Source organism: Oncorhynchus gorbuscha, linkage group LG18 (genome assembly GCF_021184085.1).
Source record: "Oncorhynchus gorbuscha isolate QuinsamMale2020 ecotype Even-year linkage group LG18, OgorEven_v1.0, whole genome shotgun sequence".
Lineage (NCBI taxonomy): Eukaryota > Metazoa > Chordata > Actinopteri > Salmoniformes > Salmonidae > Oncorhynchus > Oncorhynchus gorbuscha.
This window is the reverse complement of record NC_060190.1, coordinates 6,535,570-6,661,214: the sequence shown is the minus strand read 5'-3', so window position 1 is coordinate 6,661,214 and position 125,645 is coordinate 6,535,570. Positions and strand designations below refer to the sequence as shown.

Here is a 125,645-nt window from a genome sequence, read left to right as displayed (position 1 = left end):
TCTTTACATAGTTGAATGTGCTGACAACAAAATCACACAAAAATGATCAATGGAAATCAAATTTATCAACCCATGGAGGTCTGGATTTGGAGTGACACTCAAAATTAAAGTGGAAAACCACACTACAGGCTGATCCAACTTTGATGTAATGTCCTTAAAACAAGTCAAAATGAGGCTCAGTAGTGTGTGTGGCCTCCACGTTCCTGTATGACCACCCTACAACGCCTGGGCATGCTCCTGATGAGGTGGCGGATGGTCTCCTGAGGGATCTCCTCCCAGACCTGGACTAAAGCATCCGCCAACTCCTGGACAGTCTGTGGTGCAACGTGGCGTTGGTGGATGGAGCGAGACATGATGTCCCAGATGTGCTCAATTGGATTCAGGTCTGGGGAACGGGCGGGCCAGTCCATAGCATCAATGTCTTCCTCTTGCAGGAACTGCTGACACACTCCAGCCACATGAGGTCTAGCATTGTCTTGCCTTAGGAGGAACCCAGGGCCAACTGCACCAGCATATGGTCTCACAAGGGGTCTGAGGATCTCATCTCGGTACCTAATGGCAGTCAGGCTACCTCTGGCAAGCACATGGAGGGCTGTGCGGCCCCCCAAAGAAATGCCACCCCACACCATGACTGACCCACCGCCAAACCGGTCATGCTGGAGGATGTTGCAGGCAGCAGAATGTTCTCCACGGCGTCTCCAGACTGTCACGTCTGTCACGTGCTCAGTGTGAACCTGCTTTCAACTGTGAAGAGCACAGGGCGCCAGTGGCAAATTTGCCAATCTTGGTGTTCTCTGGCAAATGCCAAACGTCCTGCACGATGGTAGGCTGTAAGCACAACCCCCACCTGTGGACGTCGGGCCCTCATACTACCCTCATGGAGTCTGTTTCTGACCATTTGAGCAGACACATGCACATTTGTGGCCTGCTGGAGGTCATTTTGCAGGACTCTGGCAGTGCTCCTCCTGCTCCTCCTTGCACAAAGGCGGAGGTAGCGGTCCTGCTGCTGGGTTGTTGCCCTCCTACGGCCTTCTCCACGTCTCCTGATGTACTGGCCTGTCTCCTGGTAGCGCCTCCATGCTCTGGACACTACGCTGACAGACACAGCAAACCTTCTTGCCACAGCTCGCGTTGATGTGTCATCCTGGATGAGCTGCACTACCTGAGCCACTTGTGTGGGTTGTAGACTCCGTCTCATGCTACCACTAGAGTGAAAGCACCGCCAGCATTCAAAAGTGACCAAAACATCAGCCAGGAAGCATAGGAACTGAGAAGTGGTCTGTGGTTACCACCTGCAGAACCACTCCTTTATTGGGGGTGTCTTGCTAATTGCCTATAATTTCCACCTGTTGTCTATTCCAGTTGTACAACAGCATGTGACATTTATTGTCAATCAGTGTTGCTTCCTAAGTGGACAGTTTGATTTCACAGAAGTGTCATTGACTTGTTACATTGAGTTACATTGTGTTGTTTAAGTGTTCCCTTTATGGTGGTAATTCTTTTTTAAAGAAACTAAATATGCTTTTCTGCATCTCTGATAAAATCTTATTCAGTACATTTAGTAATTGCTTGCTTTTCTAAAGTCCACCAAACTTGCCAGCAGGCTTGCCAGCTAAGATAGTTAGACAAGCTAGTTACTCTAACTCTATTGATAGCCTGTAATGGCTTTTTGGTATCTGGTTATGAGGTTGAGAGATTTTGGACTTATCTAGCCCAGATAAAGCCATCTTCATAAAATTGCTAGGTGGCTGGCAGTATTACAGAGAAACAACAACAACAAAATAAACAAAAACATATTTGTATAAATGTTTTTATTGAAATGTTTTAAAACAGGACAAATCTGAGGGGGCACGTGCCTCTGTGCCCTCTATGGGCATGACGCCCCTGTTTCAATAAATAAATAAACATTTGATGAACAACATTGACGATCTGGAGTGAGATAAGTGGACATGGCAAAGTAGCCTATGGGCCTAAATGGTGAGGACTGTCTCTCTTGGAAATAAAAGTCAAACCACAAAGTAAAAACAACAATAGGCTAGTGTTTTGCTGTACTCATGGACTGTATTATAAAAAATATTTTGGAAATATGGAAGATATGCTAGCAAGTTCAAAAGGAGAAATAGGCTAAATACTGCTGAAAACGTGTGCTCTACACATGCAGTAAACTTGAGGTAAACTCACCAGTATCATGGAAATACTAACTTACCTAGCTATATTTACTGAAGATGTTGACGAAGGGAAATGAAAACAATGTCATTATTAGGTTTTCTGAATCAATTTACTACAACATCCGTAAGCTCCCAGGCACAATTTTGCAGCAGAAACGTCTGTGCGATCAATCTAAAAGTGCTTTGTGCTTTTGCTGTTTGACTTAGTAGGCTCATCATGGCAGGACTTCTGACAGTTTAGCTTAGAAGAAGTTGATGAGAAGATTTCAGTCAAAATGTAGTTCAAGATTTTCCTATGTTATTGACTCATTTTTCCTCTGGGCAATTTAAGATGGATCTCCATCTATGGCTGCCTTTACACAGGCAGCCCAATTCTGATCTTTTGACACTAATTGGTCTTTTGACCAATCAGATCACATATTTTGCCAGTAATTGGGCAAAATATCAGAATTGGGCTTCCTGTGTAAATATAGCCTTTGCTACCGTTATTTGCCATATTATCCCAGCTGAGCTTAGTCATATGCTATGGACTGTGATTGTGTAGGCTAACTAACCTATGGTTGGACTCCAGACATGAAAGCTGTGACAAGGGGGTAAATGCCCATAGAGAAAGATAGAGGTCTCTAGTGGCCAAAAGGCCATTTCAGCATGGGCACCGCCATTGAGGGCTTCCACCATCTTAAAGTAGTCAAAGTAGTCAACTGGGTGGGGATTCCTATGGGTTGTAGTCTCAATGGCTCTGCCCATGCTGTCACAGATGCTATAATGGCACAGATATAAAGACGAGTCCTCTATCTATCTCTATGTTAAATACCTACTAAAGACAGCTAGGCTTACAAATATAAAACCTAATTAACACCTTATTCCTGACCTCTCTACTTCACAGCTTGTCTGAGAATTCTTTGAGCACTCCAAAGCACCAGCTGTGGAATCTTATCATGCTTCTGGAATAGAACATCCTCATGTTGTGCAGTGCTTTATTCATAGCACATGTTCATATACAGGACAATAGGGGGGAAACACACAAGTGTCAGTCAGCCTTTCATACCTTAAGTGCCACTCTTGTAGATCATGTGAGGAGAGGGATGGTCATGGAAGCTGGTGTCAGTGTTGGATAATGACAGCTTTATTGGTGCGTTTCTGAATGGCTGCCACCCTCCGGATCTCTTCAGCTGCTGACAGGAAACTTCTATAAAAGTGCCTCCAGGTGCCATAAGAAAGCCTAATGTCAGATTGTTGGCTGGAGAGAAAAAAACATGAATATTGGTCTGCAATGTAAGTAATTCCTTGCAACATTGACTAATACTGAATTAATTTACTGCATAACGGTATGTAATAAAAGCAATCAATGACAACTTCAATACACTACATAAAGCTATGACACGAACGCTGTGTTTTAACAGCCACTCTAAAAACCCAAATCTGACTTTCCTTCTACATCCAATCGTTTTTATTTTTGTTTACTCAGTTTTACGTGACCCACATCCGATTTGCACGTTCAAACTGATGTAGCCTCTGAAGTAGTCCCAAGGATCCCGGATAGCACACAGATGCAATGCTCATTTCCTGTCACTGTTCCTTTACATCTTTGGGGTGGTTGTCATGATAATGGCAGGTCATGTGCAAAAAAATAACACTTCAGATCAAAAGAATCTGAGCCTCCAGACAGAGGTTGCATATGGAGGATATGGTTTGTATCAGGATTGAGATGCACATATAGAGGTGGTATAAATTGGAAGTCAAAAGATCAGATTCCATGGCTGCGTTTACACAGGCAGACCAATTCTGATATTTTTTCCACTAATTGTTTTTTTTTTTAAACAGCTTTTTTGACCAGATCAGCTTTTTTTGCAAATAATTGACACAATTGGGCTGCCTGTGTAAACACATGCATGAAATCTGCCTTGTTTACACAGCACAACAAATTCTTATGTATGGGCATATCCAATTCATATCTGACCTTTTCCCAATTGTATAAACATCAGCAAAAACATGGAAGCTGTTCAGATTCTTACCACATTCGAATGTGATTCTCAATTCATATACAATTTCTATGGTGACAAGACAATCACCCAAAAATGTAAAGGAACCGTGGCAGTAAATGAGCATTGCGTCTGCAGGCTATTTCATTTATTTTAATTTCATTTAAGTCATTTAGCAGACGCTCTTATCCAGAGCGACTTACAAATTGGTGCATTCACCTTATGACATCCATTGGAACAGTCACTTTACAATAGTGCATCTAAATCTTAAAAGGGGGGGGGTGAGAGGGATTACTTATCCTATCCTAGGTATTCCTTAAAGAGGTGGGGTTTCAGGTGTCTCCGGAAGGTGGTGATTGACTCCGCTGTCCTGGCGTCGTGAGGGAGTTTGTTCCACCATTGGGGGGCCAGCGCAGCGAACAGTTTTGACTGGGCTGAGCGGGAGCTGTACTTCTTCAGTGGTAGGGAGGCGAGCAGGCCAGAGGTTCAGAGGCTATTTCAGAGGCTACATCAGTGAAAACGAGCAAGTATGATATGGGTCACATGTAAAACAGACAACAAGATTGGCTATGGGGACAGCTGTGTAAACTCAGGCTAACAAAATGAATCTCAACACTTGTAAACTTTCCAATAAAACGTTTTATTGAATTTGTCATTCCTATTAAGTCTGGGTACCAGACAATACATACAAAATTACTATCATCGTTCTAACATCATTTAAGTTCTAACACCGATTTTGCATTCCTGTGCAATTTCTGTGAACGTTAAAATGTATTTTCTTTCACTTATTTTTTAGAAAGCCAAAAAAAAAAAAAATGATAATAAAAACATCTGGACAAGGGTAACAGAAGTCAACATATAAATATCTGACCTGCCATGGGGAACAATTCACTTATGTACAATAGCTTAACTCACAAAGAATATACAACGATAGGCACAACGATAACCGTTGCCATATCCTTTCTCCAATCAGAGTAGTCTGGAGTCCAACAGTGTACATTTAGATGTTTTCTCATGGTGTGTGTTTGTGTACGTTCACAAGTGTTAACACTAAAGCAATCTCAGTCAGGGTCCTCCAGATCACCTTAAAAAAGAAGCTGTTACATGAAATGCCTTTTCCATTCCTGGTTGGCTCAGCTAGGAGTCGTCGCGCTGATGACGTCAGTGCACTGCGGCTCACAGAAAGTCCCGAAGCGCCCGTACACATCCCGGGCCCGGACAGCAAAGTAATACGTAGATCCAGAGACAAATTGGGTGAGAGTACAGGCCATGGGCAGTGGCAGTGCCTTCACCTCCCCAATCTTCTTCCAGTGCTGCCCCGCTACAGGGCCATTCCCGGCCGACCCAGCGTTGTCCTGGTGGTACGCGTACAGGTGGTAGCTTTCCACCCCTGCACAGGTCAGGTCAGTCTCTGCCACGCACCAGGACAGGACGATGCCATTCTGGTTTTGCACCCTGGCCAACTTCAGCTGGGGCTGCTGTGGAGGTGTGGTCTGGTTGGCCTCCATGGGTAGCCGGCCAGGAGGCAAGGGAGCCAAGGGTAACGGGGGCAGGGTGACAGGGGGGGGCTTGGTTGGAGTGGTATTGTTTCCCATGCGTGTTTTGGATGGGGAGTCCTGGGAGGGAAATGAGAGATGGAAATTAATTACGGCAAGAAATATGTAGAAAAACATATCACAAATGTATAGCTTTCAAAAAATAAAAATATATAGGTCATAAACTTAAGGTTTTCAAAGTAGGAAAAAAATCAAACAGCAATTACAATTCCCTATCCCTATTCCCTTATATTAGTTATATTCAAGGATAAAGTCAATAATGCATTTTTATTGTGATTCATATGAATGTACCCTAATAAAATGTAATTCAGTACAGCACTGTTTTTTTCCTCTTCATAAGTCACAAGGTTATATATCCATGCTTAGACTGGCAGAAATATAACTACCCAGAAAAAATGACATTCTTTAATTTTGAATACCACATATTTAATATGTCACAGGTACTCAACTCAAAAGGTTTTTCTACAAAACTTCCTGCCTTACACTGAAAAAAATGCTAAAATCTATGAAAATATTTTTCGCTTCATCCTTTGAGATTTGTTTTTGTCTGTCTGAGTCAACCAAAGCAAGTTATTGTATTTTAATAAAAACTGGTGTTATACTGTATGACAATATTTTGTTACCCTGAATGACATCACTACGGCTCACAAATATTGATTAAATGTGATACTTAAGCAACAACAATAATGATCCTATGAACTATTATTAGTAGCAGAAATAGTATTTTTCTTTTAGCTATTTTTTGTTGTTATAAAACTGTAAAAAAAACTGGATAAGATGTTTAAAATGTGCAGGCTAACTGAACATAAAATCTCTTCCATACTAGAGAGAGAGACAGAGAGAGAGAAATTACCCATACGCCACACACACAAAGACCATGGGTTTAACTACACAACATAGTTTAACTGACACGAGGTACAATTTAATTCACATAGGATTAAATCAGCATTGAACATTTCAAACAAAGCATTAATTAAAAAAACATTCCATAAACATTGGGCAAAAAACTGTAGTTTTGCTTAAAATCATCACGAAACAGTGGATATCTTTCTCAAAGTAATGTCATGACATTAAATCATGCATTTGAAAAAAAATGCATAAACAATTATTCCACCAACATCAAAACAAAACATTTCTGTATTCTGAACATCAGAATATTAACCAAATCCATTGTTTGAACATCAAATGGAACTCATATCAACGTTCTCAAACTGAACCCATAATTCAATAACATCTTTCAAACATGGATTTATTTTTAGATTGCTTGTGTATGTCGTTTTCTTGTGTAGGCCTAAGTAGTATTCTGTAGCCTAACTGGTGTGTAACTTGGAATTAGGACTAATAAAGCTCTGTAAACTTTTCCCAGTCAGAGTTGCAGAGTTTTGAATTCCTTCGTTTTGTAGTACACGGCTCTGGTTGGGAGACCACTGCTTGGACATCCGACTTGAAGTAATATGTGATGTCCTGAACTTGGGGCCACGCAAATTAATTATTTCTTTCAGCTGCTTGTTGCATGCAACTGATTTCCATCTACTCTCCTACAACCGTCAAAACTTGGCCAACAAATAGCTGGTAATCGTAATGGACTATTATGAACTTTCCTTTTAAGCCCTCTGGTGGTTTCACCATTGCAGGACACCTCCCGATGGTGGATCTTTCCAGGTTCCTTTGCAATGATCTGGTGGATTTTTAAGGTTTATTTGACAGCTGGCAACTCATTTGGAACTGCTTCATCAAAATCGTTTAATCTCATCCTCAGCAATCCAGAAGTACTTTACGCTTGACTGCATTTACTCCAGCATGGTGTAGAGCTCCTTTGGGCTCTGGAGGTCACCGCCCTTTTTGACAAACTCATCTGCACAACGTTTAACCGAACCACCAACCATACAATGATAACACTTTATAAAAGTTAAAAAGTTAAATCAACTCCCTCTCCCAAACATGTTTTGTTACCATTTCACTGCTAATGTTATTAATAATCACTTTACTATCATTTGAGCCTGCGGCAAACACTTTACATTGCATTAAGTTGCATTATTACATGATAGTTAAGTATTATGCATTGTTACACTGTAACTGGTAAATTTATATTCAATGCAGGTACACAAATGCAATTTAAAGATACCTACACAAAATAGATAGATAAAATGCCCATCAAACTACTTCAATTCAAACTTGTACAGCCTCAATTTTTCATAAAGTCCCCCGAATGTTAAGCAGCATTTAACTAATATAATTAATTATCCATATGTGTGTGTGTGTAATATTATATTAACTAATATAATTCATCAGTTATACCTTAACTGCAGTGCAATGAGACATTAACTATAGTGTAATAATGCAACTTAATGTTAAGTGTTACCCACCCAGCTTTATATCCTATTATATCCTATTCTGTTGCTGACAGTAGCATGAAGCCATGAAAACAATACCTTGCTTTTCTTCTGGCTAGTCTGTCCTCCCTAACAACTGGATCTGCGTTAATCTTTTGTCTGTGCCGTGCAGCCCTCTCCTTATTAGATAATGGCATCTACAGTATAAAGATAATGTTCCTTGAAATACCTTAAAATGCCATAAAATAGTTTACAATTATAATATTCAGTATTCATACAACAAGTAAATATGAATTGCATGATTACATTTTGTAAACTAGTGAAAACATGGGATAACAAAACTACTGTCATTCAGCCTAACAGGTGACATTGTGGTATAACATGAAACTTGTGTTGTGCCAAAGGACAAAAAAAGCGTGATACTGAAGGACGGATTTCATACATAAACCTATATGGGTCAAAGACGAGACGTGTAAATTTGGTGTCTGAAGGCCATTCATTAGATAAATATGTATAAATAAATATGTATAAATATAATATTAAAATCACTCAACTCTTACCCTTCTTTTGACCCAGAAATATTTGTGTTGCAATCTATTAAATTACGGGAGTTATTGAGCTCTAAAGTGTCAAAATGTCCTTCAGTGTAACTGTCCGAGTTAAAATTCTAATGACAAAAGTGATTTTAAAATGTAGAAATTAATCGTAAAAATATAAATGAACACCCATAGCATAATTCAAATCAAATCAGGTCACATACACATGGTTAGCAGATGTTAATGCGAGTGTAACAAAATGCTTGTGCTTCTAGTTCCATCAGTGCAGTAATATCTAACAAGTAATATAACAAATTCACAACAACTACCTTATACACACAAATGTAAAGGGATGGAATATGAATCTGGGCCAGCAGCCTTGCGAGGGTTAACACATTTAAATGTCTTACGTCGGCCATGGAGAAGGAGAGGGGGGCCCGCAGTCCTTGGTAGCAGGCTGAGTTGGTGGCACTGTATTATCCTCAAAGCAGGCAAAGGTGTTTAGCTTGTTTGGAAGCAAGACATTGGCGTCCGTGACGTGGCTGGTTTTCTTTTTGTAGTCTAATTGCCTGTAGACCCTGCTACATACGTCTAGTGTCTGGGACGTTGAACTGCGACTCCATTTTGTCCCTATACCGACATTTCGCTTGTTTAATTGCCTTGTGGAGGGAAAAAATAGACTGTTTATATTCGGCCATATTCCCGACCTCTTTCCATGGTTGAATGCGGTGGTTCGTGCTTTAAGTTTTGCCCGATTGCTGCCATCTATCCACGGTTTCTGGTTGGGGTAGGTTTTAATAGTCACAGTGCGTACAACATCTCCAATGCACTTCCTAATAAATTTGCTCACCGAGTCGGCGTATAAATCTGTTATTGTCTGAGGCTTCCCGGAACATTTTTTGTGTGGATTCCGATTGGTCAGACCAGCGTTGAATGGTTCTCGTCGCCCTATTTGAGATTATGCCTATTGGACGGTACGAGCAAGATGGAGTTATAGTTGGATTTGCCGAAGGGAGGACGGGGGAGGGCCTTGTATTCATCATGGTAGTTAGAGTAGTAGTGGTCCAGTGTTTTGCTCGAGCGGATACTACAGTCAATGTGCTGGTAGAATTTAGATAGCCTTGTTCTCAAATTAGCTTTGTTAAAATCCCCAGCTATATGGTTTCCAGTTTACATAGAGTCCAGTGAAGTTCTTTCAGGGCCTTCAGGGTATCTGCTTGGGAGGGGGATATACACGGCTGTGACTATAATCGAAGAGAATTCTCTTGGGAGAAAATGCAGTCGGCATTTGATTGTTGTTGTTCAGGTGAACAAAAGGACTTGAGTTACTGTATGTTGTTATTGTTACACCATGATTTGTTAATCATGAGGCATACATCCCCCGCCCTTCTTCTTACAAGAGAGATGTTTGTTTCTGTCGGCGTGATGCATGAAGAAACCTGGTGGCTGTATCGACTCTGACAACATATCCCGAGAGAGCCATGTTTCCGTGAAACAGAGAATGTTAAAATCTCCACATTGTTGTCTAGAGACTGGACATTGGCGACTAATATGCTCGGAAGTGGTGGGTGGTGTGCTCGCCTTCTAAGTCTAACCAGGAGGCCGCTCCGTCTACCTCTCCTGTAGTGACGATGTTGTTTTGAGTTGGCCTATGGGATTATATCCAATGGGTGGAGGTCCGAACAAAGGTTTTGCTTCGGGAAAGGCGTATTGCTGGTCGTCATGTTGGTAAATTGACGTCACTCTTATATCCAAGAGTTCGTCCCGGCTGTATGTAATAACACTTGAGATTTTTGAGCTAACAATGTAAGAAATAATACATAAAAAACAAAATTACTGCAGAGTAAATCTCTCTGAAATATTTGATGATTTCACCTATCACCCTCTAGTAACCTTTGTAACAAAAACACATGTCCTTCAGTACAACAGAAAATATACTTTTGTTCTTTTACAAACTCTATATTAAATATGAAACGTAAGGATAATGTTTAAAGGTCAAGGTCATTACTTTATATAGGTGGCCAAGGAGCTGCTTATTTGTATTTCATTGTGTTGTGTTTGTTTCATATTCATTAAAATGTTGAGAAATTAACACATTAAAATAATCTTATAGAAACTCAAATTAATCAAATAAAAATATGAACATGTGAAATATATATATATATATATATATATAAAAATATATGCCATTTAGCAGACGCTTTTATCCAAAGCGACTTACAGTCATGTGTGCATACATAGAAATAGATTCAGGGGTAACAAACTCACCAGAGGGGGGCGGTAGTGAACTGTCAGATGAGGACCACCAACTGACTGTTGAGGAGACGCTCTTGATGTTGTGCCTGTAAAGAGAGGACAATATGTCAAATTAGATAACATAATAAGCATCCCCTCCTCAAATCTGCGTTGATCACAAGATTCTTTGAGTAAAAAAACTATATGAAAACTTTTAATCAGAACCACTTTTACAGAGCAAATAGACAGAGCTGACTTGTAACACATTGAATAACAGGCATGGCTAGGCTAATAGATATCCTTGGAATTCTATTAAATTGTGTCAACTGACTGACCACAATCATAAAACATCCAGCAATTAAGATTAGAATCTAATGAGTGTTATAGTAATATCAGGGTGATATGGGGTCCATATATGAACATTAGAAAATGTTTAAACGTAAACATTTTGTCCAACTACGCATCTGCAATTTAAAATGGTCTACGTACATGCACGTGATAGAACGCTACATGTAGCTATTCCAATTAGATATCCTGGCACACTTAGCCATATGCTAACAAGACCAGCTGGCGTTTATTATTTACGGTCACAAATTCTGCCTCAGCCAATCAAAGATCTTAAACTTTACATGCCTTCAGAAAGTATGACCCCTTGACTTTTTCCACATTTTGCTGTATTACAAAAAATATATGAAAAATAAAACATTTCTTGATTAGAGTATTCAACCCCCTGAGTCAATACATGTTTACATTTTGTATTAATTTGTAAACGTACCAAAAAATTACACTGACATTATGGGGTCTTGTGTGTAGGCCAGTGAAGAAACATCTCAATTTAATACATTTTAAATTACGGCTGAAACACAACAATATGTGGAAAAAGTCAAGGAGTCTAACTAAACACTTTCTGAAGGCAACCGATGAGATTTCATAAAATAACTTTGCCAATAGAGAGATATTTTAAACCTCCAAATTCAAGGTTTACATTTGTTCGGCTTGGTCTGTAACAAGCATATCGTCAATGTAGGATGAAATCATCGTATCAACAAAAAAAATCAGATAGTGAAGAGAAAAAAAAAATCTATGTCAGTAAACAATTTCTATTTTACACAAAAAAAAAACTTTATAATGGAGTTACAAGTTTTGCAAACATTATATGTGGAGATAAGTGGTTCTTATCATTGAATAATTCAATACATGAGTATATATTTTTAAACCTGCATATTTGGTTAATTTTGCCTGCTAACATTAATTTCTTTTAACTATGGAAATTGTGTCACTTCTCTTGCGTTCTGTGCAAGCAGAGTCAGGGTATATGCAGCAGTTTGGGCCGCCTGGCTCGTTGCGAACTGTGTGAAGACCATATCTTCCTAACAAAGACCATAACTAATTTGCCAGAATGTTACATAATTATGACATAACATTGAAGGTTGTGCAATGTAACAGCAATATTTAGTCTAATGGATGCCACTCATTAGATAATATATGGAACAGTTCCGTATTTCACTGAGAGAATAAACATTTTGTTTTCGAAATTATAGTTTCCGGATTTGACCATAGTATTGACCTAAGGCTCGTATTTCTGTGTGTTATTATATCATAATTAAGTCTATGATTTGATAGGGCAGTCTGACTGAGCGGTGGAAGGCAGCAGCAGGCTCGTAAGCATTCATTCAAACAGCACTTTCTTGCATTTGCCAGCAGACTTCAAGTCTATCAACTCCCAAGATTAGGCTGGAAATAAAGTACCTATTAGAACATCCAATAGTCAAGGGTATATGAAATACAAATGGTATAGAGAGAAATAGTCCTATAATAACTACAACCTAAAACTTCTTACCTGGGAATATTGAAGACTCATGTTAAAAGGAACCACCAGCTTTCATATGTGCTCATGTTCTGAGCAAGGAACTTAAACATGAGCTTTTTTACATGGCACATATTTCACTTTTACTTTCTTCTCCAACACTTTGTTTTTGTATTATTTAAACCAAAATAAACATGTTTCATTATTTATTTGAGACTAAATCTATTTTATTGATGTATTATATTAAGTTAAAATAAGTGTTCATTCAGTATTGTTGTAATTGTCATCATTACAAATATATATATAAAAATCGTCCGATTAATCGTTATAGGCGTTTTTTTGTCCTCCAATAAATCAGTATTGGTATTGAAAAATCATAATCGGTAGACCTACAGTCTCCAGCTTCAGTGATTTTTGCGGTTAGTTCCGGTCATTGGCAGCAAAGAACTGGAAGTAAAGACAGCCAAAGGAGGAATTGGCTTTGGGGGTGACCAGTGAGATATACCTGCTGGGGCGCGTGCTACGGGTGGGTGCTGCTATGGTGACCAGTGAGCTGAGATAAGGCAGGGCTTTACCTAGCAGAGACTTGTAGGTGACCTGGAGCCAGTGAGTTTGGCATCGAGTATGAAGCCAGGGCCAGCCAATGAGAGCGTACAGGTCGCAATGGTGGGTGGTGTATGGGGCTTTGGTGACAAAACGGATGGCACTGTGATAGACTGCATACAATTTGTTGAACGTGTTGGAGGCTATTTTGTAAATGACATCGCCGAAGTCGAGGATCGGTAGGATGGTCAGTTTTACGAGGGTATGTTAGGCAGCATAAGTGAAGGATGCTTTGTTGCGAAATAGGAAGCCGATTCTAGATTTATTTTTGGATTGAAGATGCTTGATGTGAGTCTGGAAGGAGAGTTTATAGTCTAACCAGACACCTATGTATTTTGTAGTTGTCCATATATTCTAAGTCAGAACCGTCCAGAGTAGTGATGCTGGACGGGCGGGCAGCGATCGGTTGAAGAGTATGCATTTAGTTTTACTTGCATTTAAGAGCAGTTTGAGGCAACGGAAGGAGAGTTGTATGGCATCAAAGCTCGTCTGGAGGTTAGTTAACAGTGTCCAAAGAAGGGCCAGAAGATACATAATTGTATCGTCTGCGTAGAAGTGGATCAGAGAATCACAAGCAGCAAGAGCGACATCATTGATGTATACAAAGAAGAGTGTCGGCCCGAGAATTGAGCCCTGTGGCACCCCTATAGACTGCCAGAGGTCCGGATAACAGGACCTCCGATTTGACACACTGCACAGAGACGTAGTTGGTAAACAAGGCGAGGCAGTAATTTGAGAAACCAAGGCTGTTTAGTCTGACAATAAGAATGTGGTGACGGCAGCGAGCTGACAAGGTACAAATCTGTCGTTCTGCCCCTGAACAGGCAGTTAACCCACTGTTCCCAGGCCGTTATTGAAAATAAGAATATGTTCTTAACTGACTTGCCTGGTTAAATAAAGGTAAAATTTAAAAAAATTAATTGACAGAGTTGAAAGCCTTGGCCAGGTCGATGAATATGGCTGCACAGTAATGTCTCTTATCGATGGCGGTTATGATATTGTTTAGGACCTTGAGCATGGCTGAGGTGCACCCATGACCAGCTCTGAAACCAGATTGCATAGCGGAGAAGGTACGGTGGGATTTGATATGGTCGATAATCTGTTTGTTAACTTAGCTTTCGAAGACATTAGAAAGGCAGGGTATGATAGATATAGGTCTGTAGCAGTTTGGGTCTAGAGTGTCTCCGCCTTTGAAGAGGGGGATGATTGCGGCAGCTTTCCAATCTTTGGGAATCTCAGACGATACGAAAGAGAGGTTGAAAAGGCTAGTAATAGGGGTTGCAACAATTTCGGCAGATCATTTTAGAAAGAGAGGGTCCAGATTGTCTAGCCCGGCTGATTTGTAGGGGTCCAAAATTGTGTAGCTCTTTCAGAACATCAGCTATCTGGATTTGAGTGAAGGAGGAATCGGGGAGGTTTGGGCGGGCAGTTGACCGGGGTAGGTGGAAAGCATGGCCAGCCGTAGAAAAATACTTATTGAAATGCTCAATTATAGTGGATTTATCAGTGGTGACAATGTTTCCTAGCCTCAGTGCAGTGGTCAATTGGGAGGAGGTGCTCTTATTCTCCATGGACTTTAGTGTCCCAGAACTTTTTTGAGTTTGTGCTACAGGATGCAAATTTCTGCTAGACTTAGCTTTCCTAACTGCCTGTGTATATTGTCAATATCAATGATTATGTAACGTGCAGGCCTCACCACTAGGAGTGCTGATCAGCGGAGGAGGTCCAGTAGATCGCTGGGTAACTGAAGAGGACGATACCGCAGTCGTAATGGCCTTTCTCACACCAGTCACTGCAGAATTAAAGAGAAGGATTAAAGAATAGAGGACAGAAGAGGGAATTCAATAAATATTTATTTATCCAGAATCGTTCACATCATTAGCAACAATAGTCACTATTTTAGAGGACATAAATCAATCATTTAGTGGACCTCTCTGGAGTTGAGAGGGAGGAATTTGGAGATGTTTTGGGATTCATTCTCACCTAGCACATCATCATCCTCCTCCTCCTCAGTGAGGTCTATGAAGGAGCCTTTGGTTCGAGCCCCCGTTTTGGTTGGAGTAGAGCTTGTTGCTTGGTTATCTGAAAGGGATGTAACAGACATAGGAAAGAAAACAGTTAGATAATATTCTGTTTTACAACAGGTTTTTGGATTTTGCTGCAACACATCGTGAGTGGATGTGCTTTGAGCACTTTGAAAGTCGGAAGTTTACATACACTTAGGTTGGAGTCATTAAACCTAGTTTTTCAACAACTCCACAAATTTAGTTTTTTTGTCAAATCAGTTAGGACATCTATTTTGTGAATGACAAGTCATTTTTCAAACGATTGTTTACAGACAGATTATTTCACATATAATTCACACCTCCAGTGGGTCAGAAGTGTGCATACAGTAACTTGACTGTGCCTTTAAACAGCTTGGAAAATTCCAGAAAATAATGTCATGACTTTAGAAGTTTCTGATAAGCTAATTGACATCAATTGAGTCAATTGGAGGTGTACCTGTGGATGTATTTGAAGGACTACCTTCAAACTCAGTGCCTCTTTGCTTGACATCATGGGAAAATCAAAAGAAATCAGAAAAGAAATGTAGACCTCCACAAGTCTGGTTCATCCTTGGGAGCAATTTCCAAATGCCTGAAGGTACCATGTTCATCTGTACAAACAATAGTACGCAAGTATAAACACCATGGGACCACGCAGCCATCATACCGCTCAGGAAGGAGACGCGTTCTGTCTCCTAGAGATGAACGTACTTAGGTGCGAAAAGTGCAAATCAATCCCAGAACAACAGCAAAGAACCCTGTGAAGATGCTGGAGGAAACAGATACAAAAGTATCTATAACCACAGTAAAACGAGTCCTATATCGACATAACCTGAAAGGCCGCTCAGCAAGAAAGAAGCCACTGCTCCAAAACCACTATAAAAAGCCAGATAACGGTTTGCAACTGCACATGGGGACAAATATTGTACTTTTTGGAGAAATGTCCTCTGGTCTGATAAAACAAAAATAGAACTGTTTGGCCATAATGACCACCGTTATGTTTGGAGGAAAAGGGGGAGGCTTGCAAGTTGAAGAACACCGTCCAAACCGTGAAACACGGGAGTAGCAGCATCCTGTTGCGGGGGTGCTTTGCTGCAGGAGGGACTGGTGTACTTCACAAAATAAATAGGCATAATGAGGAAGGAAAACAATGTGGATATATTGAAGCAACATCTCAAGACATCAGCCAGGAAGTTAAAGCTTGGTCGCAAATGGGTCTTCCAAATGGCTTAAATGACCCCAAGCAAACTTCCAAAGGTGTGGCAAAATGGCTTAAGGACAACAAAGTCAAACTATTGGGGTGGCCATCAAAAAGCCCTGACCTCAATCCTATAGAAAATTTGTGGGCAGAACTGAAAAAGTGTGTGCGAGCAAGGAGGCCTACAAACCTGACTCAGTTACACCAGTTCTATCAGGAGGAATGGGCCAAAATTCCCCCAATTTATTGTCGGAAGCTTGTGAAAGGCTACCCGAAACGGTTGACCCAAGTAAAACAATTTAAAAGCAATGCTACCAAATACTTTTTGACCCACTGGGAATGTGATGAAATAAATAAATGCTGAAATAAATCATTATCTCTACTATTATTCTGACATTGCACATTCATAAAATAAAGTGGTGATCCCAACTGACCTAAGACAGGGAATTTTTACTAGGATTAAATGTCAGAAATTGTGAAAAACTGAGTTTAAATGTATTTGGCTAAAGTGTATGTAAACTTCCGACTATATATATATAAATGCAATTATTATTCTTGTCCACATACAGTAGAAAACCCACCTGTCTTTGACGTCATAGCTGTCCCCGAAGGAGGTCCTGGAGCTGCCGAGCCCGTAGCAGCTGGACCAGAGGACGCCTGAACAGGCACCCTGGCTGTGGTCACTGACATCCCAGCACTGGGCGTACTGATCCCCCCAGTGCCCCCCTGGTACACAGCCCGAGCCAGGGTCATCTGAGCTGGGGACATGGCTGGGGAGAGCTGGGTGGTGGAGGAGATGGGCTGCAAGGCCATGGTGGAGGTGGTGGGGCCGGCCACGGTGGAGGTGGTGGGGCCGGCCTTGAGGATATAGGTAGTGGTGGGAGTAGTGGTCTTGGCTTTGTTGAGCGAGTTGGCTGCGGCGAAGGAGGACACAGGAATGTTGACCAGGGTTCCTGCCCCGCCGTTGGCCATGGCAGAGAGAGGAAGCTGGATGAGGAGCGGCTGGCCATTCTGGCCCATCACGTTGGAGCCCGAGGTGGTCTTGAGGAGCAGGGTGCCGGTGGGGCCGCTCTGGGAGGTGACGGTGCACAGGGAGGCAGAGCTAGAGGAGGTGGGGATCAGCTGCAGAATGGAGCCCTGTGTTACCATGGCAGTGGCCGTAGTGGTAGTGGGGACAGGTTTGGCCTGCTTCACCGGAGAAACTGGAAAGACAACAGGAGAGAGGAAAGGAATGGTGAGTTTATTCGTGAATGGCCAGAACACACCATCAGTTGGTGTTGTTCTTTAACTTGATCTCAGGGTCGTTCAATCCCCATGATAAGTGAAACATCCTATTGACAGGTAAGGGAGAAGGTGAAGAAGAAGGGAGAACTTACCTGTATGGTTGGTAGAGACTGGGCTGGTCATGGGCTGCTTTACGACAGCTGCTACTGGCCTGTTGGAAAAGACGTGTGTTTGCATTGAGTTTAATATATATTTTTAAAGGTAATTGAAAGAGATGTGATTTGCATTCAGTTGGCTTGTTTAAATATAGGTCAGAGATCATATTGAGACAGACCAGAGAAAAAGTCTTCCTGTAATTTGGCGACCTCTTTGCCACACTTTACTTTGTTTACTATTATTCTGTCTTCTGGCTCGGTCTTCTTACGTTTCCCCCCTGTGTTTTTAACATTGACTTAACTGATTTCTTTTCATTTAAATTGAGTGTTTGTTATGTGTATTCTGTTGTTTCTTCTTCTTTGCATTGAATTTGATGAATTCAACCCCCCCAAAATCTACACATATAACAAAAAAGGGGGTAAAAAGTGTTGATTCCTTTAGCACTTGTTTAGTGTATAGGTATCATTCTTGAGTTGTTTGTGGTATTCTGTCATGAAAATCATGAAGTGTTTGCAGGTCGTTTAACATTTTTGGTACTGTACATTAAATAAAACATTTTGGTATACATTTGTGTTGTAATGATATATAACATGTTTTTTAAAATATTGTAATCCAGACCTTTATTTAGTTCAGTACATTAGGAACTGGGAATATCATGAACAAATAAAATGTTTCATGGGGGCTAGAATGAAATTATATTACTGTTAATGTTGGTAAAATAAAAATAAAAGTGACGATTGCAACTATCACAAAACTATGTCGTTTCCATAATTCCATACAAAACATAAAAGTGCAACACGACTACTGTGGAAAATGGCACCTTCCCAATAGAACATGTTAAGTCAAATTATAGTCTGATTCAAAGAAGAACTGTAGTCTCTTCACTCTCAGGATCTCATTGATTGAGTCCCTGATCTTTTTCCAGTCTCTGGCATACAGTTTGTTGAACCTTTGTTCCAAATATTTCTTCATGGTTTCGCGCAGGTTAACAGGCAGCGCGTCTTTGCCCAACGTTCCGACGTAGTTCACCTTGGTGACCCACTTCACATAGTTCTCGTACGAGACCAGGTTCCGGAACAGGAATACTGCGTAACGATCGGATCTGGCCTTCCTTGCAGCATTCTTAGAACGCAGGTAAAGCTGTCTCTCCTTGTCCGTGGAGATGGGACGCAGCATTATGTCTGAACGAACCCTAGTTCCTCCACTCGGTTGCTGTGGTGACTGCTGCTGTGACCCATCTCTTCTAGCAGGCTGGTGTCTTAGGTTGAATGAAGGATTCTCAAATTCCTCTTCCTCAGATATCTCTTCATACTCTTCTTCGGATTCTTCATCCTCCGTCACTTCCTTCTTAATCCAACCAATAGAGGTCGCCAGGTCCCCTCTCTGCCATGCCCCCTCTTCAGACTGCAGCTCCAGCTTTGGATGCATTCGGAGCACGCTGTTGAGAGGAGAGGTGCAGTTGGATCGGGTGCTGTGAACACTGTCTGCACAGGTTTTAAAAGCTTGTTTTCTTAAGCTTTGGCGCATTGTATAACGTCACAAGACTCAGGACCTGGAACCATGGTGGTGTGCAAAAGAAAAAAGACGCAAAAACCCGAACCGCTGTTTGTTTGTTTAATCCAAAAAAAAATGATGATTGATTTCATGTGGGGATTTTGGTTTGAAAATGCCTGACGGGTAGGCACTAAGCGATCAAAAGAGAAGTCAGTCTTGTACATCAGAGAATACCCTCGAAAGGTATCATCTTTGTTTCCCGTTATTATGGTTTTTAGCGGATGTTGTTGCTTTTTAATCCAATCTCCCCGAGAATTTAATCCAGCCTCAGTATTATTGACAACGATCCTGTGCAGAGTCACCACACATTCAATCACACGTTGTGATTGACTCCACGTGTGGCATTCATTGGCTTCAGGCCGGTATTGTCACGTTGATACAAAGGCACAATGATAGCTAGTATAGCCCCATGCAATGACTAACACACAGCTTTCCTTCTGCATGATTTGAATTACAAATACAGAAAATACATTTTTATGCTGGAAAATACAAGCAATGGGAATGTGCTGTCACAAGAGATGGAAAAAAAGGAAACTATGGAATATGTGAAAGCTTTGGAATTGTCATCCATGATTGCCAATGGTGATTAACACAAGACTGCAAACAAACGAAAATAATGATTGAATCCAACATCTTCATAAGACTAGAGGCAATGCAATCCCCTGTTTACTGTTCACCTGTGATTCACAGGAGGAAATACATACAGATGACTAAAAGCTTTTCTAAATGAGGAAGTAGTACATTGGCAGTAGGACCGAACTCTTACCGTTGTGTCGGAATGGTGTTTGTAGCAGGTGCAGTCTTGGCAACAGGGGACGTTAGCGCCTGCGAACACACGCCATGGTGACACCTTTAGCTAACACCCTCAGCAATTTTTATTTAATTGTCTATTTGATGTTAAATGTGCAATATGCAGAATTCGTTCAGCCATTTCCTGGTTGCTAAAATTCTAATTGTTCACCTAATTTTAGTGTATGTGACAAAACAAGCAAGTATAGTGTAGAGAATCATTGTACCAATTAAACCACTGTGAAAAATATTTTCCATAACCAAAAATATAGTATTTTCAGCTGTTTGAAGCTGGTGTATAAAACCGAAAGCAAAAGCCGAAAGCAAAAGACGCTAAACAAATATTTAGAACGGGAAGCATAGAAAAACAGAACTACCGCTTCTTAGACTTGTTTTCAATGAGAATGACAGATCTCTATAACTCACAATTCTATGTGAATTTGGTCGGGTCACACAAAAAGTTACATATTGCAGCTCTAACTAATATCGATGTCTAGTAGATGAATTACAAAAATATATTTGAGACACCGGGGTCCCATAAATTAACAACATTTCTTACCTCCTGTTTTCTTTTGTTCTCCGAGGCCTGGTTGGCTTCTCCGAATTTCTTCGTTAATCTGGCAATCTTGGCCTGAAAAAGGGTAAGAAACAGTGAGAACCTGTGAGACTTTCCATTTGTAAGGATTTTAATTAGCATTGCTGAATTTTGTGACTATTGAAAACTATGACTATTGCTGACTACAACCATTGGCGACTATTTCTGACTGTTGTGACTATTGTCAAATAGACTTGTAACATACCCGTTACTAGTAGTTTAACAAGTAGCTAGCTTACCTGTAGTGTGTTAAGGGTGCTCTGGTGTTTTGTGGCACAATCAATCTTTTCTACCCGGTCTTTTAGCTCCTGTAAACCTTGGTCGAAGACAGTGAGCTGCAGCGCCCTCAACCGCTCCTCAACCATTTTCTGCAGAACCTGAGAAGAAGAGAAACGTAGGATGAGTTCAAGATGCAATTTAGGGCTAGATAGTGTGGGGCAATATTGTTTGAGAGTTACTTTATACCTGACTGGGAGTAAAGTCTTAAAACTGTGGGTAAAATGCTAATACGTGAGAACAGGTATCATCAATTCATGCCAGACCAACCTTTTCAAGTTTTAGGCGACTGCCACCTTTCGCAGTGATTTTCAACTCGAGCTGAGCTTCCAACTCCACGCCCTGCACCTTCTGCCTCTTCCCGTCTCTTTCAACCTTCCCTCCATCTTTCTCGTCACCTTCCAACAGGGGACGCTTCTGTCCAGAAGCGGAGCTCTTTTCCTCCTTCACCTTCAACCCTGTTGAGACAAAGTGTTCTGGTTTAGTTTAATCAGATTATTTTGGTTAATGGTCATGTGATAATTTCCTGTGCAGTATGCTTGTGTGTATGTTATTTATTTTAGATTTTTTTCCTGTGTTGTTTTATTTGGAAAATACAAGTATTCCCAGATTATATATTTTGTTAAAATCCCAAAAAGGTTGAAAATGAAACATAGCTGGCATAGTAGTGCCTACTACTATCAGTCAACTCACGATGATTTTTCAGATCTTGCAGATTCTATCATTTCATACCTTTGTCACTTGTGGATGTAGAGGTGGAGGAGGCAAGAGATGAGGTAGAACACCCGGCAACATTCTGTTTCTCCTTTTTCACCTCCTTTTTCACAGAAACTACCTCCATCTTTTCCTCCTTCATTACTCCTTCCTTCTCTTTCTGACTATCGTCTTTCTTCTTCTCTCCCTTCTTTACCACCTCTTCTTTGATGTCCTGATCCGGCTCAGGGGCAGCAGAGGGGGAGGGGGTGGGGACAGGGGAGGCCATGGTAGCGGCCTTGGGGGAGGAAGGTCTCTCTTCCGTGGAAGTGGAGGTCTCAGAGGCCTTGGTCTCTGCGTGGACCTTGTCCGTATCCGTTTCCGTTTCCGTTTCCATGGCCACGGTGTCTTCTTTCTGCTCTGTCCTCTTTTCCTTCCCAGACTCTTTGTCAGACGTGGCGAGCGAGACGGGAGAGAACGGAGAGTGCAGAGGATACTGATCCATAGGGGCTTGGTCCTCATGGCTCTTTCCAGTTGTAGTGCAGGCCTCCTGGAGAAGAGAACATCCAGGTAAGTTTGTATTTTAGCCGCCAAACTCAACAAACACATGGAGAAAAAAAAGAAATCCTACTCGCGGTGCTTGGACCCCTAACAAAGCCAACTTCAACACTTTCCAACTATAACCCCCATTTTCCTTAACTTCCAATGTTTCCCATTTATCCATATTTCAGCTCCTCTCACTCGTTCTCATACAAACCTCTTTCTCCATCTCAGGTGATTTCTCTTCTTTCTCGTCCGTCTTTGCCACCTCCATCTCTGTATCCTTTCCTTCCTTGTCCTTATTGGAAGGGGACGTGGAACACTCCTTTTTCTTTTCCTCTTCCTCCATCTTTTTCAGCACGTCGTTAAGGTTGTGGAATGGCGATGAGGGGGAGGGAGTGGCATCTTCCTTGGCTTTGGGGCTTTGGGAGGTTGGTGGGGAGGGAGACAACGATAGGGACAGAGCAAGGGGAGGGGATGGAGAGGTCAGGGAGGTAGGGGGGACTGGGGTTGTGGAACGAGACGTCACCGCAACGTCGTTTTGCTCTCCGTCTGCCCCCCTCTGTGCATCCTCTGTGTGCGTACCGTTCGTCAGTGGGCTACGGGGAGGGGGAGAGCTGGAATTGGAATTGGACAGGGGCGGGACGGGGGACGACAATGTGCTGTGGAGAGACTCCAGTTGCTGGCGGTCGCTTATCTTCATGGTTTTCCTGGCTCGGAATATCTTCTTCTTCTCTTCTGCCACAGCAACTTCCATTTTAACCTGAGGAGTGACAAGGAGGGATGGGGATGTTAGTTGGAACGGGTCACGAAAGAATCCTCCTCGGGAATGTTAACAGCACCTGCGCCACCCACCTAGCTTCTACCCACTACAATGGGTACAGGTGAGCTATCTTTAAGGCCAAACCGATGCAGTGTTCTGGGACACCACTAGGGGTCACTGTAGAACCCTGTTGGTATGTTTTTCCCCCTCTTTGTTCTATTCTAGAAGGTTCTTTTTCCCTGTGAGCTCAGCATACAGAACCATTCTATACAAGAGTCAATTTCAGCAGAAAGAGTGACTCAGCAGAAGTCTATCAAAATGGTCTGAAGTCCAGCTTCCTCTCCACTGAAGTTTAGTCCCGCATGTTCGCTCACAACTTTTTATCCTCAGGATTGCAAACTTGAGATGCCATGTGGTCCAGGGGTGATGAACACACTAACATGACAGAAGACTATACTTTTCACTGTAAGAACACTCTCCCTCTCTTCAATTGGCTGACAAGCTTTTGCGTTGTCAATTCCAACACAGCCGGTCCAGTCTGCATGGATATGACATTATCCCAGAGGATGGCAGCAACATTACTTGCTTTTGTCCCTCCCCTTCGCTCTTATTGGTCCTTTTCCTCAGCCAATCAGGGCCCCTAGATACAGGCTCCGTTGGCAACAGGGAGGAAGGGTTATGCAAGGACTGCATGATTTACCTTATACAGTTCCAATTGTCGAACGCATTCCAGCGTCGGCGCTAGGTTCCAATTTGTGCTTATGGAGTTTATATTTCGCTGACAGTCATTTTCTCATAGTTACAGTGACATTGACACAATCTTTAAGAACAATAGGCCAATATACAAAATATGACATTCATATGGATTTTTGTATTTAGTCAAATGTGACCTAGGGGTGTCAGTGGTCCTATATTATATTAGATTTAAAATAATATCTCACCTGGAGGTTTCCAATCATGAATTTGACACCAAAAGGATCCAATAACCTAGAGGGGGAGGGGGAAAATGTATTTATTATTAATTCAATGTAACGACTTAAAGCACATTTCAGCAACATATAGAGCCTTTCATTAATAAGTACATCATAAAAAAAAAAAGTTGCAGACATGTTTTACTAGTCAAGAGATGGTGGCCGTAATAATTAATAATACAACAGGCTGCAGGTGTTGCAAAGCTCCTGACAGTTTGACGTTTTACAAGTAGGATATTTCACAATGGCCAAAAACCAGCCAAAAAAGGGTAGGCTAGTCTTCACGAATGAGATTTACTATCATTACTTAGGCTTCTGTGCTTCAAGATACATCTTGAAATGTCCAGATCATTTTTTTCACAATTTTCTAGAACAACCACCAAAACACACAGACAAACTTGCACAACAGGCTTCACACAGAGGATGACGACAAAATGAAACATTGAAAGTACATTTTCGGCACAGAACTGATCAGTTTGTGCAGAAGGCTCCATAGGATCAATACAGAGATAAAACATAAAAATAATGAATTCCAAGCTAAAGGCACAGACAAACTAGTGTGAATAATGGAAGATGTTTAGCCATCTGCCTCGTCTGAACACTCCAAATATGAGCAGAAACAGACAGCAGTCAGAGAAACTGTAAAATATTATAAAAACGATGTAAAAAATATAAAAACTGACTAATACTATACAAAAATATTCAAACTATTTGGTCATAGTAATCTAGACATAGAGCAATAGGCCTTTAGCCTAGTTACGATACACCATTCTAGTTGACGTAGTGAAACCGTTACCTAGCATTGCTGTCTAATCCCTAGAGACATTTTACTTTCCATAGGGACAGGTTACGCACGTCACTGAATGACATTACCACTCATCAAAATGCAGTGGTTTCCAAATAACAAACATCTGCGAAACAACAAAATAACCATGATATTGTTGAGGTGAGGAGTAGGTTATTTTTTCTAAATGTTTCTCAGAAATTGGCAGATACTGCTATCCGAACCAATTGATTTTCACCCAGCATATTAAATTGAGCTAGGTCATCAGGTGCTTTAGTTTGGCCCTGTAAACTCAATAAATTCCAGGCCCAAGAAACTGCATTATTGTATCAGTTCCAGGTACAACAGTCTACTGCATTGTTGCTGCATTGCTGCCTAGATAGACTGCAGTAGACTGCTTACAGCTATATAAATAGGCCACGTTGCTGGTGGCCCCACCCCATGTGCCTTTGACTTCAATGTGTAGCCTGGTATCACATGACAAACAGTCACAGAAATTTTACAACTTCCGTTAAGCAACCTACACACAGAGAGCACGTCCTTTACACAGACTGTGCAAACTAAGTTACAGCTCTAGGCAGACAGAGCTGCAGGCTACGCTAGCCTACATACCAATGACACTCTGTTACAACTAAGCGCACAGCTACCCCTCATATAGATAAGGGGGGTTTTCGAGTTCTATTTTGAGTTTGATCATTTATCAAACATTTTTATTATGTCCTTCGGCTTAAAAAATGGCCTTTCGAATGGATGATGAAAAATAATACGTTCCATAACATTTTGCCTCATTCATTTACTATATCAACTATTATCATATGATTTTCTCACCCCTGATATGAGCTTCCTTGATATAAAACTAATAAGGTGAAATCACATTCTATTATGTTACAACAACTCACATTCCAATGTTATTGCACACTGCGCAGTCTTCCCCTCCCCCACTCTTTCATTACCCGCGTTCTGGATTCACAGCAGAAAAAACAAAATGGCCACCAGCTCTGATGTGTGCGCAGCCAGCCAAGCTGAGTCCTCACACGCTGCTACCTGAACACGCATCCAATCCACAGTAGTACAATAGTGTATCAAGTCACATCCATGTTAATAATAAGGTTTCGTAAATTATTTGTATAAAGGGTTAGTTTAAGTTTGGAAAAAATAATAATTTAGTAAAAAACTGTAGTTATGATGTACTTCCTCATCAATCCCACATCATTTTGTGTTAATTTATGCTGATCAATTAGGTTAAAATGTATATCGTTTGGATATATTTTCTCCTGAAGCTCCTGTACTATATACTGCAGCAATTACTGATTGATGTGGGCCATAGATGATTGGTTTCTGGTCTGCAATAGGTGTAAACTATCCACTGTATACCTCCAAACTGGAAGGGAAAAAAGACTCATCACCATCTTGTCCTTGCTTCTATTCCTTTGGTAATGTTTGTCTCCTCTGGCCAACATTAGTGATTTACTAGGCTAGTAGTACTTGACTAGTACTCTGTTCTGTTCATAGCTCACAACAATTCCAGATGTAGAATTGTATGTGGACACCTGCTTGTCAAACATCTCATTCCAAAATGGTCCCCCCTTTGCTGCTAAATCAGGCTACACTCTTCTGGGAAGGCTTTCCACTAGATGCTGGAACATTGCTGCGGGAACTTGCTTTCATTCAGCCACAAGCCACAAGAGCATTAGTGAGGTCAGGCACTGATGTTGGGCGATTAGGCCTGGCTCGCAGTTGGCGTTCCAATTCACTCCAAAGGTGTTTTATGGGGTTGAGGTTAGGGCTCTGTGCAGGCCAATCAAGTTCTTCCACACCAATCTCTACAAACCATTTCTGTATGAACCTTGCTTTGTACACAGGGGCATTGCCATGCTGAAACAGGAAAGGGCCTTCCCCAAACTGTTGCCACAAAGTTGGAAGCACAGAATCGTCTGGAATGTAATTGTATGCTGGAGCATTAAGATTTCCTTTCACTGGAACTAAGGGGCCAAGCCCAAACCATGAACAGCCCCAGAACATTATTTCTCCACCAAACTTCAGTTGAAACTATGCATTCAGGCAGGTAGCGTTCTCCTGGCATCCACCAAGCCCAGATTCATCCGTCAGACTGCCAGATGGTGATTTGTCACTCCAGAGAATGCGTTTTCACTGCTCCAGAGTCCAATGGTGGCGAGCTTTACACCACTGCAGCCGATGCTTGGCATTGTTTATGGTGATCTTATGCTTGTGTGCGGATGCTCGGCCATGGAAACCCATTTCATGCCGCTCCCAACAAACAGTTCTTGTGCTGAAGTTGCTTCCATAGCTTCCAAGTTGCTTCCATAAGCAGTTTGAAACTCGGAAGTGAGTTTTGCAACGGAGGACAGACAATTTTTACATGCTACGTGCTTCAGCACTCAGCGGTCACGTTCTGTGAGCTTGTGTGGCCTATCACTTCGTGGCTGGGGCCATTGTTGCTCCTAGACATTTCCACTTCACAATAACAGCACTTACAGTTGACTGGGGCAGCTCTAGCAGGGCAGACATTTTACCAACATTTTACCAACTGATTTGTTAGAAAGGTGGCATCCTATGACCGTGCCAAGATGAAAGTCACTGAGAGCTTCAGTAAGGCCCTTCTACTGCCCATGTTTGTCTATGGAGATTGCATGGCTGCGTTTAAAAAGTATGCAGGTATACAGGTAGCCAATTCCTATAATTTGTCAATGTAAGTCCTTGTAAAATACTGCTGATCTTACAACCATAAGCATAGGGCAATACGAACACAAACTAAATAAACTCTTGCCTGCCTTGCTACACATCAGTGAGAGGATATGGTCAAACCAAAAAGTTAGCAGAGATGGGCTGGGCTTCAAGCCTAGTTCAAGATACAGTTTTATTTAGTGAATGTTTTCTCCTGTTAATCAGAGCTTTTTAACACAGAGCCTTTTAACCCAAGTGCAGAGTGCTCTAATGTTCTGTTGATATGCCTATGAGAGCTGCATCCTCAGGCTACCAGCATTCAGGAACTCCATTCAGATGACTATTTCAGTGTAAATTCCCTTCAATTCCAGATCTCTCAAGACACAGGGAAATGGAGGCTATCGCTCGCAGCAATGTTGAGTAAACATTTTAAGTTGAATTTTACATTCATGACTGATTTAGCTGACCTAGGTGGTCTGCAGAAATCTTCAAGAATCTTCAAGAACTTACTTTTCACTGCCTCAACAAAGACTAATGACAGCCTCAGAATAATGAGACGCTTGTTAACTGGACTCGATCCAAGATGATCTGTACCTTTCATACCTCATGTGTGTTTTCAATCAGTAGCAAGGCGGGAGGAGTCATGCAACATGAGTTTTGATTAGCGTTGATCAGACCTAGTTCGGATATTTGTCACATTTACAGTTTTATTTTCTAAGATCCCAATAGAACTCCATTTGCCAGGAAACCAATAGGAGAACATTTTGGTGGATATGAAGATATCACCTTCCTGTTTAAGCTTATGTTCTTGTTTCGGTGCCAATGGTTATTCAATACAGTTTTCACTTGTCAGACAAAAGTTTTTTACATATTCGGACTGATTGCAAAGCATTGCTGCTAACATAATGCTCAAGGCTTCCAGCATTCTCTCCAAACTGTTCTGACCCTTTCACTTCCTCTCACAAATAGCAGGGCATGAAAATCTAAATGCCAAAAATGCTACTTTACAAATACAGAAAATATATACAAATATTCATCCTAATACAAAACAAAACAGCCCCATTGCACAAAATAGTATTTAAAAATAACACAAAAAAAAACATATATTATCTACGTTTCGGAATAGTGGTTACTGTAGCACTCTTTAGCAAAAAAAAAAAACAGTAGCCAAGTTAAATTCTGAAATGTAGTCCAAGATACTAGTCAGAATAGAGCAACATGGGTATAGGTGTACAAGATTCTTTCAAATCAAAAATTCAAGTAAACCTTGAACAGGAGTAGTCTGGAGAAGTAGGGCTTCCGTTGGACAGAAGTCTTAAGCGCTATTTTTTTGGCTGTGTTGATTGAGGGAACTAGCAAGAGCAGAGGGAGGAAGAAAAGAAGCATGAGGGTGAGGGAGGCTAAGGTTGGACTGTTCCATCTGTTTCAGCATAGAGTGTTCTTGTGCAAGGTTGTGCCCACAGTGAAACCGGCATAGTCTCAGCCTCATGGCTCAAACCAGGAAAAACTGACGAGCACAGGCTGACAAACTACACAATGTAACACCTTCAGAACAAAAGGATGGAAACAAAATGATTCTCCCCTTTAGGATTTACATCAGAGTGGCCATACTAACACCTAGTAAAACAAATGCAAAATATACATTTTTGGTAACTTTGGCTGAAGCATGCAGCACAGAGACTGCTTTTTGCCCGCAAAAAAACTCTAGAATCGCAGTCAGTACTAGAGTGCACAAGCCTGACACACTTAGTACCACCCCTCCCCCACACTAGCACAGTTTAACGCTGCATGGAAAATTACAGCCTAGCTAGGACTAAACCATTCTGAAAGAAGTAGGGGGGAAATATATGTTTCTAACTAGAGAGGGTGGTAGAGAGATAGAACTGTTGAATTAACCATCAGAAATCTAGACTACTTCTGTTCTCAAATAAGAATGCAAATGAAAATAAGGACCTTTCCCTGTAATGATTTAAAAAATCCTGAGAGAATACATAACCTTAGACACCATAATCAAATGTATCAATGTTTACGAGTTGTACAATTTGACAAATATCAATCGATCAGGGATCAGTCATGTTCCTTGTACCTGAACACCAGTATGGAATATTAGGGCAGCTGAGCACACTATACACTACCTTCGGAAAGTATTCAGACCCCTTGACTTGTTCCACATTACAGCCTTATTCTAAAATGGATTATATAACAAATCCTCAGCAATCTACAAACAATACCCCATAATGACAAAGCGAAAACAGGTTTAGATTTTTTGCGTACAGAAATACCTTAGTTACATAAGTATTCAGAGCATTTGCTATGAGACTCAACATTTAACTCTGGTGCATCCTGTTTCAGTGATCATCCTTGAGATGTTTCTACAACTTGATTGGAGTACACCTGTGGTAAATTCAATTGATTGGACATGATTTGGAAAGGCACATACTATATAAGGTCCCACAGTTGGCAGCGCATGTAACAGGATTGTGTCGAGGCACAGATCTGGTGAAGGGAACCAAAACATTTCTGCAGCACTGAAGGTCCTCAAGAACAAAGTGGCCTCCATCATTCTTAAATGGAAGAAGTTGGAACCACCAAGACTCTTCCAAGAGCTGAACGCCCAGGCAAACTGAGCAATCGGGGGAGAAAGGTTTTGGTCAGGGAGGTGACCAAGAACCCGATGGTGATTCTGACAGAGCTCCAGATTCCTCTGTGGAGATGGGAGAACCTTCCAGAAGGACAACCATCTCTGCAGCACTCCACCAATCAGGACTTTATGGTAGAGTGGCCAGACCGAAGCCACTCCACAGTAAAAGACACATGGAGAGCCCACTTGGAGTTTGCCAAAAGGCACCTAAAGGACTCAGACCATGAAAAACAAGATTCCCTGGTAGGATGAAACCAAGAATGAATTATTCGGCCTAAATGCCACCGTCACATCTGAAGGAAACCTTGCACCATTTCTACGGTGAAGCATGGTGGTAGCAGCATCATGCTGTGGGGATGTTTTTCCAGCAGCAGGGACTGGGAGAGTAGTCAGGATCAAGGGAAATATGAATGAAGCAAATTAAAGAGAGATCCTTGATGAAAACATGCTCCAGAGTGCTCAGGACCTCAGAGTGGGGGCGAAGGTTCACCTTCCAACAGGACAACAACCCTAAGCACAGAGCGCAGGAGTGGCTTCGGGGACAAGTCTCTGAATGTCCTTGAGTGGCCCAGCCAGAGCCCGGAACTGAACCCGATCAAACATCTCTGGAGAGAACTGAAAATAGCTGTGCAGCGACGCTCCCCATCCAACCTGACAGAGCTTGAGAGGTTCTGCAGAGAAGAACGGGAGAAATTCCCCAAATACAGGTGTGTCAAGCTCATAGCGTCATACCCAATAAGACTCGAGGATGTAATTGCTACCAAAGGTGCTTCAACAAAGCACTGAGTAGAGGCTCGGAATGCTTATGTACATGTGGGGGGAAAAAAATGGAATAACCTGTTTTTGCTTTGTCATTACGGGGTATTGTGTGTAGATTCATGAAGAGAAAAAAAACTATTTAATCCATTTTAGAATAAGGCTGTAACCTAAATACTTTCCGAAGGCACCGTAGATAGAACAGATACAAAGATAACACAGGTGAAAACATACCATTTCTGAGAAGAAAGTGTGACAACATTGTTTAGAAATAAGGATTTTACTTAACAGACCTATAATCACTAATGGCAATAGCAATACAATGATAAAGTGAACATGTACAGAAAAAGATGGTTGTTGATTGTTTTTTACTCATTGTTGAGAGTCAGGACTAAACTGTTTTATGTGCTTGGATGACATGATGTGCTTGGATTAGATGTTCTTGGATTACATGATGAAACCAAAAATAGATCATTTAAAAATGCTGCTGATATTACAGTTATTCAGTAGAACACTAGCCAGCTAATAGCTCACTGCGTAGTATGCCCATCCCCCACTCCCTTCTTTCAGACTGCGTGAGGAAGTGCCAGCAGAAACTCAAAATGTCCACCAGTTCTGCTGCTGTGCGCAGCCAGGTTTAGCACTTGGCAGCTGTTGGCTGAAACATTCACTTGTGCAGGAGGACGAGAGTTTAAACTCCTCCTACTTTTAGGTATAATTTTACTCTAAACATAATTATACACTTAACAAAAACAAGCAAAAAATGTCAAAGATTTTACTGAGTTACAGTTCATATAAGGGAATGAGTCAATTGAAATAAATTAATTGGGCCCTAATCTATGGATTTCACATGACAGGGATATGCATCTGAAACCTTACAAAAAAGAGGCAGGGGCATAGATCAGAAAACCAGTCAGTATCTGGTGTGACCACCATTTGCCTCATGCAGCGCAACATCTCCTTCGCATAAAGGTTATCAAGCTGTTGATTGTGACCTGTGGGATCTGGATCACGCGGTCGTACACGTCGATCCAGAGCATCCCAAACATGTGGGTGACCTGTCTGGTGAGTATACAGGCCATGGAAGAACTGGGGCTGTGCATTATCATGCTGAAACAAGACGTGATGCCGGCAGATATTCGTGCATTCAAATCGCAAACGATAAAATGCAATTGTGTTCATAGCTTATGCCCTCTCATAACATAACCCCAACGCCACCATGGGGTACTCTGTTCATAACGTTGACATCAGCAAACCACTCGCCCACACATACACGCTACACCGCCTGCCATCTGTCCGGTACAGTTGAAATCGGGATTCATCCGTGAAGAGCACACTTCTGCAGCGTGCCAGTGGCCATCGGAGGCTTTTCCCACTGAAATCCGTTATGACGCAAAACTGCAGTCAGGTCAAGACCCTGGTAAGGACAACGAGCATGCAGATGAGCTTCCCGAGACTGTTTCTGACAGTATGTGCAGAAATTCTTTGGTTGTGTAAACCCACAGTTTCACCAGCTGTCCGGGTGGCTGGTCTCAATGAGGATCCCACAGGTGAAGAAGCCGGATGTGGAGGTCCTAGGCTGGCGTGGTTACACGTGGACTGCGGATGTGATGCCGGTTGGACGTACTACAATCTAAAACAACGTTGGAAACGGCTTATGGTTAAAAAAAAAGGTATATTAAATTCTCTGGCAACAGCTCTGGTGGACATTCTAGCAGTCAGCATGCCAATTGCACACTCCCTCAAATCTTGAGACACATGACATTGGTGTTGTGTGACAAAATTGCACATTTTAGAGTGGCCTGTTAATGATCATGCTGTTTAATCAGCTTCTTGATATGCCACACCTGTCAGGTGGATGGATTATCTTGGCAAAAGAGAAATGCTCACTAACAGGTATGTAAACACATTTGTGCACAAAATTTGAGAAATAAGCTTTTTGTGCATATAGAAAATGTCTGGGATCTATTATTTCAGCTCAGGAAACATGTGACCAACACCTTACATGTTGTGTTCATATTTTTCTTCAGTATACATACAATGGGGATTGTACCAAAATATCGCAATTTGTAACATTATGTGTCTCATGTATTGAATCCTATTAGTAACAAAGAAACCAAAAGATAACTGAATCTGATGGAAATACTGATTTGACCAAAATGTCCTCCGAATGGATGATGAAAAACAATATGTTCAGTAACATTTTTTCTCATAACTTTACAATACAAATTATTAACATATTATTTTCTAATTTTAGTTTCCTTTTTAAAAAAACTAAAAAAGGTGAAATCACATCCTGTTATGTTACACCAGCGCTGTTCACATTCCAATGTTATTGCACAGTGCTCGTAGTCCCCCCCTCCCCCACTCTTTCATTACCAGTGTTCTGGATTCACTGCAGAAAAAAACAAAATGGCCACCAGCTCTGCTGTGTGCACAGCCATTCAGGCTGAGCCCTCACAGGCTACTAACTGAACACATATTCAATCCACTGTATCAAGTTACATCACCTCCATGTTAATAAAGTATTTTCTCTGTATGCCAATTTTGCATAGTCGTTTTCATTTGTTATGTATTTGTATAAAAAGTAGGTTAAGTTTACTTTGTACAAAAAAAATTAAATTGTAAGTAGTTATTATGTACTTCCTCCTCCATTCCACACCATTTTCTGTTTGGTTATGCTGATCAATTAGGTTAAATGTACACTGCTCAAAAAAATAAAGGGAACACTTAAACAACACAATGTAACTCCAAGTCAATCACACTTCTGTGAAATCAAACTGTCCACTTAGGAAGCAACACTGATTGACAATACATTTCACATGCTGTTGTGCAAATGGAATAGACAACAGGTGGAAATTATAGGCAATTAGCCAGACACTCCCAATAAAGGAGTGGTTCTGCGGGTGGTGACCACAGACCACTTCTCAGTTCCTATGCTTCCTGGCTGATGTTTTGGTCACTTTTGAATGCTGGCAGTGCTTTAACTCTAGTGGTAGCATGAGACGGAGTCTACAACCCACACAAGTGGCTCAGGTAGTGCAGCTCATCCAGGATGGCACATCAATGCGAGCTGTGGCAAGAAGGTTTGCTGTGTCTGTCAGCGTAGTGTCCAGAGCATGGAGGCGCTACCAGGAGACAGGCCAGTACATCAGGAGACGTGTAGGAGGGCAACAACCCAGCAGCAGGACCGCAACCTCTGCAGTTGTGCAAGGAGGAGCACTGCCAGAGCCCTGCAAAATGACCTCCAGCAGGCCACAAATGTGCATGTGTCTGCTCAAACGGTCAGAAACAGACTCCATGAGGGTGGTATGAGGGCCCGACTCCCACAGGTGGGGGTTGTGCTTACAGCCCAACACCGTGCAGGATGTTTGGCATTTGCCAGAGAACACCAAGATTGGCAAATTTGCCACTGGCGCCCTGTGCTCTTTACAGATGAAAGCAGGTTCACACTCAGCACATGTGACAGACGTGACAGAGTCTGGAGACGCCATGAAGAATGCTCTGCTGCCTGCAGCATCCGCCAGCATGACCGGTTTGGCGGTGGATCAGTCATGGTGTGGGGTGGCATTTCTTTGGGGGGCCGCACAGCCCTCCATGTGCTCGCCAGAGGTAGCCTGACTGCCATTAGGTACCGAGATGAGATCCTCAGACCCCTTGTGAGACCATATGCTGGTGTGGTTGGCCCTGGGTTCCTCCTAATGCAAGACCTCATGTGGCTAGAGTGTGTCAGCGGTTCCTGCAAGAGGAAGGCATTGATGCTATGGACTGGCCCGCCCATTCCCCAGACCTGAATCCAATTGAGCACATCTGGGACATCATGTCTCGCTCCATCCACCAACGCCACGTTGCACCACAGACTGTCCAGGAGTTGGCGGATGCTTTCGTCCAGGTCTGGAAGGAGATCCTTCAGGAGACGATCCGCCACCTCATCAGGAGCATGCCCAGGCATTGTAGGGAGGTCATACAGGCACGTGGAGGCCACACACACTACTGAGCCTCATTTTGACTTCTTTTAAAGACATTACATCAAAGTTGGATCAGCCTGTAGTGTGGTATTCCACTTTAATTTTGAGTGTGACTCCAAATCCAGACATCCATGGATTGATACATTTGATTTCCATTGATAATTTTTGTGTGATTTTGTTGTCAGCACATTCAACTTTGTAAAGAAAAAAAGTATTTACTAAGAATATTTCATTCATTCAGATCTAGGATGTGTTATTTTAGTGTTCCTGTTTGGGTATATTTTCTCCTGAAACTCCAGGATGGGATTCAAGCTAGTCCTCCGCTGTACTATATACTGCAGCAATTACTGATTGATGTGGGCCATAGATGATTGGTTTCTGGTCTGCAATAGGTGTAAACTATCCACTGTATACCTCCAAACTGGAGAGAAAAAAAACACTCCTCATCACCACCATCTTGTCCTTGCTTCTATTCCTTTGGTAATGTTTGTCTCCTCTGACCAACACTAGTGATTTACTAGGCTAGTAGTACTTGACTAGTACTCTGTGTTCTGTTCATAGCTCTCAACAATTCCAGAGGGATGTGGCCAAACAGCAGCAAAACAATTCAGATGTGTAAAATCAAGGAAAGACCTGACAATTTATCGGCATATCTCTGATTGAAGCGCATTATAAATATCTTTCCAGTAATCTGCCCATTCCTGAATTCATCCGTATGACACAGGCACCTTAAAATTACTTTTAAAAACATTTTGGTTATTCAGGAAGGCAATTCTTCTCATTTGTCATAAAACACTGCCGATCTTTAAAATCATTAGCATCGGGCAATACGAAGAAAAAAACCTGCCTTGCAGGTTTGGTTAAACCAAAAAGTGAGCAGAGTTGGGATGGGCTCCAAGCCGTAGTCCATGCTACATTTTATTTAGTGAATGTTTTTTCCTGTTAAATGAGTGCCCTCATATTCTGTTGCTAGGCCTATGTGAGCTGCATCCTCAGGCTGATGGCATATATTTCAGGAACTCCTTCCAGATGATAATTTCTGTGAAAATTCCCTCCGCTTTCAGATCTCTCCCAAGACACAGGCAAAGGTAGGCGATCAGTCTCATCAATGTTGATGAAACATTGTATGTTGAATTTCACAACTGATTTGGCTGACGTAGGTGGTCTACAGAAATCTTCAATAATTCCTGCTCTTACTTTTTACTGCCTCGACAAGAACAAATTACTGTTGACAGCTCTGAATAATGGAGCATTTGTTAATTGGACTTGATGCAAGCTCATTTCTACCTTTCAAACCTCAGGTGTGTTTTTCAATTAGTGGCAAGGCGGGAGGAACCACGCAACACAAGCTTTGATCAGTGTTCATATCCCAGTGTTGATCAGAGACAGTTTGTGGTTTTGTAGCGTTAATTATTTTTTTCTAACATCCCCATAGAACTCCATTAGCCAGGAAACCAGTATGAGAAAATATTGGTAGATATAGAGATATCACCTTCCTGTTAAAGCTCCTGTTCTTGTTCCGGTGCCAATGATGATTCAAGACATTTTTCAATTGTCAGACAAAGATTTTTACACATTCAGACTTGCTGAAAAGCATTGCTGCTAACACAATACTTCAGACTTCCAGCATTCCCCCCCAACTGTTCTGACCCTCTCACTTCCTTGTACACAAATAGCAGGGCATGGACAATCTAAATGTCAAAGCTACTACTCTTTTACTACAGAAAATAAATAAAAATACTTTTTCCTAATACAAACATAAATACAGCGCTATTGTAAAAAATATTATTTAAAAAAGAACACTACGTTTCGGACTTGGGGTTAGCACAGCACTCCTTCACGGAACAAAAAAATAGAACAATATCCAAGTTCAATACTAAAATGTCGCCCAAGATACAGAATAGAGCAACACCATTATAGGTGTACAACATTCTTCAAAAAAATCAAGAAATTCAAGGAAACCTTGAACCGGAGAAGTCTGGAGAAGGCCTTCCGTTGGACAGAAATCGTACACGTGATTCATTTGGCTGTGTTCATTGAGGGAACTAGCAACAGCAGAGGGAGGAAGAAACAAAGCAGGAGGGTGAGGGGGGCTAGGGTTGGACTGTTCCATCAGCCTAGAGTGTCATTTACATTTACATTTAAGTCATTTAGCAGACGCTCTTATCCAGAGCGACTTACAAATTGGTGCATTCACCTTATGACATCCAGTGGAACAGTCACTTTACAATAGTGCATCTAAATCTTAAAGGGGGGGGGGGGTGAGAGGGATTACTTATCCTATCCTAGGTATTCCTTAAAGAGGTGGGGTTTCAGGTGTCTCCGGAAGGTGGTGATTGACTCCGCTGTCCTGGCGTCGTGAGGGAGTTTGTTCCACCATTGGGGGGCCAGAACAGCGAACAGTTTTGACTGGGCTGAGCGGGAGCTGTACTTCCTCAGTGGTAGGGAGGCAAGCAGGCCAAACCAGTCAATGCTTTTGTTGGGTTTCTGTTGTGACATGTAGGTAGATGTAGAGACTCGTTAAAAAGTGGTTGCCTTGTGCAAAGTTGTGCGCACTGTGAAACCGCCGTAGTCTCAGCCTCATGGCTCAACACAGGCAACACTGACCCAGCACAGGCCGACAAACTGCACAATGTAACACCCTCAGAACAAAACATAGAGAAACAAAAGGATTTTCTCCCTTTGGGATTTACCTCAGGGTAGCCATATTAAAAGCCACAACAATAAATGTAAATATTTTTTGTAAATTTAGCAAAAGCATGCAGCACTGACATATTTTTGCCTGAAAAAAAAACAAGGTTAGCAACACAGTCAGTACTAAAGTGCACAGCCTGACACACTTAGTACTACCCCTCCCCCAACCTAGCAGTCTGCAGCTGCATGGAAAACTACAGCCTAGCTAGGACTAAACCATTCAGGTAGAAGTAGGGGGAGGATATTTTTTATAACTGGAGAGGGAGGTAGAGAGAGAACCGTTTGTTTAATTAACCACCAGAAATCTAAACTACTTCTGTCCTAAAATAAGGATGCTAATGAATATAAGATCCTTTGGTGTAATGTAAAAAATAAAAATGTAAACACCTGAGAGAGTACATCATCTTAGACACCATAGTTAACTGTATTAATGTTTACGAGTTGTAAAACTTGACAAATATCAATCAATACAGGGATCAATCATGTTCCTTGTACCTGAACACCATTATGGAATATAGATAGAAAAGGTACACAAGTAACACAGGTGGAACACAATTTCTGAGAAGTGTGATAATTGTTTAGAAATAAGTATTTGTATTAATTAAAAAGGCCGATAATCATTAATGGCAATATGCATTAAAAAAGATGGTAGTTGATAGTTTACTCCTTCATGAAAGTCAGGACTATGTTTTCTGTTTCCTGCATAGTTCTTGGATTATAAGGTGAAACCAAAAATGGATAATTTAAAAATGCTGCTGATATTACAGTTATTCAGTCTAACACTAGCCAGCTAATAGCTCACTGCGTAGTATGCCCATCCCCACTCCCTTCCTCTTCCATAGACTGCCTGAGGAACTGCCAACAGAAACTCAAAATGTCCACCAGTTCTGCTGCTGTGCGCAGCCAGGCTTAGCACTTGGCTGAAACTTTCACTTGTGCAGGAGGACGAGAGTTTAAACTCCTCCTACTTTTAGGTATCATTTTACACTTCACATAATTATACACAACAAAAACAAGCAAAAAAGTCAAAGATTTAACTTGAGTTACAGTTCATGTAAGGAAATAAGTCAATTTTAATTAATTATTTAGGCCCTCATCTATGGATTTCACATGACTGGGAATACAGATATGCATCTGTTGGTCACATATTTATTTTAAAAAAAGAGGTAGGGGCATTGATCAGAAAACCAGTCAGTATCTGGTGTGAACACCAATTAGCCACATGCAGCGCGACATCTCCTTCACATAGAGATGATTAAGCTGTTGATTGTAGCCTGTGGAATGTTGTCCCACTCCTTTTCAATGGCTGTGCGAAGTTGCTGGATATCGAAGGGATGTGGACCATGCTGTCGTACACATGGATCCATAGCATCCCAAACATGCTCAATTGGTGACATGCCTTGTGAGTATGCAGGCCATGGAAGAACTGGGACATTTTCTGCTTCCAGAAATTGTGTACAGATCTTTGAGACATGGTGCTGTGCATTATCATGCTGAAAAATTAGGTGATTGCGGCAGATCTTTGTGCATTCAAATCGCAAATTATCAAATGCAAATTGTGTTCGTTGTGTGCAGTTTATGCCTGCCCATACCATAACCCCAATGGCACCCTGGGGCACTCTGTTCACAACGTTGACATCAGCAAACCGCTCGCTCAAACGACGCCATACACTCTACGCTCTCTGCCATCTGTCCAGTACAGTTGAAATCAGGATTCATCCGTGAAGAGCACACTTCTGCAGCGTGCCAGTGGCCATCGAATGGAGCCTTTTCCCACTGAAATCAGTTACGACGCAAAACTGTCATCAGGCCAAGACACGGGTGAAGACAACGAGCACGCAGATGAGCTTCCCGAGACTGTTTCTGGTAGTTTGTGCAGAAATTCTTTGGTTGTGCAAACCCACAGTTTCATCAGCTGTCCCGGTGGCTGGTCTCATCGACGATCTCACAGGTGAAGAAGCCGGATGTGGAGGTCCTGGGCTGGCATGGTTAAAAGTGGTCTGCGGCTGTGAGACCAGTTGGATGTACTGCCAAATTCTCTAAAACGATGCCGGAGCGGCTTATGGTAGAGAAATGAATATTACATTTTCTGGCAACAGCTGTTGGACATTCCTGCAGTCAGCGTGCCAATTGCACACTCCCTCAAAACTTGAGACATGTGGCATTGTGTTGTGTGTTAAAAATGCACATTTTAGAGTGGCATTTTATTGTCCCCAGCAGAAGGTGCACCTGTGTAATGAGCATGATGTTTAATCAGCTTCTTGATATGCCACACCTGTCAGGTGGATGGATTATCTTGACAAAGGAGAAATGCTCACTAACAGGGATGTAAACAAATTGGTCAACAAGATGAGAAAAATAAGCTTTTAGTGCACATGGAACATTTCTGGGATCTTTTATTACAGCTCATGAAACATGAGAACAACACTTCATATGTTGCATTCATATTTTTGATTCTACCGAAAGATTGATAATTATGTCTCTTGTATTGACTCCTATTGCTAACAAAGAAACCAAAAGGTTGTTGACTCTGATTGCAAGACTGATTTTACCCAAATGTCTTCGAATGGATGATGAAAAATTGTTTAGTCACATTTTTCCTAAACTTTACAATAAGAATTATTAACATGTTATTTTCTAATCTCTGATGAGTTTCCGTGATATAAAAAGAATAAGGTGAAATCACATCCTGTTATGTTACAATGGCGCTATTCACATTCCAATGTTATTGCACAGTGCGCGTCGTTTCCCCACCCACTCCTCTTTCATTCACTGCAGAAAAAAACTGGATTCACTGCAGAAAAAAACAAAATGTCCGCCAGTTCTGCTGTGTGCACTGCCAGGCTGAGCCCTCACACGCTACTAACTGAACACATATCCAATCCACTGAAGTACAACAGTGCATCAACTTACATCACCTTCATGTTAAATGATTTGCTCTGTATGCCAATTTTACATAGATGGTTTCATTCGTTTTTATTTGTATAAAAAGTGGGTTAAGTTTGCTTTTTAGGTTAAGGTTAAGTTTAGGTTAAGGTTTAGGTTAAGTTTGCTTTTTACTTCCTCATCCATCCCACACCATTTTATGTTTGGTTATGCCGATCAATTAGGTTAAATCTATTTCGTTTGGGTATATTTTCTCCTGAAGCTCCCATTATGCGGTTCAAGCTAATCTTCTGCTATATACTACAGCATTTACTGATTGATGTGGGCCATAGATAATTGGTTTCTGGTCTGCAATAGCTGTAAACTGTCCACTGTATACATCCAAATTGGAGTAAAAAATACTCCTCATCACCATTTTGTCCTTGCTTCTATTCCTTTGGTAATGTTTGTCTCCTCTGACCAACCTTAGTGATTTACTAGGCTAGTAGTACTTGACTACTACTGTGTTCTGTTCATAGCTCACAACAATTCCAGATGGATGAGGCCAAACAGCAGCAGAATAATTCACAGATGTGTAAAATGAGGGAAAGCCTTGAAAATGAATGGGCACGTCTGTGATTGGAGCGCATTATAAATAGATTTCCAGTGATCTGCCCATTCCTGAATTCATCCGTATGAAAACACAGGCACTGGCAAACATCTGAAAATTACTTTCAAAAACTATGCAGATATACAGGAAGGCAAGTCCTCTCATTTGTCATTGTAAAATACTGCTGATCTGTCAATCATTAGCATTAGCATAGGGCAATACGAAGTAAAAAGTGAATAAATACAACTCGCCTGTCTTGCTACACAGCAGTGAGAGGATATGGTCAAACCAAAGAGTTAGCAGAGACGGGCTGGGATTCAAGCCTAGTCCGAGATAGTTTTATTTAGTGAATGTTCTCTCCTGTTAAATAAGGCCCTGATCCAAGTGCAGAGTGCTCTAATGTTCTGTTGCTAGACCTATGTGAGCTGCATCCTCTGGCTGCCGGCATACATTTCAGAAACTCCTTTCAGATTACAATTTCTGTGAAAATTCCCTCCCCTTTTAGACCTCTCCCAATACACAAGGTAGACGATCAGTCTCAGCAATGTTGAGTAAACATTGTACGTTGAATTTTACTGATTTGGCTGAGGTGGGTGGTCTGCAGAAATCTTAAAGAATTTCTCCACTTACTTTTCACTGCCTCGGTGAGGACAAATGACTTGACAGCCTCTGAATAATTAGACTTTTGTTAATTGGACTAGATCCAAGATGATCTCTACCTTTCAATTCTCAGGTGTGTTTTCAATTAGTGGCAAGGCGGGAGGAGCCACACAACATGAGCTTTGATCAGTGTTCATATCCCAGTGTTGATCAGACAGTTTGTGGTTTTGTCGCCTTTTACAGTTAATTTTCCAAGATCCTCATTTGACTCAATTAGCCGGGAAACTAAGGAGAAAATATTGGTAGATATGAAGGTATCACTTTCCTGTTCAAGCTCCTATTCTTGTGCCAATGATGATTCAATACCTTTTTCACTTGTCAGACAAAATTGTGGCAAAGCATTGCTGCTATCACAATACTTAAGGTTTATAGTATTGTCCCCCAGCTGTTCAGACACTCTCACCTCTATCATACAAATAGCTGGACATGAATATCTAAATGCCAAAAATTTGCATATTTTTTTATACAAAAAAATAATACAAATGTTCCTAAGACAAAACACACAATGACCAAATAAAACGACATTAGTGTTACATAAATACGTTTTTTTTTAAACGCATTATCTACGTTTTGGAAGCACTGTTAACGTAGCACTCTTTAGCCAACAAACAAACTAAGTTAAGTTAGCTAAGTTAAATACTGAAGTGTAGATACTAGTCAGAATAGTGTAACTTGGGTATAGGTGTTTTAAAAATATATATAAGAAATTCAAGTAAACCTTAAAAAGGAATAGTCTGGAGAAGTAGGCCTTCCATTGGACAGAGGTCGTACGCGTGATTAGTTTGTGTTGAGGGAACTAGCAACAGCAGAGGAAGGAAGAAAAAAGCGGGAGGGTGGGGGGGGCTGAGGTCGGACTGTGCCATCTGTTTCACCATAGTGTGTTCTTTTGCAAGGTTGTGCACACGTGCGCACAGTGAAACCATCAGTCTCAGCCTCATCGCTAAACATGACCAGCACAGGCAACACTGACCCAGCACAGGCTGACTAACTGCACAATCTAACACCCTCAGAACAAAAGGATGGAAACAAAATAATTTTCTGCCTTTAGGATTTACCTCAGAATGGCAATCTTAAAAGTTACTACAAAAGCAAAATAGACTACTTATTTAGTAACTTTGGCAGAAGCATGCAGCACAGAGACTTCCTTTTGCCTGCAAAAAAACAGGCTAACAGCACAGTCAGTGCTAACAGCCTGACAAGCTTTGCGGCCACCCCTCACCCACCCTAGCAGTCTGCAGCAGCATGGAAAATTACAGCCGAGCTAGGACTAAACCATTCTGACAGAGGTAGGGGGTGGATATTTTATTTTATTTATTTTTTACAACTAGAGAGGGAGCTGGAGAGATAAAACAGTTTAATTAAAACACCAGAAATCTAGACTACTTCTGTCCTAAAATGAGAACGCTAATGAAAGTAATGACCTTTAACTGTTATGGTCAAAAAAGCCCAGATAGTATATAACCTTAGACACCATAGTGGAATGTATCAATGTTTACAAGTTGTAAAATTGGACAGATATCAATCATTACAGGGATCAATTATTCTCCATGTCCCTTTACACCAGGTGGGCTCGACATGAACTTTTTTTAGCCATTTTTTACTTTTCCAAAAGCTCAAACACTTGTTCCAAAAGACAAGGTCTGTGACACAATTTTTACATCATTGTATGACGCAAGGAACCTTTTTTTACCATAGAGAATCAGACATAAATGTTGGCCACACTCAGCCTAATGGCTTCTTTGCACATTCAAACCTGTCTCAAAATACAACTTTATGGCTCTTCTGGAGGATGGTTGGCCATTTTCCGTAGCCAATAAAATATTGCAACATTACAATTACAACCAAATACTTTTTATGTCTTTAGAAAATAATTTCCTCCAAGGCTCGTCCTGTCGTCCCTGGGAGAATAAACAATACATCAAATGTTCTCAAATGCAATTAGCAGGATAATACAAAGTGGTTTCATGTGACAGAGATGAAAATATCAAGGGGAGATCTAAAGATGCATCAACTAGCATTGGTTACTAATATGACACATAAAACTTCCAAGTTTTAGACAATTACATTTATGGTTAAATAGTTTCAAAATGCTGCCTGCCTCTGCTCAGATTAAAGGTGTGTGATCTGGCACCCGGCACTGTCCTTCATTCTCCGGTTTTGTGACCATTTAATCTGAACAAACCCTGCCTCGTGTAGCCTATGTCAACAGAATCAAGCCTTTAGATGTTAATGTTAGGCTAATAATCCTTCAAAATATTTGTCAAACTAGACGGCCGCTTTGCCTATATTTATGAAATTAAAAATCTCATTAAAACTTTGCTACATTTTCTGGCGTCTCCCTCATGTAAGCATAGGCTTGGACACAAGGCTGTAGCCAATGTGCATGTCACCTACCCTATGACATGTAGTCTTTATTATTTATGTACATGAAAAATAGATTTTAATATTAAGCCATTGTCTATTGAATATTGTATCAGGGCCCTCCTTGTTTGATATTGTGAATTTATTGTGATTTGTTTTACTTGTCCATACGGACAACTTAAATCTATATTCTTCTTGTCCGACAATTTTAAAAAAAAAAATATTTTCCTGGACAAGAGGACAAGCATTTATATCGAGCCCTGACCAGTATGGAATATTAGGGCAGCTGAGCACACTATAGACAGAAAAGATACACAGGAGTACATGTCCTGGTAATCCGTCTGGCCCTGCGGCCTTGTGAATGTTAACCTGTTGTGTGTTTTTCATCTGCGTTAACAAGCATGCGCTGACCAACTGGCAAATGTCTTCACTGACATTTTCAACCTGTCCCTGACCGTCTGTAATACAAACATATTGCAAGCATATCATAGTCCATGTTCCCAAGAACACTAAGGTAACATACCTAAATGACTACCGACCTGTAGCACTCACGTCTGTAGGCATGACGTGATTTGAAAGGCGGGTCATGGCTCACATCAACACCATTATTCCAGAAACCTAGACCGACTCCAATTTGCATACCGCCCCAACAGATGACGCAAACTCTATTACACTCAACACTATCCTTTCCCACCTTGACAAAAGGAACACCTATGTGAGAATGCTATTCATTGACGACAGCTCAGCGTTCTATACCATAGTACCTTCAAAGCTCATCACTAAGCGAAGGACCCTGGGACTAAACACCTCCCTCTGCAACTGGATCCTGGACTTCCTGGTGGGCTGCCCCACATGGTAAGGGTAGGTAACAACACATCTGCCATGCTGATCCTCAACGCGGGGGCCCCACAGGGGTGCGTGCTTAGTCCCCTCCTGTACTCCCTGTTCACTAATGCCAACACCATCATTAAGTTTGCAGACAACACAACAGTGTTGATCACTGGCAACGATGAGACAGCCTATAGGGAGGAGGTCAAAGACCTGGCCGTGTGGTGCCAGGACAACAATCTCTCACTCAACGTGATCAAGACAAAGGAGATGATTGTGGACTACAGGAAAAGGAGGACCGAGCATTCCCCCATTCTCATCGACAGGGTCTTGGTGCAAAACGCTTCTTAACAGCTTCTACCCCCAAGCCATAAGACTCCTGAACAGCTAATGAAAGTGCTACCTAGACCCCTCTTTTACACTGCTGATACTGCTACTGCTAATCTGTTTATTATCAATGCATAGTCACTTTAATGCTACCTACATGTACATATTACCTCGACTAGCCGGTGCCCCCGCACATTGACTCTGTACTGGTACCCCCTGTATATAGCCTCACTATTGTTATTTTACTGTTGCGGTTTAATTATTTGTTACTTATATTTGTAACATCGTTCTTCGTTTGTCAAAAGAGAGTCGGGTTCTAAGGTGGGCGTCTGTCCATGGTGGCAGTTCCGGCTGGGGACGTGGACCCCACTCCATTAAAGTCATAGTTCCTCCCCTTCGCGTCCTGGGATAATCCACCCTCGCCGCCGACCATGGCCTAATAGTCCTCACCCAGAACCCCACTGAACTGAGGAGCAGCTCGTGACTGAGGGGCAGCCCGGGACTGAGGGGCAGCCCGGAACTGAGGGGCAGCCCGGAACTGAGGGGCAGCCCGGAACTGAGATGAAGCCCAGTACTGAGATGAAGCCCAGTACTGAGATGAAGCCCAGTACTGAGATGAAGCCCAGTACTGAGATGAAGCCCAGTACTGAGATGAAGCCCAGTACTGAGATGAAGCCCAGTAGAGATGAGATGAAGCTCAGGCAGATCCTGGCTGGCTCCGGTAGATCCTGGCTGGCTGGCGGATCTGGAAGATTCTGGTTGACTAGCAGATCTGGAAGAGACTGGTTGACTGGCAGATCTGGAAGAGACTGGTTGACTGGCAGATCTGGAAGAGACTGGTTGACTGGCAGATCTGGAAGAGACTGGCAGATCTGGAAGAATCTGGTTGACTGGCGGATCTAGCTGCTCTATGCAGACTGACAGCTCCTTGCAGACTGACAGCTCTGGCTGCTCCATGCAGGCTGACAGCTCCTTGCAGACTGGCAGCTCCTTGCAGACAGAGCTCTGGCTGCTTCATGCAGACTGACAGCTCTGGGTGCTTCGAACAGACTGACAGCTTTGACTGCTCCATGCAGGCTGACAGTTCTGACTGCTTCATGCAGGCTGACAGCACCCTGCAGACTGGCAGCTCCTTGCAGACTGACAGCTCCTTGCAGACTGACAGCTCCTTGCAGACTGGCAGCTCTGGCTGCTTCATGCAGACTGACAGCACCTTGCAGACTGACAGCTCCCTGCAGACTGGCAGCTCAGGCTGCTCTGAACAGGCAGGAGGCTCCGGCAGCGCTGTAGAGGAGGAAGGCTCTGATAGCGCTGAACAGGCGTGAGACTCCGACAGCGCAGGAGGGAAGGAAGGCTCTGGCTGTGCTGAACAGGCGAGGCGCACAGAAGGCCTGGTGCGTGGTGCTGGAACTGGTGCTACAGGATCGAGGACACGCACAGGAAGCCTTGTGCGGGCAGCTGCTACCGGAGGACTGGTGTGTGGAGGTGGCTCTGGATAGACCGGACCGTGCAGGCGCACTGGAGCTCTTGAGCACCGAGCCTGCCCAACCTTACCTGGCTCGATGCCCACTCTAGCCCGGCCAAAACGAAGGACTGGTATGAACCGCACCGGGCTATGCACCCTCACTGGAAACACCGTGTGCTCCATAGCATAACACGGTGTCTGCCCGGTCTCTCTAGCCCATCTGTAAGCACAGGGAATTTGTGCAGGTCTCCTACCTGGCATAGCCATACTCCCTTTAAGCCCCCCCCCCCCATATTTTTTTTGGGCTGCTTTTCGGGCTTCCATCCGCGTCGCCGTGCTGCCTCCTCATACCAGCACCTCTCCGCTTTAGCCGCCTCTAGTTCTTCCTTGGGACGGCGATATTCTCCAGGCTGAGCCCAGGGTCCTTTTCCGTCTAATATCTCCTCCCAAGTCCAGAAGTCCTTTGATCGCTGCTCCTCACAATTAACAGGGAGAGTAGGCTCAGGTCTGACTCCTGACTCTGCTACTCTCTCCCTGAGCCCTCCCCCAATAAATATTTGGGGGTGACTTTCGGGTTTCGCTCTGCTCCGCCGTGTCTTTCTTTTCGACTCCATTCGCCTATAGCCCTCTTCGCACTGCTCCAGCGAATCCCAGGCGGGCTCCGGCATTCTCTCTGGGTCGGCCGCCCACATGTCTATTTCTTCCCACGTCGTATACTCCAAGCCTCTGCTGTCCATAACGTCCTCCCTTCGCTGTTCAAGCTGTCGCTGCCTGTTAACACGCTGCTCGGTCCGAGTGTGGTGGGTGATTCTGTAACGTCGTTCTTCGTTTGTCAAAAGAGAGTCGGACCGAAATGCAGCGTGGTGGTTACTCATGATCTTTAATGAAGGATTGCGAGACATGAAATAACTATTACAAAATACAAAACAACAAACGGAACGTGAAATCTAATTACAGCCTATCTGGTGAAACTACACAGAGACAGGAACAATCACCCACGAAATACACAGTGAAACCCCGGCTACCTAAATACGGTTCCCAATCAGAGACAACGAGAATCACCTGACTCTGATTGAGAACCGCCTCAGGCAGCCAAGCCTATACAACACCCCTACTCAGCCGCAATCCCCAAATACTACAAACCCCAATACGAAAAATACAATAACCCCATGTCACACCCTGGCCTGAACAAATAATAAAGAAAACACAAAATACTAAGACCAAGGCGTGACAATATTTTACATTTTTACTTAATCCTTATTTTTCTTAAAACGTCTTAACCTCTTGAACCTATGGGGGTGCTGTGTCATTATTGGATAAAAAGACGTGCCCGTTTAAAGCGCAATATTTTGTCACGAAAAAATGCTCGACTATGCATGGAATTGACAGCCTTGGAAAGACAAAACTCTGACGTCTCCAAAGATATTATCTGTGAGTGCCCCAGAACTAATGCAACAGGAGAAACCAAGATGAAGTTTCATACAGGAAATGCCCCAGATTCTGAAGGCGCTGTGTTCCAATGTCTCCTTATATGGCTGTGAATGCGCCAGGAATGAGCCTGCGCTTTCTGTCTATTCCCTGAGGTGTCTGCAGCATTGTGACGTGTTTGTAGGCATATCATTGGAAGATTGACCATAAGAGACTACATTTACCTGGTGTCCCGCCAAGTGTCCTGTGTGCGTAATCTGTAGGTCCATGCGCGTTCCATTTCTTCAGAAGAGAAAGTAAACTGCCACGATGGATTTTATCGTCGATAGATTTGTGAAAAACACCTTGAGGATTGATTCTAAACATCGGTTTGCCATGTTTCTGTCAATATTATGGAGTTAATTTTGAAAAAAGTTTGCGTTTTAATTACTTTTTTCTTTCCTTAACCAAACGTGATGAACAAAACGGAGCGATTAGTCGACACAAATAATAATTTTTTTGTAAAATCGGAACATTTGCTATCTAACAGTCTCCTCATTGAAAACATCTGAAGTTCTTCAAAGGTAAATTATTTGATTTGAATTCTTTTCTGGTTTTTGTGGAAAATGTTGCATGCTGAAATAGAGGCATCCTATGCTAGGCTAATACTAATACTGTTACACAAATGCTTGTTTAGCTATGGTTCAAAAGCATATTTTGAAAATCTGAGATGACAGCGTTGTTAACAAAAGGCTAAGCTTGAGAGCAAATAGATTCATTTCATTTGCGATTTTCATGAATAGTTAACGTTGTGTTATGCTAATGAGCTTGCGGATAGATTTACACAATCCTGGATAAAGGTTTTTTTTCGTAGCTAAACGTGACGCAGAAAACGGAGCAATTTGTCCTAAACAAATAATCTTTCAGGAAAAACTGAACATTTGCTATCTGAGAGTCTCCTCATTGAAAACATCCGAAGTTCTTCAAAGGTAAATGATTTTATTTGAATGCTTTTTCTGTTTTTTTGTGAAAATGTTGCCTGCTGAATGCTAACGCTAAATGCTACGTTAGCTATCAATACTGCTACACAAATGCTTGTTTTGCAATGGTTGAGAAGCATATTTTGAAAATCTGAGATGACAGTGTTGTTAACAAAAGGCTAAGCTTGAGAGCAAATAGATTAATTTCATTTCATTTGCGATTTTCATGAATAGTTAACGTTGCGTTATGGTAATGAGCTTGAGGCTGTAGTCACGATACCGGATCCGGGATGGCTCGATGCAAGAAGTTAAAGCATTGTTAGTTAAGGGCTTGTAAGTAAGCATTTCACTGTAAGGTATACACACCTGGTGTATTCGGTGCATGTAACAAATAAAATGTGATTTGAATTTGAATTTCAGAGAAGAAAGTGAGATGATAATTGTTTAGAAATAAGTATTTTTAAGTAGTTAATAGGCCTATAATCACTAATGGCAATGTCAATACTATGATAAAGTAAACACCAATAAAAACATAATTCTTGAGAGACAGGTCTAACCTGTTTTCTGTATCTTCCATAGTGCTTGGATTATGAGATGAACCCAAAATTAGATCATTTAAAATTGCTGCTGATATTACAGTTATTCAGTAGAACACTAGCGAGCTAATAGCTCACTGCATAGTATGCCCATCCCCCACTACCTTCCTCTTTCATAGATTGTGTGAGGACTGCCTGCAGAAACTCAAAATGTCTGCCAGTGTTGGTGCAGTGGACAATCAGGTTTAGCACTTGGCAGCTGTTGACTGAAACATCAACTTGAGCAAGAGGACAAGAGTTTAAACTCCTCCTACTTTTAGGTATCATTTTACTCTTTGCATAATTATACATAAAATAGGGAATGTATCGAACGATCGCAATTTATTACATTCTTTGTCTGTTCTATGGACTCCTATTGCGAACAAAGAAATCAAAAGAACGCTGACACTTTGATTGAGATACTTATTTGACCAAAATGTCCTTTGAATGGAAGATGAAAAATAATATGTTCGGTAACATTTTGCCTCATAACTTTACTATAATAATTATTAACATGTTATTTTTTCATCTCTGATATGAGTTACCTTGATACAAAACTAATAAAATCACTGCTGTGTTACAACAGCTCTGTTAACATTCCAATGTTACTGCAAACTGTGCGTAGGCTTTCCCTGACCATTCCTCTTTCATTACACGTGTTCCGGATTCACTGCAGAAAAAACAAAATGTCCGCCAACTCTGCTGTTTGAACAGCCAGCTAGACTGAGCCATCACACACTGCTAACTGAACACTTATCCAATCCACTGTAGTACAACAGTGTATCAAGTTACATCACCTTCATGTTAATGTTATCTGCTCTGTATGCCAATTTTGCACAGGCTGTTTCATTGGTTTTTATTTGTATAAAAAGTAGGATAAGTTTCTTTTTCAAAGTAGTTATGATCTACTTCCTCATCCATCCCAAATCATTTTGTGTTAATTTATGGTGATCAATTAGGTTAAATGTATTTAGTTTGGGTATATTTTCTCCTGAAGCTCCCATTATGCGGTTCAAGCTAGTCCTCCACTGTACTATATACTACAGCATTTACTGATTGATGTGGGCCATAGATGATTGATGCCATAGATGATAAACTGTCCGCTGTATACCTCCAAACTGAAGTAAAAAAAGACTCCTCATCACCATTTTGTCCTTGCTTCTATCTCTTTGGTAATGTTTGTCTCCTCTGACCAACACTAGTGATTTACTAGGCTAGTAGTACTTGACTACTACTGTGTTCTGTTCATAGCTCATAACAATTCTAGAGGGGTATGTGGCCAAACAACAGCATCTGAATAATGAAACTTTTGTTAATTGGACTCCATCCAAGATGATTTTACATTTCGTATTGAACCTTTATTTAACTAGGGAAGTCAGTTAAAACAAGTTTTTATTTACAATGAAGGCCTACCAGGGAACAGCGGGTTAACCGACTTGTTCAGGGGCAGAACGACAGATTTTTACCTTGTCAGCTCTGGGATTTGAACCAGCAACCTTTCAGTTACTGACCCAACACTAACCACGAGACTAACTGCCGCCCCTATACCTTTCAAACCCCAGGTGTGTTTTTCAATTAAGGCGGGAGGAGCCAGCGCAACATGAACTTTGATCAGTGTTCATATCCCAGTATTGATCAGAGCCAGTTTGTGGTCTGGTCGCTCGTTTTTTTATAGATTCCCATAATAATCCATTAGCCAAGAAAACAATATGAGAAAATATTGGTAGATATAAAGATATTACCTCCTGTTAAAGCTCCTGTTCTTATTCCGGTGCCAATGATGATTCAATACCTTTTTCACTTGTCAGACAAAGATTTTTACACATTCGGACTGGTTGCAAAGCATTGCTGCGAAAACAATACTTAAGGCTTCTAACATTCTCCCCCAACCCTCTCATGTTCTCACACGTAAATAGCAGTGCATGACAATCTAAATGTCAAAAATTATACTTTTTTACGACAGTAAATATATACAAATATTTTCTACAAAACACAAATACAGCACTTCTGTAAAAAAAAAATGTTTGTTTAAATAACATATTCTAAAAAAAACGTATATTATCTGTTTCGGAATCGTGGTTAGCATAACACTACTTAACGTTAAAGATATATATAGAACAATGGCTAAGTTAAATACTGAAATGTAGGCCAACAATCATAGTCAGAACCGAGCAACATCATTATAGCTGTACAACAGTCTTCAAAAAAATAAAGAAATTCAAGTAAACCTTGAACAGGAGTAGTATGGAGAAGAAGGCCTTCCGTTGGACAGTGGTCGTACGAGTGATTCGATTGGCTGTGTTGATTGTACTAGCAACAGCAGAGGGAGGAAGAAAACAAGCAGGAGGGTGAGGGGGGACTAAGGTTGGACTGTTCCATCTGTTTCAGCATAGAGTGTTCTTGTGCAAGGCTGTGCGCACAGTGAAACCATCAATCTCAGCATCGTGGCTCAAGACAGCCAGCACAGGCAACACTGACCCAGCACAGGCTGAGAAACTGCACAGTGTAACACACTCAGAACAAAAGGATGGAAACAAAAGGATTTTCTCCCTTTGGGATTTACCCCAGGGTGGCCATCTTAAGTTATTAAAACAAAAGCAAAATATACTTTTTTTGTAACTTTGGCAGAAGCATGCAGCACAGAGTTTGGTTTTTGGCACGCAAAAAAAACAGGCTAGCAGCGCAGTCAGTACAGAGTGCACAGCCTGACACACTTAGCACCACCCCTCCCCCACACTAGCAGTCTGTAGCTACATGGAAAATTACAGCCTAGCTAGGACTAAACCATTCTGACAGAGGAAGGGGGAGAATATTTTTCTCCAACTAGAGAGGGTGCTAGAGAGGACCGTTTAATTAACCACCAGATATCTAGATTACTTCTGTCCTAAAATAAGAACGCAAATGAAAATAAGGACCTTTAACTGTTATGATCAAAAAACGCCTGAGAGAGTACATAACCTTAGACACCATAATCAAATGTATCAATGTTTGCGAGTTGTACAATTTGACAAATATAAATCAATACAGGGATCAATCATGTTCCTTGTACCTGAACACCGGTATGGAATATTATGGCAGCTGAGCACACTACAGATAGAAAAGATACACAAGTAACACAGGTGAAAACACCATTTCTGAGAAGTGATAAGTATAAAAATATATAAATAAGTTTTACTTAATTAAAAAGGCCTATAAATCACTAATGGCAATAGCAATGCAATGATAAAGCGAACATGCATAAAAAAATATGATAGTCCTGACTCTCAAGAAGGGGTAAACTATGTTTTCTGTTTCTTGCATATTTCTTGGATTACAAGATGAAACCTAAAATAGATCATTTAAAAATGCTGATGATATTACAGTTATTCAGTAGAACACTAGCCAGCTAATAGCTCACTGCGTAGTATGCCCATCCCCCACTCCCTTCCTCTTTGATAGACTGCGTGAGGACTGCCAGCAGAAACTCAAAATGTCTGCCAGTGCTGCTGCTGTGCGCAGCCAGGTTTAGCACTTGGCAGCTGTTGGCTGAAACATTCACTTGTGCAGGAGGACTAGAGATTAAACTCCTCCTACTTTAAGGTATCATTTTATTCTTACCATAATTATACATACAATGGGGATTGTACCGAAAGATCGCAATTCATAACCTATCGCTATCAATGAAACCGAAAGATCGCTGACTCTTTGACTGAGATACTGACTTGAACAGAGACGTTCCATGCTTTTTCAGCTCTCATGCAGTTTACAGACCTACTCCAGTATCTTACTCACTGAGCTTTGTGTCCTCTTTTTCACCATTGGGGTTCTCCTTAGAACTTGACTATTGACCTCAGAGTGCCTCTAGAATTCAGTCAAGCTTGGCATTGTTACTCTATATTCTAGTAGTTAAAGAAGGGCTAAATTAATGACAGCTGTCCGAATTGTTCACACAATAACGATTGTTCACAAATTCTGGGTTTGTAGGAAAGCCCAAGTCTTTAGCGTCCATCCCACTTCCAATTGTTACCCTGTCGGTCCAATGTTCCCTCTGATTAGGTGCTTTGTGACAAAAACAATACTCAATGCTGTGCTTTATCTTGGCCAGGTCGCAGTTGTAAATGAGAACTTGTTCTCAACTGGCCTACCTGGTTAAATTAAGAATTAAATTCAATATAAAATACAATTGAGAGCTGTCCAAAAGGCTGGGTGACCTTAAGTGAATGTTCAACCAGATGGGAGTTGCATTTGTTTGTTGTTTTTTACCTTTATTTAACTAGACAAGTCAGTTAGGAACAAATTCTTATTTTCAATGACGGCCTAGGAAGAGTGGATTAACTGCCTTGTTCAGGGTCAGAACGGTGGGACGGCAGGTAGTTTAGTGGTTAGAGCGTTGGACTAGTAACCGAAAGGTTGCAAGATCGAATCCCATCGGCATGACACACCATGCGTGGATCTGCACAGGCTTCTGTTTCCTGTGTTCCGCACTGCCAGAAATACTGTGTGCAAGTACGAAATACTGAGTGCAAGAGCGCAGCTTAGCGAGAACATTGGTCACATCTAGCCTTCAATCCGCAACAAATTTTTGAAGCATGGCACCCACCCTGTGTATATGGTAGCCTCCGGATCACTGTTTTTGTTTTTACATAAAGCTGACAACATAACAGGCCTTATGTAACTAAGTCTCATCTAGTTTTGTCTGAACCAATACAAACAACTGACCTATATTGTCATAAAAAAAATGCCTTGGGCTTGATTTATTTCAGTCTCCCTCTTGTCTATCGTGGATTTTAAAAAACAACGAGAGTTCCTCAAGTATCTTCAAAGCAAATAAGATTGATGTGTAATCTTGTCATAAATTAGATTTTGTGATGTGTAATTTAGATTTATAACCCTGCCAAACCCCCCAAAATCCCTGGCATCTTTATCCACAAGGTTGTTCTATTCCAAGTTGAACTACCCAATCTGTCTAAAATCAATTGTATGTTGAAAGTCCAAATATTGCTGACAATTCGAGAAATTCCTTGCTAACGAGCTACCACAAGCTACCAATTTTTTGTTTTTCTATAAATAAATGTGTGGTTTTTGAGAGCGAAAACCTGGATAATCCCCGTGGGGGGGCAACTGAATTTGTGGAAAAAACTAAACGAATCAGGCAAAAAATAAAACATATTTTATAGTGCCCTATGTGGTAGCTCCTTGCTAACGAGCTACCACAAAAAATAATATGTCGAAGTAGCCTACTATAAAATATGTTTTATTTTTTGCCTGATTCGTTTAGTTTTTTCCACAAATTCAGTTGCCCCCCCACGGGGATTATCCAGGTTTTCGCTCTCAAAAACCACACATTTATTTATAGAAAAACAAAAAATTGGATATTCTAAGTCCACAACTATGCTTAAACCTCATCAGGAGACCACTCGAGGTCTGAGAAAAATAGAAGACATTTTGATTTTGGGGTGTAGTTACCCATTAATACACCAGCAAGTGACCTTTGTTTGGTTAGCAACATTTCTCTCGCACTTTGCAGTGTGTGCAAAACAAAATGGCCACTGGATTGATGCAAATAATCATGATATCATTCTGCCAGCTAGGCATATTACTTTGTAGTTAACATTTAGTTGTTTAAGGAAAGCCTTTCCATCGCTATCAGAAGAAGGTTATCATTAGCATCATCGCTAATTGCAACAAAGTGTAGACATATGCACGCACCACACACACACACATACAGGAATGCCCCTCTGTATCTTTTCAGAAAGTGCAGGAAATGTTTTATGATTAATTTGAGCAATTTAATGGATTTTCTAATAAGTTCAATACATTTAGTTGATTTCCTACCAAGTTTTTTGAATATTGATCAATTCTGTTTTAATATCTGGATTCCGTGATTCTGTCCTTGTTCTCCTCAATGCAGATTTTATAGGGCCCTATACTAGTAACTGATAGTGGTGCAATCATTAGACCCGAGCAACACAGTACATATACCGCTACATTACACCCTGGGGGTTCTGTGAACACTTTTATTATAGACACTTATTATAGATCTGCAAGACTGTACATAATATTCTTTACTGGTCTAATGAGTGCCATGAAGTATTTTATTCAATATCAGTGCATGGCTTTATGTGAATGACTCCTGTGAGAAGCATAATAATAATTGTTATAAATTATAATTAGGCCTGATTAGGCCTCATCCATAATGTAGGTTGGTTCATGCGTTCCTCACTGACAATAAACACATAATTTCTCTCAAGTTTGTACATCAGACATTTTGACACACACATACATAAAAATGTTTTAAGTATTTAAATAACCACCTGTTTAAATGACCTTGGAATATAAAACAATAAATGATTCATGAAATGTCCAAACCACCAAAGACTAACATAAATATTGACTCAAGACCACATTGGGAACACGTTCCTCCCCCTGCTCTCTCAATCAGGTCGTTAGCCAATCCAGATGCAGTGTAAAAGGAACCAGCTAGAACCTGCTGAAACCAGTTTGAGCAATGTTATTTAGACAAGGGAAGAATCATTCAATACTCTACTTCCTACTTTACAGTGTTAACCCCGACCTTCAGTTTTGAAGAATTCTGGCATGAATAGCCCCGGGGATCCAGAACAAGGAGTGATATATGGCATACGTTTCCTACATTAGCCTACAGGCATATTAGATAAATATATGTAAGTGACTAGCCTACATTGCTAACTGACCACAAATGGGATTAGGCTAGTACAAGACGTTATGCTGGTGTTAGGCCTATATTTCTGTTATGTAAAGTACCATTAAAGATGTCTATCACATGAACGTGTAAAACGTTCAAGGGTGGGGTGGAGTGGCTGCACCTTATAGTTCTGTTATAGACTTGACCTGTAGGCCTTCACACAAATGTTACTCCACAAATCCTGTTATGTGTAGGCTATCTTGAGTGAAATGTTGCTCCCGTTTTTTATGCTGCCCATCCCCCACACGACAGTTCTGTAGCGACTCACAGCAACAGTCACAACGTGGAAGCAGTCTTCAAGTGGTCCAACCTCACTCACTAGCCTAAATATTTCCGGATTGAGATGAAGTACATAACACATATTTTCAAATACTACGCACACAAATGGTATTCTCAGCTTTCATACTTCTGAACTAAATACCTTCCACGATGCAAAAAAACTAATGGAATCACATAATACAGGCATCTGAATGGTATTCCGATTATTGTAATGTCTAAAATTTGAAGGCTTAAACTGTACAACAAAGCACCGATGAAGTGAGTATCTGGAGACTGTTTTCCTCCCAGGCCAGACAGGGGTTCCTTGCTTTGCTACTGATTGCCCACACAGAACTGATTGCACATTTCTCATATTTGTGCTGCATTGGTGTCAGTCCCTCCCTTGGGTTATGTGCTACCAGCGATTATCTCCAGCTGATCTCTATAGTTCATCCATAGACTGACTGGCTGTTCGATTCTGAAACTGGTTGATCAAGGAGTGTCGCAGGGTTGTGGGTTTGATTCCCTCTAGGGCCATCCACATTAAAATGTATGCACACACTGATGTAAATCGCTTTGGATAAAAGTCTGCTAAATGGTATATATTATTATAAGACTAGATCATACTCTGGGTCCCGAGACAGGTTGGGTATGACTGATCAGGGTTGGTGAGGTCACTTGAGGCAGACATCTTGGTTTGACAGAAGGTGAAAGAGTGATTGTTTCGAACCAGTTACAGTCCAATACTACCACAAACAGTTAACTGTCTTGTTGGACCAGATTGAAATATTAACCAAAATAAACTCAACAACATCTTTGTTAACCAAATTCAAAATAGTGTCTATGTGGAGAAACTCGCCATGCTATCGTTATATATGAAAAACTTAGTCATTTCTACAAAGTTATTTATCTGAAACTAGGATGACACAATAACGCTTACCTGTTTTTTCTGACAAAAATGTGCATATGGTTTATTAACATTAGATAATTATTCAACAATGATGTATTATTACAAAGGTAGTTCATCTAGCAATAAGGCGATTCCACATCAGTGAAAAATATTTTGGGTACATCAGATTTTTCTGGTAATTCTCACATAGAACTTCATTGGGATTAAAAATGTTTGAAAATACTTAACATTTGTATCACGAACCATTTTTGAGAAAAATCCTGATTAAAGTGGCCAATTTAGGCCCTTTTCAGGCCGATACACGCCTCCTGTAAGACACGATGATTTGTGAACCGTGCATGATCCAGACAACATCTTCCTCCTTATATTGTTCTCTCAAATATGGAGTATGTGTACATTCCGAAATATCATGTATGGTTCATAGATCATAGTCTTACAGGAAGCATGTATAGGTTAAAAAAAAGGCCTTAAATGTACACTTTCACCATATGATTTGTGATACAAATGTAAAAACCTCCCAATGAAGTTTCTATGTGAGAATTGCCAAAACAATCGGAGATAACAAAAATAATTTTCCCAATAGCTATTAACTAGTCAATATAAAATATTAACATAGTCTATGACAACTGCAAGGACAGGTAGGCTAAACCTAGCTTTTGTCCTGAGTTCTGCCTCCTTTTCAGCTAGCCCCAAAACCGCAGGCATATGGAAGCCTGGAAAAATAATGGGGGAGGGATAACTGTCTGCAGGACTGTACCATCCTCCTCAGAGGGGAGACTAAAGTGGATGAGGGGGCACACACACTTGGTGTGAACAAACTGGAACTACTGGTACTCATATTTACAATGAAATGTTCAAGGTAATAAACTACTTTACACTAGGGAACTGAAAAACCCCCAGAACGAATGTAATCTCAGTCTGTACACAAATTAACATGAACTAACTCAGTGTGCTTGAAATAACTTACTTTTAAAGCCCAAATTTGCCTAAAACACACACGCAGAAAGTTGCACCAATAGATCAAATATACAAAACAAAAACGCACACCTATCCAGTAAACGATTGGTCTACACAGGAGAAGTTGGAAGGAACACCCCTCCCCCTCACTAACACAGTCACTCACAGACTGACTGTGTACTGAGTGGGAAAGTACAGCAAACCAGGGCCGTAACACTTTAAGAAGCCAGGGGGGGTTGAGATAAAATAACAAGACAAGAGGGGAGAGTAATGCTAGAACATTAAAAACACTTTTTTTTACGTTCAAAAATATATAAAAATATATAAGAACCTAAACCAATAATAGGCGTTTCAATATTTATCAAAAACCACTTGAAATAGTTCACATTAAAGGAGATTGCCTATTAATTCTGTAATTCTACGTACGCCTTACGTTAGAATAATAGACAGACTACCTCAAAACCAATGTGGTTCCAAACTCATTACAATTTGCGTAAAAAACATCTAGGCCTACCTGAAACGATGCTTCCAGGGGTGCACTAGGTTTCTTCAAGCATGAACAGCCTTTCACGTATGCTAGTACATACAGCGAGACGAGCATTCCAATTCCAGCGCAAAATATGTCCCCAAGAGAGATGTCTGCCCTCTATGTAAGTCACACAGTTTACAATACTGTTCATTTTAGGACTGTGTGGAAACAGAAGGAGAAAAGCTCATTCTAGGCCTATGCCCACATCTAATCTGATAATAATCTTTCCAATGTCATGAAAACGTGTTACGGAAAGTAATTGTGTCGTTCACCATCATTTCTATTTCCGTAGACCTGAGACGAAAGAATGTTCCAATTGCAATAGAGAGCACATTGGGAGCAGATATTCAAAATGCCTTATACACAGCCAACAAGAACAAAAATGGCAGTATTCTTCAAAGACCCAATACTTTGAAAGTAACAGATTGTCTAAAATGTTATCATGTAGTTATGTTCATAATTATTATGTATTTCCTGGGAGGCTAATGCAGCTAGCTGAGTGCTAACTATTCACTATCCCTTCCCCTCCCCCACACACAAACACTGCGCTGCCACATTATCTGATGGTGCCACTTATTATTGCAGCAACTCAAAATGGCCACCATAGTTGCTGTAGGTTTTTTCCACGTGCTTGATCCCCAATTTGTAACAATGTCAGGAAATACTTTGCAGTCACATTAAGGTTGCTTCCTAAAGTTCCTACTGGTACTGAATTAGACATATGCTAAATGTATTTATGCCCTACTCATACATTTGCCATGTTATTGCTGATGTTAGAGCAAGACTCCTCATACAGTGGCTCTAAAGAAAAGATCCTGACCAGTCTTGTCCATTTCTTCCCCTTTGTCATTCAATGTTGTGTCTGTGTTTCCATAGTGTGTGTACCAACACTTTGTCTCAATATCTCATGGTAGTTTGACATTACTAGCTCTTTGTTTGGTTGCTAGTTTTGAAACTGAAATGGCTGATGGCTATTTACAAACTTGACAATATTTGCAAATATTCTGATCTTGAAAAGAGGCTATCAGTCTGATTACCAAAACGATTTAAGCCAGATAACCCCTTTCGTCGTAATACTGCAACATCTCATCTGACACCCTCCAGCATCACCCAATCTTACATAGGCTTCTTCCATGCTTCCCTGCAAACATTTGATAAATCTTTTAATTTACTATCATTGACAATTCCTTTTGAAACAAATTCCTTGCTTCATTTATAGAGCAAGAAGCAACATTTATTGTTATAGCCCCAGTGTCACGCACTCACAACTTTGTCAATGTTTGGTGGCCGTCATGGTTATAAAGAAGTTGTCAAGGTTGAAGGGGATCACATCATCTCAACCAATGGGGTTGTCTAGATCCTGAGTGCATAGACAATGTCCTTGATTAAGAATGTTAATAAACTCACTGGCTTTAGATCACAAAATCAACCAAAATAGCGTTGCTATACTACACATGTTCTACCTGGTTTAAGTCGAGAGTTTTTGTGTTTTTAACACTCCAGACATCCGCGACCCACTCAAAACCTCCTTGGGTCACGACCCATCAATTGAGAATCACTGGGCTAGGTTATGATGGACTATAACCTGTAGATGGCGTGTGCATTTCCAAATTTTGACACCAAAAAATATAAAGTATGGTAGTTAGCGTGACAACAAGCTACGCTGTGAAACAAACCACTTTAGCTGCCTAGGCTTGCAATATTCACTTGTACTTGATACATGTTTTTCAATGAAAGCACATTTTTGTCTTCAAAGAAACATAACATTTTGGGCAACAACAAAAAATGTACAGCCAAATACAAAGCATACATAAGAAATACTAAATATGATTACATTTGCAGCCATTTTTTGGTAGATATGTACACACACACATACATATATTATTATTAAAGTGTGTGTATAGACAGACATTAAACATATATATATATATATCTACCAAAATATATATATTTTAAAAATGTGTGTGCCACACACACACACACCTTTGTATACACACACACACTTTAAATATACACCTTTAAAAAAAAATATATATATATAAACACACATACATATTTAAATATATCTATTTATTAAAAATGTGTGCTTTTTTTATATATATATATATATATATATATTGGTAGATATATAAACACACATACACATATATATGTATATATATTTAAAGATATATATATATATGTATGTGTGTTTATATATATGTATGTGTGTTTATATATATATATATATATATATAAAAATGCACACATTTTTAAGAAATAGATATATTTAAAGGTGTGTGTGTGTGTGTGTAGTATAGCAACGCTATTTTGGTTGATTTTGTGATATATATATATATATAAACAAACAATTGTAGTTCTCTACTCAATAGGCAAAAATCTCAAATGATTTTGCTAACACTTAACGTTAGCTAGTTAGCGCCCCCCTTCACCCCACCTCAAAAAAAATTATCGTCCATGTCCCTGCCAAGACCAGTCTACATCGCAAGCTAATGTTTTACACTTACTCGTTCAAAAACATGACAGAAAAAAAATGAAACGTCCATTTTATAGAGAAAGTGACACATTTTAAATAGACAAAAACAAAACTGTTGGAATGATCTGTAAAAACAGTTAAGACAGCTAGCATGCTAGCTAACTCACCGATGCTTCTGGATTCTGCCTGTTTCCCGCGAAATAGCCGGTATCCGCACGAGCTGAATGTGCTCCTCGCTCACAACATCGGTTTATAATGTGCAGAGGATCGCAAACTGAACCAAGGGAGAAAAAAACGTAAATATGAGCGTGATAGTGACGCGGACACACCGGCTTGAAAGAACACCAAAACAAAACCTGTGCATGCAGACTGTTCTCAGCGACTACAGTCAGTCATCCACCACTGTGTTGCCAGCTCCTCCTCCTTCGTAGTCAAGGGGAGGGGGTTGAGTGCGTGAGAGCAGTCTAGGCACCTCCTACTAGATGTCGTCCATGACAGAAAACAACGTGAAAGCTGGTAGGAGTAGCTTTAAAAAAATAAATCGGGTACAGTATGAATACTGTCGTCTATGAAGTTTTTTTTATAATTCAACAAGGTAAGTAGAAGTTGAAGGAAATTATATATGTTGAAGAGAGAACAGAACCAGGTCTAACGTGATTTTCTTAGATCTGTGAGGGTAAGAAAGTCTTGTGTAGACTTTCACAGACTACCTAATCACCTGAGGGTATGAAAGACTTGTGTAGACTTTCACAGACTACCTGCTCTACTAGGAGAATAGACAGTATTAGTCACAAGACTGCCATAGTGAAAGAGCTAAAGACTGTTTTCTGACATGGCAAGGAGAGGGGGATGGGTGTGGTCTTTTCTGATGGGGGAAGGGTGAGGGAAGTATGAAGGGAGCAGGGGTGGAATTCATAAGTGGGAGGAGTCTGTTTAAGAACAGTGGCAACACAAGTATACTAAAAACAGTTTATAATTATAGTAAAGTATTACATCTTTGGTGGAAATTATGTATTGTACTTTTTTTTTTATTCATCCCACGTCCTAGAAAAATGTAATCTGAAACTCCAGTGCTTGTGATCTGTGGGCTCTCTTGGTAGCTGTTAAGCATTTAAACTGTTCAAAAGCTATAATTGTTCATAGTAGCAAAGCAACATAAGTGTCTAAAAATCGAAATGCCTATAGACAGTGGTGATTTGTTAGTTTTGTGGCTTCAAATTTAGGATCTAAATCGTAAAGGTAAGACTCGTTTTAGGCCAGACTGAACAAAAAATATGCTCATCTGCTTCAAGTGCTAAATTGTTCTGGTCATAGGTTAAAGTGATTTAGTCGGACTATATGTACAATGTATGTGATCAATAAACACATCCAGTGCCAAAATAACATATGCAAACTTATTCATCATTGAGAAAAATTACATTTACTGACATTTACTTATTTTCGTACATCCTATGAGCTATTTTCAGGTCGGCCATTTTGACTCACTGGCCCCTCTGCAGGCAAAATCTTTCTCAATTAAAATGTCTGCTTGTGCCACTGTAGTTCCACCAATGACCAATAGAGGTCTTTAAAAATATATATGTGATTAAAATGTTTATGCCTGAAATGTCTGGAATTTTATTTATCATATTAACACGTTTTATTGTGTAGCCACTGTATTTAATTTGTTCGGTTCGGTTAATCTCCTGGCTTGTGCGTTTTTCTGGAATTGATTATATTCACTTTCCATAGCGAACCACTTAATTTTTTGTTTTGGGGGGGGGTGATTTATTTGATTGAATCACCATGTTAAAAATCTGTCTCGCACATTCAATTCATTGTATATAAGCCCCCCCCCCCCCATTGGGAAAACCCAATCAGGAGTAAACTGCCTATTCTTTATAATTGTTTTCCCCCTCACTGCTAAAACTTACTGCATCACAGTTAACTTGGAGAAAGGTGTACAAGCATACACAGTCAAACACACACACAAGCAAACATCAGTGAGCGAGTGACTGTAGTATGCCCCTCCCCTTTCTCCACAAAGGGAGGGGGTGCTTCCAGCCAGCTGTGTGACAAGCTTAAAATTAAGCAGAACTGCCATTGAAAAACAGACAAACAATGGGCACCTTCAAGCCATAGAGATAGATAGAGGACTCATCTTTATCTTTGCCATCTTAGCATCTGTGACTGCATTGGGAGCGCCATTGAGGCAATCTCCATTTTGAAGTAGTACATTTTGTTCTTCTTCAGGAGGGATCAGCCAATGAAGTTGGAAGTCCCACCCAGTTGACTACATTAAGATGGTGGAAGCTCTCAATGGTGCTTCCCATACTAACACAGACTTTTGGCCACAAGAGGCCTCTATCATTCTCTATGGTTCGAGCAGCTCAAGTGTGTTGCATTATGGAGACAAAAGTTGTCCGACTTGCGCCTACATATGGACTGCATGAACTTTACAAAAACCATGTGATCAAAAGGCATGCCGTTAATGGGCTTGTTTAACATTGCAGCCGACAGTGCAGGCGAATGCCGACTGACTGATCTACAAAGAACCTTGTTTAATAAATAACTACTCATTATTATTTGTAGATCAGTCAGTCAGTCACAATTTACCCATGATACATTGCAGTTTTGATCCTCTTTAACAGTCTTTAACGAAGTTGTCTTCAAGTCGCTGCAGTTGCTTCAAATCAACCGCACCATGCAGCCATCACCTGCATTGAGGCACTATTTGTCAACCAATCATTCGGGTGTTTTTGGTTGACTCACGCAAACTTGACCAAAGACGTTACTGAAACAAGACCTAACTTTGACACGATTCTAAAGCTACAGGAGATACAAATTAAAGTGATATTTAAGATCTCTAACCAATTATTTGCAAACAAGTTCAATCAAATAGATTTTTATTCCTCACATGCTTTGTAAACGGCAGGTAGCCTAGTGATTATAGCATTGGGCCAATAACCAAAAGGTTGCTAGATCAATCCCCAAGCTGTCAAAGTAAAAATCGGTCTTTCTGCCCCTGAAAAAGGCACTTAACTCACTGTTCCTTGGCTGTCATTGTAAATAAGAATTTACTTGCCTAGTTAAATAAACAACAGGTGTAGACTAAAACTGAAACGGTTACTTACGGGCCATTCCCGTAAAATAACATTGATAAACAATAGAAATGTAATAGTAAATACACAATGAATAACAATAACTTGATTATATACAGTGCCTTGCGAAAGTATTCGGCCCCCTTGAACTTTGCGACCTTTTGCCACATTTCAGGCTTCAAACATAAAGATATAAAACTGTATTTTTCTGTGAAGAATCAACAACAAGTGGGACACAATCATGAAGTGGAACAACATTTATTGGATATTTCAAACTTTTTTAACAAATCAAAAACGGAAAAATTTGGTGTGCAAAATTATTCAGCCCCTTTACTTTCAGTGCAGCAAACTCTCCAGAAGTTCAGTGAGGATCTCTGAATGATCCAATGTTGATCTAAATGACTAATGATGATAAATACAATCCACCTGTGTGTAATCAAGTCTCCGTATAAATGCACCTGCACTGTGATAGTCTCAGAGGTCCGTTAAAAGCGCAGAGAGCATCATGAAGAACAAGGAACACACCAGGCAGGTCCGAGATACTGTTGTGAAGAAGTTTAAAGCCGGATTTGGATACAAAAAGATTTCCCAAACTTTAAACATCCCAAGGACCACTGTGCAAGCGATAATATTGAAATGGAAGGAGTATCAGACCACTGCAAATCTACCAAGACCTGGCCATCCCTCTAAACTTTCAGCTCATACAAGGAGAAGACTGATCAGAGATGCAGCCAAGAGGCCCATGATCACTCTGGATGAACTGCAGAGATCTACAGCTGAGGTGGGAGACTCTGTCCATAGGACAACAATCAGTCGTATATTGCACAAATCTCGCCTTTATGGAAGAGTGGCAAGAAGAAAGCCATTTCTTAAAGATATCCATAAAAAGTGTTGTTTAAAGTTTGCCACAAGCCACCTGGGAGACACACCAAACATGTGGAAGAAGGTGCTCTGGTCAGATGAAACCAAAATTGAACTTTTTGGCAACAATGCAAAACGTTATGTTTGGCGTAAAAGCAACACAGCTCATCACCCTGAACACACTGTCAAACATGGTGGTGGCAGCATCATGGTTTAGGCCTGCTTTTTTTCAGAAGGGACAGGGAAGATGGATGGAGCCAAATACAGGACCATTCTGGAAGAAAACCTGATGGAGTCTGCAAAAGACCTTATTTTCCACCATAATTTGCAAAGAAATATTAAAAATCCTACAATGTGATTTTCTGGATTTTTTTTCTCATTTTGTCTGTCATAGTTGAAAGTGTACTATAATGAAAATTACAGGCCTCTCTCATCTTTTTAAGTGGGAGAACTTGCACGATTGGTGGCTGACTAAATATTTTTTTGCCCCACTGTATAACTAGGAATGAAGTGACTAGTCAACAGGACAGATAAACAGTAGCAGCAGTGTGTTATGTGGGGTTATGAAATGTTCATTTAGACTCTTCCCCAAATGTTTATTGAAACCAATACATTTGCACAAATACATCGTTACAGTTAGTTAGCTAGTGCATTATTCCCATATTAGCATTGACATGAAACCAGTCAAAACATCTCAATTCAAGACATGGTATCAAGAACAAGATAAAACTAGCTGAAATGAGCCAACTACGATTCCCTGCATTTCATTGTTGCTAGATACAGCATCTGACTATTCAGAATCATAACTAAGCATGGCTTCTGGCTTCATCAATGCGTACGCATCAATGTGAGTTTGTGACGTTGTCAGCCAACCCGTCTATCTGATATGAAAGTCCAGCCTACTTCCTGCTTTTAAAACGTGGTCATTTAAAATATATGTACAATTTGTGGATTCATTTACTTTTTCCCAAGGGTGAAAGTAAGGAGGTCCGGTACGGTGGCAAAATAAATAGTGGGGGTATGCCGTATCGGTAAAACATGAGCCTATTACAATAATTCAAACAAAATGTCAAGAAAACGGTAGGCTATTACACCATTATTAATCACTACTGCATGTCAGAGGCATGAAACATTTGCAAATGGACTTAAACAGGTAGTATAGCCTAGGCTCCAAAATGTGATGTGGTTCGACCAGAACATTGACATTTTGCCAAGGCAGAGATGAGTGGCCGACACAGATGCAGACAGCAAATGACGCATCAATTCTGGCCAATTGACAATCGCCAAATGTCATTACATTTTTTGGTGATTTGTGGAAAAGATGTCTCTTTTCATTCACCACTGTTTGGAGGCTTGAAGAACATGTGCTGGTAGATGCAGCAGATGCTAAGCTACAGGACTGTTTTACTAGCACAGACTGTAATATGTTCCGGGATTCTTTCGATGGCATTGAGGAGTACACCACATCAGTCACTGGCGTCATCAATAAGTGCATCGATGACGTTGTCCCCACAGTGACTGTACGCACATACCCCAACCAGAAGCCATGGATTACAGGTAACATCCGTACTGAGCTAATAGGTAGAGCTGTCGCTTTCAAGGAGCGGGACTCAAACCCGGAAGCGTATAAGAAATCCCGCTATGCCCTACGACCAACCATCAAACAGGCAAAGCGTCAATACAGAACTAAGATAGAATCATACGACACCGGCTCCTACGCTCGTCGGCTGTGGTAGGGCTTGCAAACTATTACAGACTACAAAGGGAAGCACAGCCGAGAGTTGCCCAGTGACACGAGCCTACCAAACGAGCTAAATTACTTCTATGCTCGCTTCGAGGCAAGTAACACTGAAACATGCACGAGAGCATCAGCTGTTCCGGGACAACTGTGTGATCATGCTCTCCGCATCCGATGTGAGTAAGACCTTTTAACAGGTCAACATTCATAAGGTCGCAGGGCCAGACAGATTACAGGATGTGTAATGCACTGACCAACTGGCAAGTGTCTTTACTGACATTTTCAACCTCTCCCTGTCTGAGTGTGTAATACCAACATGTTTCAAATAGACCACCATAGTCCCTGTGCCCAAGAACACTAAGGTAACCTGCATATATGATTACAGACCCGTAATACTCACATCTGTAGCCATGAAGTGGTTGAAAGGCTGGTCATGGCTCACATCTACACCATTAACCCAGAAACCCTAGACCCACTCCAATTTGCATGCCGCCCCAACAGATCCAGGGCTCCCGAGTGGCGCAGCGATCTAAGGCACTGCATCTGCAAGAGGTCGTCACTACAGTACCTAGGTCGAATCCAGGCTGAATCAAATCTGGACGTATTTGGGGGTCTCATAGGGCGGCACACAATTGGCCCAGTGTCATCCAGGTTTGGCCGTTGTAGGCCATCATTTTAAATAAGAATTTGTTCTTAACTGACTTGCCTGGTTAAATAAAAATCCACAGATGATGCAATGTCTATTGTACTCCACACTGCCTTTTCATACCTGGACAAAAGGAACACCTATGTGAGAATGCTTTTCATTGACTACAGCTCAGCGTTCAAGACCATAGTGCCCCCAAAGCTCATCACTAAGCTAAGGACCCTGGGACTAAACACCTCCCTCTGCAACTGGATCCTGGCAGGTCTCCCCCAGTTGGTAAGGGTAGGTAACAACATATCCGCCACGCTGATCCTCAACACAGGTGCCCCTCGGGTGCGAGTTCAGTCCCCTCCTGTAATCCCTGTTCACTCATGACTGCACGGCCAGGCACGACTCCAACACCATCATTCATTTTGCCAATGGCACAAAAGTCTGATCACCGACAATGACGAGACAGCCTATAGGGAGCAGGTCAGAGACCTGACACTGTAGTGCAAGGACAACAATCTCTCCCTCAAAGTGATCAAGACAAAGGATATGATTGTGGACTACAGGAAGAGGAGGACCGAGCACGAACTCATTCTCATCGACATGGCTGTAGTGGAGCAGGCTGAGAGCTTCAAGTTCCTTGGCGTTCACATCACCAACAAACTAACATGGTCCAAGCACACCAAGACAGTTGTGAAGAGGGCACAACAAAACCTATTCCCCCTCAGGAGACTGAAAATATTTGGCATGGGTCCTCAGATCCTCAAAAGGTTCTACAGCTGCACCATCGAGAGCATCCTTACGGGTTGCATCACTGCCTGGTATAGCAACTGCTCAGCCTCCGACCGCTAGGCACTACAAAGGATAGTGCGTACGGCCCAGTACATCACCGGGGCCAAGCTTCCTGCCATCCAGGGCCTCTATACCAGGAGGTGTCAGAGGAAAGCCCTAAAAATTGTCAAAGACTCTAGCCACCCTGTCATAGACGGTTCTCCCTGCTACCGAACGGCAAGCGGTACCGGAGCGACCAAGTCTAGGTCCAAGAGGCTTCTAAACAGCTTCTCCCTTCAAGCCATAAGACTCCTGAACATTTAATCAAATGCCTACCCAGACTATTTGCAATGCCCCCACCCCTTTTACGCTGCTCCTACTCTGTTATTATCTATGCATAGTCACTTTATTAACTCTACCTACATGTACATATTACCTCATTTACCACTACTAACTGGTGCCCCTAGTGACTCTGTACATGTACCCCCTGTATATTGCCTCGCTATTGTTATTTTACTGCTGCTCTTTAATTATTTGTTACTTTCATTTCTTTCTTTTTTTGTATTTAAAAACAACTGCATAGTTGGTTGAGGGTTTGTAAGTAAGTGTTTCACTGTAAGGTGGAGAAAATAGTAAAATAAAGAAAAACACTTGAATGAGAAGATGTTCTAAAACTTTTGACCGGTAGTGTATATAGCAAAGCTAAAGGCACCCACCCACCTTTGAACATGCAGGTAAGTGTTGGAACTCATCCTCTAATAGTTTACAGTCATCGTCACATGGGTTTACAGTTCATTCAGTGACAAATCTGTGGATGGATAACAATAAGTAAGTGAAGATCAAAATAAAAAACAAAATGGAGAGAATATAGAATACAAAGATCTATCTATTTGATACAGAGGTTGGAACTGTTTCAGGGAACAGAACTGAAAACACTTTTTTTCATGATGCTCAGTGCTTCAAGGGAAGCCTCCATGTCCACCCCTCTCTCTCTCTCACTCTATCCCCACCTGTGAAATTTGAGTAGCTTCTGTGGCCTGCGCTTATCTGTCCATAAAACATGTAAACAACTCCTTTATCTGTTCCATAGCAATCTGCTCTATCTACCCTAGTTGGTGGAGTAAATCAGGTTGCGTTTAAACGCAGTCCAATTCTGATATGTTTTCCACTAATTGGTCTTTTGACCAATCACATCAGATCCTTTCATGTCAGCTCTTTTTCAGAGTGGATCTGATTGGTCAAAAGACCAGTTAGTGAAAAAAATATCAGAATTAGTCTGCCTGTGTGAATGCAGCCTTAATGAGCTAAATGTAAAAACTGTTGATTTCACGCAGTACAAATTAACGAAAAGGAACTATACCAAAGAGTATGGATATACTGACAAGATGCATGTTTCTGCCCTAACAATGGGAGTCATTGTCCACAAAGCGGCACGGCTGGCTATCTAGCTTCTGCTTATCCTTTCTTTGGGTTGGTGGATACATGAACTCCTTATTATAATACTTTTTTGAATATTCGATGAGGGTTGTTGACATCAACAGTCTGTATTTAATGGAGAGAGATGCTATGCTACTAGCCTCATGCCATGAATATGTGTAGTCATCTCTAGACATCTCCGATAGGGTTTTTTTCTCAAAATTGCCAGGATGTCACGTGTCCTACTTATATCAGTACACTCATAACAAGTTAAGCATTATGAAACTTCTATTAGATCAAATAAACCTCACGTAGCAAATTTTGTTGACCAAATTAGACAATATTTTATTGATTTCCACCCAAAAACTCCTTGCTTAGTGGGGGAAAATACGGGGGGGAAACGCCACCTGCTGGAGAGAGACATTATTTTCCTGCGAGTTGGGCCTCTCGCTTCGTCTCCGTCTAAACGAACAGTTACTTTTTTGGGGTTAGAACTGATTCAGAACTTTATTATCCTGGTCAAAACACGAACAGGACAAAATAATATAGGGGTTCTGATCGGAATGAAACTATTGGAAAATAATTTAGGTTCCATTCTCTGATTTGCTCTTCCCTTTTGGACGTTTGTTAGGGTAGAATAAGGTGTAATAGCTGGTTTTGACTCGTTTAGTTTGTGAGCATAAAGTATGACCAGAGAAATATTCAACACTATTCATGCAGATTATAGGGTTTGAGTTTGACCTGGATAATATACATTGTGTTCCTTCGCCGCTACTTGCTATACCAGGCATTCAACAAAATAAATCTGGAGTATACCAAACAGTGAATGCTGCTGAGGGGAGAACGGTGCATAATAATGTCTGGAGCAGAGTAAATTGAATGGCATCAAACACCTGGAAACAATGTATTTGATACCATTCCAACCATTACCACGAGCCCGTTCTCTCCAATTAAGGTGCCAACAACCACCTATGATACCAAACATTAGGAACACCTTCCTAATATTGAGTTGCAACCCCTTTTGCCCTCAGAACAGCCTCAAGTCGTCGGGCATGGTCTCTACATGGTGTTGAAAGTGTTCCACAGGGATGCTATCCCATGTTGGCGCCAATGCTTCCTACGGTTGTGTCAAGTTGGCTAAATGTCCTTTGGGTGGTGGACCATTCTTGATAAACACAGGAAACTGTTGAGCGTGAAAACCCCAGCAGCGTTGCAGTTCTTAAAAAACAAACCAATGCACCTGGCATTTACTACCGTACCCCGTTCAAAGTCCCACAGTTGACAGTGCACGTCAGAGCAAAAACGAAGCCATGAGGTCGAAGGAATTGTCGTAGAGCCCCGAGACAGGATTGTTTCGAGGCACAAATCTGTGGAAGGGTACCAAAAATGTTCTGCAGCCTTGAAGGTCCCCAAGAACACAGTGGCCTCCATCATTCTTAAATGGAAGTTGTTTGGAAACATCAATTCTCTTCCTAGAGCTGGCTGCCTGGCCAAACTGAGCAATCAGGGGAGAAGGGCCTTGGTCAGGGAGGTGACCACGAAACCAATGGTGACTCTGACAGAGCTCCAGAATACCTCTGTGGAGATGTGAAAACCTTCCAGAATGTCAACCATCTCTCCAGCCCTCCACCCATCAGGCCTTTATGGTAGGGCGGCCAGACTGAAGTCACACCTCAGTAAAAGGCACAAGACAGCCTGCTTGGAGTTTGCCAAAAGGCACTTAAAGGACTCTCAGTGTCAGAGTCTATTTAGAGGATAGCGAAGGAGTCGGGCGCAGGACACCGGTAAGAGTAAAAACCCCTGTATTTACTCCATCCGAGAACGGAACAAAAATCCCGGGATACGAACTCCAGCACACAAACGACAATCACGCACAATACAGAAAGGGAAATGAGAGGGTTAAATAAGGAACATAATCATGAGATGGGAACCAGGTGTGTAAAACAGACAAAACAAAAGGAAAAATGAAACATGGATCGGTGACAGCTAGAAAGCCGGTGACGTCGACCGCCAAACACCGCCCAAACAAGGAGAGGGAACAACTTCGGTGGAAGTCGTGACTGTACTCTCCCCTCGGGGATGACCCGGGGGACGAGACGCAGGGTGATCCGGATGGAATTGGTGAAATTCCAGGAGTAACGATGGGTCAAGGATGTCCCCCACCGGTACCCAGCATCTCTCTTCCGGGCCATACCCCTCCCACTCCACGAGGTACTGAAGGCCTCTCGCCCAAAGTATTGAGTCCATGATGGCTCATACTGTATACGCCGGGGCCCCCTCAATGTCCAGAGGGGGCGGAGGAACCTCCCGCACCTCAGACTGCTGGAGCGGACCAGCCACCACCGGCCTGAGCAGAGACACATGGAACGAGGGGTTAATACGGTACTCAGGGGGGACTTGTAACCTATAGCAAACCTCGTTCAGTCTCCTCAGGACTTGGAATGGCCCCACAAACCACGGACCCAGCTTCCGGCAGGACAGGTGAAGGGTCGAGAGCCAGACCCGATCCCCCGGTGCATTCACAGGGGCCTTACTGCGGTGGCTGTCGGCACTCATCTTCTGCCGCCTGATGGCCCTTTGCAGACGCACATGGGCAGTGTCCCATGTCTCCTCCGGGTGCCGAAACCATTCATCCACTGCAGGAGCCTCAATCGGGCTCTGATGCCATGGTGCCAGGACCTTGCTGGTAACCTAGCACACACTGAAAGGTGACAGGTTAGTGGAGGATTGGCGGAGGGAGTTTTGAGCCATCTCCGCCCAGGGGAGAAACACCGCTCACTCCCCCGGCCGGTCCTGGCAATAGGACCGCAGGAACCTGCCCACCTCTTGGTTGACTCTCCACCTGCCCGTTGCTCTCAGGGTGAAAACCTGAGGTAAGGCTGACCGAGACCCCCAGGCGCTCCATAAACGCCCTCCAGACTTTAGACATTAATTGGGGACCCCGATCAGAAACTAAATCCTCAGGCACCCCGCAGTGCCAGAAGACATGGGTGAACAGGGCCTCTACAGTCTGTAGGGCTGAAGGGAGACCGGGCAAAGAAAGGAGATGGCAGGACTTAGAAAACTGGAATGGGTTGAAATTTCCCTCTGGGCAGGTGTCTAGGTGCCTTGCACTGTGCGCACACCGAACAGGAGGACACATAAACCCTCACGTCCTTGGTTAACGTGGGCCACCAGTACTTTCCAGCAAGACAGTGCACTGTCCGACCGATGCCAGGATGACCAGAGGAGGGTGAAGTGTGGGCCCAACAGATCAAGCGATCGTGGACATCAAACGGAATATACTTACGCTCAACCGGATACTGGGTAGGAGTGAGCTCTGAACGTGACGCCCGTTCGATGTCTGCGTCCACCTCCCACACCACTGGTGCCACCAGGCAAGAAGTAGGAATAATGGGTGCGGGATCTGCAAACCACTCCTCTGTGTCATACATCCGGGACAGTACATCTGCCTTAACATTCTGGGAACCTGGTCTGTAGGAGAGGGTCAAAGAAAAGCGGGTGAAAAACATGGCCCACCTTGCCTGGCGAGGGTTCAGTCTCCTCGCTGCTCGAATGTACTCCAGATTGCGGTGGTCAGTCCAAATGAGAAAAAAGTGCCTGGCCCCCTCAAGCCAATGTCTCCACGCTTTCAGAGCCTTGACAACCGCCAACAACTCCCAGTCCCCCACATCATAGTTTCGCTCCGCCGGACTGAGCTTCTTCGAAAAGAATGCACAGGGGCGGAGCTTTATTGGCGTACCTTAGCTCTGAGACAGCACAGCCCCTATCCCTGCCTCGGATGCGTCCACCTCAACTATGAACGCTAAGGAGGGATCAGGATGAGCCAGCACAGGAGCCGAGGTAAACAGAGCCTTCAGGGGACCAAAAGCCCTGTCCACCCCAGCTGACCACTGCAGTCGCACCGGTCCCCCCTTCAGCAGTGAGGTAATGGGCTGAAATGCAGTCATTCTCCATCTCTACCCCTGACGCGGAAAAGCGGTATCCTAGGAAGGAGACGGACTGTTGGAAGAACAGATGTTTCTCAGCCTTGACGTACAGGTCATGTTCCAACAGTCGACCAAGCACCCTGCATACCAGGGACACATGCTTGGCGCGTGTAGCGGAGCATATTAGAATGTCATCTGTATACACCACTACACCCTGCCCGTGCAGGTCCCTGAAAAATCTAATCTACAAAGGATTGGAAGACTGATGGAGCGTTCATTAACCCTTACGGCATGACGAAGTACTCATAATGCCCAGAAGTGGTGCTAAATGCTGTCTTCCACTCATCACCTGCCCGGATACGCACCAGGTTGTAAGCGCTCCTGAGGTCCAATTTTGTGAAGAAGCGCGCCCCGTGTAATGACTCGGTCATACTGGCTATTAGCAATGGCGGGTAACTGTATGTTACCGTGATCTTATTTCAACTTCGATAATCAATACACGGGCGCAAACCTCCATCCTTCTTCTTCACAAAAAATAAACTTGAGGAGACAGGTGAGATGGAAGGCCGAATGTATCCCTGTCCCAGAGATTCGGTGACATATGTCTCCATAGCCGACATCTCCTCCTGTGACAGAGGATACACGTGACTCCTGGGAAGTGCAGCTTCTACCAAGAGATCTATCGCACAATCCCCCTGTCGATGGGGTGGTAATTGAGTCGCCTTCTTTTTACAGAAGGCGAGTGCCAAATCGGCATATTCAGGGGGAATGTGCATGGTGGAGCCCTGGTTTGGACTTTCCACCGTAGTGGCACCTAAGGAAACACCTACACACCTCCCTGAGCACTGACGGTACCATCCCTTGAGAGCCCTCTGTTGCCACAAAATAGTGGGATCATGCGAAGCCAACCAGGGAATCCCCAACACAACAGGGAACGCAGGAGAGTCAATGAAGAAGAGACTAATTAGCTCCCTATGATTCTCCTGCGTTATCATAGTGAGCGGAGCTGTGACCTCCCTAATTAGCCCCGACCCCAAGTGATGACTGTCTAAGGCATGTATAGGGAAGGGAACATCAACAGACACCACAGGGATCCCTAATCGCATAGAAAAGGAACGGTCGATAAAGTTCCCAGCTGCGCCTGAATCTACTAGCGCCTTATGCTGGGAACGCCGGGAGAACTCTGGAAATTAAATCGACAACCACATGTGTGCAACAGGGAGCTCTGGGTGAGTGGTGTGCCTACAGGATGCAAATTTCTGCCTGAAGAAGCTGGCCTTAGCTTTCTGGACTGACTACGTGTATTGGTTCCTGACTTCCCTGAACAGTTGCATATCGCGGGGACTATTCGATGCTATTGCAGTCCGCCACAGGATGTTTTTGTGCTGGTCGAGGGCAGTCAGGTCTGGAGTGAACCAAAGGCTATATTTGTTCTTAGTTCTGCATTTTTTGAACGGAGCATGCTTATCTAAAATGGTGAGGAAATTACTTTTAAAGAATGACCAGGCATCCTCAACTGACGGGATAAGGTCAATGTCCTTCCAGGATACCCGGGCCAGGTCAATTAGAAAGGCCTGCTCACAGAAGTGTTTTAGGGAGCGTTTGACAGTGATGAGGGGTGGTCGTTTGACTGCGGCTCCGTAGCGGATACAGGCAATGAGGCAGTGATCGCTGAGATCCTGGTTGAAGACAGCGGAGGTGTATTTGGAGGGCCAGTTGGTCAGGATGACGTCTATGAGGGTGCCCTTGTTTACAGATTTAGGGTTGTACCTGGTGGGTTCCTTGATGATTTGTGTGAGATTGAGGGCATCTAGTTTAGATTGTAGGACTGCATATCCCAGTTTAGGTCACCTAACAGAATAAACTCTGAAGCTAGATGGGGGGCGATCAATTCACAAATGGTGTCCAGGGCACAGCTGGGAGCTGAGGGGGGTCGGTATAGCAGGCAGCAACAGTGAGAGAATTATTTCTGGAGAGAGTAATTTTTAAAATTACTAGTTCGAACTGTTTGGGTATGGACCTGGAAAGTATGACATTACTTTGCAGGCTCTCTCTGCAGTAGACTGCAACTCCTCCCCCTTTGGCAGTTCTATCTTGACGGAAAATGTTATAGTTGGGTATGGCAATCTCCAAATTTTTGGTGGCCTTCCTGAGCCAGGATTCAGACACGGCAACGACATCAGGGTTAGCAGAGTGTGCTAATGCAGTGAGTAAAACAAACTTAGGGAGGAGGCTTCTGATGTTGACATGCATGAAACCAAGGCTTTTTTGATCACAGAAGTCAACAAATGAGGGTGTCTGGGGACATGCAGGGCCTGGGTTTACCTCCACATCACCCGCGGAACAGAGGAGGAGTAGTATGAGGGCGCGGCTAAAGGCTATCAAAACTGGTCGCCTACAGCGTTGGGGACAGAGAATAAAAGGAGCAGATTTCTGGGCATGGTAGAATATATTCAGGGCATAATGCGCAGACAGGGGTATGGTGGGGTGCGGGTACAGCAGAGGTAAGCCCAGGCACTGGGTGATGATGAGAGAGGTTGTATCTCTGGACATGCTGGTTGTAATGGGTGAGGTCACCGCATGTGTGGGAGGTGGGACAAAGGAGGTATCAGGGGTATGAGGAGTGGGACTAGGGGCTCCATTGTGAACTAAAACAATGATAACTAACCTGAACAACAGTATACAAGGCATATTGACATTTGAGAGAGACATACAGCGATGCATACAGTAATCACAGGTGTTGAATTGGGAGAGCTAGCTAAAACAGTAGGTGAGACAACAGCTAATCAGCTAGCACAACAACAGCAGGTAAAATGGCGTTGACTAGGCAGGGAGGGTCCGTATCACATTGGGTGAAGCAGGTTACCGGAAGGTATAATCGAATTAAAAATCAAAAAGAGATTGAAAGTAAATATGGGTCCAGTGAGTGGGTGGGCTGGCTGGGGACACGGCGATTCAGACAGTTAGCAGGCCTGTGCTAACAAGCTAACAGTTAGTAGGCCGGGGCTAAACAAGCTAGCAGTTACGGGACCGGGGCTAAACAAGCTAGCAGTTAGCAGGCCGAATTAGCAAGCAAGCAGAAAGCAAGGGCTAGAAAGTTAGCCTTTGGGGGACGTCGCGATGGGGTGAGTCTGTTTATGCCTCTTCATGCGGTGACATCGATAGACAGGTCGTGGGTCCGGATATTGTAGCCCAGGAGTATGCTTCGGTGGTAGCACAGGAGCTCTGGCCGGGCTAGCCTCAAGCTAAGTGGATGGAAATGCTAGCCAGGAGTAATCATCTGGGGTTGCGGTTAGCTAGTTAGCTAGTTGTGAAGATCCAGCTGAATGTTCCGTTTGCAGTGGGAATCCGGGGATAAAAATAATAGGTCCGTTATGCTCTGGTTAGAGTCGCGTTGTTCGAACTGGTGAGAGCTTTCCGAGCTAAAGGTTAGCTGATGACCGGTTAGCTGATGACCGCTAGCAATGATTTGCTGACTGATAGCTGGTAGTTAGCTGGCTAGCTTCAGTTGAGGGGTTCCGGATCCGAAGTAAATATAAATACTTTAGAAAAAAAAGCAGATCCACGCTACATTGGGTGAGGCGGGTTGCAGGAGGGTATTTAGATGTTGAGGTTTAGCAAAATGTTTTAAAAGATATGCGAAGAAAAATATATTAAAAAACGATATATACAAGGGACAAGACACAACAAGACGTCTGACTGCTACGCCATCTTGGATGACCATATCGGTCATCTGCAAACTTGATGATTGAGTTCGAGGGGTGCATGGCCACGCAGTCATGGGTGAACAGGAAGTACAGGAGGGGGCTGAGTGCGCACCCTTGTGGGGCCCCTGTGTTGAAGATCAGCGAAGTGGAGGTGTTGTTTCCTACATCTGCATTGCTTGCTGTTTGGGATTTTAGGCTGGGTTTCTGTACAGCACTTTGTGACATTGGCTGATGTAAAAAGGGCTTTATAAATACATTTGATTGATTGATTGGTCTGTTAAGAGCGATTGAATAAGGCTTCAACCAATGACATCGTGAGATGTCACAAAGTGAGATGTCAAACCAAGTAGGCTGAAAGAGAACTAGCCTGAAGGATGCTCAAATGGGCTGCAGGGCTGCAGGGAGCTCGTCTGCTGGTAAGTTGGCTGCTTGGTCAAGAAGGGTACGATTGCAGCCGGCAATTCGGGCAAGATTGCATTCCTGCAACAGCCCTTCTTAATATTTCTATTGGTCAATTTTTAAGCTAGGACTCTGGTACACAGGTGGAAGGCGGAAATGCACCATTAGGTTGGATACTAACCGCCGATAAAACCCACAGAAGAGGTTGTGGTGACAACGGTAGCTAGCTAATTAGGACTACAGCGACGCTGGTGCACAGAATGCCGCATAGGTAGCATATCAGTAGACAGTGTACTTCGCCCCCGTGTGTCAGGCACTGTTTTCCCACAGTTCTGTTAACGTCAAGAGCAGGTGTTTTGCAGGCGGTAGGGAAGGACACTGGTGCTAGCTAGCTTGGAGGTCCCCGGTACACAGGAGGAGGATAATCAGATAATACTTTTATTTCCCTTTTGACCCACAGTTTAATCACAGACAAATCAAGGGAAATCCAGAATATCAAGTGTCACAAGAGCATGAAAAGGCTAGCAAAGCCAACTGTAGATAAAAGTCGGCAATAGATGAAAGTCAGGGGAGGTACATCTACGACAGCTGAAAATCGGACACTGTAGGGGTTTTCCAACAGCAAGGCTCAGATCAACAATGCAGTGTGAACATAGCTTTTATTGTTGTCTTAATACATTTTTCTATACCCCCATATCACACAATCACAAACTAAAAACATAGGTCTCAAATATCACTTTAATTTGTATCCCCCGTAGTGTAGAGTTAGAATCGCAGCAAAGTTGGTTCCTGTTTCAGGTCACGTTCCCTTTGGGTCAGGCAAAATCAACCAAATGACTGGTTGACAAATAGTGCCTCTCTCAATTGCAGTTGATGGCTGTTGTTGGAAAAAAGCAACAGCGTCGACTTAATCAAAAACTGCATGACATTTGATTACATGCAGGGCCGTGCACAGACATTTGGGGGACAGGTGCTCAAAATAAAATAGGGCAGAAATAAAAAAATAATCGCCTTTCATAATTCATTCACACGAAATACATAACATACCAACTGCCTCTGTAGCCAAAATTTCATAAAGTCTTATTTTCTGCAACAATACACTCACTCATCACACATTGTAAGCAAGCCAGTGCCTCCTCGGCCTAGAGAGGACCAGAGATAATTGACATCGAGAAGAGTGGCTTTCAGCTGATCAGAGCAAATGATGATATAAATATGTTAGCTAGTGCTCTAGTTAGCTATGCTGTCGAAACAAACTCGTTTTTACTTGATTTGAGTTTGGTCTGCTGCTGACATCTGCCTCTTACTAACAATTGCCCCATTCTTTGTCCATAAACAGTGAGAGAAAGATCAAAGTAGCCTTCTACCAGTATTCAAGTGTCACTGCCCAGCGCCCGCAGCCACTGCATGCAAATCAGTGCACTCTTGGAGGTTGGGGGAGGGGGGATTTTAGGCGATTCAAGAGCTTTTAAAATTTGCTAATTTGATGTGCAATTAGTTACATTTCAAATTCACATGAAAAATGAAAAAATGCCATATAGGCTAATTCATCAAATAAATACAAATCCACCGAGTTGCGAGGGCACTTTTTCATAGGAGGGTAAGTGCTTGGCCACGAGTTCACCCCTATCTATGCACGTGCCTAATCACATCACTTTTTTCCAACAAGTCAGTTCAGAAAATTTCTGCCCTGCTAGAGCTGCCCCAGTCAACTGCAGATTGCTCGTTTGCTTCACCAAGCCAGACTTCACTGAGCCAGACTACCAAGAAGGGTTGTACAATGCTTGCAATAGCACTAGCTAAAGAAAAGTGCTTATTTCCAGTGTGTGAGTGAGTTTCCCAATTGTGACCAGTATAGCTCCTTATGCTTCTTGTGTTTCCCTGCCAGCTGCTGTCACTGACTTGACACCGACACAAACTTGCGTACTTGTGTCAACACCTGCTACAAACTAGCCAGCTAGCAAGTTAGCTAGCTAGGTTGTAATGGGGCCTGCTTCGCCTGGAATAGCTAACGAACATTTCCAACGCTGTAGAGCTGTGTTTATTACGCTCTTATCCGGGACAATATTGACAATCTGGAGTTCCAATGTGGCAATTGTTTGCTAGCGGAGGATTACAGGAATGAGGTGGTTAAATTTAGCAAACTAATCAAAATTTTGATCAAATTTATGGGGACAATGCAAATTGGAACTTTCTCGTTCTCAACTCCTATGGCTGGATGCCGCTCGGGCCTGATGGAATTTTCCCCGCCTTGTCATCTGTCACTATCCAAATGGCCTGCGCTAACTGGAACTTGCCTACCAAGGAAGTCATCTCAATCTGCTTCTCCTCCTCCATCCTGTAGTGAAGTAGATGTTGAACAGAAAGAAAAATGTTCCAATCAGCGCTGGTCCCATGTCTCTACTTGTGAAAACTGAAGGCAGCGGCAAGCTACTAATCGGACGGGAGTGACTGTGAGAGGTTCGTAGCAGATTGACATGAGGAATAGCTTTGCTGCACTGGTGCCTGCGTCTTCATAGTTGGGATTGTCTGTGTATGCGATGGCTGTAATGACTCTAACTACGCTGACTCCAGCAGCGGCTTTGTCATTGAGTTCGGCTCCTTTACCTCTCTCTGGATCTGAGGGGGCACTGCCTGCTGTGGGAGGCCTCGACCTATCGCTGGGAGCAGCGGGCGAACGCTATCCAGCTTTTCGTGGGCCCGTGAAAGATTAAACAAATTGTGTAAAGGGGAAGGAATGGGCAGATTTCTCCATTCCCTTTTCCGGCCGTTGTATTGGGCAGTTCAATGGTGAGAAATGTCTCAGTCCCTGGAGAAAAAACGTTGTGCCATCCAGGAGCACGAGGACAGGACATCAATAAGCTGCCGCCAAACATTATTATAATTTTTTTTTGGGGGGGGGTACTTATTACCCCTTTTTCTCCCCAATTTTGTGATATCCAATTGATAGTTACCGTCTTGTCTCATCACTGCAACTCCGGCACAGTTTCGGGAGAGGCGAAGGTCGAGAGCCATGCTTCCTCCAAAGCACAACCCTGCCAACCTGCACTGCTTCTTGACACACTGCTCGCTTAACCTGGAAGCCAGCATCACCAATGTTTCCTGTACAACAGGAAACCGTGTCAGCGTGCATGCACCCGGCAAGGAGTCACTAGAGCGCGATGGGACAAGGACATCCCGGCCGGCCAAACCTTCCCCTATTCCGGACAATGCTGGGCCAATTGTGTGCCGCCTCATGGGTCTCCCGGTTGAGGCCGGCTACGACATAGCCCGGGATCGAACCCAGGTCTGTAGTGACGCCTCAAGCACTGCGATACAGTCACTTTGACCACTGTGCCATTCGGGAAGCCGCTCTCAAATATTTTAAACAAGCATCAGGAAATTGAGTCTGGTAAGTGTTTCTTGATGATTTTCATTATAGAAAGCACTGAACACTGAATCAAAATAATAAACGATGACGTGAATTTACCAAAACCGAAACATTACCGTGTGGCCCAAAGGAACTAAGGTCAGAACGTGACACAGTGTGTTGGCAGCAGCCACTCAATGTTAGTCAAGGCCAACATTCTGATGGCCTTGAGATAGAAGCTGTTTTTCAGTCTCTCGGTCCCTGCTTTAATGTACCAGTACTGACCTCGGCTTCTGGATGATAGCGGGGTGAACAGGCAGTGGTTCGGGTGGTTGATGTCCTTGATGATCTTTATGGCCTTCCTGTAACATCGGGTGGTGTAGGTGTCCTGGAGAGCAGGTAGTTTGCCCCCGGTGATGAGTTGTGCAGACCTCACTACCCTCTGGAGAGCCTTACAGTTGTGGGTGGAGCAGTTGCCATACCAGGCGGTGATACAGCCCGACAGGATGCTCTCGATTGTGCAACTGTAGAAGTTTTTGAGTGCTTTTGATGACAAGCCGAATTTCTTCAGCCTCCTGAGGTTGAAGAGGCACTGCTGCACCTTCTTCACGACGCTGTCTGTCTGGGTGGACCAATTCAGTTTGTCCGTGATGTGTATGCCGAGGAGTGGATATGTTGTTACCTAACCTCACCATGGGGGCGGCCCGTCAGGAAGTCCAGTACCCAGTTGCACAGGGCGGGGTCGAGACCCAGGGTCTCAAGCTTGATGACGAGCTTGGAGGGTACTATGGTGTTGAATGCCGAGCTGTAGTCGATGAACAGCATTCTCACATAGGTATTCCTCTTATCCAGATGGGTTAGAGCAGTGTGCAGTGTGGTTGAGATTGCATCGTCTGTGGACCTATTTGGGCGGTAAGCAAATTGGAATGGGTCTAGGGTGTCAGGTAGGGTGGAGGTGATATGGTCCTTGACTAATCTCTCAAAGCACTTCATGATGACGGAAGTGAGTGCTACGGGGCGGTAGTCGTTTAGCTCAGTTACCTTAGCTTTCTTTGGAACAGGGACAATGGTGGCCCTCTTGAAGCATGTGGGAACAGCAGACTGGGATAAGGATTGATTGAATATGTCCGTAAACACACCAGCCAGCTGGTCTGCGTATGCTCTAAGGACGCGGCTGGGGATGCCGTCTGGGCCTGCAGCCTTGCGAGGGTTAACACGTTTAAATATTTTACTCACGTCGGCTGCAGTGAAGGAGAGTCCACAGGTTTTGGTAGTGGGCCGTGTCAGTGGCACTGTATTCTCCTCAAAGCGGGCAAAAAAGTTATTTAGTCTGCCTGGGAGCAAGACATCCTGGTCCGAGATGGGGCTGGTCTTCTTTTTGTAATCCGTGATTGACTGTAGACCCTGCCACATACCTTTTGTGTCTGAGCCGTTGAATTGTGACTCTACTTTGTCTCTATACTGACGTTTAGCTTGTTTGATTGCCTTGCGGAGGGAATAGCTACACTGTTTGTATTTGGTCATGTTTCCAGTCACCTTTCCCTGGTTAAAAGCAGTGGTTCGCGCTTTCAGTTTCACCTGAATGCTGCCATCAATCCACGTTTTCTGGTTTGAGAATGTTTTAATCGTTGCTGTGGGAACGACATCGTCAATGCACTTTCTAATGAACTCGCTCACCGAATCAGCATATTAGTCAATGTTGTTGTTGGAAGCAATGCAGAACATATCCCAGTCCACGTGACCGAAGCAGTCTTGAAACGTGGAATCAGATTGGTCGGACCAGCGTTGAACAGACCTGAGCGCGGGAGCTTCCTGTTTTAGTTTCTGTCTGTAGGCAGGGAGCAACAAAATGGAGTCGCGGTCAGCTTTTCCGAAAGGAGGGTGGGGGAGGGCATTATATGCGTTGCGGAAGTTAGAATAGCAATGATCCAAGGTTTTACCAGCCCTGGTTGTGCAATCGATATGCTGAATACAATTTAGGGAGTCTTGTTTTCAGATTAGCCTTGTTAAAACCCCCAGCTATAATGAATGCAGCCTCAGGATATGTGGTTTCCAGTTTGCGTAGAGTCAAATAAAGTTTCTTTAGGGCCATCGATGTGTCTGCTTGGGGGGGAATATATACAGCTGTGATTATAATCGAAGAGAATTCCCTTGGTAGGTAATGCGGTCGCCAGTTGATTGTGAGGAATTCTAAATCAGGTGAACAGAAGGACTTGAGTTCCTGTATGTTGTTGTGATCACACCACGTCTCGTTAATCATAAGGCGTTAATCATAAGCCCCCGCCCCTCTTCTTACCAGAAAGATGTTTGTTTCTGTCGGCGCGATGTGTGAAGAAACCAGCTGGCTGCACCGATTCCGTTAGCGTCTCTCGTTACAGAACGTTACAGTCTCTGATGTCCCTCTGGAATGCTACCCTTGCTCGGATTCATCAACCTTGTTGTTAAGAGACTGGACATTGGTGAGTAGTATGCTAGGGAGTGGTGTGCGATGTGCCCGTCTCCGGAGCCTGACCAGAAGACCACTACTTTTCCCTCTTTACGACGTCGTTGTTTTGGGTTGCAGGCTGGGATCCATTCCGTCGTCCTGGGTGGAAGGCAGAACAGTCATATTCCTGGTCGTACTGATGGTGAGTTGACGTTGCTCTTATACTCAGTAGTTCTTCCTGACTGTATGTAATGAAACCTAAGATTACCTGGGGTACCAATGTAAGAAATAACACGTAAAAAAACAAAATAGTGCATAGTTTCCTAGGAACGCGAAGCGAGGTGGAAATCTCTGTCGGCGCCGGAAGTACTACTAACCAGCTTAGAGAGGACCTCATGTTACACTGTCGAAGTAATATGACTACAGGTTCATCTGACCTCACCTTAAGCCCATTCTCGTGGGAAGCTGCTATTGACCACCAAGTGCTTGTTACTTCAACTCCCGCTCCGGTGCTCAACGTCATCGGTCTACTAACCACCGGTCCTGACAACCCATCTTTACGCACACCTAGCAACCATCATTATGCACACATGCTAACCATCATCAGTCACACCTATATTTCATTACTACCTTCATTACTTACCATTTATCTAGCACTCTGTTTTGTCAGTCATCAGGTAGTATTGTTTATGTCTCCATGTCAGACGCTTCTCTTGTTTTGTATCATTACATGTTCATTATCATTAAACTCACTAACTGCTTCCTGACTCCCTACGTCTGCGTTACAGAATACTATCTCAACAAATGGAAGCAGCAGTTAATCAAGATATCCCCCAGATGGTCGGTGAACATGAACAGGGACACCTACTTCATCAACACCATGACCGGCTGGCTCATTTGGGAATGGATGAGGTCCTACTCGTTCTTCAACTAGGGGCATCATCTCCAAACAGCGGTGGATTATCTACCACAAGTCGACCCATCGAGCCAGTACCCATCCAGCAGTCCATCCTGGTCAGCGATGCCCAATTGTCCCTCCCGGACAAATATGACGGAACTCAATCGAAATGCCGTGGCTTCCTACTCCAGTGCTCCCTCTATTTTCACTCATCAGATGGGAGCCCCCACCACCGAGAGGTCTAGGGTTTCCACTGTTATTTCTCTGCTGACCGGACAGGCGTTGGAATTGGCCATGGCCGTCTGGGCGAGATGAGAAGAGGATCTGGGTTCCTATGTGGGGTTCATAGCTCTATTCAGGGGGGTCTTCGACCATCCACCGGAGGGCAGAGAGGGGGCTGAGCACCTACTCCAACTACAGCAGGATGGCCAGACTGCGTCGGAGTACGTGCTCACCTTTCGGACAGTGGCAGCATCCAGCGGATGGAATGAACCGGTGCTCAGCAGCCTATTCAGAAGAGGATTGTGTGGAGAAGTCCAGACGTAGTTGGCGTGCCGAGACGATAACCTATCCTTGGACGCCTTCATCACAATGGCCATCTGTCTAGATAACCTGCTTCTGGAGTGTCGGTACCGGTACCGTGTTTTTTTTACCAAGTTGGAACTGTGGTGTGCCAACAATTTGATCCGCATTCGGGAGGGGGATGAATGGAAGTGTAACGATCTTCTTCATCTGATGAAGAGTATGGAAGATCGGACCAAAACGCAGCGTGGTAAGTGTCCATTTTAATCAAATATAACTGAACACTGAATACAAAATAACCAAAGTGAAACAATGAAAATCGAAACAGTTCTGTATGGTGAAACACAGACACAGAAAACAACTACCCACAACCCATAGTGGGAAAACAGGCTGCCTAAGTATGGTTCTCAATCAGAGACAACGATTGACAGCAGCCTCTGATTGGGAACCATACCAGGCCAAACACATAGAACTATAACACATAGAACAAAAACATAGAATGCCCACCCCAACTCACGCCCTGACCAAACTAAAATAGAGACATAAAAAAGGAACTAAGGTCAGGACGTGACAGTACCCCCCCAAAGGTGCAGACTCCGGCCGCAAAACCTAAACCCATAGGGGAGGGTCTGGGTGGGGATCTGTTCGCGGTGGCGGGGCCGGCGCGGGACGTGGACCCCACTCCACCTTAGTCTTGGCCCACTTAGGCGGTGCCTTTGGAGCGGCGACCCTCGCCGCCGACCCCGGATTGGGGACCCTTACATCGGGCCCCGAATAGACTCCGGCAGCGCCGGACAGGCGGGAGGGTCCGGCAGCTCCTGACTGACGGGCGGCTCTGGCGGCTCCGGACAGGAGGGAGACTCTGGAAGACAGGCGGGAGAACCTGTAGGGTGGAGACGGAGAGACAGCCTGGTGCGTGGGGCTGCCACAGGACCCACCAGTCTGGGGAGACCTACAGGAGGCCTGGTGCATGGAGGAGGCACCGGATGGACCGGGCTGTGGGGGAGCACTGGAGCTCTGGTGCGCAGCCTTGGCACCACTCCTCCAGGCTGGATGACCACTTTAGCCCGGACCCTCCAGAGTGCAGGCACAGGTTGAACCGGGCTGTGGGGGAGCACTGGAGATCTGGTGCATACCACTCGCACCTCTCCCTCTCTCCCACATTCGCCCGGCACGGGCGGAGCGCATGCATAGGGCGAACTGCACCCTCCCAGCGCCCCGGAGACACAGCACGCAGCGCCGGCGCAGGATACCTTGGGCCAAAACGGGCCAAAATATTCCCCATCCTGTGCCCAGGGTCCCTTACTGTCTAGTATCTCCTCCCAAGTCCAGGAGTCTAGAACCCTCTGCTCCCTGTTACCACGCTGTTTGGTCCTTTTTTGGTGGGTAGTTCTGTTACGATCTTCTTCATCTGATGAGGAGTATGAAAGATCGGACCAAAACGCAGCGTGGTAAGTGTCCATTTTAATAATGTATAACTGAACACTGAATACAAAATAACCAAAGTGAAACAATGAAAATCGAAACAGTTCTGTATGGTGAAACAGACACAGAAAACAACTACCCACAACCCATAGTGGAAAACAGGCTGCCTAAGTATGGTTCTCAATCAGAGACGATTGACAGCTGCCTTTGATTGGGAACCTAGAATGCCCACCCCAACTAACGCCCTGACCAAACTAAAATAGAGAGATAAAAAAGGAACTACGTGACAGGAAGACTGCCTTCAGCATTATGTCTGGTCACTATGAGAACTTGGTGATACCTTTTGGATTAGCCAATGCTCTGTCAGTGTTCCAGGAATTCATCAAAGAGGTGTTCCTGGACGTGCTTGGATGCCAGGTGAACGTGTATATCGATGACATCCTGGTCTACTTTGCAGGATCACACCACCCAAGTCAGAGAAGTCCTGGAATGCCTCCTGGCCAACCACCTCTACGTCAAAGCGGAGAAGTGTCAATTCCATTAGGAGGATGTCTCCTTTTTGGGTTACCAGATCAGCCCACAAGGAGTCATGATGGATGAGAAGGAGGTGGATGCTGGCTGTCATGTCATGGTGAGTCCCAACCACCATAAAGGGGTTACAACGGTTTTTGAGATTTGCCAACTTCTCCTGCCGATTCATTAAGAACTTTGGCTCGATCATGTCAGGACCCAGTTACGAACTCAGGTCTCCGGTGTGAGAAACAGTCACTTAGCAAACTGAGCCACTAATTGTCGGCAGAACCCAGAAGATGAGGCAGACACAGCAGTTATTGAGACAGTGTTTTAATAAAGTAAAAAGGAAGATTCTTCAGGCAAAAATATAAATCCACAACGTCAAAAGTAATTCCAAGAGAAAAAGGTAATCCTCTAAGTCAAAAGGTACATCCACAAGGTGGTAGGTACAGCAGGGGCAAATCCTCAAAAGAAAATCAAAAATAAATAAACAAGAACAAAAACAGAGTACCACAAGAGAGTCCATCTGGAGTAACAAATGTTCACAGCATCGCTGGTGCTGGGTGCTAACATTCAAACACAGAGCAAAGAACTGAGGAAAACTAAGGGTTTAAGTACATTTAAGGGAAACGAGGCGACTGAACCCGCACAAAAGCCAGGTGGGTCATTTTCTTCACCACATTCGATTTCCCGCAGACATATTGCCCAGAGTCAAAAAAACATTAAAGCCGATGACCTGTCCCATCTCTATGATTCAGGAGAGGTTCCTATCTTGAGTGCACCCATAATTTCACCCTCTCGAGTCTTAGCCCCTGTGCTCTGGGATGCTGATGTGGACATTTGCCAGTCCCTGGAGAGGGAACCCACACGTGCTAGCCTGTCCTCCTGAATGCAGCTACATTCCCACGGGGATAAGGGATCGGTTGTTGACCTGGGTGCACACAGTTTTACCACAATTTTTGTGATAGTGGACAGATTCTCAAAATCATGCTGTTTCATCCCTCTCTCTGGTCTACCTACTGCTATTCAGGTTGTTGAGGCACTGTTCCAGCATGTCTTCCAGCACTATGGCCTTCCGGAGAATATCATCTCCGATCGTGGCCCCCAATTCACATCACGTGTATGAAAGGCCTTCATGGAAAAGCTGGGGGTCAAGGTCAGCCTCACTTCCAGGTCCCGGCCTCGGTCTAGCGGACAGGTGGAGAGGATGACCCAGGAGCTGGGGAGTTTTCTAAGAAGCCACTGCCAGGACCGGCAGGGGATGCATACGCCCAGAATTCATTGCGACACTCCTCTACCGGGCTGACTCCCTTCCAGTGTGTTCTGGGTTATCATCCAGCCCCTGGATGTGTGAACTTCGAGCCAGACCGAAGCTCCTGCGGTAGACAAGTGGTTCAAGCATGCAGAAGAGGTATGAATCGATACCCACTTGAGACTTCAGCACGTCGTCCAGTGTCAGAAAGAGCAGGTGGATCGCCACCGCAGTGAGGCTCCCGTGTTCCATCCTGGTGATCGTGTCTGGCTCTCCACTAGGAACCTTCCGTTCCACCTGCCCTGTAAGAAGCTGAATCCCTCATTTGTGGGGCCGTTCAAGTTCCGGAGGGTCAATGAGGTAACTTATTGATTACAACTCCATACTAACTACCAGATCTCACCATCTTTTCATGTTTCCCTTCTCAGGATGGTGGTTCCTGGTTCCCTTGCTGATGCTGTCCCACACGACACCCCTCCACCTTCCTTGGACATTGAGGGGTGCCCGTCCTGTGCCATCAGCAGATCCCTCCTAGACCCCCGACATCGTGGGGGTTGGCTCCAGTACCTGGTGGATTGGGAGAGGTATGGTCTATGGGATCTGTGTTGTGTTCCGGTAGCAAAACGCTAGATCCCAACATCATCTGAGATTTCCACCTTTGTTGTCCGGACCAGCCCACTACTCGCCCTTGGGTCTGTTCCCCTGGCCGGTGTAGTCCATCGGGACTACATTAATCATATGTCCCACTTTATGACAATAGAAACAGGGACGCTCATTCTTCTGGCATGCTTGATATACTCCTGGCCGACTAGGGCTAAAGGTAGGCAACTCAGTGGCTCTACTCTCAGTATGAGACAATACTCACAGTTGAGGACAAAGTGACAAAGATAGCTCAATACATAAAGAGAGAGTGAAACAGAGAGATCTACAGACATGGCATTTACAGAGAGATTGAGCTATCTTTCGTTTGAGTACCTCCATATCACTTTGTCCTCACCTGTGAGTATTGTTTTTGGTTATGGTGTTTGTGTTTGTTTGCTGGTGGGAAAAGGGGGAACTAAGACAAGTCGCCCATGGGCATACACTACCCGTAGGTAAACTTTGTTAAATACCCTAGTTAGAACTGGTCGGACCACCCACTGTATTTTTGGTTAGTTAGTTAGCTGTTGTTGAAATAGGCTAGTCTAGCTTAGGGGTGTTTTTGGATGCTTATTGTTTCTTTCCTTGGGTCCAGCTCAGCCCCTTTTCCTGCTCCCCCCATTACCGTGTGTTTACTAATAAACCCTGAGTTTGACGGTAGATATCAGTTACCATGGTTATTTCGTTCTCACTTTTACTTTGTCACTATTTTAAATTGCATGAGTTATGTTACGGGTCTCGTTACGGGTCTCGTTACTATCACCCCTAGACTGTCGGGCCAAAAGGGATTCGTAACATAAGTGGGGGCTAGTCCTGGATCTGTCTTTACTGACAACCATGCCGCTCATCCAGATTGTTGTAGTGGTATAGTTCAGTGTTGAGCGTTATAGCTGATGTAGCATTAGTGTTTGCTATTTTTGTTGGCTCTTGTGAAGTAGTTTAAGATGGCTACTTTTGATTTGAAGTCCTTTTTGGATAACTCTTCGTGGGAGGTTTTTGATAAATGTCGTAGTTGATTTACAGACCTTGGCTGACCATTATTCAGTATCGATTCCACAGAATGTAGTTAAAGCAGAGGTTAAACAGCTAGTGTTAAATGTATTGTTGGAAGAGCAGGTGCTTGTGTTACCGCTGCCTGAGCCTACTACCCCTGTATGGGGATGTTGCTGCTCCTCTAAGCCTGTTGGTGTCTGAGGCTAAAGCTCCAGCCACATTGCCCCATTTTGATCCACTCTCCCCACTGTCAAACGGTGATGCCAGGAGGGATGTCCGTTTAACACAGTTCCAACTGGAGGCGAAAGAGAGCCCAAATTAGGCGAGAGACTCTCCAGTTGGAGATGTGTAAAATTGAGGCAGAAAAAGAACAGCGGCAGATGACATTTAAAATGCGCCAGATGGAACTGGAGGCAGAGACAGTGAGGCTAGCCTCCGGTCCTGCTGTGACTGTTAGTGAGTCGTCCTCACCAGCTGTGTCCTCAAACACGTTTGACATTAGGAGGCAGATTGCCTTAGTACCTTTGTTCAGGGAGTCTGAGGTTGACTCCTATTTTTGTGTATTTTAACGTATAGCTGTTGCATTGAAATGGCCTGAAGACATATGGTGCATATTGCTTCAGTGTAAATTACTGGTAAAGCCCAAGAGGTTTTGTCAGTGCTACTTCTGGAGGACAGTTTGAATTATGAAGTGGTCAAAGCTACTGTTCTTCGTGCCTATGAGCTTGTGCCTGAGGCATACCAACAGAGATTTAGGTCTCATAGAAAGTCTTCTAGTAAGACTTATGTCGAATTTGCTAGAGACAAGGGAAATCTGTTTGATAAATGGCATGCTGCTAGTAAGGTAACTGATTTCATCTCTCTTCGAGAGTTAATCTTGTTGGAAGAGTTTAAAAATTGTTTACCCAAACGCATTGTAGTTTACCTAAACGAACAGAAAGTATCCTCCCTGGCAGAAGCGTCTGTGTTGGCAGACAAGTTTGTGTTGACGTGTGTGTTTTCGGCTCATACTAAGAGTAGAGCCACTGAGTCGCCTACCTTTAGCCCTAGTCGGCCAGGACTATATCAAGCACGCCAGAAGAATAAGCGTCCCTGTTTCTATTGTCATAAAGTGGGACATATGATTAATGATTGCTTCCTGCTTAAACGCAAACAAGGGATGCCTCTTCGTGCCAAGCCGCCAACAGGTGTTGCTCTAATTCATACGGTTGTGAGGTCTGAAAGAAAACAGGTGCCTCAGGGTAATTGCAGTTTGAAAGACCCAGTCCCCGACCACAGTTATGAACCGTTCATTTTCGAGTGGTTTGTGTCCCTAACTAATGACGAAGCGTCTCAGCGTCCGGTTAAAATCCTTAGAGAGACTGGTGCGGCGCAGTCGTTTATATTGTCTGATGTGTTGCCCTTATCTGATGATGCATACTGTGGTTCCAGTGTGTTAGTGCAGGGTATTGAAATGGGTTTTGTCCCAATGCCATTGCACTTTGTGAAAGTACACTCTGAGTTAGTCAGTGGAATATTCAAAGTGGGGGTACGTCCTATGTTGCCAGTGAAAGGTGTGACCTTTATAATGGGTAACCATATTGCCGGAGGAAAGGTAGTACCCATATTGGAAGTATTGGATAAAAGTGACCACTCTCTTTCTAATGAGCTGGCACAGAGTTATCCACATGTGTTCCCCACTTGTGCTGTCACTCATGCTCAGGCACGACAAGAGGGTGATGAGATAGATTTGTTGAACACTGTTCTGTTCAAAGAGGTTGATCAAGAGGCTGGGTTTTGTGCTACCTCAGGGAAGCTGATCATCTCTGACAAACAACCCAGGAAAGAATTGAAGAATGTTGAACTTATTGCTGATACAATACCATTCATTCGTGAGCAGCTGATTACTAACCAAAAGGTTGACAACAAACTTGCTAAATGTTTTTCTAGTGTTGTCTCATTGGAAGATGCGAAGAAATATAATGTGGCTTACTTCATTGATGGTAATCTCCTCATGCGTAAATGGACATCCCATGATGACGCGGGTGGAGATTGGAATGCTGTTTACCAAATAGTGATTCCTACAGCCTTTCAACAAAATGTGTTATCCCTTGCTCATGATCACCAGTGGTCTGGTCATTTAGGAATCACAAAGACTTATGATCGGATCCTTCGACATTTATTTTGGCCGGGTTTAAAACAAGATGTGGCTCAGTTCTGTAGGACATGCCACACATGTCAGATAACAGGAAAACCAAATCAGGTTATTCCTCCTGTTGATGTTCAAATACTGGAGAGTTGAGACCAAATCACGGACACTGGACAGAGTGGATTTCAGTTGTAACAAAAGGCAGTTTATTGAGTTAAAAGATATCTTGTCCTGCAGTTTAACGTGCACAGACCTAGTTCATATAACTCAGTAGGGAGTCAGGTGAAAAAAGAGGCCTATACAGAGGTTACAGTCATTTTTATACATTGAATAATGTAGGTAGACTCTTGTCGTGTCGCCTTCTGAATGGTCCCGAAGGGTTGGAGGCGGACCTGCTCTAGCCAGAGCAGGAGCCCCATTGGTGCACAGCAGAGTCTTCTGCTCTGGGCACCCGACTAGTAGATGGGGGAGTGAGGTGTGTGTGTTTATGCAAGAAGGTATTTGTGTGTCAGGGGATCGTGAGGCAGGAGAACAGAGAGGGGCAGTTTTATGGCTGGGTGTGTGTGTTCGTGCGATGGAATGTCTGTGTTTCCTGGTGTCGTGAAACAAGAGAACTGAGGGGGGGCATTTTATTGCTGGGTGTGTGTGTTGGTTCCTGTTTTAGCAGGGGTACTTGAGTCAGGCGGATTAGCTTAGCGCTGTATAATATATGAGCTATGTGTATGAATATTTATATATATATATATGACACTCCCGCTCCTCTTTGTCCCATACCTGTCATAGGTGAACCATTCGAACATGTGGTGGTTGATTGTGTCGGACCGTTACCGAAGACAAAATCGGGTAACCAGTTTTTGTTAACGATTATGTGTATGGCAACAAGATACCCTGAGGCCATTCCTCTGCGAAGGATTACAGCCCCGGTAGTGAGTAAAGCCTTAATAAAATTCTTCACGACATTCGGGTTACCTAAGGTTGTACAAAGTGATCAAGGTACCAATTTCCTATCCAAGCTCTTCAAGCAGGTGTTAAAATCCTTGTCAATTATGCACCGTGTGGCAAGCGCATATCACCCAGAGTCTCAGGGTGCGCTTGAAAGATGGCATCAGACACTGAAGTCTATGCTACGTAAATATTGTTTGGAATCTGAGAAAGATTGGGATGAGGGTGTTCCTCTAGTTTTGTTTGCTGCTCGTGAAACTGTGCAGGAGTCCCTAGGTTTCAGCCCGGCTGAACTAGTGTTTGGTCACACAGTGAGAGGACCAATGAAAGTCCTTAAAGAACAGTTTTTGTCCCAGGAGTTGTGTGCAGGAGATGATAATGTGTTGGACTACGTTAGTCGCTTTCGTGAGCGCCTACACCAAGCTTGTGCTCTCGCAAAGGAAGCTCTGTCTTCCTCACAGAGGAGCATGAAAAGACACTATGATAAAGAGGCTGTTTCTCATCCACTACAGCCAGGTGACCAAGTGTTCCAGGATCTTCACTGTCAGCTTGTTTCTCTGGTCCTTATTTCATAGAGAAGAAAATAAGTGAAACTGACTATGTGCTTCAAACTCCTGATAGACAACGCCAATCTTGTGTGTGTGTCACATTAACATGTTGAAAGCATACCACACCTGACCCATCACACAGTTAGATAGTTCAAAAACAGAGGAAGGTACTGCTGTCTCCTCTGCTACTACTGCTATGATAGTGGACTGTCATATTGATGATGTTGATGGAGATGGATTGGAGTTGCGCAATACTCAGCAGCAGTGTGTTACATTGCCCAACTCAGAAATGCTGCTGCCTATCCAGTAAGGTCTGGTTCATTTAACGGACGGACAGGCCAACGATATTATGAGGCTACTACACAGTTTTCCATGTCTCTTTAATGACGTTCCTACTCGCACAAACGTGTTGGAACATGACATTAATGTTGGAAATGCTACACTTATCAAGCAACACCCATATCGTATCAACGCTTCCAAGAGGAAGATAATGAGGGAAGAGGTGAGATATTTGTTGGAGAATGACCTGGCTAAGCCAAGTTCAAGCCCTTGGAGTTCTCCTTGCATTCTGGTTCCTAAACCTGATGGTACGTCCAGGTTATGTACGGATTATCGAAAGGTAAATTCTGTTACAATGCCAGATTCATACCCGTTACCCTGACTGGACGACTGTATCGACACTATTGGTGCTTCTAAGTATGTAACTAAGTTGGACCTCTTAAAAGGTTACTGGCAGGTTCCGTTAACTTCAAGTGCAAATTTTAATTCAGGCTGCTCACTCAAGAGAAAGTTTCAAACTAATTAGTGCCTGCAACCTGGTTCAGGTTATCAGTCAACCTACACAGGAATTAAATCATCAACATGTATTGATCACATCTTTCCTAATGCTGCAGAAATTTGCTTTAAAGCAGCATCCAAATCCATCGGATGTACTGATCACAATATAGTAGCCATATCTAGGAAAACCAGAGTTCAAAAGGCTGGGCCTAATATAGTATATAAAAGGTCATACAAGTTTTGTAGTGATTCCATGTTGTTGATGTAAATAATATTTGTTGGTCCATTGTGTGTATAATGAGGAGTAACCAGACGCTGCACTTGACACATTTATGAAATGGCTTATCCCAGTTACTAATAAACATGCACCCATTAAGAAAATTACTATAAAAACTGTTAAATCCCTGTGGACTGATGAGGAATTGAAAAATTGTATGGTTGAGAGGGATGATGCAAATGGAAAGGCAAATAGGTCTGGCTGCACAACCAATTGGTAAACATTCTACAAATTGAGAAATCATGTGACTAAACTGAAGAAAATAAACTACACTATGAAACAAAGAAATGAATGAAATTTTGGGCAAAAGGGCAAACAGATCCATAATTGATTGAATCAGATGGCTCATTCATCACAAAACCCACTGATATTGCCAACTACTGGCCTTTTACCAAATATACGCTATTCTGTATATCACCCCTACCTTGTCACAACCCAACTGATTGGCTTAAATGCATTAAGAATGAAATTCCACACCTGTTAATTGAAATGCATTCCAGGTGACTACCTCATGAAACTGATTGATTGAATCTTAAGAGTGTGCAAAGCTATTAAAAAGGCAAAGGGTGGCTACTTTGAAAAATCTCAAATCTATTTAGATTTGTTTAAGAATTGTTTGGTTACTACATGATTCCATATGTGTTATTTCATAGTTTTGATGTCTTTACTATTATTCTACAATGTAGAAAATATTTAAAAAATAAAGAAAACCCCTTGAATGAGTAGGTGTGTCCAAACGTTTGACTGGTACTGTATATATGACCAAATTATGAAAGACAAGAATTGTAATTTTGAATTCCGTAAAATTGGTGTGGAAGAGGTGAAAAAATTGTCGTCTGTCAACAATGACAAGCCACGGTGGTCTGACAACTTGGAAAATTACTGAGGATAATACCAGATGATATTGCCACTCCTTTTGCCATATCTTCAATTTAAGCCTACTAGAAAGTGTGTGCACTCAGGCCTGGAGGGAAGCAAAAGTAATTCCGTTACTTAAGAATAGTAAAGCCCCCTTTACTGGCTCAAATAGTTGACCAATCAGCCTGTTACCAAAAAAATGGTGTTTGACCAGATACAATGTTATTGACAACAGACTTTCATCACGCTTAGACGGAAGAACGTTCAACAAGCAAAGCACTTGATTGGCTGAGAGAAATTGATGATAAACAAATTGTGGGGGCTGTTTTGTTAGACTTCAGTGCGCCTTTTGACATTATAGATCATAGTCTGCTGCTGGAAAAACATATGTGTTATGGCTTTACACCCCCTGCTATATTGTGGAGAAAGAGTTACCTGTCTAACAGAGCCTTTTTAATGGAAGCCTCCCCAACATAATCCAGGTAGAATCAGGAATTCTCCAGGGCAGCTGTCTATGCCCCTTTACTTTTTTCAATCTTTACTGATGGCGTGCCACTGGCTTTGAGTAGTCAAATCAAATCAAATTTTATTTGTCACATACACATGGTTAGCAGATGTTAATGCGAGTGTAGCGAAATGCTTGTGCTTCTAGTTCCGACAATGCAGTGATATGCACTGATAACTCAACACTATACACTCCAACTACTACAGCAACTGAATTTACTGCAACACTTAACAAAGGGGTGCAGTTTGTTTCAGAATGGGTGGCAAGGAATAGGTTAGTCCTAAATATTTCAAAAACTAAAAGCATTATATTTGGGACAAATCATTCACTAAACTCTAAACCTCAACTAAATCTTGTATTGAATAATGTGGAAATTGAGCAAGTTGAGCAAGTTGGGGTGACTAAACTGCTTGGAGTAACCGTGGATTGTAAATTTTGGATTGTAAAACATATTAATACCACAGTTTGTAAGATGGGGAGAAGTCTGTCCATAATAAAGGGCAGCTCTGCCTTCTTAACAGCACTATCAACAAGGCAGGTCCTACAGAACCTAGTTTTGTCGCACTTGGACTACTGTTCAGTCATGTGTTCAGTCGTAAGGCTGTTACGTTACAGCCTTATTCTAAAGTACAGAGATCCTCGATGAAAACCTGCTCCAGAGCGCTCAGAACCTCAGACTGGGTCGAAGGTTCACCTTTCAACAGGACAACGACCCTAAGCACACAGACAAGACTATGCAGCAGTAGCTTCTGGACAAATCTTGAGTAGCCCATCCAGAGCCTGGACTTGAACCCAATCTAACATCTCTGGAGAGACCTGAAAATAGCTGTGCAGCAACGCTCCCAGTCCAACCTGACAAAGCTTTAGAGGATCTGCAGAGAAAAGGAGAAACGCACCAGATACAGGTGTGCCAAACTTGTATTGTGCTACCCAAGACCCGAGGCTGTAATCACTGCCAAAGGTGCTCAACAAAGTACTGAGTTGGGTCTGAATACTTATGTAAATGTAATATTTCAGTTTTGTATTTTTAATAGGTTTGAAAAAAATCTGAAAACCTGTTTTTCCTTTGTCATTATGGGCTATTGTGTGTACATTTGAGTGAAACCCCCAAATATAATACATTTTAGAATAAGGCTGTAAAGTAACAAAATTTGAAAAAAGTAAAGGGGTCTGAATACTTTCCGAATGCACTGAATGGAGTAAAAAGTACATTATTTTCTTTAGGAATGTAGTAGAGTAAAAGTAAAAGTTGTAAAAATATATAAATAGTAAAGTACAGATACCCCCCCAAAATACTTAAGAAGTACTTTAAAGTAGTTTTACTTCAGTACTCTACACCACTGATTCATTTACAAGCATAATTGTCTCCATAGTTCCTGGGAGGGGGAAAATGTACCCATTTGTGATTCATACATTGAAATTGTATTGAAACAGGAGGACCAGTAGGGAGCACCCTTCCCTCTCTGCATGTAAATACAAAATGTACGGTATTTCCAAATGTGAACTATTGTCAAGTAGAGGCAATACAGAGATAATAAAGAATGAATTAAAGATAAGAAAATGAGTCAATACACTACTCAAGAGATGGTCAAAAGTATTTTTTATTAAATAAACAATAAATTACTATAAATAATACATGAATATATAAATAATGAATGCAATACTGAATTGACATCTCAGCATATCAGAACAACTTTTAAGAAAAGTGGGTTTTTAAATGAAACGATAACAGGAAATTCACAGCCAAAGGTTTCACTGCTGTTTTTAAGAGATGTGGAATGATTTGAGTTACTGGAGTTTTAGTGATGCATTGTTATTTGCGGTTGGTTGATGTACACACCACGTTCAAAAATGGTTAATGTATTGAAATTACTGTGCATTGATATGCGAGCTGGGAATATCCTTAAATGAAAATGACAGAAGGACTAGGAGAGACGTTTCCTGACATGCACACATAAAAACATTGTATAGAAACAAGAGTGAGAATAGTTTTTTTGTATTATTTAAATTGTTCCTTGAAAAAACGTCTTCACTAATACCACACTAATGATATACAACTACACATTTCCAAACGTTAAGACACCAAATTGAGTCACTTCTCACTCACACACACATACAAACACACACACGCTGTATGATTGTATAAAAAGTTAGCAGGGAAACCCCTTTCAGGATACAGTTTAGGTCAAAAGTGAATTGTTTGATAAATATAGTGAAACTTAATTGCTTGTAGGATACTTCTGGAATACCTGTGCTCTATCGAAGGGTGATTTCCATAAGAAACCTTGGTAAACATTACCATGTCATAACTGATTGGTTATATTTGGACTGATTACACTGGTAATGGAGGACTTGTTGTAAACATGCACTGGGCATGGGTCACCAGATGAAGTGGAGGGAGTGAATAGGAGGGAGGGAAGTAAACTATAGAGATAGATACACGACTAAAAAGAGACATCTATCTAAGTCTATGAATAAACCATTTCCTGTCACAGGGTGAGTATGCGCAGGGAAGCGCTGCCCTCGTGTGGCAGAGAGAAGGAAAGCCGGCATTAAAGCATTAAAGGGAATTGGCACGTCACTTTGACATCAGAGCTTTCAAAAAAGCCCACAAAAGTTGTGAATGGCAAATACTATGAATTTCAGACTGTGATTTCTATATTTTGTGCAAAAGTGACACAATAGCTATATAGTAAATAAATAAAGCCCTTTGTTAATTTATATTTACGTCACGTTGCTTTCGTGGAAATTGAGGTGCTCATTTACCAGCCCCATTATAAAGTATTTTGGCTCAAAATCTATTCTTATGGTGGCAGCTACGTAACATACTGTATACTTACAGGGCAAGGATGAGTAGAGCACAAGGTGAGCGGAAAAAGGAAATCAATGTTTTATGAATAAAGGGAATTCCATCGAATTTGAAGTACTTCACTTGATTCATTCCCTTCAATCCCAAAATGCTTTGGGTTGCAGATGTAGCTGGGGGTGGCAGATGGGGTCTTCCTGCGGGGACGGCGGATGGGTTCTTCCTGCTGCATACATCTACACATCTACATTATAACAAAAAACATTTGCAGTGGCGGTCACTATTTATTGCGCCGTTGCAAAATGCATTCGGGGGAAACACTGGGGTTGGCCTTGTTTTAGATTGCAGGATCAAAGGTTAATCCCAGGTGTAACTGGGATGTGAGTGTGGGTGGTTTAGGATGATGGGCGGAGGAAAGGGAGACGTAGGACGTGTTTTGGAATGAAAGCTCTCCTAACATGATATTTTGACAATGAATTCCACATCTATAATGTTCTCCAAAGCATGCAGTGATGCTCATATCACAACATAGAATTGTCGATCAATATCTTTTGATCTCTCTGTTTATCTCTCTCTTTCCTTAATCCCTAGTCCTAAATTTAAAGGTTGCTCTCCTGAGTGTTGTTGGCCGAGATGGGGTGCAGACCTCCGTTGTCGTTGAGTCTCCTGGCGCGGTAGGTTTCATAGTGGATGTTGTGGGTAACTTCCTTCAGGTCCTGGAGGTGAGACCTGGGAGGGAGAGTGGAGAGAGGGCGGGCATTAGCTGATAGCTACATACAGTTGGATTTGGTCACTAAAGTCAACTTCAAAGCCATAAGAGACTCATCTGTAATTGTATTGTAAGAATAGGAAAGCTATAAAGCATTAGTAAAAGATAGATCAATGTACGATTGATTGCTTTACCTGATGAGGAAATCTCGTAGCAGAGCAAATTCGCAGTGATTGGGATTTTCAACTGCAACAAAATACAAGAAAGAACCCATTTGGCATTAAAAAAAATCTGAATCACATTTGCTTCACATGTCTAAGCTTTGGCCCAACTACAGTATAACAACCTCCATAAATCCATTCCCTCTGCCTCTCTGAGGAGAAAGGTCAACATAATACGCGTGGCATTAATATAGGACCTAATTAATTATATTGAGGTTATAAATAAACCTACCTTCTACCACACCCCAGGCTGTTTTCCTTCCCAGAACCCGTTTGCCGTTCACTTGGAACTCCTTGTCGCTGCCCACCACTGCAAAGGGCATGGTCTCCTGTAAACAGACTCGTTTAAACAGGGTTCACTTGGAACTCCTTGTCGCTGCCCACCACTGCAAAGGGCATGGTCTCCTGTAAACAGACTCGTTTAAACAGGGTTCAATTGGAACTCCTTGTCGCTGCCCACCACTGCAAAGGGCATGGTCTCCTGTGAACAGACTCGTTTAAACAGGGTTCAATTGGAACTCCTTGTCGCTGCCCACCACTGCAAAGGGCATGGTCTCCTGTGAACAGACTCGTTTAAACAGGGTTCAATTGGAACTCCTTGTCGCTGCCCACCACTGCAAAGGGCATGTGGTCCTTCTGTAGCTCAGTTGGTAGAGCATGGCGCTTGTAACGCCAGGGTAGTGGGTTCGATCCCCGGGACCACCCATACATAGAATGTATGTACACATGACTGTAAGTCGCTTTGGATAAAAGCGTCTGCTAAATGGCATATATTATGGTCTCCTGTGAACAGACTCTTTTAAACAGGGTTCAATTGGACGAGGAAAACATAAGAAATGTACAAATCCTGTGCAATAGACAGAGTCCGGAGTTATTCTTCTGAGGAGGGGTGTTAGAAAGACAGCTAAAATGACAAAGAAGCAGAAAGGTAGAATAAGAGAAATAGTCTGATATTCATATGAAATTAATTTCAATATTTGAATTGCCTAACCATTTTGGCAATCGCTATTTTGCATGCTCATACCTTTGAGGCATGGGAGAAAAGGAGGGAGAGGTACAGATTTATCTCGTGTTCACATTATTCCACTTGAGAGGAAGAGTATTAGGGAGACATAATCAATTGAAGTGATTGAGTCCTTTACAGTAGGATGTAAGGTCATGGATTTAAAAAAAATTGGAACAGAGGCCCTTACCCTAATCTTGTCATTTTCATTCTTATCCTCCATGTCATCATCAAACTCATTCTGCGGGTAGTACTCAATCCCATGCGTCTCCAGCTCCTTCCTCACCTAAGAGATGAAGAGGAGGCAGAGGTTACATATCCTACTGTGCACTAGAATAATGTGTTCCCTCATGACTTGGTTATCCATAACAAGTTCTACCATGACTTCTATCTAGACCAGGGATATTCAACCTGGGGTCCGCGGCCCCTAGTACAGCTGGGGGTCCATGAAAATATAGATACCAAAGAGCTCCAAAGAGCTCTATTTTCATGTCACCCAACAAATCTAAACGCCTGGAGTTTACTCACTGTCATTGGTACTTGGATTGGAACTGGTGCTTTGGACAGATGACATGAAAATAGTGCTCTTTGGCCACCCACACCAGTGCTGGATTTGGTGTCTAAAAAAATAATGCATTAGCAGAAAAGAACCCCATACCCACTGTAAAATATGGTGGAAGATATTTGATGTTATGGGCTATTTTGTTTCCACTGGTCCTGGGGCCCTTGTTAAGGTCAACAGCATCATTAACTTTACCCAGTTCCAGGATATTTTTGCCAAAAACATCCAAATCCACAAAGAAATGGTTAATTGGCCACAAAATCATAATTTTGCAATGGCAACCTCAGTCTCTGGACTTGAAACCCATTCAAAACCGGTGGGTTGAATTGAAGAGGGCAGTCCATAAGCGCAGACAAAGGAAATCAAGGATTCGGGAGGATTCTACAGTATATAGAGAAATGGTCTAAGATACCTTCCAATGTGTTCTCCAACTTATAAAACATTTTAGAAAAAGGCTCAGTGCCATTACCCTCACAAGGTGAGGAATTAAAAAGTACTGAAAACAGGGGAGTCAATCATTTTAACTTTTTGAGAAAAAAAGTATTACTTTCAAATTTTTGCACATTTTTAACAAGGGTATAAATAATTTCAGACCCCACTGTATATATATATATATATATATAAAAAGTGAAAAAATATGTTTTATTCCAATGTTTTTATGAATATCGTTAGCGAAACAGACTTTTTTATTTTTAAATTACATATCTACAGTAGAAAATAGGAAAATATCTTCTTTGCCAACATTATTTCTCAACTCCTGATTGAGCTAATTACACTCATTGGTGCTAATTACACTCACTTGAGTATCTGACATAGGCTTTGAAAAAGCACCCGCAAGTACCAGTTGCAGCAAGTGCCGCTGGCTGTTCGTAAGCTTTCTTGACATGGACATAAATGGCAAACCTTTGTTTAACCAGCTAAACAGCTACTACTATCAAAAAATGTGTTTGGAGGTACATTTTTAGCTAATAGGCTATGTTAGATTTTACACCAGGGTTCTCCAACCTTTTCTAGCATAAAAAAATGAAAAGTTGCGACCTACTCATTTCGTTCTAGCTTTCAAATAGGCACATTCTTCTCTTCTCCCCTGCAACTCTTACCCAGGTCCTTAGTGTACAAGAGAAAGTAGTGCACTGTTTTCTGTCAATATACAATATACAGACAACAGGGGAAAGTCCTTGTGGCGGCACGGAGAGACGGCTGACAGGAGGGAATAGACCCCACTGGGACAGCCATGGGGTAGCTTCCCATTTCTGTAGTTTCCCATGCTTCGCAGTATGTTGGAAACACCCGCTTTAGCTACAGAAAGTCAACATACGAGAATACCCCTAGAGTCTGCGAGAGTGGGGGCGGAAGATGACTCATCGGCTGACAACATGGTAACGACTGGACTGGAAACGACTACGAGTAATGAGAGCACAGCACAAGAGAACACCACAGCAACTGTCACAAGTTCTGCTGCAACAGTGGGCCACAAACAGATGCAGGTATGTGTCTGTGGTTGGAGGAAAGTTACATCACACCATGGGTTGAGGATCCACCAGGGGAAGAAGGGTAGTGCAGGAAGTACGCCATCAAGAGGAGGCTGCAAGGTGGGCCAAGGCAGTCTCTCTTGCCAAACAGGGACAGTGGACTCGATGGGACAGTGTGGAGAAGAGGAAGATCAGCTGGAAGGATCTGTGGGCCATGGAAGCGAGGCGGTTGAGCTTTTCCATCAGAGCAACATATGACGTCCTTGGTATGGTATGGTATGGTGAAGATCCGGACTGTGCTCTCTGTTCCATGCCAGCCAACCTCAGGCACATTCTCACAGGGTGTAAAACAAGCCTCACCCAAGGACGCTACACTTGCCGTCACAACCAAGTCCTCAAAAACCTTGCGTCCGCCCTGGAGGACAAGCGAGCTGCCACCAACTCCCTACCACCCACAGCAGCATCACACTCCTTACGGACAAACTTTGTCCGCGAAGGGGCTAAACCACTGAAGAGTGTCTCTACACCATTAGAGCGAGACAAGCTGTGCTATGCTGATCTAGCTGCCGGAGCATGGCATCATGGCTGGAACACAGAAGTCCGACCAGTGGAGGTGGGCTGCAGAGGTTTTGTGGCAACATCTACAACCAGACTGCTTAGAGACCTGGGAATTAAGGGCCAGAGCCAGCGTTCGGCAATCAAAACTGTATCAGAGGCGGCAGAAGGCAGCAGTCAGTGGCTCTGGATGAAGAGGAAAGACCCCAGCTGGGCCCCGAAGTGAGAGGGCCAGGAGGTATGCGGTCAACAATGCATGACTCAGGGAGGAGGACGCCCCTGCCATGCATAGTCCCATGGGATGTTGGCTATCAACAACAAGGCAACTCCTATGACTAATTGGGAATGGGACGCAAGCGTAGGATTGATCACCCTGTCGCTGGCCGACTTTGGGGAGGGTGTATAGTGTGAAAGGCCAAAACACCCTAGGAACCAAAGGTACACTACTGACGATGCGCTCCCCAAATTTCACCACGCTCACTGTTCATTAACTCTTGGAAGTGCTTGCACAAAGGATAGTAACATCTCATCCTGTGTTCTTGGAATCTGAATTAGAAGTCAAAAGTTTGGACACACCTACTCATTCCAGGGTTTTTCTTTATTTGTACTATTTTCTTCATTGTAGAATAATAGTGAAGTCATCAAAACTATGAAATAACACATATGGAATCACGTAGTAACAAAAAATATATATTTTATATTTGAGATTCTTCAAAGTAACCCCCCTTTGACTTGATGAAAGCTTTGCACACTCTTGGCCTTCTCTCATCCAGCTTCATGAGGTAGTCACCTGGAATACATTTCAATTAACAGGTGTGCCTTTCTTTCCTTCTTTGGGCCAATCAGTTGTGTTGTGACAAGGTCAGGTTGGTATACTGAAGATAGCCCTATTTAGTCAAATAAAAGTCCATATTATGGCAAGAACAGGTCAAATAACCAAAGAGAGACGACAGTCCATCATTACTTTTTTTTCCCTTTTTTAAAATATTTTTTTATTTAACCTTTATTTAACTAGGCAAGTCAGTTAAGAACAAATTCTTTTTTACAATGACGGCCTACCAGGAAACAGTGGGTTAACTGGATTGTTCAGGGGCAGAATGACAGATTTTTACCTTGTCAGCTCTGGGATTCGGTCAAGCAACCTTTCGGTTACTAACCCAACACTCTAACCACTAGGCTACCTGCCTCCCCATTTAAGACATGAAGGTCAGTCAATCCGTAAAATTTTCGAAAGTTTCTTCAAGTGCAGTCGCAAAAACCATCAAGCGCTATGATGAAACTGGCTCTCATGAGGACCGCCACAGGAAATGAAGACCAAGAGTTACCTCTGCTGTAGAGGATAAGTTCATTAGAGTTACCAGCCTCAGAAATCAGCAACTAACTGCACCTCAGATTGCACCACAGAGTTCAAGTAACAGACACATCTCAACATGAACTGTTCAGAAGAAACTGAGTGAATCAGGCCTTCATGGTCGAATTGCTGCAAAGAAACCACTACTAAAGGACACCAATAAAAAGAAGAGACTTCCTTGGGCCAAGAAACACGAGCAATGGACATTAGCCCGGTGGAAACTTGTCCTTTGGTCTGATGAGTCCACATTTTAGATTTGTGAGACGCAGAGTAGGTGAACGGATGATCTCTGCATGTGTGGTTCCCACCATGAAGCATTGAGGAGGAGGTGTGATGGTGTGGGGGTGCTTTCCTGGTGACACTGTCTGTGATTTGTCTAGAATTCAAGGTACAGTTAACCAGCATTGCTACCACAGCATTCTGCAGCGATACGCCATCCCATCTGGTTTGCGCTTAGTGGGACTATGATTTTTTTCCACAACAGAACAATGACCCAACACACCTCCAGGCTGTGTAAGGGCTATTTGATCAAGAAGGAGAGTGATGGAGTGCTGCATCAGACCTGCTACATCAGACCTGGTCTCCACAATCACCCAACCTCATTCCAATTGAGATGGTTTGGGATGAGTTGTATCGCAGAGTGAAGGAAAAGCAGCCAACAAGTGCTCAGCATATGTGGGAACTCCTTCAAGACTGTTGGAAAAGCATTCCAGGTGAAGCTGGTTGAGAGAATGCCAAGAGTGTGCAAAGCTGTAATCAAGGGAAAGGGTGGCTACTTTGAAGATTCTCAAATACAAAATCTATTGTTTAACACATTTTTGATTATTACATGATTCCATATGTGTAATTTAATAGTTTTGATGTCTTCACTGTTATTCTACAATGTAGAAAATAGTACAAATAAAATGAAATCCTGGAATGAGTAGGTGTCCAAACTTTTGACTGGTACTGTACTTACTCATGATATACAGTACTTCTGCCAGGTAAGCCTACTTTGCAGATAACATTTAATTGAGAAGGTTTTGGGACAGGTATTTCTGTCAACCAACAAGACGGTTATCACAATAACTGGCAAAACCCAGTGATAAACAAACGTGAGCACCACGTAGACAGAAGGGCAATATTGATGGAAATTAATTGGCAAATATTGTGTCCGGATTGGCTTTTTAACCCAATTTTTCTTGTTAACCAGGGGTGGGATAATGTCCATGTTGATTAGATAGTAGCTGAGAGAGCTTGCGATGTCTGATAATTGTGAGACTTGTCTATGACAGTTTGCGGTGGAACACCTGAAAATTGCACATACTTTCAGAATTGTTTGGCGAGCTACTCATTGGTGGGCTGTGAGCTACTGGTAGCTCACGATTGAAGACCCCTGTTTTACACTCTGCAATTATAATGTGGGGAGGTCAAAATAATGAAAAACTATCAACCAAATCTATTCATTTTAAAATGTTGATTACTTCTTGCCATTATCATTCACCTGATGATACATTTTTTTGCTATGATGGGGGTCCCTGGGTTGCTGTTTGCCTTGGCTGGGGTCCGTGGTTGAAGACCCCTGATCTACACATAAAACAGTATCATCCATAAAGGTCTCTCTGATACATGGTTGTTGTCTCCTTTGATGCCATAGAAGTCAACAGCCATGTACAGTGGGGCAAAACAGTATTTAGTCAGCCACCAATTGTGCAAGTTCTCCCACTTAAAAACATGAGAGAGGCCTGTAATTTTCATCATAGGTACACTTCAACTATGACAGACAAAATGAGAAAAAAAATCAGAAAATCACATTGTAGGAATTTTAATGAATTTATTTGCAAATGATGGTGGAAAATAAGTATTTGGTCACCTACAAACAATCAAGATTTCTGGCTCTCACAGACCTGTAACAACTTCTTTAAGAGGCTTGTCTGTCCTTCACTCGTTACCTGTATTAATGTCACCTGTTTGAACTTGTTATCAGTATAAAAGACACCTGTCCACAACCTCAAACAGTCACACTCCAAACTCCACTATGGCCAAGACAAAAGAGCTGTCAAAGGACACCAGGAACAAAATTGTAGACCTGCACCAGGCTGGCAAGACTGAATCTGCAATAGGTAAGCAGCTTGGTTTGAAGAAATCAACTGTGGGAGCAATTATTAGGAAATGGAAGACATACAAGACCACTGATAATCTCCCTCGATCTGGGGCTCCACGCAAGATCTCACCCCGTGGGGTCAAAATGATCACAAGAACAGTGAGAAAAAATCCCAGAACCACACAGGGGGACCTAGTGAAAGACCTGCAGAGAGCTGGGAGCAAAGTAACAAAACCTACCATCAGTAACACACTACGCCGCCAGGGACTCAAATCCTGCAGTGCCAGACGTGTCCCCCTGCTTAAGCCAGTACATGTCCAGGCCTGTCTGAAGTTTGCTAGAGAACATTTGGATGATCCAGAAGAAGATGAAACCAAAATATAACTTTTTAGTAAAAACTCAACTCAACGTGTTTGGAGGACAAAGAATGCTGAGTTGCATCCAAAGAACACCATACCTACTGTGAAGCATGGGGGTGGAAACATCATGCTTTGGGGCTGTTTTTCTGCAAAGGGACCAGGACGACTGATCCGTGTAAAGCACAACGGTTTGATTTGTCTAATCTTAGCAATTTTTTCTCAGCTAGCTACATAGCCGTCTTTGTATCAAAGATAATTGCGTAATTGTCGTATTTCGCCGTCCTAACGTAGTCTTCACTAGCCAGCTAGCTAACGTCCACTGATTAGCTGCACTGGGAAAACTATTACACTCAACTGAACGACTTGATTAGTGTAGTGTTAGCTAGCTACATAGCTGTCTTTGCTGTCTTCGTATCTTCGTATCCAAGATAATTGTGTTGTTTAGGTTTAGAGTGTGTAGTCTTAGAGTGATTATCTTAATTTACCGAGGTTAGCTAGCCAGCTATTTGTCGTCCTTAACGTAGGAGACTCTGCTAGCTAGCCAACGCTAGCCAACGTCTTCTGAATAGAACTCAACAACCCGGTCGCATTCACAGGTAGTATCACATTTTCACTTCATTTCATTACAGTACAACGGTTTGATTTGTTTGATCGTAGCTAGCTACATAGCTAGCTACATAGCCGTCTTTGTATCAAAGATAATTGTGTAGTCTAGAGCGATTTTCTAGGTTAGCTAGCCAGCCATTGTCGTTCTTTTAACGCAACGTAACGTAAACAACACTGCTAGCTAGCCAGCTAGCCCCCGAATAGCAACACTGCAGAAACTACTACACTCAACGGAACGACTTGATTAGTGTAGTGTCAACAACGCACCCACTGCCAGCTAGCCTACTTCAGCAGTACTGTATCATTTTAATCATTTTAGTCAATAAGATTCTTGCTACGTAGCTTAACTTTCTGAACATTCGAGACGTGTAGTCCACTTGTCATTCCAATCTCCTTTTCATTAGCGTAGCCTCTTCTGTAGCCTGTCAACTATGTGTCTGTTTATCCCTGTTCTCTCCTCTCTGCACAGACCATACAAACGCTCCACACCGCGTGGCCGCGGCCACCCTACTCTGGTGGTCCCAGCGCGCACGACCCACGTGGAGTTCCAGGTCTCCGGTAGCCTCTGGAACTGCCAATCTGCGGTCAACAAGGCAGAGTTCATCTCAGCCTATGCCTCCCTCCAGTCCCTCGACTTCTTGGCACTGACGGAAACATGGATCACCACAGACAACACTGCTACTCCTACTGCTCTCTCTTTGTCCGCCCACGTGTTCTCGCACACCCCGAGAGCTTCTGGTCAGCGGGGTGGTGGCACCGGGATCCTCATCTCTCCCAAGTGGTCATTCTCTCTTTCTCCCCTTACCCATCTGTCTATCGCCTCCTTTGAATTCCATGCTGTCACAGTTACCAGCCCTTTCAAGCTTAACATCCTTATCATTTATCGCCCTCCAGGTTCCCTCGGAGAGTTCATCAATGAGCTTGATGCCTTGATAAGCTCCTTTCCTGAGGACGGCTCACCTCTCACAGTTCTGGGCGACTTTAACCTCCCCACGTCTACCTTTGACTCTTTCCTCTGCCTCCTTCTTTCCACTCCTCTCCTCTTTTGACCTCACCCTCTCACCTTCCCCCCCTACTCACAAGGCAGGCAATACGCTCGACCTCATCTTTACTAGATGCTGTTCTTCCACTAACCTCATTGCAACTCCCCTCCAAGTCTCTGACCACTACCTTGTATCCTTTTCCCTCTCGCTCTCATCCAACACCTCCCACACTGCCCCTACTCGGATGGTATCGCGCCGTCCCAACCTTCGCTCTCTCTCCCCCGCTACTCTCTCCTCTTCCATCCTATCATCTCTTCCCTCCGCTCAAACCTTCTCCAACCTATCTCCTGATTCTGCCTCCTCAACCCTCCTCTCCTCCCTCTCTGCATCCTTTGACTCTCTATGTCCCCTATCCTCCAGGCCGGCTCGGTCCTCCCCTCCCGCTCCGTGGCTCGATGACTCATTGCGAGCTCACAGAACAGGGCTCCGGGCAGCCGAGCGGAAATGGAGGAAAACTCGCCTCCCTGCGGACCTGGCATCCTTTCACTCCCTCCTCTCTACATTTTCCTCCTCTGTCTCTGCTGCTAAAGCCACTTTCTACCACGCTAAATTCCAAGCATCTGCCTCTAACCCTAGGAAGCTCTTTGCCACCTTCTCCTCCCTCCTGAATCCTCCTCCCCCCCCCCCCTCCTCCCTCTCTGCAGATGACTTCGTCAACCATTTTGAAAAGAAGGTCGACGACATCCGATCCTCGTTTGCTAAGTCAAACGACACCGCTGGTTCTGCTCACACTGCCCTACCCTGTGCTCTGACCTCTTTCTCCCCTCTCTCTCCAGATGAAATCTCGCGTCTTGTGACGGCCGGCCGCCCAACAACCTGCCCGCTTGACCCTATCCCCTCCTCTCTTCTCCAGACCATTTCCGGAGACCTTCTCCCTTACCTCACCTCGCTCATCAACTCATCCCTGACCGCTGGCTACGTCCCTTCCGTCTTCAAGAGAGCGAGAGTTGCACCCCTTCTAAAAAAACCTACACTCGATCCCTCCGATGTCAACAATTACAGACCAGTATCCCTTCTTTCTTTTCTCTCCAAAACTCTTGAACGTGCCGTCCTTGGCCAGCTCTCCCGCTATCTCTCTCTGAATGACCTTCTTGATCCAAATCAGTCAGGTTTCAAGACTAGTCATTCAACTGAGACTGCTCTCCTCTGTATCACGGAGGCGCTCCGCACTGCTAAAGCTAACTCTCTCTCCTCTGCTCTCATCCTTCTAGATCTATCGGCTGCCTTCGATACTGTGAACCATCAGATCCTCCTCTCCACCCTCTCCGAGTTGGGCATTTCCGGCGCGGCCCACGCTTGGATTGCGTCCTACCTGACAGGCCGCTCCTACCAGGTGGCGTGGCGAGAATCTGTCTCCTCACCACGCGCTCTCACCACTGGTGTCCCCCAGGGCTCTGTTCTTGGCCCTCTCCTATTCTCGCTATACACCAAGTCACTTGGCTCTGTCATAACCTCACATGGTCTCTCCTATCATTGCTATGCAGACGACACACAATTAATCTTCTCCTTTCCCCCTTCTGACGACCAGGTGGCGAATCGCATCTCTGCATGTCTGGCAGACATATCAGTGTGGATGACGGATCACCACCTCAAGCTGAACCTCGGCAAGACGGAGCTGCTCTTCCTCCCGGGGAAGGACTGCCCGTTCCATGATCTCGCCATCACGGTTGACAACTCCATTGTGTCCTCCTCCCAGAGCGCCAAGAACCTTGGCGTGATCCTGGACAACACCCTGTCGTTCTCAACCAACATCAAGGCGGTGGCCCGTTCCTGTAGGTTCATGCTCTACAACATCCGCAGAGTACGACCCTGCCTCACACAGGAAGCGGCGCAGGTCCTAATCCAGGCACTTGTCATCTCCCGTCTGGATTACTGCAACTCGCTGTTGGCTGGGCTCCCTGCCTGTGCCATTAAACCCCTTCAACTCATCCAGAACGCCGCAGCCCGTCTGGTGTTCAACCTTCCCAAGTTCTCTCACGTCACCCCGCTCCTCCGTTCTCTCCACTGGCTTCCAGTTGAAGCTCGCATCCGCTACAAGACCATGGTGCTTGCCTACGGAGCTGTGAGGGGAACGGCACCTCAGTACCTCCAGGCTCTGATCAGGCCCTACGCCCAAACAAGGGCACTGCATTCATCCACCTCTGGCCTGCTCGCCTCCCTACCACTGAGGAAGTACAGCTCCCGCTCAGCCCAGTCAAAACTGTTCGCTGCGCTGGCCCCCCAATGGTGGAACAAACTCCCTCACGACGCCAGGACAGCGGAGTCAATCACCACCTTCCGGAGACACCTGAAACCCCACCTCTTTAAGGAATACCTAGGATAGGATAAGTAATCCCTCTCACCCCCCTTTAAGATTTAGATGCACTATTGTAAAGTGACTGTTCCACTGGATGTCATAAGGTGAATGCACCAATTTGTAAGTCGCTCTGGATAAGAGCGTCTGCTAAATGACTTAAATGTAATGTAAATGTAAATGTAAAGGAAAGAATGAATGGGGCCATGTATCGTGAGATTTTGAGTGAATACCTCCTTCCATCAGCAAGGGCATTGAAGATGAAACGTGGCTGGGTCTTTCAGCAGGACAATGATCCCAAACACACCGCCCGGGCAACAAAGGAGTTGCTTCGTAAGAAGCATTTCAAGGTCCTGGAGTGGCCTAGCCAGTCTCCAGATCTCAACCCCATAGAAAATATTTTGAGGGAGTTGAAAGTCTGTGTTGCCCAGCAATAGCCCCAAAACATCACTGCTCTAGAGGAGATCTGCATGGAGGAATATGGCCAAGATACCGGCAACAGTGTGTGAAAACCTTATGAAGAATTACAGAAAACGTTTCCAACAAAGGGTATATAACAAAGTATTGAGATAAACTTTTGTTATTGATCAAATACTTATTTTCCACCATAATTTTTACAAATTAATTAATTAAAAATCCTACAATGTGATTTTCTGGATTTTTTTTCTCATATTGTCTGTCATAGTTGAAGTGTACCTATGATGAAAATGACAGGCCTCTCTCATCTTTTTAAGTGGGAGAACTTGGACAATTGGTGGCTGACTAAATACTTTTTTGCCCCACTGTATTAGGGTTCATCGAGGTCAAGGGTCAAGGTCTCTCATCCCTCACCCTGTGTTTGAACTCATTCTTCTCGTCAGGGGTCATGGTGTCAGACTTGGCGATGACGGGGATGATGTTCACCACACGACTTAGGTGCTTCATAAACTCAATGTCTAGCTGTCGAAGACTGAGAGAGAGAAAGAGACAAAGAGAGACATTACCTTGTCAGCTGGGATAGAAACAATTAGCAATCTTACAGCAGGACTGGCAAAACCCAGTTTTTTCAGAAGAGTTCTATGTCTATCTCCCGACTTTAGGACAGATACAGGCTCATTGAACAACAGTTCTGTCCCTGATCGAGGTCCTTGGGTGTAGGTGACAGCACAGAAAACATCCCGTTAACAGAAAACATCCCATTAGCCGCAATGATCAACGCAAGAAAAAGAACATGGCACACAGAAGACTAACTGTTTATGTAAAGAGAAATTTCACAGTTCAGATGAGTTGGCTTCATCTGTTGGAGCGAACCATGTTGCCTGGTTGTGTTGTGATGTAGCTCAAGAATGTGTTTAGATCTCAAAGTAAATGTCAGTACAGCTGGAAGTAAACTCATTAGAAATGAGAGAGAGAACTGAGAGAGAGTCTGCGTGTGTACGTGAGCTTCCATGCATGAGTGCACGCGTAAATGCCAATCAGAGAGAAGTGGATGTAACTCGTGCATACATTTGAGTATGTTCTAAATTAGGACATTTCTATTTCCGAATCACATGATTTATTTTTAACTCACGAGTGTCCGGTTGGGGAGATAAAGTAGAGGCAGCAGTGAACTCTGGTGTCAGGGATTCGCTTCTTTCGGGCAATATTGACCTCTTCCTTCAGGAACTTCTCATACTGCTCGTTGATGTACTTGGAGATGGGATCCCAGCTGCAGATGAATGGAACAAGGTGGGTGTTAGGAATATAGAGTATAAATACACACAAAACCATTATAGCCGTGGTGGGTAGTTGGGTACGGTCAGGATAAGGAGAATGTACAGTATGTAAAAAATATTTTATAGTTTGGCAGTTCTATTTCTATCTGAATCATATGCACGGTTGACTCTAAATCCTACGCATGCCATTGTGCTTAACTAATTGAAAAATGTAGTGACCCCAAACAAAACATAGACTGTGTGTAAGCGCACAATAATGAACATTCTTCCCACATACTCACCAGTTTTCATTGTTGATCTGATCACCAAAACCCGGTGTGTCGATTACTGTCAACTTCATCTTCACTCCGCCCTCCTCGATCACTGCAACATTCAATTACCACATTCAATACAACATTCACACTGTAAGTACTTTTGCCAAAATCAGGTGACAAAAAGTTAAACACGCAAGCAGTCAATGAATGATATGTACGTTTTTTCCTTGACTCGTAGATGGGGATTTTTCTTTGATGTCAGTGAGGATGACAAATGTGCAACGATGCAGAAATAAAGCTAGCAGTACAGTGTTTTTGGCCAGACAGTCTGCCTCTGTGTCTGTCTGGAATGCCATGTGGGCTGCACGTGCCAGCTGTGCCAGTCTAAGACAAATATCAACAGTAGAAGATACATAAATACTCACACACAAACACTCCCACCCATGCACGCACGCACACACACTCTTTCCTTCTCTCTTGCTTACACACACACACACACTCTATCCCTCTCTCTTGCTCACACACACACACATAGAGCTTAGAGGAAATGTCTCTCTCACCGTGGGACACAGCCTTGATCTCAACTGTCTTGGGGATCTTATGCTCGCCGCCCCATCCTGAGCTCCACCTGCTGACCTGGGACTTGAACAGCGTGTTCACCAGCGTTGACTTCCCCAGCCCGCTTTGACCTGAGAGAGAGCGAGAGAGAGAGAGAGAGAGAGAGAGAGAGAGAGAGAGTTAGTGGAGGGAGAGCATGGTTTGAGGCATGATGAGAGACAGATCAAGGGAGAGACAGAACAAGGGAGAGGCACGACTTAATTTCATGTTTCATGTCTCTGTGTTTGCTAGCACACCATGGGTTCACGTACTCTTCTGAAAGACACTAAATATATCAATCATACCAGACACAAACTGAAGAGGTTGTCCTTCCTTACTTACCCACTATCATAATATTGAAGTCGAAACCAGCCTTCATGGTCTTCTTCCTCATCTGCTCGATGATGGTGTCAATCCCAATGTATCCCAGCAACGTGGATCCACCGCCAGAGTGTCCCAACCCGGGAACTCGATCAACCCCGACCCCGCCACCTAGCCCTGATGGTCCATGGGGTGCTGTGGGGGATGGTGCTGCCACATGAGGGGGCTTGGCAGGGACAGCAGGTTTGGGTCTCACTTCAGGGGGAACAATGGACTCTGACATGTCTAGAGGGTAAAATATGCTTTTATTAGGCCTATTTCATTGGGCTATATACTGTACAGTACCTTCAGAAATTATTCATACCCCTTGACTTTTTCCACATATCGTTGTGTTACAGCCTGAATTTAAAAGGGATTCAATTGAGATGTTGTGTCACTGGCCTACACCTAATATCCCACTATGTCAAAGTGGAATTATGTTTTTAGACATGTTTATACATTTATTAAAAATGAAAAGCTGAAATGTCTCGAGTCAATAAGTAGCCAACCCCTTTGTTGCGGCAAGCTTAAATAAGTTCTGTAGTAAAAATATACTTAACTAGTCATATAATAAGTTGCATGGACTCACTCTGTCTGCAATAATAGTGTTTAACATTAATTTTGAATGACTACCTCATCTCTGTACTCTACACATACATCTGTAAGGTGCCTCAGTCAGGCAGTGATGGTGAATTAATACACCCAGGCACAACAGGCATTCTTTCTAACTCAGTTGCCGGAAAGGAAGGAAACCTCTCAGGGATTTCACCATGAGGCCAATGGTGACTTTAAAACAGTTACAGAGTTTAATCGCTGTGATTAGAGGTCGACCAATTAATCGGAATGGCCAATTAATTAGGGCCGATTTCAAGTTTTCATAATAATCAGAAATCTGTATTTTTGGGCGTCGATTTTGCAGATTCTTTTTTTTATACCTTTCTTTAAATAGGCAAGTCAGTTAAGAACACATTCTTATTTTCAATGACGCCCTAGGAACGGTGGGTTAACTGCCTTGTTCAGGGGCAGAATGACAGATTTTCACCTTGTCAGCTCGGCGGATTCAATCTTGTAACCTTGCAGTTAACTAGTCCAACGCTATAACCACCTGCCTCTCGTTGCACTCCACAAAGAGACTGCCTGTTACGCGAATGCAGTAGAAGCCAAGGTAAGTTGCTAGCTAGCATTAAACTTATCTTATAAAAAACAATCAATCAATCATTATCACTAGTTAACTACACATGGTTGATGATATTACTAGTTTATCTAGCGTGTCCTGTGTTGCATATAATCGATGCAACGCTGGGGGATGATTTAACAAAAGCGCATTTGCGAAAAAAAGCACTGTAGTTGGACGATTGTACCTAACCATAAACACCAATGCCTTTCTTAAAATTAATACACAGAAGTATATATTTTTAAACCTGCATATTTAGCTAAATGAAATCCAGGTTAGCAGGCAATATTAACCAGGTGAAATTGTGTCACTTCTCTTGCGTTCATTGCACATAGAGTCAGGGTATATGCAACAGTTTGGGCAGCCTGGCTCATTGCGAACTAATTTGCCAGACTTTTACGTAATTATGACATAACATTGAAGGTTTGCAATGTAACAAGAATATTTAGACTTAGGGATGCCACCCGTTAGATAAAATACCAAACGGTTCCGTATTTCACTAAAATAATAAAAGTTTATTTTCTAAATTATAGTTTCCGGATTCGACCATGTTAATGACCAAAGGCTCGTATTTCTGTGTGTTAAAACTAAGTCTATGATTTGATAGAGCAGTCTGACTGAGCGATGATGGTAGGCAGCAGCAGGCTGCTTGTGCGTTTTGCCAGCAGCTCTTCGCAAGCACAGCACTGTTTATGACTTCAAGCCTATCTGCCTAATGGCTGGTGTAACTGATGTGAAATGGCTAGCTAGTTAGCGGGCTGAGCGCTAATAGCATTTCAAACGTCACACGCTCTGAGACTTGGGAGTAGTACTTCCCCCCGACTTTTGTGGAGCGATGGGTAACGCTGCTTCGAGTATGGCTGTTGTCGATGTGTTCCTGGTTCGAGCCCAAGGAGGGGCGAGGAGAGGAACGGAAGCTATACTGTTACACTGGCAATACTATAGTGCCTATAAGAACATCCAATAGTCAAAGGTATATGAAATACAAATGGTATAGAGAAAAATAGTCCTATAATTCCTACAATAACTACAACCTAAAACCTCTTACCTTGGAATATTGAAGTCTCATGTCTCATCTGAGCAAGGAACTCAAACGTTAGCTTTTTTACATGGCATATATTACACTTTTACTTCTCCAACACTTTGTTTTTGCATTTTTTAAACCAAATTGAACACGTTTCATTATTTATTTGAGGCTAAATTGACTTTTATTGATGTATTATATTAAGTTAAAATAAGTGTACATTCAGTATTGTTGTAATTGTCATTATTACAAATAAATAAATACAAATTGGCTGATGAATCGGTATCGGCTTTTTTTGGCCCTCCAATAATCGGTATCGGCGTTGAAAAATCATAATCGGTCGACCTCTAGCTGTGATATGAGAAAACTGAGGATGGATCAACAACATTGTAGTTACTCCACAATACTAACCTAAATGAGAGTGAAAAGAAATTCACTTTATGAATACAAAGCGTTATGTTTGGGGCAAATCCAACACAACACATCACTGAGTTCCACTCTTCATATTTTTAAGCTGTCACGCCCTGACCTTAGAGATCCTTTTTATGTCTCTATTTTGGATTGGTCAGGGCGTGAGTTGGGGTGGGCATTCTATGTTTTGTGTTTCTATGATTTTCTATTTCTATGTTTTGGTCAGGTATGGTTCTCAATCAGGCACAGCTGTCTATTGTTGTCTCTGATTGGGAACCATACTTAGGTACCCTTTTTCCCACCTGTGTTTGTGGGAAGTTGACTTTGTTTGATGGCACATAGCCTTAAGCTTCGCGTGTTGTTTTGTAATGTTTATTGTTTTGTCGGCATCATTTCTTAAATTAAGTAAGATGCACACTCACCACGGAGCACCTTGGTCCGCATCCTTCAACAGCCGTGACATAAGCAAGATGGTGGCTGCATCATGTTATCGGTATGCTTGTCATCTGTCACACCCTGATCTGTTTCACCTGTCTTTATGATTGTCTCCCCACACCCTCCAGGTGTTGCCCATCTTCCCCATTATCCCCTGTGTATTTATACCTAAGTTCTCTATTTGTCTGTTGCCAGTTCGTTTTGTTCATTCAGACCTACCGGCGTTTTTAGCCTTGCTCTTGTCCTGTCTATAGTGCATGTTTCCTAGTTTTCTGCCTGCGACACCATCTCCTCCCAAGGGGCCACCATTGGGAGGCATGAGGGACTGCTTCGTGGCTGAACGAAGCAGTTCCTCAAACTGCTGGCTGAATGCCATGACTGGGCATCAGACATTTTGCAGGAGCAATTCCGCAGGTTGTCTGGGAGGCAGCCTACCATGGTGGTAACCCCACAGCCCCTCAGTAACCCAGCGGCTAGCAGCGCCGTCTCATCGGTCACTCCACCTTCTCGGGAGCCCCACTTACCCCCTCCCCGGAATGCTTCAATGGAGAGCCGAGCACCTGTTGGGCATTTCTAGCTCCGTGTGCCCTCGCTTTCGAGCTTCAGCCCTCCTCCTTCCCCTTGGATCTCATCACGCTGATGTCCGGGAGGGCTCTCATCTGGGTTACTGCTGTATGGGAACAGCAGCCGGCCCTATGCGTTAGTCTAGAGGGGTTTGTGGGAGGATATGAAGAAGGTTTTTTACGCCCAGTTCTCTGGGAGAGAAGCTGCCCGGAAGCTGATTCAGCTTCGGCAGGACTCCCGCAGTGTGGCAGACTATGCAGGGGATTTCCGCACGTTGGCAGTGGAGAGTGCTTGAAACCAGGAAGCACTGTTCGAATATGTTCCTGCACGGTGTCTCTGAGGTAGTCAAGGACGAGCTTGCAGCTCGGGAGTTACCTACGGATCTCGATTCCCTCAATGCTTTGACCATCCGAATCAATGGACGACTACTGGAACGACGGAGGCAGAGGAAATTCAACTTTGCTCGCACGTACAGGGATTCCACCTTGCCTCCGAGTCACCCGGAGGTCCCCAACGATCCCTTTGCAGAGTGAACCCAAGGATTAGGTAGAGCTGGGCTATCACCAGCGGAACGGCAATACAGGATCAACACGAAGAGTTGTCTGTATTGCGGGACTCTTGGTCATTTTGTGTCTTCTTGTCCTTTAAAATAAACAGGCTCACTGGTAGGAGTGAGTAGTCTGGTGGGATATATGGAGAACTTTCCTGCCTCCCTTGCTCACACAATTTTTCATGCCATTATGCTGTGGGGAAACCAGTCTAAATCTCTATGGGTCCTCATTAACTCTTTTTGGACGATACCCTGGCTTCCGAGCTGAACATCACCACTCAGCCCCTCTCCACTCCCATGGACGTTAGAGCGCTAGACGGGCGCTCTATAGGCCAGGTCACTCATATTACCACTCCAATCAACCTACAGGTGTCAGGGAATCACAGCGAGACTATTCAAATCCTGCTCATCAAGTCCCCTCAGATTTCCATGGTTTTGGGATTCTCCTGGCTTCAGCGACACAATCCCCTGATCAACTGGTCTACTGGTGCCATCATGGGCTGGAGTCTGTTCTACCACGCCCAGTGTCTGAAGTCAGCGCAACATGCCCCGGGATGTCTTCCTGGGAGCTTGGAAGATGCCCCGGACATCTCCACCATTCCCGCAGAGTACAAGGACCTTCGGGAGGTGTTCAACAAGGCTCGGGACACTTCGCTTCCACCGCACCGACCATATGACTGCGGGATTGACCTTCTCACTAACACCACTGCTCCCCGGGGATGACTGTACTCGCTGTCGGGCCCAGAGACCAAGCCTATGGACACCTACATTGGAGACTCCCCAACTGCATGATTTATATGTCCTTCGTGCTCTCCCGCCGGCAGGAGAGGGTTCTTCTTTGTGGAGAAGAGGGACAATAGCCTGCGCCTGAACCGCTACCTGCTACCACTCATCTCTTCGGCCTTCGAGCCGCTCCAGGGACCCACCGTGTTTTCTAACCTGGATCTACAGAACGCCTACCACCTGGTGCTGATACTGGAGGGGGATGAGTGGAAGACTGCCTTCAACACGGCCAGCGGCCCTTACGAGTATTTGGTCATGCCATTTGGCCTCACCAACGACACTGCTGTGTTCCAGGCTCTGGTAAATGATGTTCTCCGCGACATGTTGAACCAGTTCATCTTTGTCTACATTGATGACATCCTCATCTTCTCCCACTCCCCCCAAGAACATGTGCTCCACGTCCGATAGGTTCTTCAATACCTCCTGGAAAACCAGTTGTTTGTTAAGGCAGAGAAATGCGAGATCCGTCACTCCACCATCCCCTTTCTGGGGTACATCATCTCTGCTGGGAGTGTTCAGATGGATCCCAGGAAGGTGAGGGAGGTGGTGGATTGGCCCCAGCCTTTGTCCAGGGTGCAGCTACAACATTTCCTGGGGTTCGCCAACGTCTATCACCAGGGTTACAGCACCCTGGTTTCCCCCATCAGCACTCACCTCTCCCAGGGTTCTGTTCACGTGGTCCCCTGCTGCTGACCGGGCGTTCTGGGACCTCAAATACCGCTTCACCAGAATGTCAAGCCAGATGCACTGTCTCGCCGTTATAGCCTGGCAACGGCACACAGCTGGAGAATAGGGAAACAGGTCCGGGAGGTGCATCGTTCCCAGCCGAAGAAGGTCGGCATACCTTCTGCCCAGAAGTTTGGAGAGGCCGGTCGGCCATCCTCAAGACCACCTCCAGGTATCGACGACAAGCGGATCGCCACCGGACCCTGGCTCCCCGGTATCATCTCGGGCAGAAAGTATGGCTGTCCACCTGGGATCTGCCCCTCCGGGTGGAATCCTGCAATCTCTTCCCCCGGTTTATCGGCCCATTTCCCATCTCCAAAATCATTAGCCCCTCTGCTGTTCGTCTTCTGTTGCCCCGGACCCTTCGTATACATCCTACCTTTCATGTGTCCAGAATTAAACATGTCTCACAGCTCTTTGTCTCCTGTTTTTCCCCTTGTCTTGTCCATAGTGCCTATTTCCTAGTTTTCCCGGTTTTGACCTTTCTGCCTGGCTGACTCTAATCCTGCCTACAGTCCCGTACCTTTGTCCCACTACTCTGGTTTACGACATGAAATGTTCCTGAGTGTCAGTTCTGACTTAAAGCGGCTTGAAAATCTATGGCAAGACTTGAAAATGGCTTGAAGATTTTTTTTAAAGTATAATGTGCAATTAGAGGTCGACAGATTATGATTTTTCAAAGACAATACCGATACTGATTGGAGAACCAAAAAAAGCTGATACTGATTAATTGGCTGATATATATATATATATATATTTGTAATAATGACATTTACAACAATACTGAATGAACAATGAACACTTTTATTTTAACTTAAAATACATAAATAAAATCTAATTAGTTTCAAATCAATAATGAAAAAACAGTGTTGGAGAAGAAAGTAAAAGTGCATGTGCCATGTAAAAAGCTACGTCTCAAATTCCTTGCTCAGAACATATGAAAGCTGGTGGTTCAATATTCCCAGTTCTTCAATATTCCCAGTTAAGAAGTTTTAGGTTGTAGTTATTATAGGAATTATGACGTGTCAACTATTTCTCTTTATACCATATGTATTTCATATACCTTTGACTATTGGACGTTCTTATAGGCACTACAGTATTGCCAGCCTAATCTCAGGAGTTGATAGGCTTGAAGTCATAAACAGCGCTGTGCTTCAAGCATTGCGAAGAGCTGCTGGCAAACGCAGTAAAGTTTGAATGAATGCTTACAAGCCTGCTGCTGCCTACCTCCGCATATCAAATCTTAAACTTAATTATAATATAATAAACACAGAAATATGAGCCTTTGGTCATAATTTGGTCAAATCCGGAAACTATCTGTCACGTTCTGACCTTAGTTCTTTTGTTATGTTTTAGTTTTAGTACGGTCAGGGCGTGAGTTGGGTGGGTTGTCTATGTTAGTTTTTCTATGATTTGCTATTTCTGTGTTTGGCCTGGTGTGGTTCTCAATCAGAGGCAGCTGTCAATCGTTGTCCCTGATTGAGAACCATATTTAGGGAGCCAGTTTTCTGTTAGTGTTTCGTGGGTGATTATTTTCTGTTTTCCGTTGTGTGTCTGCACCAGCCAGAACTGTTTTCGGTCGTTTCTCTTTGTTATTTTGTTATTTCCGTCTTCATTCTAATAAATATGGACACATACCACGCTGCACCTTGGTCCTCAACTTCTTCCACCATCGACAACCGTTACAGAATCACCCACCACCAAAGGACCAAGCAGCGTGGTAACGGGCAGCGGCCGAAAGCAGAAGACTCCTGGACATGGGAGGAGATTTTGGACGGCAAGGGACCCTGGGCACAGGCTGGAGAATAGCTGCCCAAAGGCAGAGCTGGAGGCAGCGAAAGTCAAGAGGCGGTGGTATGAGGAGGCAGCGCAGTTAGAAGCCCGAGAGGCAGCCCCAAACATTTCTTGGGGGGGCACACTGAGAGTGTGGCGAAGTCAGGTAGGAGACCTGCGCCAACTCCCCGTGCTTACCGTGGAGAGAGAGGGACCGGGCAGGCACCGTGTTATGCCATGAGGCGCACGGTGTCCCCGGTGCGCAGGCATAGCCCGGTGCAATACATAGCAGCGCCTCGTATTGGCCGGGCTAGAGTGGGCATCAATCCAGGTGCCATGAAGCAGGCTCAGTGCATCTGGTCTCCAGTGCGTCTCCTCGGGCCAGGGTACATGGCAGCAGCCTTACGCATGGTGTCCCCGCTTCGCCAGCACAGCCCAGTGTGGGCTATTTCACCTTGCCGCACTGGCCTGCCTACGGGGAGCATTCAACCAGGTAAGGTTGGGCAGGCTCGGTGCTCGAGAGCTCCAGTGCGCCTTCACGTTCCGGTCTATCCGCACCAGTACTCCGGTGGCACCGCACCGCACCAGGCTGGTCTCTCCGTTTCCTTCCTACAGGTGCTCCCACCTGCTCAGCGCTGTCAGTTTTCCTCCTGCTCAGTGCTGCCAGAGTTGCCCATCTGTCCTGAGCTGCCAGAGACGCCCGTCTGTCCTGAGCTGCCAGAGACGCCCATCTGTCCTGAGCTGCCAGAGTCGCCCGTCTGTCCTGAGCTGCCAGAGCCGTCAGTAAGCCAGGAGCTGCCAGAATCGCCCTTCATTCCGGAGCTGCCGGAGTCTCCCGCCTGTCCGGTGCTGCCAGAATCTCCCGTCCATTCGGGACCCTTGGCTTGGGTCCCCAGTCCGAGGTCGGCGGTGAGGGTCGCCGCTCTTAAGAGGCCACGGAGGCGGGCTAAGACACGGACAAGGACTATGGTGGAGTGGGGTCCACGTCCCACGCCAGACCTGCCACCGCGGACAGACACCCACCCAGACCCTCCCCTATAGGTTCAGGTTTTGCGGCCGTAGTCCGCATCTTTGGGGGGGGGGTTCTGTCACCTTAGTTCTTTTGCTATGTCTTTGTTTTAGTATGGTCAGGGCGTGAGTTGGGTGGGTTTTTCTATGATTTGCTATTTCCGTGTTTGGCCTGGTGTGGTTCTCAATCAGAGGCAGCTGTCAATCGTTGTCCCTGATTGAGAACCATATTTCTGTTGTGTTTCGTGGGTGATTCTTTTCTGTTTTCTGTTGTGTCTGTTTTCGGGCGTTTCTCTTTGTTATTTTGTTATTTCCATGTTCATTCTAATAAATATGGACACATACCACGCTGCACCTTGGTCCTCAACTTCTTCCACCATCGACGACCGTTACACTATCATTTTGAAAACAAAACGTTTATTATTTCAGTGAAATACGGAACAGTTCCGTATTTTATCAAACGGGTGACAACCCTAAGTCTGTTACATTGCACAACCTTCAATGTTATGTCATAATTTTGTAAAATTCTGGCAAATTAGTTCACAACGAGCCAGGCAGCCCAAACTGTTGCATTTACCCTGACTTTGCTTGCATTGAATGCAAGAGAAGTGGCACAATTTCCCTAGTTAATATTGCCTGCTAACATGAATTTCTTTGAACTAAATATGCAGGTTTAAAAAATATATACTTCTGTGTATTGATTTTAATAAAGGCTTTGATGTTTATGGTTAGGTACATTGGTGCAACGACAGTGCTTTATTTGCGAATGCGTTTGTTAAATCATCACCCATTTGGCGAAGTAGGCTTTGATTCGATGATAAATTAAAAGCCACCGCATTGATTATATGCAACGCAGGACAAGCTAGTTAGCCTAGTAATATCATCAACCATGTGTAGTTAACTAGTGATTATGTGAAGATTGATTGTTTTTTATAAGATCAGTTTAATGCTAGCTAGCAACTTACCTTGGCTCCTTGCATCACTCGCGTAACAGTTTCCTCGTGGATTGCAATGTAATCGGCCATAATCGGCATACCGATTGTTATGTAAGCATGAGATCGGCCCTAATTAATTGGCCATGCCGATTAATCGGTAACCTCTAGTGCAAATATTGTGAAATCCAGGTGTGCAAAGCTCTTAGAGACTTACCCAGAAGGACTCACAGTGGTAATCACTCCCAAAGGTGATTCTAACACTCAGGGATGTGAATACTTACATAAATGAGATATTTATTTCATTTTCAATACATATGCAAACATTTTGAAAGACATATTTTTACTTTGTCTATATGGGGTGTTGTGTGTAGATGAGTGAGATTTAAAAAATATTTAATCCATTTTGAATTTAGACTGTAACACAATAGAATGTGGAATAAATAAACAGGTATGGCACATTTCTGAAGGCACTGTAAAGAGAATGATACCTGTAGCAGACTGTTTTACCACAGTAAATAGTGCACTACTGTAAAACAGATGGCGATGAAAACAGACATATGGCTATGCATGTGCAATTTGAGCCTAGGACACTACAGGGCATACAAATTTAGCTGCTTCTGTGTATGAGTATGAGATCATCCATAAGCCTTGACATACAATACCAGTCAAAAGCTTGGACACACCTACTCATTCAAGGGTTTTTCTTTATTTTTTACTATTTTTTACATTGTAGAAAAATTGTGAAGACATCAAAACTATGAAATAACACATATGGAATCATGTAGTAACCAAAAGTGTTCAACAAATTAAAATATAATTTAGATGTTTATTCTTCAAAGTAGCCACCCTTTTCCTTGATGACAGCTTTGCACACTCTTAGCATTCTCTCAACCAGATTCACCTGGAATACTTTTCCAACAGTCTTGAAGGAGTTCCCACATATGCTTAGCACTTGTTGGCTGCTTTTCCTTCACTCTGCGGTCCAACTCATCCCAAACCATCTCAATTGGGTTGAGGTCGATGATTGTGGAGGCCAGGTCCTCTGATGCAACACTCCATCCCTCTCCTTCTTGGTCAAAGAGCACTTAAACAGCCTGGAATTGTATTGGTCCATTGTCCTTAAAAAAAACAATGATAGTCCCACTAAGCGCAAACCACACATGCAGAGATCATCCGTTCATCCACTCTGCATCTCACAAAGACACAGCAGATGGAACAAAAAGTCTCAAATTTGGACTCATCAGACTGAAGGACAGATTTCCACCGGTCTAATGTCCATTGCTCTTGTTTCTTGGCCCAAACAAGTCTCTTATTATTGGTGTCCTTTAGTAGTTGTTTCTTTGCAGCAATTCAACCATGAAGGTCCTCATGAGAGCCCATTTAATCATAGCGCTTGATGGTTTTTGCGACTGCACTTGAAGAAACTTTAAAGGTTTTTGAGATTTTCCGGATTGACTGACCTTCATGTTTTAAAGTAATGATAAACTGTAATTTCTCTTTGCTTACTTGAGCTGTTATTGCCATAACATGGACTTGGTCTTCTACCAAATAGGGCTATCTTCTAGAGGTCGACCAATTATGATTTTTCAACGCCGATACCGATTATTGGAGGACAAAAAAAAGCTGATACCGATTTTTAAAAATATGAACACTTTTATTTTAACTTAATACATAAATAAAAATACATTTGGTCTCAAATAAATACTGAAACAAAATAATGCAAAAACAAAGTGTTGAAGAAGAAAGTAAAAATGCAATATGTGCCATGTAAAAAAGATAACTTTTAAGTTCCTTGCTCAGAACATGAGAACATATGTAAGCTGGTGGTTCCTTTTAACATGATTCTTCAATATTCCCAATTAAGTAGATTTAGGTTGTAGTTATTATAGGAATTATAGGATGATTTCTCTCTATATCATTTGTATTTCATATACCTTTGACTATTGGATGTTCTTATAGGCACTACAGTATTGCCAGCCTAATCTTGGGAGCTGATAGGCTTGAAGTCATAAACAGTTGTTACGGTTTTCTTCCGTCGAAAGAGAGTCGGACCAAAATGCAGCGTGGTAATTTTGATACATGTTTAATAATGATGAAACACGAACAATACAAAAACAACAAACGGAATGTGAAAACCTATACAGCCTATCTGGTGACAACTAACACAAAGACAGGAACAATCACCCACGAAATACTCAAAGAATATGACTGCCTAAATATGGTTCCCAATCAGAGACAACGATAA

General features: G+C 43.2%; 2 protein-coding genes across 7 annotated transcripts in view; both read right to left on the bottom strand.

Moving 5' to 3' along the window:
- Positions 1-4,771: 4,771 nt before the first annotated feature.
- LOC124002484 (activating transcription factor 7-interacting protein 1-like) lies at positions 4,772-61,940 on the bottom strand. 4 transcript variants are annotated; one of them, XM_046309903.1, is made up of 14 exons: positions 61,631-61,940; positions 23,995-24,040; positions 22,508-23,053; positions 21,790-22,300; positions 21,328-21,515; positions 21,021-21,158; positions 20,746-20,817; positions 20,164-20,222; positions 17,840-17,898; positions 17,045-17,665; positions 15,204-15,302; positions 14,917-15,012; positions 10,844-10,917; positions 4,772-5,766 (listed from the first exon to the last, which is right to left on the bottom strand). In XM_046309903.1, exons 2-14 carry the CDS (start codon positions 24,010-24,012, stop codon positions 5,284-5,286), a joined length of 2,964 nt encoding a protein of 987 aa, XP_046165859.1. In that variant the 5' UTR covers positions 24,013-24,040; positions 61,631-61,940; the 3' UTR covers positions 4,772-5,283. The 4 variants fall into 4 exon arrangements, with proteins under 4 accessions (XP_046165859.1, XP_046165861.1, XP_046165863.1 ...); XM_046309905.1 differs by lacking the exon at positions 61,631-61,940 and adding an exon at positions 51,859-51,931; XM_046309907.1 differs by lacking the exon at positions 22,508-23,053 and having other exon boundaries at positions 61,631-61,938.
- Positions 61,941-97,632: 35,692 nt separating this feature from the next.
- Positions 97,633-125,645, bottom strand: part of LOC124003925 (neuronal-specific septin-3-like) — a 33,479-nt gene continuing 5,466 nt past the window's right edge. For 2 of the 3 annotated variants that reach the window (XM_046312573.1, XM_046312572.1), the window contains exons 2-10: positions 114,000-114,263; positions 113,621-113,749; positions 113,088-113,169; positions 112,662-112,799; positions 111,944-112,061; positions 100,979-101,074; positions 100,018-100,114; positions 99,759-99,810; positions 97,633-99,584 (exon numbers count right to left, since the gene is read on the bottom strand). In XM_046312573.1, coding sequence (XP_046168529.1) covers positions 99,455-99,584; positions 99,759-99,810; positions 100,018-100,114; positions 100,979-101,074; positions 111,944-112,061; positions 112,662-112,799; positions 113,088-113,169; positions 113,621-113,749; positions 114,000-114,261 — 1,104 coding nt within the window. In that variant the 5' untranslated portion in view covers positions 114,262-114,263 and the 3' untranslated portion in view covers positions 97,633-99,454. Of the gene's footprint in view, positions 99,585-99,758; positions 99,811-100,017; positions 100,115-100,149; positions 100,343-100,978; positions 101,075-111,943; positions 112,062-112,661; positions 112,800-113,087; positions 113,170-113,620; positions 113,750-113,999; positions 114,264-125,645 lie in introns of those variants that run through there. The other variant, XM_046312574.1, reaches the window with a different exon arrangement.

What these genes read in the sequence shown, in the direction of transcription:
- LOC124002484 (XM_046309903.1), bottom strand. An exon ending in AGAACAAAAGAAAACAGGAG is followed by an intron (nt 20,223 to 20,745) that starts GTAAGAAATGTT and finishes GTGTGTTCGCAG; the next exon opens with GCGCTAACGTCCCCTGTTGC. An exon ending in AGCTATGACGTCAAAGACAG is followed by an intron (nt 15,303 to 17,044) that starts GTGGGTTTTCTA and finishes CATCCCTTTCAG; the next exon opens with ATAACCAAGCAACAAGCTCT.